Source organism: Odocoileus virginianus, unplaced genomic scaffold (genome assembly GCF_023699985.2).
Source record: "Odocoileus virginianus isolate 20LAN1187 ecotype Illinois unplaced genomic scaffold, Ovbor_1.2 Unplaced_Scaffold_7, whole genome shotgun sequence".
In the NCBI taxonomy this organism is placed as follows: domain Eukaryota; kingdom Metazoa; phylum Chordata; class Mammalia; order Artiodactyla; family Cervidae; genus Odocoileus; species Odocoileus virginianus.
The window spans coordinates 3713354-3857532 of NW_027224269.1; the positions used below are offsets into that span (position 1 = coordinate 3713354).

Genomic DNA, 144179 nt, shown 5'->3' on the forward strand with positions numbered 1-144179 from the left:
ACGGGGGTGGGGGGTGGGGGGAGGTAGAGATATCTCTTCCAGATAATTGTCTCATTTCTTTGAGATAGCTACCCAGAACTGGGAGTGCTGGATCATGTCGTTGTTCTATTATTAATTTATTGAGAGGAACCTCCATACTGATTTCCATAGTGGCTGCACCAATTTACATTCCCACCAACAGTGCACAAGAGTTCCTTTTCTCCACATACTTACTTTTTTAAAAAAAAATTCTCAATATGGAGATTTAGTTTATTACAATGATCATATGTCATGTTTATTTTAGTACCTTTAATGGCTACAAATTCATTCTTCAAGGACTTCTTTTTTTAATTTTTTTAAACTTTACAATATTGTACTGGTTTTGCCATACACTGACATGAATCCGCCATGGGTGCACATGTGTTCCCCATCCTGAAACCCCCTCCCACCTCCCTCCCCATCCCATCCCTCTGGGTCATCCCAGTGCACCAGCCCCGAACACCCTGTATCATGCATCGAACTTGAACTGGCAATTCGCTTCACATATGATAATATACATGTTTCAATGCCATTCTCCCAAACCCTCCCACACTCGCCCTCTCCCACAGAATCCAAAAGACTGTTCTATACATTTGTGTCTCTTTTGCTGTCTCGCAAACAAGGTTGTTACTATCTTTCTAAATTCTATATATATGCATTAGTATACTGTATTGGTGTTTTTCTTTCTGGCTTATTTCACTCTGTATAATAGACTCCAGATTCATCCATCTCATTAGAACTGATTTCAAATGTATTCTTTTTAATGGCTGAGTAATATTCCATTGTGTATATGTACCACAACTTTCTTATCCATTCATCTGCTGATGGACATCTAGGTTGCTTCCATGTCCTGGCTATTATAAACAGTGCTGTGATGAACATTGGGGTACACGTGTCTCTTTCAGTTCTGGTTTCCTCAGGGTGTATGCCCAGGAGTGGGATTGCTGGGTCATATGGCAGTTCTATTTCCAATTTTTTAAGGAATCCCCACACTGTTCTCCATAGTGGCTGTACTAGCTTGCATTCCCACCAACAGTGTAAGAGGCTTGCCTTTTCTCCACACCCTCTCCAGCATTTTATCACTTATAGACTTTTGGATAACAGCCATTCTGACTGACGTGTAATGGTACCTCATTGTGGTTTTGATTTGCATTTCTCTGATAATGAGTGATGTTGAACATCTTTTCATGTGTTTTTTTAGCCATCTGTATGTCTTCTTTGGAGAAATGTCTGTTTAGTTCTTTGGCCCATTTTTTGATTGGGTCTTTTATTTTTCTGGAATTGAGCTGCAGGAGCTGCTTGTATATTTTTGAGATTAGTTCATTGTCTGTTGCTTCGTTTGCTATTATTTTCTCCCATTCTGAAGGCTGTCTTTTCACCTTGCATATAGTTTCCTTTGTTGTGCAAAAACTTTTAAGTTTAATTAGGTCCCATTTGTTTATTTTTGCTTTTATTTCCAATATTCTGGGAGGTGGGTCATAGAGGATCCTGCTGTGATTTATGTCGGAGAGTGTTTTGCCTATGTTTTCCTCTAGGAGTTTTATAGTTTCTGGTCTTACATTTAGATCTTTAATCAATTTTGAGTTTATTTTTGTGTTTGGTGTTAGAAAGTGTTCTAGTTTCATTCTTTTACAAGTGGTTGACCAGTTTCCCAGCACCACTTGTTAAAGAGGTTGTCTTTTCTCCATTGTATATTCTTGCCTCCTTTGTCAAAAATAAGGTGCCCATAGGTGTGTGGATTTATCTCTGGGCTTTCTATTTTGTTCCACTGATCTATATTTCTGTCTTTGTGCCAGTTCCACACTGTCTTGATGACTGTAGCTTTGTAGTATAGCCTGAAGTCAGGCAGGTTAATTCCCCCAGTTCCATTCTTCTTTCTCAATATTGCTTTGACCATTCGAGGTTTTTTGTATTTCCATACAAATTGTGAAATTATTTGTCCTAGTTCTGTGAAAAATACCATTGTTAGCTTGATAGGGATTGCATTGCATCTATAAATTGCTTTGGTTAGTATACTCATTTTCACTACATTTATTCTTCCAATCCATGAACATGGTCTATTTCTCCATCTGTTTGTGTCCTCTTTGATTTCTTTCACCAGTGTTTTATAGGTTTCTATATATAAGTCTTTTGTTTCTTTAGGTAGATATATTCCTAAGTATTTTATTCTTTTCATTGCAATGGTAAATGGAATTTTTTCCTTAATTTCTTTTACTGTTTTCTCACTGTTAGTGTATAAGGATGCAAGGGATTTCTGTGTGTTAATTTTATATCCTGCAACATTACTGTATTCATTGATTAGCTCTAGTAATTTTCTGGTGGAGTCTTTAGGGTTTTCTATGTAGAGGATCGTGTCTTCTGCAAAGAGTGAGAGTTTTACTTCTTCTTTTCCAATCTGGATTCCTTTTATCTCTTTTTCTGCTCTGATTGCTGTGACCCAAAAACCCAAAACTATGTTGAGTAGTAGTGGTGAGAGTGGGCACCCTTGTCTTGTTTCTGACTTTAGGGGAAGTGCTTTCAATTTTTCACCATTGAAAAAAATGTTTGCTGTGGGTTTGTCATATATAGCTTTTATTATGTTGAGGTATGTTCCTTCTATTCTGCTTTCTCGAGAGTTTTTATTGTAAATGGATGTTGAATTTTGTCAAAGACTTTCACTGCATCTATTTAGATAATCATATGGTTTTTATTTTTCAATTTGTTAATGTGGTGTATTATGTTGACTGATTTGCAGTTATTGAAGAATCATTGCATCCCTGGGATAAAGCCCACTTGGTCATGATATGTGATTTTTAAAATATGTTGTTGGATTCTGTTTGCTAGAATTTTGTTTAGGATTTTTTCATCTATGTTCATCAGTGATATTGGCTTGTAGTTTTATTTTTTTTGTGGCATCTTTGTCTGGTTTTGGGTGATGGTGGCCTCATAGAATGAGTTTGGAAGTTTACCTTCCTCTGGAGTTTTATGGAAGAGTTTGAATAGGATAGGTGTTATCTCCTCTCTAAATTTTTGGTAGAATTCAGCTGTGAAGCCATCTGGTCCTGGGCTTTTGTTTGCGGGAAGATTTCTGATTAAAGTTTCAATTTCTGGGCTTGTGATGGGTCTGTGAAGATTTTCCATTTCCTCCTGGTTCAGTTTGGGAAAGTCGTACTTTTCTAAGAATTTGTCCATTTCTGCCATGTTATCCATTTTATTGGCATATAGTTGCTCATAGTAGTCTCTTATGATACTTTGTATTTCTGTGATGTCAGTTGTGATCTCTCCATTTTCATTTTTAATTTTGTTGATTTGATTTTTCTCCCTTTGTTTCTTGATGAGTCTGGCTAATGGTTTGTCTATTTTATTTATCTTCTCAAAGAACAAGCTTTTGGTTTTGTTGATTTTTGCTATGGTCTCTTTTCTTTCTTTTGCATTTATTTCTGCCATAATTTTTAAGATTTCTTTCCTTCTACTAAGCCTGGGTTTCTTCATTTCTTCCTTCTCAAGTTGCTGGAGGTGTAGAGTTTAGCTATTTATATGATTTTTCTTGTTTCTTGAGGTAAGCCTGTATTGCTATGAACCTTCCCCTTAGCACTGCTTTTATAGTGCCCCATAGGTTTTGGGTTTTTGTGTTTTCATTTTCATTCGTTTATATCCATATTTTGATTTATTTTTTGATTTCTTCTGTGATTTATTGGTTATTCAGCAGCATGTTGTGCAGCCACCATATGTTGGAATTTTTAATAGTTTTTCTCCTGTAATTGACATTTAATCTTACTGCATTGTGGTCAGAAATGATGCTTGGAATGTTTTCAATTTCTTGAATTTACCAAGGCTAGATTTATGGCCCAGGATGTGATCTATCTTTGAGAAGGTTCCATGTGCGTGTGAGAAAAAGGTGAAATATTGTTTTGGGGTGAAATGTCTTATAGATATCAATTAGGTCTAACTGTCTATTGTATCATTTAAAGTTTGTGTTTCCTTGTTAATTTTCTGTTTATTTGATCTATCCATAGGTGTGAGTGGGGTATTAAAGTCACCCACTATTATTGTGTTATTGTTAATTTCCCCTTTCATACTTGTTAGCAATTGCCTTACATATTGTGGTGCACCTATATTGGGTGCACATATATTTTTAATTGTGATTTCTTCTTCTTGGATTGATCCTTTGATCATTATGTAGTGTCCTTCTTTGTCTCTTTTCACAGCCTTTGTTTTAAAGTCTATTTTATCTGATATGAGTATTGCTACTCCTGCTTTCTTTTGGTCTCTTTTTGCATGGAATATTTTTTTCCAGCCCTTCATGCTCAGTCTGTATGTGTCCCTTGTTTCAAGGTGGGTCTCTTGTAGACAACATATGTAGGAATCTTTTTTTTGTATCCATTCAGCCAGTCTTTGTCTTTTGGTTGGGACATTCAACCATTTACATTTAAGGTAATTATTGATAAGTATGATCCTGTTGCCATTTACTTTATTGTTTTGGGTTCGAGTTTATACACCCTTTCTGAATTTCCTGTCTAGAGAAGATCCTTTAGTATTTGTTGGAGAGCTGGTTTGGTGGTGCTGAGTTCTCTCAGTTATTGCTTGTCTGTAAAGCTTTGGATTTCTCCTTCATATTTGAATGAGATCCTTTCCAGGTACAGTAATCTGGGTTGTAAGTTATTTTCTTTCACCACTTTAAGTATGTCTTGCCATTCCCTTCTGGCCTGAAGAGTTTCTATTGAAAGATTAGCTGTTATCCTTATGGGAATCCCCTTGTGTGTTATTTGTTGTTTTTCCCTTGCTGCTTTTAATATTTGTTCTTTGTGTTTGATCTTTGTTAATTTGATTAATATGTGTCTTGGGGTGTTTCGCCTTGGGTTTACCTTGTTTGGGACTCTCTGGGTTTCTTGGACTTAAGTGATTATTTCCTTCCCCATTTTAGGGATGTTTTCAACTATTATCTCCTCAAGTATTCTTTGTAACATTTGTTATTTCTTTCTTTTGGCGGTGCTTCATGGATAGTGGGATCTTAGTTCTCCAGTCGGGGATCAAACCCATGCTCCCTGCAATGGAAGTGCAGATTGTTAACGATTGGACAACCAGGAAAGTCCCCAGAAGTTGTTAATATTTATTTTCTTTTTGATGATGGCCATTCTGACAGATGTGAGGTGATATCTCATTGTGATTTTGATTTGCATTTCTCTAATATTTAGCTATATAGATCATCTTTTCATGTATCTATTGGCCACCTATATGTCCTCTTTGGAAAAAATATCTATTTGGTTTCTCTGACCAATTTTTTAAACAAGATTATTTTTTGCCACTGAGCTGTATGAGTTCCTTAAAGATTTTGGATGGTAGCCCATATTAGATATATGATTTGCAAATATTTTCTCTCACAGTTGACTTTTCATTTTGTTGATCATTTCTTTTTGTGTGCAGGAGCCCTTTAGTTTTATGACATCCTAGTTTATTTTTGCATTTGTTGCTTGTGCTATATCATACATTTTAAACATGTTCAGTGCTAGGAAGAAAAAATAAAGCAGGGTAAGTGGATAGAAATGCCCCTTGAAGTTTGAGTTAGGAGATATTTATATTGATTAGCCAGGTGAGGTGTGTTTGAAGAGGCAGCATTTGAATAAAATACTGGATTCATCAAAAGGTTCATTCTAGTTTTTTCCGCAACAGCTTATAGAAAATCTCGAATGAACTTTTTGGCCAACCCAATAAAAGAATAAATCATGCGAAGTATTCTGGAAAAAAGAAATCAACACAGAGGGAACTGCAACTGTAAATGCCCTTCGTGGGAGGTTACTTCATGTAAGCCATGTGCCTAACATGTAGTGAGCAAGATGTCAGGAATCAGAATGATGTAAGTCTTTGGAGATGGTGGTATATGCATTGAAATTTATTCTAAGCATGATTGTAGTTATTATAAAATTAAGAGCAGTAGAGTGCTATGATTTGATCTAAGCATTCAAAGATGGCTGTGTTCACTGGTGGCTCAGATGGTAAAGCATCTGTCTGCAACGCAGGAGACCCAGGTCCAATCCCTGGGTTGGGAAGATGCCTTGGAGAAGGAAATGGCAGCCCTTTCCAGTACTCTTGCCTGGGAAAACCCATGGATGGAGAAGCCTGGTAGGCCACAGTCCATGGGGTGGCAAAGAGTAGGACACAACTTCACTTTCACTTTTACTTTCAAGGGTGTCTATCCATCAGCCACATACACAATAATACTGAAAAACAGACCACTCTAAAACTCAGGAGCATACAAAATTTAGCATTGTTTTCCTTAAGTGTCTAGATGGAATCTAAAACCCTGAGTGTGGATGAAGTGATTCCCAAATAATCTTCCAGACCCAGATATGGCCAAGTCTGTTTCTGGTGTTTGCAGTGTCATCTCCTACTATGCGTCTCTCAGATCTTTATACTTTATGTGAAAAAAGACTCTTTTCAGAGCCTTGAATTGTGCCTGCATTTGCATACCTCCTCAACTATTTTCATGTTATTCTTTTTACTTGGAATGTTCTTTTTTTCTTTTTTTCCTAGCCGAAATTCTCTTTTTGCAAGACTAAACTCGCAATACATTTTCTCCATGAAGACTTCAACAATACCTATATGTAGAATTGATATTTGATTGAACAGTTGATTTGACATTTACACTCACTGTGAAATGATCACCACTAATCTAGTCACCATCCATCACCCCAAAGTTACACACTCTTTCTTGTGATGAGAACCTTTAAAATCCACTCTCGTAGCAACTTTCAAACATGAAATCCAGTATTATTGACTACTGTCCCCATGCTGTACATTACATCTCCAAGACATACTTATTTTATAACTGAAAGCTTGTACCTCCTGACTCCCTTCACCCATCTTGCCAATCTCCCAACTTCCTTCCCTTCTGGCAGCTATTATATTAATCTACTCTCTGCATTTATGAGTTTTGTTTTGTTTGTTTGTTTTTAGATTTCACATCTATGTGAAATCACGAGGTGTTTGTCTTTCTATGAAGTATTTCACTTAGCATAATACCCTCTAGGTCCATCTATGTTGTCACAAATGGCAAGATTTCATTTTTTCTATGGCTGAATAATATTCCACTTTATGTGTATACAACTTCATCTATTCATCTATTCTTCATCTATTCACCTATTAATGGACACCTAGGTTGTTTCTATATCTTGGCTACTGTAAATAATGCTGCAATTAACCTAGGTAGAGGGGTCTGCTATCTTTTCAAATTGGTATTCTCTTTCTTGTCAAATAAATAACCAGAAGTGTAATTGCTGGATTATATGGTAGCTCTACTTTAATTTTTTGAGAAGCTTCCATACTGTTTTTCATAGTGACTGCACCAATTTACATTTCCACCAATAGTGCACGAAGGTTCCCTTCCCTCCACATCCTTGCCAATATTTGCTTTTTGTTGTCATTTTGATAATAGTCATTCTGACAGGTGTGAAGTGACATCTCATTGTGGTTTTGATTTGCATTTCCCTGATGATTAGTGATGTTGAGCATCTTTTCAAGTGCCTGTTGGCCATCTGTATGTCTCCTTTGGAAAAATACTTATAAAGATCCTCTGCCCATTTTTATTTATTTATTTTTTCCATTTTTAAATTAGATTATACAACCAATAATTTTTCTTCTTCCCTATTATCTTACATATTTAAGTTTTCCTACATAGTCAGCATTCAGGTTGCATGGCATGGAACATAGCATACTTTACTGACAAATTTTTTCAGTTTTATTGGAGTATAATTGACAGATAAAATTGAAAGATATTTAAAATGTACAATATTACACTGAGATTTTTAAGAATATTATTGAAACACTTATAATCTAACATTTCTCTGAATAAAATTAGCCTCTCAGTGAGCAGCTAGTGACTTGGAAAGCAAACTTCTGGGGCCATGTCATAGTGCTAGGAATTACCTTCTCTTTGGGGAAGGGGGTATTGAGCCATCTGTTCCAGTTTAGCAGTGAAAGAAGAACATAGGTAAGAAGGCCGCTTTGAAGAAGGGAATGATTGCTTGACAATACAAGTTGTGAAAGATGTATTTTAAAAGACGTTTCAAGACAAGTGGAAATTTTCTTCACTTCACTTAAGTCGCTGAGTTGTGACTGACTTTTTGCGACCCCATGGACTGCAGCATGCCAAGCTTCCCTGTCCATCACCAACTCCCAGAGCTTACTCAAACTCATGTTCATAGAGTCCATCCTGCCATCCAAACATATCATCCTTTGTTATCCCCTTCTCCCCCTGCCTTCAATCTTTCCCAGCATCAGGGTCTTTCCAATGAGTCAGTACTTCCCATCAGGTGGCCAAAGTATTGGAGTTTCAGCTTCAGCATCAGTCTGTCCAATGAATATTCAGGACTGATTTCCTTTAGGACTGACTGATTGGATCTCCTTGCAGTACAAGGGACTCTCAAGAGTCTTCTCCAACACCACAGTTCAAAAGCAGCAATTCCTCAGCTCTCAGCTTTCTTTCTTTTTTTCTCCTTATGCAAGAATTTTATTTTTATTTATTTTTTTATTTTTCCCATTTATTTTTATTAGTTGGAGGCTAATTACTTTACAATATTGTAGTTGTTTTTTATAGTCCAACTCTCACATACATACGTGACTACTGGAAAAACCATGACTTTGACTAGATGGACCTTTGCTGGCAAAGTAACGTCTCTGCTTTTTGATATGCTGTCTAGGTTGGCCATAGCTTTTCTTCCAAGGAGCAAGTTGCTTTTAATTACATGCCTGTCTTCACCATCTACAGTGATTTTGGAGTCCAAAAAGTAAAGTCTATCACTGTTTCCATTGTTTCCACATCTATTTGCCATGAAGTAATGGGGGTTGAACGGTTCTACGAAGACCTACAAGACCTTCTAGAACTAACACCCTAAAATGTCCTTTCATTATAGGGGACTGGAATGCAAAGAGATACCTGGAATAACAGGCAAATTTGGCCTTGGAGTACAAAATGAAGCAGGGCAAAGGCTAACAGTTTTGCCAAGAGAATGCACTTCATAACAAACACCCTCTTCCAACAACACAAGAGAAGACTCTACACATGGACATCACCAGATGGTCAATACTGAAATTAGACTGATTATATTATTTGCAGCCAAAATGGAGAAGCTCTATACAGTTAGCAAAAAGCAGATTGGGAGCTGACTGTGGCTCAGATCATGAACTCCTTATTGCTAAATTCAGACTTAAATTGAATAAATTAGGGAAAACCTCTAGACCATTCAGGTATGACCTAAACCAAATCCCTTACAATTATACAATGGAAGTGACAAATAGATTTAAGGGATTAGATCTCATAGACAGAGGGCCTGAAGAACAATGAAGAACTATGGAGGGAAGTTCATAACCTTGTACAGGAGGCAGAGATCCAGAACATTCCCAAGAAAAAGAAATACAAAAAGGCAAAATGTCTGTCTGAGGAGGTCTTACAAATAGCTGTGAAAAGAAGAAAAGTGAAAAGCAAAGGAAAAAAGGAAAGATATACCCATTTGAATGCAGAGTTCCAAAGAATAGCAAGGAGAGATAAGAAAGCCTCCCTCAGTGATCAGTGCAAAGAAATAGAGGAAAACAGTAGAATGGGAAAGACTAGAGATCTCTTCAAGAAAATTAGAGATACAAAGGGAACATTTCATGCAAAGACAGGCTCAATAAAGGACAGAAATTGTATGGACCTAACAGAAGCAGAAGATATTAAGAAGAGGTGGCAAGAATACACAGAAGAACTATATAAAAAGATCTTCATGACCCAGATAACCACAATGATATGGTCACTCACCTAGAGCCAGACATTCTGGAATGTGAAGTCAAGTTGGCCTTAGGAAGCATCACTACAAACAAAGCTAGTGGAGGTGATGGAATCCAGTTGAGCTATTTCAAATCCTAAAAGATGATGCTGTGAAAGTGCTGCATTCAGTATGTGAGCAAATTTGAAAGTGGCAGTGGCCACAGGACTGGAAAAGGTCAGTTTTCATTCCAATCCCAAGGAAAGGCATTGCCAAAGAATGCTCAAACTACCACACAGTTGCACTCATCTCACACCCTAGTAAGGTAATGTTGAAAATTCATCAAGCCAGGCTTCAACAGTACATGAACCATGAACTTCCAGATGTTCAAGCTGCTTTTAGATAAGGCAGAGGTACCAGAGATCAAATTGCAAACATCCTTTGGATTTTTGAAAAAGCAAGAGAGTTCCAGAAAAACATCTATTAACATCTATTTCTGCTTTATTGACTATGCCAAAGCCTTTGACTGTGTGGATCACCACACACTGTGGGAAATTCTTAAAAAAGATTGGAATACCAGACCACCTGACCTGCCTCTTGAGAAATCTGTCAAGAAGCAAGAGTTAGAACTGGACATGGAACAACAGACTGGTTCCAAATAGGGAAAGGAGAACGTCAAGCATGTATATTGTCACCCTGCTTATTTAACTTATATGCAGAGTACCTCATGAGAAATGCTGGGCTGGATGAAGCACAAGCTGGAATTAAGATTGCTGGGAGAATTATCAATAACCTCAGATATGCAGATGACACCACCCACCACCCTTATGGCAGAAAGTGAAGAGGAACTAAAGAGCTTCTTGATGCAAGTGAAAGAAGAGAATGAAAAAGTTTGCTTAAAAATCAACATTCATAGATGTAAACTACAGGAAAAGAATTTGAAAAATACAAACATATAGAGGCTAAACAAAACACTTCTGAATAACCAACAAATCACAGAAGAAATAAAAAGAATCAAAATATGCATAGAAACGAATGAAAATGAACACACAATAATCCAAAACCTATATGATTCAGTCAAAACAGTGCTAAGGGTAAGGTTCATAACAATACAAGTCTACCTCAAGAAACAGGAGAGAAATCAAATAAATAACCTAACTCTACACCTTAAGCAACTAGAGAAGGAAGAAATTAAAAATCCCAGGCTTAGTAGAAGGAAAGATCACAAAAATTAGGGCAGAAACAAATGCAAAAGAAACAGAAGAGACCATGGCAAATATCAACAAAGCTAAAAGCTGTTTCTTTGACAGGATAAATAAAATAGACAAACCATTAGTCAGACTCATCAAGAAACAAAGGGAGAAGAATCAAATCAACAAAATTAGAAATGAAAATGGAGAGATCACAACAGATAACACAGAAATACAAAGGATTATAAGAGACTACTATCAGCAACTATATGCCAATAAAATGGACAACTTGTAAAAAATAGACAAATTCCTAGAAAAGTTTAACTTGCCAAAACTGAACTAGGAAGAAATAGAAAATCGTCACAGACCCAACACAAGCACAGAAATCGAAACCATAATCAGAAATTTTCCAACAAACAAAAACCCAGGGCCAGATGGCTTCATGGCTGAATTCTACCAAAAATTTAGAGAAGCGCTAACACCTATCTTACTCAAATTCTTCCAGAAAATTCCAGAGGAAGGTAAACTTCCAAACTCACTCTATGAGGCCACCATCACCCTATACCAAATCCAGACAAAGATGCCACAAAAGAAGAAAACTACAGGCCAGTGTCACTGATGAACATAAATGCAAAAATCCTTAACAAAATTCTAGCAAACGGAATCCAATAACATATTAAAAAGATCAATCATCATGACCAAGTGGGCTTTATCCCAGGGATGCAAGGATTCTTCAATATCCACAAATCAATCAGCATAATACACCATGTTAACAAATTGAAAGATAAAAACCATATGATTATCTCAACAGATGCAGAGAAAGACTTTGACAAAATTCAGCATCCATTTATAACAACAACAACAAAAAAAAACCTCCAGAAAGCAGAAATAGAAGAAACATACCTCTACATAATAAAAGCTATATATGACAAACCTACAGCAAACATTATCCTCAATGGTGAAAAACTGAAAGCTTTTCCTCTAAAATCAGGAACAAGACAAGGATGCCCACTCTCACCACTTTTATTCAACATAGTTTTGGAAGTTTGGGCCATAGCAATCAGAGAAGAAAAAGAAATGAAAGGAATCCAGATTGGAAAAGAAGAAGTAAAACTCTCACTCTTTGCAGATGACATGATCCTCTACATAGAAAACCCTAAAGATTTCACCAGAAAATTGCTAGAGCTAGTTAATGAATACAGGAAAGTTGCAGGATATAAAATTAACACACACAATTCCCTCACATTCCTATACACTAACAATGAGAAAACAGAATGTGAAAATAAGGAAACAATTCTATTCATCATTGCAATGAAAAGACTAAAATACTCAGGAAAAAATCTACATAAAGAAGCAAATTACCTATATATAGAAAACTGTAAAACACTGATGAAAGAAATCAAAGATGACACAAATAGATGGAGAAATATACCATGTTCATGGATCGGAAGAATCAATATAGTGAAAATGAGTATACTACCCAAAGTAATCTATAGATTCAATGCAATCCCTATCAAGATTCCAACGGTATTTTTCAAAGAATTAGAACAAATTTCACAATTTGTGTGGAACTACAAAAACCTCGAATAGCGAGTGTAATCTTGAGAAAGAAGAAAGTAACTGGAGGAATCAGGCTACCTGACTTCAGGCTATACTACATAGCAACAGTCATCAAGACAGTAAGGTAGTAGAACAAAAACAGACTCATAGATCAATGGAACAAAATAGAAAGTCCAGAGATAAATCCACACACCTATGGATACCTTATCTTTGACAAAGGAAGCAAAAATATACAATAGAGAAAAGACAGTCTCTTTAACAAATGGTGCTGGGAAACTGGTCAACCACTTGTAAAAGAATGAAACTAGAACACTTTCTAACACCATACACAAAAATAAACCCAAAATGAATTAAAGATCTATATGTAAGACCAGAAACTATAAAACTCCTAGAGGAAAACCTAGGCAAAACACTCTCTGACATAAGTCAGCAGGATCCTCTATGATCCACCTCACAGAGTAATGGAAATAAAAGCAAAAATAAACAAATGGGACGTAATTAAACTTAAAAGCTTTTGCACAATGAAGGAAACTATAAGCAAGGTGAAAAGACAGCCTTCAGAATGGGAGAAAATAATAGCTAACGAAGCAACAAAGAACTAATCTCAAAAATATACAAGCGGCTCCTACAGCTCAACTCCAGAAAAATAAGTGTCCCAATCAAAAAATGGGCCAAAGAACTAAACAGACATTTCTCCAAAGAATACATACAGATGGCTAACAAACACATGAAAAGATGTTCAACATCACTTATTATCAGAGAAATGCAAATCAAAACCACAATGAGGTACCATCTCATGCCAGTCAGAATGGCTGCTATCAAAAAGTCTACAAACAATAAATGCTGGAGAGGGTGCAGAGAAAAAGGAACCCTCTTACACTGTTGGCAGGAATGCAAACTAATACAGCCATTATGGAGAACAGTGTGGAGATTCCTTAAAAAGCTGGAAATAGAACTGCCATAAAACCCAGCAACCCCACACTGCTGGGCATACACACCAAGGAAACCAGAATTGAAAGAGACACGTGTACCCTAATATTCAGCACAGCACTGTTTACAATAACCAGGATATGGAAGCAACCTAGATGTCCATCAGCAGACGAATGGATAAGAAAGCTGTCATACATATACAGAATGGGATATTACTCAGCCATTAAAAAGAATGCATTTGAATCAGTTCTAATGAGGTGGATGAAACTGGAGCCTATTATACAGAGCGAAGTAAGTCAGAAAGAAAAACACCAATACAGTATATTAACACATATATATGGAATTTAGAAAGATGGTAATGATGACCCCATATGAGAAACAGCAAAAGAGACACAGATGTAAATAACAGACTTTTGGACTCTGTGGGAGAAGGCAAGGGTGGGTTTATTTGAGAGAATAGCATTGAAATTTGTATATTACCATATGTGAAATATGTCACCAGTCCAGGTTCAGTGCATGAGGCAGGGTGCTCCGGGCTGGTGCCCTGGGATGACCCTGAGAGATGGGATAGGGAGGAGGTGGGAGGGAGGGTCAGGATGGGGAACACATGTACACCCATGGCTGATTCATGTGAATGTATGGCAAAACCACCACAATATTGTAAAGTAATTAGCCTCCAATTAAAATAAAAATAAATAAAAAATAAAAAAAACTCAACATTCAAAAAACTAAGATCATGGCATCTGGTTCCATCACTTCATGGCAAATAGATGGGGAAACAGTGGAAACAGTGACAGACTTTATTTTGGGGGCTCCAAAATCACTGCAGATGGTGACTGCAGCCAGCCATGAAATTAAAAGACGCTTACTCCTTGGAATAAAAGTTATGACCGACCTAGATAGCATATTAAAAAGCAGACATTTCTTTGCCATCAAAGGTTCATGTAGTCAAGGCTATGTTTTTTCCAGTAGTCATGTATGGATGTGAGAGTTGGACTGTAAAGAAAGTTGAGCATCAAAGAATTGATGCTTTTGAACTGTGGTGCTGGAGAAGACTCTTGAGAGTCCCTTGGACTGCAAGGAGATTCAACCAGTCAGTCCTAAAGGAAATCAGTCCTGAATATTCATTGGAAGGACTGATGTTGAAGCTGAAACTCCAATACTTTGACCACCTGATGGGAAGAGCTGACTCATTTGAAAAGACCCTAATGCTGGGAAAGATTGAAGGTAGAGGAGAAGGGGACGACAGAGGATGAGATGGTTGGATGGCATCACTGACTCAATGGACATGCTGCTGCTGCTGCTAAGTTGCTTCAGTCGTGTCTGACTCTGTGCGACCCCATAGAGGCAGCCCACCAGGCTCCACCGTCCGTGGGATTCTCCAGGCAAGAACACTGGAGTAGGTTGCCATTTCCTTCTCCAATGCATGAAAGTGGAAAATGAAAGTGAAGTCACTCAGTTGTGTCCAACTCCTAGCGACCCCATGGACTGCAGCCTACCAGGCTCCTCTGTCCATGGGAGTTTCTAGGCAAGAGTACTGTAGTGGGTTGCCAATTGCCTTCTCCGGACTCAGTGGACATGAGTTTGAGTAAATTCTGGGAATTGGTGATGGACAGGGAGGCCTGGTGTGTTGCATTCCATGGGGAAGCAAGGAGTTGGACTCGACTGAGCAACTGAACTGAAGTGAAGGTGATATTTCATGCAAATGGGCACAATAAAGAAATTCTTTAGCTGAAATAAAATGCTAAATTTAAATTATAATGTAAACTTGCTCCGGAGTATTTTGGTTGTTTTTTTGCTGGTTTAAGTAAACGTGCGTGGACTTTATTCAAAATGTAAAATTGATTTCATACTGATGTTTATTTTTACTGAGTTATTTTGCAATGAAGAGGAGAAAACACTGCACAGGCAGGCAAGACAACTAACTTCTTGTTCCAGCAATGCCATGAAGCATTATATGATATTGGACAAATTAGTTATATATTTATTTTCATCTATCCATCCAGTCATTCGTAAGTACATACACTATATGTGTGCTCAGTCACTCAGTCATCTCTGACTCTCTGCAATTCCATGGATTGTAATCCACCAGGCTTCTCTGTCCATGGGATTATCCTGGTAAGAATACTGGAGTGGGTTGCCATGCCCTCCTCCAAGGGATCTTCCTGACCAGGGATCAAACCCGTGTTTCCTGTGTCTCCTGCATTGGCAGACAGATTCTTTACCACTGAACCACTTGGGAAGCCCTACCTACACTGTATGGTATTAGTAACAACAATGCTGCGGAAACTGCATTGCTTACAAACCTTTTGTTTGTACTCAGTTTAAGCAAGAAGGGAGACATTATTATCAGAATACTAGCGAGTCTCATGCAGCAAAGGTAGAAGAACAAATCACCAGGACTTGGCTATGAAAAGCAAAGGGCAATGAAAACCTGTCTCTTGTTCTTGAGATTCCCAATATGAGAAAAATCAGCCACGACAACAGAATAGACAAATCAGAAACAGTATATACTTGACAGGGCTAAAAGGGAAGTTATGCATTTAGGTAAGACAAGGCTGGGGACTTTCCTGATGGTCCAGTGGTTAAGACTTTGCCTTCAAATGCAGGGGTACTGGTTCGATCCCTGGTCAGGAAGCTAAGATCTTGCAGGTGTCAGGGCCAAAAAAACAAAACAGGAAACGGAAGCAAAACCCTAACAAATTCAATAAGACTTTAAAAATGGTCTACATCAAAAACATCTTTTAAAAAAATAGTCAAGACAAGGCTGAAGGCAAAATGTGGGAGAAGATATTCTATTTCATGCAAATGGTTAACCAAAAGAGAGAAGAGGTAGGCATACTTATAAGACACAAAGTATACCCTAAGTAAAAAGCTATCTCAAGAGACAAATAAGGACATTATGTAATGATAAAAGTTTAACTCACCAGGAAAATATAACAAGGATCAGGGTTGGGTCATATAAAACAATGTAGTAGGTAAGATTCCCTGGTGGCTCAGATGGCAAAGAATCTGCCTGCAATGCGGGAGACCCAGGTTCAGTCCCTGGGTTGGGAAGATCCCCTGGAGGAGGCATGGCAACCCACTCCAGTATTCTTGCCTGGAGAAATCCCATGGACAGAGGAGCCTGGCAGGCTACAGTCTGTGGGGTTCCAAAGAGTCAGACATGACTGAGTGGCTAAGCAGAAACACAGTAAGTAGGGTCGTAAATAGGGTGGGGATAAGAACCTAGCAAAAATGGACTCCCAAGGGCCTTAAAGTTCTGGTGATACATGAGGTTTGGATGTGTCTTCTTGACAGTTTAGCTCCACCTCCTAATGGAAAGATGGAATCAACATTGAGATGGGGAAGATTGTAAGAGAAATGGAATTGGAAGAGGAGTGGATATTTGAATGGGAATAAGTTTAGTCTAGGATATGTTTAGTTTGGGATGTCTATAAGACATGTAATTGGAGATGATGATTGGGCATTTAGATGTATTGGAGTTCAGGAGAAATGATGCAGGCTGGAAATATTTTTTGATGGGTTACAAAATAGATGGCAATCAAATTCACAAAACTGGATGATATTGCCTAGAGAGTTAGTGTATACAGAAGACAGACAATGCCCAAGAACTTAGCCTCATAGCATCTCAACATTTGGAGGTTAGAAAAAGTTTAAGGAACCAAGAAAAAAGACAAAGAATGAGTGACTAGCCAGTGGGGTAGAAAGGAAATTTAAGTGTGTGTGGGATCTTTGAAGCTATGTGAAGGAATTGTCTCAGGATAAGTAATCAGCTATGTCAAATCCTGCTGCAATAATACATGGACCAAGAAATGATCATCAGATTAGCAATGCCATTGGTGACCCTGACAAAGCAAGTCTAGGTGGAATAGTAAGGGCAAAAGCCTGTTTGGAATGGTTAAAGAGAGAATCAGAACAGAGAAGTTGGAGATAGTAGTAACAAATCTGAGGTTTTGTCTCATTTTGTTTAAGGGAATGCCAGTAATTGGAGTAAAAAGTGGAGGCAAATGAGGGGTAGTTATTCTTCTATATTTTTTCTAATATAAGAGAAATCAAAGCATAGTTGTATGCCCATTGGAAAGATCCAATGCAGGAGGTGGGATATTGATGATGCAAGGGAGAGAGAGAAACAAAGTCCTTGAATAAGTGAGAAGGTTGGTGATCATAAGGATGAAGGATGAGAAAAGGAAAGGTGATATTTGAGGTGTGGGTAGAAAGGTGACTGTTATATGCTCCTTTAGCATAGTGGGAAACCGAATGAACTAGGGATGCAGGATATGATTGCTCAGCAGCATTAAGGGCCCACTTGAGGTTTATGGCCATGATTTCAAAGTGAGACTGTGTTTTCTCCAGCTTTGTCTGGATACATTGGAGAAGACAAGCAAATACTCTTTGTGCTCCCTAAAACACTGAGCTGGATTCTTCTCTGTCTGGTGGTTAAGCTTGAAGTATAGGATTGTCGTGGAAAAAAGCTTAGAGCTGTGAACAAAGAAGTTATATCCTTTAACTTCTAAATTAATAAAAGAACACTACAACTCTTATTTAGAAGGGCAGGTTATTTTAATTCTCACCAAGATGGGAATGAAAGGAAGTTCGTTTAACAACTTCCAAAAAGAGAACAGCAAATATATTATTAACATTGTCCTCTTCCTCCCCTCTGGGTGACCCCCCTTTCCTCAATACCAAATAATCCCCTTAACAACCTGGAGCTATTTCTAAATAGAGGGCTTTGACTTGCAACCTCTTTGAAATTCACATTGCATCCAAGATCACAGGTATATCTGGCACTGAGAGCTAAAGAAGGGCAGCAGAGAGAGAACAAAGGAGCCCAAGAAATCAAGAAAGGGCAAAGATCTTTCCCATTCATACAACAGTGGGCAGGGAGGGCTACAGGAAGTAGCCAGGGGCACTATCTAGCTTGCCAGATCCTTCTAAGAAGCCACCCACTGGGATGAAAGGATTTCACTAGAAGTCATGGGGTGAGAGACAAACTTGGGGTAGCAGTTGTGCCTCTGTTGGACCATTGGTATCAGAGAGTTATTGAGGAGTGCCTAGCAGATGCCTGTAAACCATTCATTGTTCCATAAACAATGAACAGTTTTGGACAAGCCTTTGTTTTTTCCATCCTGAATAGAATATACTGAGTGATACAGTCACAGACATCAACAGATGTACACAGCTACATCAGATGGAGGATGCAGAGCCCCATCTGTTTCTAACAACTACCTCCCCTACCTTCTCCCCACTCCTGTACTACCAACCACTTCCAGGAGACTGGCATTGTTAGGAGCTGAATTGGGGATTATACAAGATAAATGGTCATCTGAAGCCAGTTCTGCTCTGAGAGGGAAAAATGTAAAGTTTGATCAGCTTTTGTCAACTTAAGACCTGTGGTGTTCACACTATTCAAAAGAAATATTAACACTCCACATCTCCACATAAGATACAAACCTGCTTCATAATTCTAAAAAATTCATTGGGTGGATCATACATGCTATGTCAACTGCATGAAAATCAAATGCATTCACTAAATGTTTTGTTTTTACATGATTATGTGCACAAAAATCCACTTCCTTTTAAAGGAGTAAAATTGGAACAAAATGCAACATAGACATTTTCAGCCCTGGAAGAGGAAAAACATTATGTAGGAGTTATAATTATAGCTGTCTTGCAATTCTGAAAATGCCTTCATTAAATCCTGAGTATTCTAATATAATAACTCTAACCCATCTTCATATGCATTTCAAATAATTTTCTATACACAGCTGCTTCCTATATGTTGTTTTATAGACAGTTTTTCCAATTAATGAGCTGGGTTTGATCCCTGGTTTGGGAATATTCCCTGGAGAAGGGAATGACAACCCATTCTAGTATTCTTGCCTGGAGAATCCCACAGACAGAGGAGAGCCTGGTGGGCTACAATCCATGGGGTCTCAAAGAGTTGGACACAGCTGAATGATTTTCACTCACTTCACTTCACTTCCAATTAATAATAATTTATCTAATGTTTTGTATTTATATATATAGAAGCTATTGATTTTTTTTTTAATTTGGGGAAGTTTTGAACAAATTGAAGGGGAAATAATATGACATCACATTATGTACACTGCAGTAATAAAGTGACTATGATTATTGTAATGCTTGAAAGCCATACAATTAAAAATTCCATTTAAAAATATTAGTGCTAGATAACACTGTTGAGTGAAAAGAATCTTTCATCTGAAGGTAGTGTTCTAGTGTTTGTGAGAAGCTGGCTGTAAAACTTCAGCTCATTTGTGTCTCATTTGCTTCAGTGATAAAACAAATGAATTGTGCTAAGTAAATTCCAACTTTTCTTCCAGTGCCAAAATTCTAAATTCATTCAACAAATATTTATTGCCTAATGTGTACAAGGCACTGTGCTAGTTGGCACTGATAACATGCTGTGAGTAAAACAGACTTAAAAATTTCTGTCTTCATGAAAAGAAATAATTGTTGGAACATTCTGGACAACAAAGTCTGTCCCTATCCTCCCATCTCTATGTCCTCCACCATTTAAGCCATTTTTTTTTTCAAAGCATGCTTATAAACAAGCCCTTCTAATACTCAAAAGCTTCGAAGACTCTCTATCAATTACAGAATATGTTGCAAATTCTTGAATTGGGCATTCCCTACCCAATGTGCCCTGGCCTAATACTATGTTGATAATCTCATGACTTCAGAGGAAGTGTTAAGTAGAAGGAAAAGAACTGATCCAGGAGTCCAAAGCCCAGGGTTTGGGTCCTAGTGGTGCCATTAGATGGATAACTTTTGGCAAAGCATATAATTCTCTGAGCCTTCTTTTTCTCATTTGTAAAATAAAAATGATACTAACCTAGTTTCAGAGGGCAATATTGCAGCAATAAATCACACTTGATTAAAATATGAAAATACTTTGTAACTAGGTTTGAAATCTGGCGCAACACTTTATTTGCTTTGTGATTTTGAACAAGTTAATGAATATCTCTGAACTCCTTATCTATAAAGTTGGATCAAAATAGCTATTTTTCATGGTTATTATGAGTGCTTAAGGAGGAAGTATAAGGAAAATACTTGACAGTTAATAAGTAAAGAGCTGACCATTGGATAGTAGCTATTATTAAGGTAGTTAGTATTTATTTTAATTTTGCATAAAGAACAAATTGTATAGATAACATATTCTTACTGGTAGACAAATTAGTTCAAACTTTCTTTGTGAGAGTGAGAGAGAACAAGAGAGAGGCAGGATGGGAAGAGTGAGAAGGGAGGAGAGAGATTATAAAAGATTACAACTGGAATAAGAAAGATTTGCAATACAAATTCTGAGGTCATGCTGATCTTATAGGACCACTAAATAGTAGTAGATAGTCCACACCTAGAATTGCATAAAAAAAGAGCAAGGAGATTGATTTGGCATTATTTACTACAATTTACAATTCATAAAGTTTCTGACTTAACAAAGATTCTCCTAGATATATACCCTAGAGAAATTCTTAAACACATCTAAAATGGGATATGAACAGAAATGGTAAATATGGAATTGTTTACAAAATGAAAAACTTGAAACAAGTTAAAAGTCCATCAGTTGAAGGGTGAATATGTAATTTACTCAATAAATAGCATATATACAACAGCAATAAATGAATGAACTATATATCTTACATGTCAACATGATTGATTATTTTCAAAAACATAAAAATCGGATTGCAGAAGAATATTTGCAATGTGATATCATGTATATAAAATCTGAAAACTTACAAAATAATACTACATGGTGTTTTAAAACATGTATGTATATATGGTAAAACTATGAAGACATGAATAGGGATGATCATCAAATTCAGGATAGAGGCTAATTCTGGACAAGGCATGTCTATGGGGTGGGGAGGAGTTGAGCAGAGTGTAATCAGGGTGAAGTACACAGGGAGTTTCACCTATATTTACAGTGTTCCAGCTCTTATGCTAGATAATGTATACATGGCCACTTGTGACACTATTTTTGACACTTTGTGTATATCTGAATTATTTTTTAATAAATACTGAAAAGAGCATGCTAATGAAGTGAGAGGAGAGGAGGTCAGGGATCTGGTTCTCCTATGTCAACCAAACAGAAAGTCACAGTGAATTGTGAGTGCTGCTTATCCAGTTAGAAGCTAAGAAGTAATTGTGCCCAGGGTGATATTGACATACTCCCATTTAAAAAAAATGAAAATTTAAGATGTTTGGGTCTCTCATACTTACACCCAAATATCTATCTAGCTTCCTCCTGGAGGCAGCTAGGTGGGGGAGCACAAACACATAGTATCAAATAAATAGATAAAAAGTGCACGCTTTCAAGGTAAACTGACATCACTAAAAATTCTCTTTCTACTGCTCACTCATGGACAGGAGGTATAAACCCAGGACTGCCAATGACTTGCCATATTACCTTAAGCAATTTTTAGTTTCAGTGTCCTTAAATGTAAAATGAAGACTATAATATCAGGATCTATTTATCTAATATTAAGCTTACAATAATTCAGACAATACACATGCATACACACATACCTAGAAAAATAATAGGTACTCAAGGAATGCTATTTTCTTTCTTTTTTAGTCACTAAGAGATTTCTTACAGCCCAAAGTGTCATAAGATTGATTATTAAGTTTCATTACAATCCACTTGAGGATCAATTTGTATGTGTAATCCTATTATTAAAATGACTTGGAGCAGCTTTGATGCAATGCAATTTTTCTCATTTTTGTATCTCTTCACTTACCCTTACTTTGATTACCATAAATTGCCAAAAAGTAGATTAAATTTCTAAGACAGTTGAATGGAAGAAAGAAATTATCTGTTGATGTTCTCCCCTGACAGGTGCTGCTAAATCACAGGTGGCAACCGTGGGCAGCACCAACTCCCTTGGCCACCGAGATGGCTTTCTTGTTGCAGAATGAATGTCAAGCACCTAAGTTCCCACACAGCCCTGGGTCACAGCAGCATGCATTTTCTAAGCATCACATTTTGGTAGATCCTAACTGAAGAACAAGCTCTACAATGGACCAGCTAGGAATAGAGAGAGGGCAGGAATCGTGGTGCTATCACTATGAGGAAGGCCACAGTTCTGATTAAAGCATCTGACAAAAGTGACTAGCAACTTGAATTCCAAGGGCTAATAAGAATCAGAGAACTGAAATAGCCAAAAACCTCTAATAAGCCTATGGGTCTTAGAAGTCCCATAGCACAACTTCTTGGGAATTTAGAAGAGCAGAGTTGTTAAATATCATGTATTACCAAAGTAGGAACAACCTGCTTTTCTCTCCCATGCCCAGGCTAACTTATACTTATCTGGGTCAACAAGCCAGAACTTTAAAACCCTATTCAAAGGCATTTATATCATGAGGCAGCAAGCTGAAACCTTGGACAAAAACATGGAGGAGATGAAATATTTAACATGGTAAGATTGCATGGAAATCCAAAGGATCTGATATTTTATTCTGTACTTCATGATCATTTGCTATAATTGGATATTTTTAACTGTTGAGTGTGTATGTGGGAGAAATTCTGCTTTTTGGCACTCTCCTCTATTGCTTCTCTGACCATTATGAAATAAAGCAAAAAATTAAATACAAACTGTTGAAATTCATAGAAAAATCCAATTCTTTGGAAATTTTCACTCTCCCAAATATGCTTAAGTCACAGTGGAACACTAAACCACAATTATAGGCTATTTAGAATATGATGACAGTGAAAACACTAAAACTCAAAATATACGGATTTTGATTGAAGATGAATTTAGAAGATTTACAGCTGTATGTGTTTTATGACTCAACACAAAAGAAAAAATAAGAATTCAACTAAAAAAGAACAAAAAGAAATTGAAATAATTGGGAGGAAAGAAATTAATTTATTCACTCAATAGATATTTATTGAGTAGTTCCTATGTGAGTGACTAAGCACAATGCACATACTATGTGTCAAACATTGTATGAGGTACTAAGGATACAGCAGCAAAGGCAATGCATGCATAGAACTTACATTTTAAGAGAGAAACTGAAAACTAATGCATAAACAAGTGAATAATGTCTTTGTGGTAAGTGCTAAGAATGATAAGGCTGGGTAACAGAGTACTACATTTTGCAGTTCCCTATGCATCTATCTGGAATCCTATAACTGGTTTTTGCCAGTGGAGTGTGAATGGAAGTGATGTCCAAAGCACTTATAGAGATGTGCTTTCTCTAATCTCTCTTTTTCTATCTAACAATTGAATCTAAATGGCATAGCGGTTCTATGGGAAGGTGAAATCAAAATATGGAAGCAATCTATGTTAAGTTACCATGTGGAAGACTAGTCTGTCAAGCACAAACAGTGACATTGGACTAATATGTGAGTGAGAGATAAGTTTCTATTGGTTTCAGTCAACATGACTTTGGAGTTTCTTTATTACAGCAATTAGCATTATCCCAGTTAAAACATTAGATTAGTCAGTTGACTTCCCTGGGTTTTCACTTTCCCATCTGCAATATGGTCACTGAAGGACTTTAGGTGTAAAAAGAATTTCTTTCCACCTGCCCATGTTGATTCCTACTCAAGGAATCAAGAATTTCTAAGGATTGAAGCTATTCCATGGCACTGATTAGGCTATATATGCTAGTGAAATGGATCACTAAGAATCTATGTCATAGAAATAAAATCACCAGAACATGCTATGTAAACAAGGATACTTATCACAATGTTTCTGTAGTAGCAAAAGGTGAAAAAAAGCAAGGTAAAAAGGAGAGAGCAAGAAAAGGAGGAGGAAAGAAGAAAGAAAAGGAGAAGTTAATTAAAGAAGGAAGGAAGGCTGGAAAGAAGAGAGGGGAGAGAGAGAAAACACTCCCAAAATTATTTAACAAGTCACCATTTGAGACTTCCCACGTGGCTCAGTGGTAAAGAATCTGCCTGCCAATACAAGAGACTCAGGAGACTTGGGTTAGATCTCTCAGTCGGGCAGATGCCTTGGAGAAGGGAATGGCAACCCACTCCAGTATTCTTGCTTGAAAAATCCCATGGACAGAAGAGCCTGGTGGATTACAGTCCATAGGAATGCAAAGGGTTGGACACAACTGAGTGACTAAGCAACCTGCATTTTTCTGATACTGAAGGACAACAAGCACTATACAAGAAAAGAAAATTACAGACCAATATCACTGATTCTCAAAAATTCTCAACAAAATATCAAAGACAATTCAAGAACATTAAAATATCATACACTATATCAAGTGGGGTTTATCACATGGATGCAAAGATTGTTTGACATGTACACATCAATATGATATACCGTATTAGAAAATTGAAGGGTAAAAGTCATATGATAATCTCAATAGACACAGAAAAAGCATTTGATGAAATTCAATATCCTTTTGTTCTAGTAATTCAACAAATTAGGTATAGCTGGAAAACACCTCAATATAATAAAGGCCATAATGATAAGCCCACAGCTACCATTATACTAAACAGTGAAAAGTTGAAAAAATTTCCTCCATGATTAGGAATAAGATAAGGGTGCCCTCTCTTACCACTTCTATTTAATATAAGGAAGCCCTAGCCAAAGCCATTAGAAAAAAAGAATTAAAACATCTAAATCATAAAGGGGGATTAACCTCTGTTTGCTAATGACATAATCTTTTAGTTAGATCTTATCAGTTCTAACTAAAAAAAAAAAAACAAACTGTTAGAACTGATAAGCAAATTCAGCAGAGTTGCAGGATATAACATCAACATACAAAAACCAATGGCATGACCATACAAGAGTAATGAACCTTCTAAAAAAAAATGTTATCAATCCTATTTACAATAGCATCAAAATGATATTTAAATAGCATTAAAATATTTAGAATAAATTTAAACATAGATATGAAAGATATACACACTAAAAACTATAAAACATTATGAACTTAGTTGAAGAAGACAAAAATAAACGGAAAAATATTTGGATTGGAAGAATTACTATTGTTAAAATGTTCATATCACCCAAAGTGATCTATAGGTGCAATGCAATTCCTATCAAAATTTTAATGACACTTTTCACAGAAATAGAAAAGGTAATCCTAATATTTGTTTGGAACCATAAGAGATTCCAAATAGCTAAAGCACTTTTGAGCAAGAAAAGCAAAGTTTGAGGTATCACACTTCTCAATTTCAAACTATATTACAAAGCTATAGTAATCAAAACAGCATATGGTATTGGCATAAAAACAGACACATAGGTCAACTGAACACAATAGAGAGCCCCCAAATAAACCCAGTCATATTAAATCAACTAATTTTTGACAAAAATGCCAAAAATACACAATGGGGAAAGGCTAGTCTTTTCAATAAATGGTGTTGGGGAAAGTGGATATCCACATGCAAAAGAATGAAACTGGACCCTTATCTTAAATCACTTAAAAAAATCAACTCAAAGTTCATTAAAGAGTTTGAATAATACCTCAAACTATAAAACTCCTAGAAGAAAGCATAGGGGAAAAGCTCCTTGACTTTGGTCTTGGCAATTTTTTTTTATTTGATACCAAAAACACAAGCAACAACAACAAAAAAATAAATAAGACTACATAAAACTAGAAACATTCTGCATAGCAAATGAAAGAATAAACAAAATGAAAGACAACCTACAGAATGGGAGAAAATATTTGAAAACCCAATATGCAATAAGAGGTAAATGTACAAAATATCCAAGAATATCAGATTTCATACATTCTAGTTGTACAGATACTATGGTAGTAAGTGCTATGGGGGAATATAAGGTTGAAAAGGGAACAGGAAATGTGTGTGTGTGTGTTTTGGAGAGGTTGCAGCTTAAATTTGGGTAGCCAGAGAAGCTCTTTATGCCCTTTATTCTTGCCCTTCTTCATGAAGTTCTTTCAATATAATATCCAAAGAGGAAGTCTTATAATATATCAATGGCAACTTGTGTTTACTGTTTTGTAATATATCAATGTCAAGTTGTGTTTACTAAGTTAACATTATCAACACAAGGAATTTGTCTTGAGATTAAATGTTTATAAATTCAAATAATTAGGCCTGATTGCTATCTCACAGTTTAAAACAAGCTGGAAATAAAATAACTCATTGGCATCACTATTTGCACTAGGTTCTTTGTACCAATAAATGGCAATATGTTCTGTAGTTCAGAATATCCCAGATTAATACTTCCTTTCCAGTCTAATACAGTTTGAAAGAGGAAAGTTCATTTAGGGGAAACCATTTTCTTTTAAAATATAAAATGTATTGCCTTTTATAATTATAGAAATATTTGACTTTTGGACAAAGTAAATTAGAACAATATATACAAGGCACTCTTACAACTCAAGGGGAAGATGAACAAACAAAAAACCAAATAATCCCACTAAAAATAGTCAAAGGACTTGAATAGACATTTTCCCTATATATATGTAAGTGGCTAACAGGTATATGAAAAGGAACTCAACATCATTAATTATCAGAGAAATGTAAATCAAAGGCACAGTGAGATTCATCTTACACCTGTTAGGCTATCTACTACTGTGAAAAAGACAAGAGATAACAAATGTTAGTGAGGATGCAGATAAAAGGAAAGTCTTGTATACCATTGGTAAAAATGTAAATGGTATAGCCATTATGCAAATGTTTTAAGATGAATGAATTCTGGGGGAGGAGCTAAGATGGTGGAGGAATAGGATGGGGAGACCACTTTCTCCCCCACAAATTCATTGAAAGATCATTTGAACACTGAGCAAACTCCACAAAACAACTTCTGATCACTAGCAGAGGACATCAGACACCCAGAAAAGCAGCCCATTGTCTTTGAAAGGAGGTAGGACAAAATATAAAAGATAAAAAGAGAGACAATAGAGTTAGGGACAGAGATCTGTCCTGGGAAGGGAGTCTTAATAGAGGAAGTTTCCAAACACCAGGAAACCCTCTCACTGGCGGGTCTGGGGGAAGTTTTCGAATCTCAGAGGGCAACCTAACTGGGAGGAAAAATAAATAAAACCCACAGATTACATGCCTAAAAACAACTCCCAGCAGAAAAGTACCCCAGACGCTTGCATCTGCCACCAGCAAGTGGGGGCTGAATGGAGAGGAGTGGGTGGTGGCATTGCTTAGGGTAAGGACCGGGCCTGAAAGCCCTGAGGGCAATCTGAGGGAGCGAGAGATAGCAACTTAAACTGTGGGATAGCAAGAGAGAGAGAATTAACCTGGGAAAAGCCCTAAACTTAGGCACTACCCGCCTGTTCCCAGAACAAAGGACTGAGCAGAGCTTGTAGGCTGCAGACCGGCCCATCCCCCGCCTGAGGCAGGAGGCAGGGGGGAGGGGAAAGGGGCAAACTCGGCCCCAGAGATGGCATCCCCTACCAAACTGCAAACAGGCTTCCAGTCTCTAACCAAAGACTTCCTGAGATTCTGGATGGTTGACATCCGCCGGGAGGGTCACAGCCAGAAATCAGCTCCCCAGAAGAGACACGACCGAACTGACGCAGCAGGAAACTGAGGCTGGGACCACGGAGGGGATAAGGCGCACTGCACCAGGGGAGAGTGCGCTCATCAAGCTCCTGGTTGCCTGAGCTGCTCCGACGGGGAAGGCACAAAATGCAGGCCCAACCGAGTCTGCGCCTTTGTGGAGTACCCGAGAACATGAACCTGAGTGGCTTAGGCCTGGGAAGTGCACGCAATGCAGGGCCCCGCTCCCTGCAGAGCAACCCGGAGCCTGAGCAGTGTAGACGGGGAAAGCACACACGCCATGAGGAGGAGCAAACCCAGTGTGGCCGGAACACTGCGAGTGCTCCCCACACAGGCCAGTGACATTTGTCTGCAGTGCCCCTCCCTCCCCACAGCACGACTGAACAAGCGAACCTAAACAAGAGACCACCTCCACCCACTTGTGTCAGGGCGGAAATTAGACACTGAAGAGACCTGCAAAAAGAAGCCAAATAAAGGGAACCACTTTAGAAGTGACAGGTACAACAGGTCAAAATCCCTGTAGTTAACACTGACTATACTGGAAGGGGCCTATAGATATTGAGAAGTATAAGCTAGAACAAGGAGCTCTCTGAAACTGAACCAAACCCACACTGCCCACAAAAGCTCCAGAGAAATTCCTAGATATATATTTACTATTTTTTTTAATTAAAAATCCCCCCCCCTTTTTTTAACTCCTCTATTACTCCTCTATTACTCCTTAATTTTCATTTTTATAACCCACTATAACCTGGCAAAAAAAAAAAAAAAAGGACCCTATTTTTAAAGCGAACTTCATATATATTTCTTAAATTTTTTTTTAATATTGTATTTTTAAGAGTCTAACCTCTACTCTAGATTTTTAATCTTTGTTTTTCAGTATTTGATATCAATTTTGGACATTTAAGAATCCAACCTTCAGTACCCATTTTTACTCAGGAGTGTGATTACTGGTTTGATCACTCTCTCTTCCTTTTGACTCTCCTTTTTCTCCCCCAGATCACCTCTATTTCCTCCCTCCCCCTTCTCTTCTCAATCCAATTCTGTGAATCTCTGTGGGTGTTCTGGGCTGTGGAGAACACTTAGGGAACAGAGTACTGCCTAGATCTGTCTCTCTTCTCTTGAATCCCCCTTTTTCTCCTCCTGCTCACCTCTATCTCCTTCCTCCCTCTCCTCTTCTTCATATAACTCTGTGAACCTCTCTGGGTGTCCCTCACTGTGGAAATCCTTTCACCATTAATCTAGACGTTTTAGTATCAGTGCTGTATGGATGGAGAAGTCTTGGGGCTACTGGAAGAATAAAACTAAAACAGAGGCAAGAGGCTTAAGCCCAAAACCTAGAACACCAGAGAACTCCTGACTACAGGGAACATTAATTAATAAGAGATCATCCAAAAGCCTCCATACTACACTGAAACCAACCACCACCCAAGAGCCAATAAGTTCTAGAGCAAGACATACCATGCAAATTCTCCAGCAACACAGGAACATAGCCCTGAGCATCAATATACAGGCTGCCCAAAGTCACACCAAACCCATAGACCCATCTCAAAACTCACTACTGGACACTCCATTGCACTCCAGAGAGAAGAAATCCAGCTCCACCCACCAGAACACTGACACAAGCTTCCCTAACCAGCAAACCTCGACAAGCCAAACGTCCAGCCCCACCCACTGGGAGAAACCTCCACAATAAAAAGGAACCACAGACTACCAGAATACAAAAAGGCCACCCCAAACCCAGCAATCTAAATAAGATGAAAAGGCAGAGAAATACCCAGCAGGTAAAGGAACATGAAAAATGCCCACCAAGCCAAACAAAAGAGGAGGAGATAGGGAATCTACCTGAAAAAGAATTTAGAATAATGATAATAAAAATGATCCAAAATCTTGAAAACAAAATAGAGTTACAGATAAATAGCCTGGAGACAAGGATTGAGAAGATGCAAGAAATGTTTAACAAGGACCTAGAAGAAATAAAAAAAAAGTCAATTAAAAATGAATAATGCAATAAATGAGATCAAAAACACTCTGGAGGGAACCAACAGTAGAATAACAGAGGCAGAAGATAGGATAAGTGAGGTAGAAGATAAAATGGTGGAAATAAATGAAGCAGAGAGGAAAAAAGAAAAAAAGAATTAAAAGAAATGAGGACAACCTCAGGGACCTCTGGGACAATGTGAAACGCCCCAACATTCGAATCATAGGAGTCCCAGAAGACAAAGACAAAAAAGAAAGGCCATGAGAAAATACTCGAGGAGATAATAGCTGAAAACTTCCCCCAAATGGGGAAGGAAATAGTGACACAAGTCCAAGAAACCCAGAGAGTCCCAAACAGGATAAACCCAAGGCAAAACACCCCAAGACACATATTAATCAAATTAACAAAGATCAAAACACAAAGAACAAATATTAAAAGCAGCAAGGGAGAAACAACAAATAACATGCAAGGGGATTCCCATAAGGATAACAGCTGATCTTTCAATAGAAACTCTTCAGGCCAGAAGGGAATAGCAGGACATACTTAAAGTAATGAAAGAGAATAACTACAACACAGATTACTGTACCCAGCAAGGATCTCATTCAGATATGAAGGAGAATTTAAAAGCTTTACAGATAAGCAAAAGCTGAGAGAATTCAGTACCACCAAACCAGCTCTTCAACAAATGCTAAAGGATCTTCTCTAGACAGGAAACACAGAAAGTTTGTATAAACGTGAACCCAAAACAACAAAGTAAGTGGCAACAGGACCATACCTATCAATAATTACCTTAAATATAAATGGGTTGAATGCCCCAACCAAAAGACAAAGATTGGCTGAATGGATACAAAAGCAAGACCCCTATATATGCTGTCTACAAGAGACCCACCTCAAAACAAGGGACACATACAGACTGAAAGTGAAGGGCTGGAAAAAAATATTTCACGCAAACGGAGACCAAAAGAAAGCAGGAGTCGCAATACTCATATCAGATAAAATAGACTTTAAAATAAAGGCTGTGAAAAGAGACAAAGAAGGACACTACATAATGATCAAAGGGTCAATCCAAGAAGAAGATATAACAATTATAAATATATATGCACCCAACATAGGAGCACCGCAATATGTAAGGCAAATGCTAACAAGAATGAAAGGGGAAATTAACAATAACACAATAATAGTGGGAGACTTTAATACCCCACTCGAAACTATAGATAGATCAACTAAACAGAAAATTAGAAAGGAAGCACAAACTTTAAATGACTCAATGGTCCAGCTAGACCTAATTGATATCTATAGAACATTTCACCCCAAAACAATCAATTTCACCTTTTTCTCAAGTGCACACGGAACCTTCTCCAGAATAGATCACATCCTGGCCATAAATCCAGCCTTGGTAAATTCAAAAAAATTGAAATCATTCCAGTCATATTTTCTGACCACAATGCAGTAAGATTAGATGTCAATTACAGGAGAAAAACTATTAAAAATTCCAACATATGGAGGCTAAATAACATGCTTCTGAATAACCAGCAAATCATAGAAGAAATCAAAAAAGAAATCAAAATATGCATAGAAACGAATGAAAATGAAACAAAACAACCCAAAACCTATGGGACACTGTAAAAGTAGTGCTAAGGGGAAGGTTCATAGCAATACAGGCTTACCTCAAGAAACAAGAAAAAAGTCAAATAAATAACCTAACTCTACACCAAAAGCAACTAGAAAAGGAAGAAATGAAGAACCCCAGGGTTAGTAGAAGGAAAGAAATCTTAAAAATTAAGGCAGAAATAAATGCAAAAGAAACAAAAGACACCATAGCAAAAAATCAACAAAGCTAAAAGCTGGTTTTTTGAAAAGGTAAATAAAATTGACAAACTGTTAGCCAGACTCATCAAGAAACAAAGGGAGAAGAACCAAATCAACAAAATTAGAAATGAAAATGGAGAGATCACAACAGACAACACTGAAATACAAAGGATCATAAGAGACTACTACCAGCAGCTATATGCCAATAAAATGAACAACTTGGAAGAAATGGACAAATTCTTAGAAAAGTATAACTTTCCAAAACTGAACCAGGAAGAAATAGAAGATCTTAACAGACCCATCACAAGCATGGAAATTGAAACTATAATCAGAAATCTTCCAGCAAACAAAACCCCAGGACCAGATTGCTTCCCAGCTGAATTCTACCAAAAATTTAGAGAAGAGCTAACACCTATCTTACTCAAACTCTTCCAGAAAATTGCAGAAGGCAAACTTCCAAACTCATTCTATGAGGCCACCATCACCCTAATTCCAAAACCAGACAAAGATGCCACAAAAAAAGAAAACTACAGGCCAATATCACTGATGAACATAGATGCAAAAATCCTTAACAAAATTCTAGTAAACAGAATCCAACAATATATTAAAAAGATCATACATCATGACCAAGTGGGCTTTATCCCAGGAATGCAAGGATTCTTTAATATCCACAAGTCAATCAGTGTAATACACCACACTAACAAATTGAAAGATAAAAACCATATGATTATCTCAATAGATGCAGAAAAAGCCTTTGACAAAATTCAACATCCATTTATGATAAAAACTCTCCAGAAAGCAGGAATAGAAGGAACATACCTCAACATAATAAAAGCTATATATGACAAACCCACAGCAAGCATTACCCTCAATGGTGAAAAATTGAAAGCATTTCCCTTAAAGTCAGGAACAAGACAAGGGTGCCCACTCTCACCACTACTATTCAACATAGTTTTGGAAGTTTGGCCACAGCAATCAGAGCAGAAAAAGAAAGAAAAGGAATCCAGATAGGAAAAGAAGAAGTGAAACTCTCACTGTTTGCAGATGACATGATCCTCTACATAAAGACTCTAACAGCCACTATGGAGAACAATGTGGAGATTCCTTAAAAAACTGGAAATAGAACTGCCATATGACCCAGTAATCCTACTCTTGGGCATACACACCGAGGAAACCAGATCTGAAAGAGATATGTGCACCCCAATATTCACCGCAGCACTGTTTATAATTGCCAGGACATGGAAGCAACCTAGATGCCCATCAGCAAATGAATGGATAAGGAAGCTATGGTACATATACATAATGGAATATTACTCAGCCATTAAAAAGAATTCATTTGAATCAGTTCTAATGAGATGGATGAAACTGGAGCCCATTATATAGAGTGAAGTTTGCCAAAAAGATAAAGCCCAATAGAGTATACTAACGCATGTATATTATCTAGGGTGAAACGGATAACCAGCCCAGGTTGGGTACATGAGACAAGTGCTCAGGCCTAATGCACTGGGAAGACCCAGAGGGATCGAGTGGAGAGGGAGGTGGGAGGGGGGACTGGGATGGGGAATACATGTAAATCCATGGCTAATTCATTTCAATGTATGACAAAAACTACTGTAATGATGTAAAGTAATTAGCCTCCAACTAATAAAAATTTAAAAAAAAAATGATGGCAACAATAACCCTATATGCAAAACAGAAAAAGAGACACAGATGTACAGAACAGACTTTTGGACTCTGTGGGAGAAGGTGAGGGTGGGATGTTCTGAGAGAATAGCATTGAAACAAGTATACTATCAAGGGTGAAACAGACCACCAGCCCAGGTTGGATGCATGAGACAAGTGCTCAGGGCTGGTGCACTGGGAAGACCCAGAGGGATGGGATGGGGAGGGAGGCGGGAGGGGGGATCAGGATGGGGAACACATGTAAATCCATGGCTGATTCATGTCAATGTATGGCAAAAACCACTACAATATTGCAAAGTAATTAGCCTCCAGCTAATAAAAATAAATGAAAAAAAAAAAAGATGAATGAGTTCTGAGGACCTACTGTACAGCATGGTGACTATAGTTAAAATACTATATTCTATATTTCAAATTTGCTCAGAGAGTATATCTTAAGCAATCTCAGCACCTCCCCCCCCCCCCAATGGTAACTGCGTGAGGTGATGGTTGTTTTAATTAACCTATTGTGGGAATCATTTCATGACAGATATGTGTATCAAATCATCATGCTGTACACTCTAAATGTATTACAATTTTGTGAACTACAGCTCAATAAACCTGGAGAAAGTATAAGCAGTTGAAGCAGTTGAAAATTTGGTTCAAGTTTGCTTTTGTTTTGTTTTTCAATCCTTTTGGTTTTAGACCAGTAGCTTGGTAAGTCTTAGATATTTGGAAAAGTAGGACACATGAGAGATTAAAAGTTGGGTTAAATTCAATTTTGAAACTGCTATGAGTCTTTGATGAAACATAGGCTAGGCTATATTCGCTGAAGGATGAACCCAGACCAACCAGAAATCTACGTGAGACTATTCTTCATGGGTTCTATGCAGGTGATAAAATAGTGAAGGTAAAGTTTAGGGGTTACTACTTCCCTCTGGGAACAAAAAAGGAGATCCACATTCTGTTAAAAGTAGAACAAATTTTAATGTGCTATCAAATGAGCTATTTATTACTCCTTTGGACTCTTCACAACTTTCCTTGCAACAGATTTTCTCTGATGGCTAGTGATGCTAGATCCTGGGGATTGATGGATTGGGGAGTAGAGCTTGAAGTCATCCCATTTGCCAAAGTGTATTCTCTGGGGAATCCAGAGAGAAAGGCAAACAGCTTTCCTGATGTACTGCCTGCTCCAAGTATGATGGTGCTGGGGCTGTGGGTCAGTTACTTGATTAGCATGACCTTGGGTTGTCTGTCTTGTCTGGGAGTTGGGGTGGAGATGTCAACATGAAGGGCTTTCTGCCCAAGCCCCTGTCACTTCCTCTCCACTGATTACTAAATGATTCCACAAAACACATAGGAGAAGGCCTGAAGATATAACAAGTGACAGAAACATTTGAGAAAGGGTTAAGAGGACAGTGTGATTTTCACCTTTCTTACCAGGGACAGATGATAATGGGCTTCTTGTCATTATGGCCCATAGAGGAGAAATGACACAACTCAAACTACATTGACTGCTTAATTACCAGCAAGAGTGGTGGAAAGAAGAGAAAGACAGCTTGAAGAACTCATTTCAATCAGCTCTTTCTTGGTTTGGCTGTCAGTTTTTGTATATCTATACAATGGAATGATATGCTGCTCCAATATAATCACATTTTTGAAGAATATTTAATGACAACTGACAGTCTCAAGATATAATCTTAAATGTCAAAAAAGGATGCAATATTTTATTCACACTATGATCCCATGAACCAGGAAAGGCATTTAAGGAACTGTAAGATAACAGGATCTCTCTGTGATTAGAATGTTTTCCCTTTTTTCTTATGTTGATGTATTTTCCAAATCATCCGTATAAAAACTTCTTCTGTTTTTCAATTAGAAAAATCAAAACCATCATTTTTTAATGTCAGCTTTTTTTTTCCTTATCGAAACCACAGGGTTCACTTCCAGGAGTACCTGAAATTAGACAAGTAAAAGGTAAGAAAAGGAGGATGGGTGGTGGATGGGTGGAGGGTGGTTTTCTCATCTAGCTTTCCATTGAGCTCTTTTGGCAGTTCAATTTGAATGACTCAACTTGATGGATTTTATTTTAACCTTGTCTAACAAACAGAGAAACAGAAGGGATAACATAAATGGAAGGACAAAGTATAGGATTGGCTTGAAATTCCATTATAATAAAAAAAGTAGATCCATTTCACCCTTGATAGTATACTTGTTTCAATGCTATTCTCTCAGAACATCCCACCCTCACCAGCCCAGGTTGGATGCATGAGACAAGTGCTCGGGGCTGGTGCACTGGGAAGACCCAGAGGGATGGGATGGGGAGGGAGGCGGGAGGGGGGATCGGGATGGGGAACACATGTAAATCCATGGCTGATTCATGTCAATGTATGGCAAAAGCCACTACAATATTGTAAAGTTATTAGCCTCCAACTAATAAAAATAAATGAAAAAACTAAAAAAGAAAAAGAAAAAAAAGAAAGAATTAGAAAGAAAATATCGGCATTGCAACATTCGATAGCCAAGTTTATTCATTCTTAGTATAAGTGGAGCTTAGAACAGTAAGGGGATTCATCCCTTTTTTGAAATTACCAAGAGTGCCTTGGCAATAAACTCAGTGCTTATAGCTAGTCTGTACCATGTAACAAAACAAGAAATAATGACAACAAATAAAGCTATGAAATGAAGAATATTTCATCAGCTCATCACTGCATCTCCCTATGTCACTTGTATAGTTTAGTTACTCTTCCCCAAGTTTAAAACTTTAGGTTTCAATTATTTTAAACTAAAATAATAATATAGCAGGAAAGAATTTCAAACCCACTATGGTAAATTCAGGGTTACTGAACCCAAATATTCACCTCCAGGGAGTTCCTGGTTTTCAAGGCTACAAATGCTGTCCTTAGCAGATGATTCTACATTGGAGGGATTTTTATGCCTACTGTTGGAGTTTCCCTGGTGGCTTGGATGGTAAAGAATCCACCTGCAAAGCAGAAGACCAGGTTTGATCCCTAAGTCAGGAAGATCCCCTGGAGAAGGGAATGGCAACCCACGCCAGTATTCTTGCCTGGAGAATTCCATGGACAGAAGAGTCTGGTAGGCTACAGTCCTTGGGGCCCCAAAGAGTCAGAAACAACTGAGTGACCTTCATTTCACTGTGTCTGTATAAATTTATTATGGAAATAAAAGAAAAATCATTGCATCATTGAATATTAGAGGCAGAAGTTATTTTATAAACATAACAGAAGCCAATCACCTCACTTTTCAGATTAGAATATTGAGGCTGAAGGGGAAAAGAATGTGTTTAACCTCAGACTGGTTAACCTGAGCCTGGTGTGCTACAGTCCATGGGGTCACAAAGAATTGGACACGACTGAGTGACTGAACTGAACTGAACCTCAGACTAAATTCACCTGAAAGTGAAAGTCACTCAGTTGGGTCTGACTCTTTGATCCCATGGAGTATAAGTCCATGGAATTCTCCAGGCCAGATAGTGGAGTAGGTAGCCTTTCCCTTCTCAAGGAGATCTTCCCAACCCAGGGATTGAACCCAGATCTTCCACTTTGCAGGCAGATTATTTACCAGCTGAGCCGCAAGAGAAGCCCTTTGCTATTGCACTGTGTTGTCTATTGAACTGGTCAAACATTTGGGATTATTAATGCTTTTATTTGAAAGTTCATCAGCATCAAAATGGTATTTTAATGACATGGTATTTTAAATCTTAAAAATTTCCAGCTAACTCTGGGCTATGCAATTTCTTCTCCAGCATTCCTGACCAGGTGTCAGGAAGTTACTATTTATGAATGGGAAGACAAGCTTAGAAGGTTTCAAAAAGTAAAATATGCTGTTTGTGAGTGTGGATAATAAAGCGATTGCCAGACCAGAAAAAAAAAGATATAATGTCTTTTTAAAAAATATTTCATTCAGTGAATATAAATTTCACTGCATCAAGAGTTAAGTTTCATTTACCTGAAAAATGATTTCTCAGATGATGGTGAATGAATAAGTAGCTACAGTATTCATTTCTCTTTTCTAATTTTATGACACATAATACTATTCTCTATCTTTGACCTCCAAGCTACTTGCTGATGGATTTAGTACTGCTTTCATGTTACTATATTTTGATTCATTTGTTATATATACTTTTTTTACTTACTTTTAAAACCATGATCATGAGATTTTTAGTTCTTTTATTTTTGTCACTGTGTTCAATGATTGATGTTTTTGGTTGCAATGGGAAACAAAATAACCATAAAATCTGTCCTTTTGACCAACAAATAAACAAGCCCCTAAATGATCACTTGAAATCCAATTAAAGTTCAAATCTAAGGGCTTTGGTTGAACACAGACTTTCTAATAAAATTGTAAGGGAGGATTCAATTCCCTAATGCTATTTCAAGCTTCTAATTTGACATACAGAAGCAGTACTAAGTAAATTCATTAAACATATGATAGCACATATGATACTTAAGAACTCCATACAAATATAATCCCACTTTCATTACCTACTCACTGCTCTAAAGGAAGCACATGTTTAAGGACCACTTAATGTCTTATTTTTTTATATGACTTCCACTTAATAGTTGTGTTTGTAATATGCTTTTTCATTTATTCCTTAAATATTAATATTTACTGAGTCCCTCTCTGTGTCAGTCACTATTATAGGTTCTAGGATATTGATATGAGTTACTCTGTTGTCATTGAGTTTACATTCTAGTGGGGTGTGTGGAGCAGATCAGTTCAGTTTAGTTTACTTGCTTAGTCATGTCCAACTCTGCGACCCCATGGACTGCAGCACGCCAGGCCTCCCTGTCCATCACCAACTCCTGGAGTTTACTCAAACTCGTGTCCATTGAGTTGGTGATGCCATCCAACTATCTCATCCTCTGTTGTCCCCTTCTCCTCCTGCCTTCAATCTTTCCCAGCATCAGGGTCTTTTCCATAATGAGTTAGTTCTTCACATCAGGTGGCCAAAGTATTGGAGTTTCAGCTTCAGCATCAGTCCTTCCAATGAATATTCAGGACTGATTTCCTTTAGGATGACTGGTTGGATCTCCTTGCTGTCCAAGGGACTCTCAAGAGTCTTATCCAACACCACAGTTCAAAAGCATCAATTCTTTGATGCTCAGCTTTCTTTATAGTCCAACTCTCACATCTGTACATTACTACTGGAAAAAAACAGGGGCAGATAACAGAAAACAAAAGAATAAATGAGATGAGTTTAGTTAGAAATACTAGAAAGAAAATAAATTAGAATAAGACTGATAGAAGATGACTGGAGGAGGAGAGCAAATTTAGACTAAGGGGTTAATACTCTCAAGGAAGGTATGTGATCTAAAATATGAATGACAGAAGATTCAAGGATGGTGAGTCATGTCAGGAGACATTGGATATGGTGAAGGAGCAAGTTATAAGAAGGTCCAGTGGAACGGTGTTCTAGGGAACAAGACAAACACCCTAAGGAGAGAACGGACTTGATGCATTCAGGGATTAGAAAGGAATCCAGTGTGGCTGGAATGTATTTACTGATTAAGTTAATGGTGGAAGAGGGACTTCCTTGGTGGTTCAGTGGCTAAGACTGTGCTGTCAGGGGGCCTGGGCTCCATCCCTGGTTGGGGAATTAAGATACTACATGCCGCACAGCATGGTCAAAAGATTTAAATAAGTAAATGAGTAAAATGAATATGAGGAGGAAAGTTTTTTTTTTAAGTATAAAAAATATTAATGGTGGAAGATGAGATGGTCTAGTACTGAACTACAGTATACCTCTGCATTAAGAGGTGAAGTTGAGGAGGAAGAGACAAAAAAAGAACTGAAAACAAATAGCCAGGAAGCTAGGAAGGAAAGCATGTAATTTCATGGAAGCCAAGATATTTTAAAGGGGTGCTGGGTGAGGATCAGCTGCATGAAATGAGGCTGAAGGGTCCAGCAATATTAGGACAGAAGAGTGGTCATTGCCATCACAGAATGGAGGCCATGGTGACTATGATCAGTGCAATTTTAGGGGAATGGTAGGAGCTGAAGGCAGGATTGGAATGGTTGGAAAAAAAAAGAGCAGATGATGAACTGGTGACAAAGAGTACACACAGCATTTTAGACAAGTTATTCTGTGAATACTGGCAGAGAGATGGGACAGAAGCTGGAAAGCAGGCAAAATGAGGTCAAGGGAGGTTTGGTTATTATTTTTTCAAGATGCAAGATATTTAAGCATGTACTACAGTTACTTCATCCATTAACCTGTTGAAGGATATTTGGGTTGTTTCCAGTTCCTAGATGTTAAAAAATGCTGCTGCAAACATTTGTGGAAACATTTTTGTGTGAACATGAGTTTTCATTTTTCATGGGTAAATGCCCAAGACTGCAGTTGCTGGGTTATATGGTGATTTTATGTTTAATTTTTAAAGAAAACTGTGACCTGTTTTTCAGAACACTACTTCACACTCCCACCAGCAATGTATGAGTGGTCTAGTTTCTCCACATGCTCACCAACATTTGGGGTTGTCATTTTATTTCAGTCATTCTGACAGATGTACAATGATATTTCATTATGGTTTTACTTTGAAAAAGTGAAAGTGTTAGTTGCTCAGTCATGTCTGACTCTTTGCAACCCCATGGACTGTAACCTGCCAGGCTCCTCTGTCCATGGAATTCTCCAGGCAAGAATACTGGAGTGAGTTGCCATTCCCTCTCCAGGGGATCTTCCCAACCCAGGGATTGAATCCAGGTCTCCTGCACTGCAGGCAGATTCTTTACCATCTGAGCCACCAGGGAAGCTTTGCATTTCCCTAAATGGCTAATGAAGTTGTATTTCTTTTAATGTGCTTATATGTCACCTATATATCCTCTTTGGTGAAATATGGTTTTTGCCCATTTTAAAATTAGATTGCTTTCTTTTCTTCTGTTGAGTTTTGGGAAATGTGATATAATCTAGATCCTAGTCTCTTGTCAGATACATGGCTTGCAGATATTTTCTCCTACTTGCTAGCATGTCTTTTCAGTATTTCACAGAAGAAATGTTTTAAATTTTGATGAAGTACAATTTATCAGTTTTTCTTTCTCTGGATCATATCCCTGGCTTCAAGTCTAAGCACTTTTTGCATAGTCCTAGGCCCTGAAGCCCTAGGTCTCCTATGTTGTTATCTAAAAGTTTTATAGTTTTACATTTTACTTTTAAGTCCATGATCCATTTTGAATTAATTTTTCTATAAGGTGTGAGGTTTAGGTTTAGAAAACATTTTTTATTCCCCATAGATGCACAATACATGATATTCAGTTAATCCTTGAACGACATGGGTTTTAAGGCCTCAGACCCTCTGCACTGTTGGAAATCCATGTATAACTTATGGTTGGCCCTTTGTGTCTGGTTTCTCCATACCCTCAGATTCAACCAACTGTGGGTCATGCAGTACTCACTTACTATAAAAAAAAATTCGAGTGTAAGTGGACCTTCCTGGTTCAAGCCTATGTTGTTCAAGGGTCAAATGTATTTTAATTAAAATATTTAATTTATATTGCAAGTGGAATAAGCATTGATACATTTCACTTCCTCCATCAAGTTTGATATTTTCTATTATAAATGGGAGATACTCCTAGAAAAGCTATTTGACATAGCAGTATAAAGCAAATGTTTTCATGAGCAACATTAACAATTGCTATTTCCAAAATGGGGCTATATTAAGCAACACTGAAGGAACTTTTAACTTAAATGTATGACCAGTGATCATTTGGGGGTTTCACATTAGAAACTAGAGTTTCTAAATTTCATTTTAAGAGGAAAAAGAAAGAAAAAACAACTTGTTCTTTTGGTTGCCTTGAACTGCAAAGGTAAAATGGAAGAATGCCATCAGTACAGGGGTTCAATCTACTTTTTAGAGTTAACAGTACTGTGTTTTCCCCTCAAATTTTCTGGAAAATAACCTTAACCTTGCATTCAATTTCATATGCAGTATGGTCACAGGTTTGTAAACTCTGTACCTGAATCCAGTTTCATATGAATTGAGCTCATAATATACCAGCAAAACCTTCTTTAAAACTTGTTTGATCATATTTCTTTCTGCTCCCCACTCTCACAGTCAGTGTCCCCTCATTTACTCATAAATAGCCCAGATTTCTTACTTTTGTGTCACAGCCTCTCCCACTCTGGCCTCCACAGTACATCATCACGTAAACTAGTCTAATTCTATCTTTGAACCTTCCATGAACTGCCTGAAGCCATGCTTTTACTCCTGTTATCCTATTATATCTCACATTCTATCTGCTGAGCACCCTTTTGTTTTTCCTGAAAGTGAAAGTCGCTCAGTCATGTCTGACTCTTTGCAACCCATGGACTGTACAGTCCATGGAATTCTCCAGGCCAGAATACTGGAGTGGGTAGACTTTCCCTTCTCCAGGGGATCTTCCCAACCCAGGGATTGAACCCAGGTCTCCTGCATTGCAGGCAGATTCTTTACCAGATTCTTTCCCTGAACTATCAGGGAAGCCCTGGTTTTTTCTAGTCAGCAAGAATACTAACTTCAATCAACCAACCCTGCTCATTCCAGCTCAAATATTCCAAGCATCCCCCTTGTTATCCAGAATAAAGTGCAGGAGTCTTTCTATCACCTAAGAGATGCTACCTGATCTGGCCAGTGTTCTCTCTCTGACCTTATCTCATGATGATTTCCCTGCTCACAACGGCCTCTTCCTCCATCTTTAAAGTCAGAAGCCTCACATCTTCAAAACTCTCTCTGACCCACAGTTCTGTCTCCTTCTTTCACTTAACAAGGGCACTTTCGATAACATTGGGCTCACCTGTATAACCTAGAGTAATCTCCTTATCTCAAGATTCTTAATCATAGCTTCAAAATCCTTTGCCAAGTGAGATACCATGTTCACACCTTCCAGAGAGTGGGACATTGACACCTTTGGGGGTCATTATTCTGCAAACTATGCCTCCCAAATCCTCGTGTGTTATTTCCTCGTGTCATCCAATTTCCTCATCGAATTTCACCTAATCATTGATATCTTCTCTGAGTGCCCTAAGTAAAATATCATACCTTCATGTCCCTATATATTCCTCTTCCTTACTTTCCTTTCCTTAATAATATTATCACCTCAGTTCAGTTCAGTCGCTTAGTCATGTCCAACTCTTTACGACCCTGATGTATAATTTTCTTTATGTTTATCATTTGTCTCAACTAAAATACAACTTCCATGAAAGTAGAGTTTTTCTCTGTTTTCTTCACTGCTGTATCCCTGTCCCCCCACTCCATCTAGAATAATGTCTGCCATATGGAAAGTGCTCAAAGAATGGTTTTGGAAACAGCGAATACTGAATTTCTGAATGTATCACTTTTCTACTCCAGTTACTTTCCTGGAGGTTAAGAACTCTGTTTTATATCAAATTCATAAAGTCTCTGCACTGAAGAAATCTAATTTCATTATTTGGATTCTATCTTGCCTAGCAAGAAGTGAGAATCATCACATTCCTATTCTGACCCTGCTATCTCTCCTCATTTTAGAAATATTTATTCAGTTATCTTCTATACTAGAGCTTTCTCTTACTCTTCTCATGAGATGGAACAGACAGGCAACAGAGTTTTCTTAAAGGTAGTGGGCTCTAGCTTTCCTACACAGGTAGGAAAAAACCCTTGGAAACATAGTAACTTAGACATCATATTACATAATTGGAAATACATTTTATTTTATTATTAAAAAAAATTGGCCTTCCTGCACCACATAGCATGTGGCATCTTAGTTCTCTGACCACGGGTTGAACCCATGCCCCTTACATTGAAAGCACAGAGTCTTAACCAGTGGACCACCAGGGAAGTCTCAGAAATATATTTTAAATAAACATTTGCTTAGAAGCATATTTTTAAAATAAATAAAGTTGTTTTTCCTGTGATCTTAAAAGTCAAAATAAGCTTAATACATTCCACAAAAGTGAGTGAAATCATATAGTATTTGTCTCCATATGACCTATTTCACTTAGCATAATAGCCTGAGTTCATACACATGAGCACTCTGTAGTGTACACAAAAGAAGAAATATAATTCTGTACTCATGAAATTTACCTAATGGTATAAATACATGTTATATCTTTAAAATGTTTTAAAAACTTAATACACATTTAACTTTTATGGATATTCTAAATAAAAAAATAGAAACATCAGTATCTGATACAATGGGGTTAAAGGAAGAAACATAGGAGAGAGTTCCACTGTATTATCAACTTATTATATATTATTACATCATATTATTTTTTTGTCTTGGAGTTTCATTTTCCTTATTTACAAAATGGTGATAATAGAAACAGCAGTATTTACCTAATATCACTTGAAAGAAAAAGATGATGATATGGTGAACAAATCAGAAATGGTTCCTAAAAAGAAGTTGTTAAAAACCATGACTCAATACTGGTCACATCAAATGCTTGGAGGAGGATAGAATTGGGATAGGGAGGAGGGTGGAACAGAATGGAGGCAGACCCAGGGGAAGAAGCGAGAGAGCTCCCTCCACTGGTGGAATAAGCAGGCTTCCTTTCTCTCCGGAGTCAAAGGCCAGAAAATCTTATTAATAACAAAAGAACCTCCCAGAATATTAAACTTGAGTATCATCCTGAGGAGAGGTCAGAAGCTAAAGGAGTTGAAAGTCTAGAAAAAAATATTGGGAATAAAGTTTCAAGACTGGGAACAAAGATGGCAGTGGCAGGAGAGCTCCTGGAGGGAAAGATGACAATAAGGAAGGGATGGAGAGAATCAGGCAGTCTCTACCACAGGCTAGCAAGCAGGAGAAGGCAAGAAGTGGGGCTAGGTAGTCTGGGGTATCACACACCATGTGAAAGGTAAGGAACCTGTTTCCTGACGTCCTGGGCAGTCATGAGGACCACCGAGTTCCCAAGGGCTAAGCCTGCTGCTACTCCCACAGCCTGAGCTTCTAGGCCTTTGCTGCATCACACAACAGTACATGGTAATATCCTCTCGGCAGGTGAATCATTCTAATACCTTGTCAGGGTAGGCTCCTAGTCCTGCTTTTCCAAAGCACAACAATGTCTGGGGCCAGGCCTGGGTAGAGACTGACAGATTCAGGACAGCTGATGATCATAAAGTGACTGATCACTTCTTTTTTTTTTTTTTTTGACTGATCACTTCTAACACATACAACAATAAGCACGGTAATGGTATTTTTAAAAGTCACATACAAACAAGACCCAAATAAATGTATATTTTACATTTAGGTTTTATTTGTTTGTTTGCTTGTTTTTCCAAAATACCCAAATAATTACACAGGGACAGAAGAGAAACTCCATAGCTATCCAATGGCTACTCTGATCTGTCCCCGAGAAACAGCATGATGCTAACACTCTGGCTTTAACAATGGAAAAAATACCCTCACATCCATTTCTAGAGTACAGAAGGAAAAATGAAGGAGATTAACTAGATGATGTGTCAGCAATGATTGACAAGAACACAGGCGAATCATTTGGAACTGTCACTGTCAAGAGGCAGGCTCTCTGATATTTTGGCTTGTTTCATAAAGGCCTCTATCATACATACACCTACATATATGTCAAATATTTTTTGGTATTATGAAGCCAACTTGAGATGTTAAAACAACTGGTATTTTGGGGCACATCAAAGAATGAAGCCATTTGTTGAAAATAGATAGAAATGTAAATTGTTTACTAGTGTGGCTATGAAAGCCTTAAACCTTCCACTCACAACTTATGCCATCAAATGCTTATTTGACTAAATTTTTCCCTTTTTTTCACTAGAGGGCTGTCTCACTATAGATCTAGTGCAAAAAGATGCCACAGTTAGCTTATCTCCATGGATTAATTCACTTAATCAATAAATTTTTGAGTCTTTACTAAGTGGTGAATAATCTGCTAAGCCCTAGGATATATATGTGAACCAAAACTCCTGCCCTCAAGGAATTTATAATCTAACTCCCAAACTGCACCCAACTGCCACCTCCTAATACAGACCCAGGTACTGAGGACAAGGAAATCAGTCCCTGCTCTTTTCTCTCTGCCAGTAGGCTTTGCAAAAATCCATGGTGCCAGTTGGCATAACAAGTTGGGCTGTCTGTTAACTAGGGCTATCCCATTAAGCTTTGAGCACTTTGGGACAAGCTATGGTGCTGTCTAAAGAGAATACTTCTCTACTTCTGTGTTTCTATTCCTGCCCTGCAAATAGGTTCATCTGCACCATTTTTCTAGATTCCACATAGATACATTCATAGATACCTAGTGGGAGCCCACAGTATAGCACAGGGAGCTCACCTCTGTGCTCTGTGATGATCTAGAGGGGTGGGGTGGGATGGGGGGTGGGAGGGAGGCTCAAGAGGGAGGAGATATATGTTTACATATGGCTGAAATTAGAAAATACTTACTCCTTGGAAGAAAAGCAATGACAAATCTAGACACTGTATTAAAAAGCAGAGATATTACTTTGCCAACAAAGGTCCGTCTAGTCAAAGCTATGGTTTTTCCAATAGTCATGTATGGATGTGAGAGTTGGACCATAAAGAAGGCTGAGAGCCAAAAAATTGATGCTTTTGAACTGTGGTGTTGGAGAAGACTCTTGAGAGTCCTTTGGACTGCAAGGAGATCAAACCAGTCAATCCTAAAGGAAATCAGTCCTGAATATTCATTGGAGGGACTGATGCTGAGGCTGAAGCTCCAATACTTTGGCCACCTGATGTGAAGAGCTGATCACTGGAAAACACCCTGATGCTGGGAAAGTTTGAAGGCAGGAGAAGGGGACTACAGAGGATGAAATGGTTGGATGGCTTCACTGACTCAATGGACATGAGTTTGAGCAAGCTTGGGAGATGGTGAAGGACAGGGAAGCCTGGTGTGCTGCAGTCCATGGGGTCTCAAAGAGTCAGACATGACTGAGTGACTGAACAACAATAACAAATGGCTGATTCACTTTGTTGTACAGCAGAAACTAACACAATAATATAAAGCAATTATCCTCCAATTAAAAAAATAGATAATCCTTATTCAACTGAGATCCTGGGGAGGTATTAATAACTGGATGTATTGCTTATTCATCTGGAATCTAAGCTATGAGGGCAGGAGCCTTGTCTTGTCCATGGCTGTATCACCAGCCCTGGGGATAGTGTAAATAAATATAAAAGGCACTCAATAAATATCTGTTGCATTAATAAATTAACAAAAATTAGCTTTTCTGATTTCTAGATTCTGATTCTTTTTACTACACCATACTATTTTGTGCCCTAAGGAACTGTGTTATCAATCATTTCACAGGGTAGGTGGCAAAATTCCCAAAAGGGAGGATATTGCTGATTCCCCTGCCAGAACCTTGGCACCAGCATGGTTTGTAAAACTGACCTTGATGTTGGCCCATTGTCTGCTCATGGTTCTGACTCTGATTCATCCCTGTACAGTCAGCTCTCAGCAAGAGAGAGTTCCAAACCCCTGAGCCCTATTCACGGCTAACATTCTTGACCATTTCTCCTGATGTCACTCTGTCTCCTGACTTGTCCCTCCTTGCCCCCAGTTTCTTATTTCTTACATGAGTTCTCATTTTGGACCCTGCAGTCACCCTCTTAGATCTGCAATTACTGTTTCACCTTTGAAACTCATATGGCAGAACTGAAATTGCCTTGTGGCCTGCCCAGTCTTTTCTGGCTGCCCTTAGTAACTATGTTTCTTGATAAGGCTACCAAATGCCATAATCCTCTTCAGAGTTAGCTCCCATGGCTGGCATCCACTTATACTGGCTGAATCCAATTCCTCCAAGAGGAGGAATCAGACACAGTTCAGTTCAGTTCAGTTCAGTCGCTTCCAACTCTTTGCCACCCCATGGACTGCAGCATGCCAGGCCTCCCTGTCCATCACTGACTCCGGAGTTTACTCAAGCTCATGTCCATTGAGTCGGTGATGCCATCCAACCATTTCATCCTCTGTTGTCCCCTTCTCCTCCTGCCGTTCAATCTTTCCCAGCATCAGGGTCTTTTCTTTTTTTTTTTCTTCCATTTATTTTTATTTGTTGGAGGCTAATTACTTTACAACATTGCAGTGGTTTTTGTCATACATTGAAATGAATTAGCCATGGATTTACATGTATTCCCCATCCCGGTCCCCCCTCCCACCTCCCTCTCCACCCCATCCCTCTGGGTCTTCCCAGTGCACCAGGCCCGAGCACTTGTCTCATGCATCCAACCTGGGCTGGTGATCTGTTTCACCCTAGATATACATGTTTCGATGCTGTTCTCTTGAAACATCCCGCCCTCGCCTTCTCCCACAGAGTCCACAAGTCTGTTCTATACATCTGAGTCTCTTTTTCTTTTTTTGCATATAAGGTTATCGTTACCATCTTTCTAAATTCCATATATATGTGTTAGTATACTGTAATGGTCTTTATCTTTCTGGCTTACTTCGCTCTGTATAATGGGTTCCAGTTTCACCCATCTCATTAGAACTGATTCAAATGAATTCTTTTTGATGGCTGAGTAATATTCCATGGTGTATATGTACCACAGCTTCCTCATCCATTCGTCTGCTGATGGGCATCTAGGTTGCTTCCATGACCTGGCTATTATAAACAGTGCTGCGATGAACATTGGGGTGCACGTGTCTCTTTCGGATCTGGTTTCCTCAGTGTGTATGCCTAGAAGTGGTATTGCTGGGTCATATGGCAGATCTATTTCCAGCTCAGGGTCTTTTCAAATGAGCCAGGTCTTTGCATCAGGTGGCCAAAGTATTGGAGTTTCAACTTCAGCATGTGTCCTTCCAGTGAATATTCAGGACTGATTTCCTGTAGGATGAACTGGTTGGATCTCCTTGCAGTCCAAGGGGCTCTCAAGAGTCATCTCCAACACTACAGCTCAAAAATACCAATTCTTTGGTGCTTAGCTTTCTCTATAGTCCAATTCTCACATCCATACATGACTACCGGAAAAACCATAGCTTTGACTAGACAGAATGCATTCAATAAATGTTTGTTCATTTGAGTTCATTCATAATAGTAGAGGATGCAAAATGGGGTCACAGCCTAGCTCACGACAATCCTCAAGCTGTGTTGTCCTCCCTTTGGATGAATTCTCCTTTGCCCCTAAACACATAGTTTACATGGAATGTACTACACTTGACCCTTGAATAGCATGACTTTGAACTGTGCCAGTTCACTAATAGGCAGATTTTTATTTTTCAATAGTAAATGCTACCTGTGTGCATGCTAAGTTGCTTCAGTCAGTTAGTCGGACCCTTTGCGACCCCATGGATTGTGGCCCACCAGGCTCCTCTGTCCATGGGATTCTCCAGGCAAAAATGCTGGAGTGGGTTGCCATGCCCTCCTCCAGGGGATCTTCCCGAGCCAGGGATCATTGAACCAGTGTCTCTTATGTCTCCTGCATTGTCAAACAGGTTCTTTACAACTAGGGCCATCTGGGAAGCCCTGTAAATACTACAGTACTACACAATCTGCCATTAGTTGAATCCACAGATGCAGAAACTCAGGGATGGATAAGGAGGTCTGGCTCTAAGTGGCATGTAAATTTTTGACTGCAGGGAGGGTCTGTGCCCCTAACCCCTGTGTTGTTCAAGGGTCAACTGTATTTTCTTATATCATGCACCTCCTAATCACAGTTTATGATGGAGGAAGGGAAAACTTGACCAAATCTTAAAAAAAGCATGTGACCTACTGCTACTGCTAAGTCACTTCAGTTGTGTCCGACTCTGTGCGACCCCATCCCTGGGATTCTCCAGGCAAGAACACTGGAGTGGGTTGCCATTTCCTTCTCCAATGCATAAAAGTGAAAAGTGAAAGTGAAGTCATTCAGTCATGTCTGACTCTTTGCGACCCCATGGACTGTAGCCTACCAGGCTCCTCCATCCATGGGATTTTCCAGGCAAGAGTACTGGAGTGGGGTGCCATTGCCTTCTCCATGTGACCTACAATTAACTCTAATTCTTTTTATCAAGAACAGAAGATTGCTGGGAGAAATATCAATAAACTCAGATATGCAGATGACACCACCCTTATGGCAGAAAGTGAAGAGGAACTAAAAAGCCTCTTGATGAAAGTGAAAGAGGAGAGTGAAAAAGTTGGCTTAAAGCTCAACATTCAGAAAACCAAGATCATGGCATCTGGTCCCATCACTTCATGGCAAATAGATGGGGAAACAGTGGAAACAGTGTCAGACTTTATTTTGGGGGGCTCCAAAATCACTGCAGATGGTGATTGTAGCCATGAAATTAAAAGACGCTTACTCCTTGGAAGGAAAGTTATGACCAACCTAGATAGCATATTAAAAAGCAGAGACATTACTTTGCCAACAAAGGTCCGTCTGGTCAAGGCTATGGTTTTTCCAGTGGTCATGTATGGATGTGAGAGTTGGACTGTGAAGAAAGCTGAGCACCAAAAAATTGATGCTTTTGAACTGTGGTGTTGGAGAAGACTCTTGAGAGTCCCTTGGACTGCAAGGAGATCCAACCAGTCCATCCTAAAGGAGATCAGTCCTGGGTGTTCATTGGAAGGACTGATGCTGAAGCTGAAACTCCAATACTTTGGCCACCTCATGCGAAGAGTTGACTCACTGGAAAAGACCCTGATGCTGGGAGGGATTGGGGGCAGGAGGAGAAGGGGATGACAGAGGATGAGATGGCTGGATGGCATCACCAACTCGATGGACAGGAGTTTGAGGAAACTCCGGGAGTTGGTGATGTACAGGGAGGCCTGGTGTGCTGCGATTCATGGGGTCGCAAAGAGTCGGACTGACTGAGTGACTGAACTGACTGATTTTATATATACATATATATATATATGATAAATATATAAATATATATTATGTTATATATTATATAATATAAATATATAATTTATATAACACATATATTCTATAATATATATGATATATAATATAATTTATATAATATAATATAAATATATATATGTATTATATATAATGTTATAAATATATTTTATATAAAATGTATACATGAATTATATATATATTATATATATATATATAATCCTGTGAATGGTTAAGTGTCATTGAATCATACACTCTATGAATGTAAGGAACCACATTTGAACCTGGTCCAGAGGAACAGGTGTCATTTTGAGATCCTCGACTTGAAGATGGTGCTGTGACCATGTCTAACCTGGATTGTGCCACATTGCTGAGACTGAGGCAAGATTACAGTTGCATGTGGGAAAATTGCATTATTCTTGGTGCTAATGATACTGGGAAGATGAATACTTTTAAAAGAGTGTTCTGTTTATAATAGCCAGGACATGGAAGCAACCCAGATGCCCATCAGCAGACGAATGGATGAGGAAGCTGTGGTACATATACACCATGGGATATTACTCAGCCATTAAAAAGAATTCATTTGAATCAGTTCTAATGAGATGGATGAAACTGGAGCCCATTATACAGAGCGAAGTAAGCCAGAAAGACAAAGACCATTATAGTATACTTACACATATATATGGACTTTAGAAAGATGGTAACGATAACCCTATATGCAAAACAGAAAAAGAGACTCAGATGTATAGAACAGACTTGTGGACTCTGGGAGAAGGCGAGGGTGGGATGTTTCAAGAGAACAGCATTGAAACATGTATATTATCTAGGGTGAAACAGATCACCAGCCCAGGTTGGGTGCATGAGACAAGTGCTCGGGCCTGGTGCACTGGGAAGACCCAGAGGGATGGGGTGGAGAGGGAGGTGGGAGGGGGGACTGGGATGGGGAATACATGTAAATCCATGGCTAATTCATTTCAATGTATGACAAAAACTACTGTAATGATGTAAAATAATTAGCCTCCAACTAATAAAAATAAATGGAAAAAAAAAGAGTGTTATACAAAGAAGGTATATCTATGCTAGGTAATTGAGGGGTGTGATACATTTTTTTCTAAGTTGACATTTATATCTGGCTTCCAGGGATTCTCTTCAGTGTGACATCTCTGCTATCATCTCTTTGGCACAGAAACTACTTCTTGCACCCTGAGTACTGTCCACGGTTTAGACCAATGCTTCTGTATCATTACAGGACCTTACCAAGACAGCCACAAGGATCAGTGGTCAGTTTGGGGATAGGGCAGATGTCCCAGAGTGCTTTGATTATTACCTTCTGGAAGCTTGGTTGTTCACTTCATCATTCACTTTTCACCCTTCTAAACATAATCCCTTTACCCAGGATATGTTAAATGAGATATCTCTTGCCTAATGATAACAGGCCACACTCACCAATATTATGTGTTTGTAATCCACCCTTCAGTGATGAAATAAAAAAAATTAAAAATAATTAATGGAACAAAATAAATATAATAGTTTTGAGTGTGTCACATGAAGTGAGAGTAAGCATTAATCTCATGTTTTGTTGTATGTGTGTGTGTGTGCAGTCGTGTGCAGGCACACATACTGGGTCACTGGAGAGTTATGCTCAAAAAGTGTGAAAGCCATGGCACCAAAGCATTCAAATCTGTGACTCAGTGAGGCTGCTCTAAGAGTGTAAGAAATCAGTCCAGATCGGTTCATTTTTAATGAGCAGCCCAGGTATGTAGGAGGTGAAAAAAACCTCGAGAAAAGTGAGTCATTAAAGAAGCTTCTCTGTACATGAAGGAAAATATTCTCCCCTAAGTGACACTCTGTGGAATAATTCACGCTTATGAATTTGGTGAGTACTGTAAACCAAAAGGCTAGAAAGAAGTTTGTTTCAGTAGCTGCAGCCTCACAAGCTGTAGAAGAGTTTCAATTACCCAGAAGATCGGCTTAGTGTGAAATCCCCATATTATGCAAAATCTGATGAAGGGTCAGAGAAAGTTCTAAAATCAAGGCCATGATGATGGCACAATCATAGCAGGATAATAGGTGTGCATTTTGAGAAAGAAAGCAAAATATCAAGATGATTGGGTTCTGACTGGACATCTAAGCTCATTTTTCTCAGTGTGGCTGGAATGACAAGAGCCTCCTGTTCTGTGTAATTCCTCTCGAAGGGAGGGATTCAATCCTCAATAGAACCTGCTGTGAGATAACAGCCTTATTACTGAAGTGTATAACTTCAGTTGAGTGACAGTTAAAGTTGCTCTCTGGTGAAGGGATAGAAAATGAATCAGTTCCAAGTTGAGGCGAGAATACAGACACACGGAGGGCTGTCTCTCCTGGAGGGGGAAGTGATTCCTGGCACTGGTCAAATTATCTGGAGGGAAAACCCAATCTTTGTAACAGAAACCAGAATTGTCAGAAGGTTTTTGGCATGCTTGTGGGTGTGAACAAACTCTTGGTCAAGACCCTAGAGCAGTGAGACATGCCTAGACAGCATCGAGATGTGGTTGCCAGAAAGACCAAAATATGATTAGAAGGTTGAGAGGGGAGAAGGGCTGTAGATTTGTTAATCAACAATGACCAGTGATTTGATCAATTAGATCCACATGAAGAAAGCTGAGCGCCGAAAAATTGATGCTTTTGAACTGTGGTGTTGGAGAAGACTCTTGAGAGTCCCTTGGACTGCAAGGAGATCCAACCAATCCATCCTAAAGGAGATCAGTCCTGGGTGTTCATTGGAAGGACTGATGCTGAAGCTGAAACTCCAATACTTTGGCCATCTCATGTGAAGAGTTGGCTTATTGGAAAAGACCTTGATGCTGGGAGGAATTGGGGGCAAGAGGAGAAGGGGACAACAGAGGATGAGATGGCTGGATGGCATCACTGGCTGGATGGCATCACCGACTCGATGGACAGGAGTTTGAGTAAACTCCGGGAGTTGGTGATGGACAGGGAGGCCTGGCATGCTGAGATTCATGGGGTCGCAAAGAGTCGGACATGACTGAGCGACTGAACTGAACTGAATAGAACATCTGTGAAAAGTTCTAAATGACAGGGTGCACAAAGGTTCTGGGTCAGTGATCACAATGAGTTGCTGGGAGGGTGGTGCCCTCATGGAGGACACAGATGCTCAGAACCCTTTCATCCCACACTTTGCCCCATACAACTCTTTCATTTGACAGTTTCTGAGTTGTATCCTTTGTCTAGTAGTAAATAAGCTGTTTTTCTGGGTTCTGTGGACCATTCTAGCAAGTCATCAAACCTAAGAAGTCATGGTAGTAGCTGGTCCATCAGACATATGGGAGGCCTGAGAGACTTGCGAACTTGTGTCTGAAGTAAGGCAGTCTCATGGGACTGCACCCTTCACCTGTGGAGTCTGATGCTAATTCCAGGTAGTTATTGTCAGAGTTGAGTTGAATTGTAAGATACCCATGTGGTATCTGGAGAGTCAGAGAATTTGTTAGTGTGGGGGAAACCTCACACATTTGCTGTCAGAAGTGTTTGCAGTTAGAAAAACAGACTAGAGTATCTATTTACTAAATGACACTGGCTCCTGAGCTATGAAAGATCCCAGCAATGGGGACACTCTGAGATTACTCTCAAAAGGCAATAAAATATGTACATGTAAGGACTCACTTATATAAAAATTCTCTATTTTTATATGAGAGACTGGACTATTTTTCTCAGTTTATATTACTATCTTGTGCTCTCCCTGATGGCTAAAAATCAAAATCAGCTAAAACTTATACATAACTACACTGAATCAAAGAAGTTAAGTTTTTACCAGCACTGTAAATGCTCAAAGATACTTAAAAATATTATAAGTGGAATTCAGAAAAATGATGACCATAGGGATATCATACGGGCATGTCTATTTTCCAATTCTATTCTTATGCTCTGCTTATTTTAATTAGCAATTGAATCAAATATTAAAATATGTGGGACTATCTATTGTGTTGGCCTTTTCATTTGGAAATGCAGGCATATCTGCTGAGAAATCTCCGGTGTGACAATGCAATCAGGACTTTAGAAAAGCATAGCCAACTGCAATTTATATCACTGCTCAGAGAAAATTGATTGTGATATTATTTATATCATTTTTCTCTGCATTCATGTCTCAATCCATGCATATAAAAATGTTGCTCTCTAATTCATGGACTATAGACATGATAGATTATATGAAATTGGTCATACATTTAAGATTTTAGAATCTTAGGGGGAAAAAACATGTTCTACATAGTAATCCATCTTAAATAAAAATATCCATATAAAGAGAATTGATGCCCATTTATGCTCCCACTAGGCAGGAAGGGGCCTGCTCTGTACCATATTACACTAGCAGGGAATGCTTGCTGCATTCCAGTATGATGGGTGGCCAGCAATGGTAGCTGTGGCTGTTGGAGGGACTAAGTTGTGGGTGAAATCCACATCTGTACTTCTGAATCAGCCCCTCCTCTTCCTATCTCTATGTGGCCAAAGTGGCCACAGAAGGGGATTCTGACCTCTGTCTGGAAGAAGGAAATGGCAACCCACTCCAGTATTCTTGCCTGGAGAATTCCATGGACAGAGGAGCCTGGTGGCTATAGTCATGGGGTTGCAAGGGTTAGACAGGACTTAGTGACTAAACCATCACCACCTCTGTCTGGGAAGGGTCCCCAAAGGCAGAGAAAGGTCTTGTAAGAGATCATGTTAGTACAAATGATCAGTTTTCATCAGTTCATATCCTCATATATGCATTCAGTCTTTATAACATGATATTTCTGTGACAAAAATCTCATTGCTGCATAGAGAAATGGGGCTTAAGAGAACCAGCTGTAGTCTTTAAATCCAAAAGGTGCTAGACATTGAAAAAATGAGCCTCAAGATATGAAAAAATCCAGTCTGATTCCTGACCTCAGGGTTCCCAGGAATGAAATGTCTTTTTTTTCTTTCTCTCTAACAACTCTATAGAGTTACAATTAATATACCTTACAATTCATTCATTTAAAGTGCATGATTCAATGGTTTTGAGTATATGCAACAACATAAGAGATGACTCTACAGATGGACATCACCAGATGGTCAATACCAAAATCAGATTGATTATGTTTTCTTTGCAGCAAAAGATAGAGAAGCTCCATACAGTCAGCAAAAACAAGACCAGAAGCTGACTGTGGCATGGATCATGAACTCCTTCTTGCAAATTTCAGACTGAAATTGAAGAAAGTAGAGAAAACCACTAGGCCATTTATGTATGAACTAAATAAAATCCCTTATGATTATACAGTGGAAGTAACAAATAGATTCAAGGGATTAGATCTGATAGACCGAGTGCCTGAAGAACTATGGACAGAGGTTCATAGACATTGTACAGGAGGCAATGATCAAAACCATCCCCAAGAAAAAGAAATGAAAAAAAAAAAAAAAGGCAAAATGGTTGTCTGAGGAGGCCTTACAAATAGCTAAGAAAGAAGAGACGTGAAAGGCAAAGAAGAAAAGGAAAGATAAATCCATCTGAATGCAGAGTTCCAAAGAATAGCAAGGAGAGATAAGAAAACCTTCTTAACTGAACAATGCAAAGAAATAGAGGAAAACAATAGAATGGGAAAGACTAGAGATCTCTTCAAGAAAATTAGAGATACCAAGAGAACATTTCATGCAAATATGGGCACAATAAAGGACAGAAATGGTATAACCTAACAGAAGCAGAAGATATTAAGAAGAGGTGGCAAGAATACATGAAATAAATGTACAAAAGAGATTTTGATGACCCAGATAACCATGGTGGTGTGGTCACTCACCTAGAGCCAGACATCCTGAGTGTGAAGTCAAGTGGGTCTTAGGAAGCATTACTACAAACAAAGCTAGTGGAGGTGATGGAATTCCAGTTGAGCTATTTCAAATCCTAAAAGGTGATGCTGTTAAAGTGCTGCACTCAATATATCAGCAAATTTGGAAAACTCAGCAGTGACCACAGGACTGGAAAAGGTCAATTTTCATTCCAATCCCAAAGAATGGCAATGCCAAAGAATGTTCAAACTACCACACAGTTGCACTCATTTCACATGCTAGCAAGGTAATGCTCAAAATTCTTCAAGCTAGGCTTCAACAGTATGTGAACCAAGAACTTCCAGATGTACAAGCTGGATTTAGAAAAGGCAGAGGAACCAGTGATCAAATTGCCAACATCCATTGGATCATAGAAAAAGCAAGGGAATTCCAGGAAAACATCTACTTCTGCTTCATTGACTATGCTAAAGCCTTTGACTATGTGGATCACAACAAACTGGAAAATTCTTAAAGAGATGGGAATACCAGACCACCTTACCTGTCTCCTGAGAAACCTGTATGCAGGTCAAGAAGCAACAGTTAGAACTGGACATGGAACAACAGACTGGTTCAAAATTGGGAAAGGAGTATGTCAAGGCTGTATATTGTCAACTTGCTTATTTAACTTATATGCAGAATACATCATGTAAAATGCCAGTTGGATGAAGCTCAAGCTGGAATCAAGATCTCCAGGAGAAATATCAATAACTTCAGATATGCAGATGATACCACCCTAATGGCAGAAAGTGAAGAAGAACTAAAGAGCCTCTTGATGAAGATGAAAGAGGAGAGTGAAAAATCTGGCTTAAAACTCAACATTCAAAAAAACAAGATCATGGCATCTGGTCCCATCACTTCATGGCAAATAGATGGGGAAACAATGGAAACAGTGACAGACTTTATTTTCTTGGGCTCCAAAATCACTGTGGACAGTGACTGCAGCCATGAAATTAAAAGATACTTGCTCCTTGGAAGAAAAGCTATGACAAACCTAGACAGCATATTAAAAAGCAGAGACATTATTTTGCCAACAATGGTCCACATAGTCAAAGCTATGGTTTTTCCAGTAATCATGTTATGGATGTGAGAGTTGAAGCATAAAGAAGGCTGTTCACCAAAGTTGTTCTCGAACTGTGGTGCTGGAAAAGACTCTTGAGCATAACTTGGACTGCAAGGAGGTCAAACTAGTCAATCCTAAAGGAAATAAGTCCTGAATATTCATTGGAAGGACCGATGCTGAAGCTGAAACTCCAATACGTGGGCCACCTGATGCGAGAGCCAACTCATTAGAAAAGACACTGATGTTGGGAAGGATTGAAGGCAGGAGGAGAAGGGGACAACAGAGGATGAGATGGTTGGATGGCATCACCGATTCAGTGGACATGAGTTTGAGCAAACTCCGGGAGATAGTGAAGGACAGGGAAGGCTGGCATGCTGCAGTTCGTGGGGTTGCAAAGAGTCAGACAAGACTGGGCAGCTTACACATACAAAAAAAAATAGATAAATAATGACAACCTACTGTATAGCACAGGGGTCTCTAGTCAATGTTCCGTAGTGACCTAAATGGGAAAAAAAACTAAAAAAGAGGGGATATATGTAAACATATAATTGATTCACTTTGCTGTACAGCAGAAACTAGCACAACATTATAAAGCAACTAAATTTCAATGAAAATTATTTAAAAATAAATAAAATGTTTATCTCTCTCCATGGAGCTGGATAAATAAGCAAGATTTTTTTATATATATTTCAGTTTGTATATTTCCTTTGGAAATTTTGGAGAACTATGAAATATTTTGGCTGTTTCTGGTATCTGATCTACATATGCACTCTGTCCTTTTCTTTTATTCCAAAATATTCAGGAGAATCAGAGTCCATGCTTTCAAGAAACTAAAATCTAGTGAGGGAGAGAATGATGGAAATGTTTTGTACTTTGAATGCAAAAAAAAAATGCTAGAAAGTAAATAGGTAAAAAAAATAATAGATGGCACTTACTGGTTACAACTTATGTATCTAGTATTGTGTTAAATGCTATACATGCATTTCATTCTTTTTGTTTGTTTTCCTTGGATTTTATGGGCTAACTATTTTTTTTTCATTTGCTATTATTTTATTACTTGTGAGGCTGCATATAATTGGGGATTTATTAATATTTTATTTTTAATATACTATTTTTTAATAAACTTCCTATTTTCAAACAAACAAGTTATGTTTGTCATTTGAGGAAATTACACACACACACACACACACACACACACACACACACACAAAGAGATGTGGGTTATTCTCCATGGGTTGGCATTAGGCAAAACTAAGGGAACCTGGATAAATTATGGACTTCAGCGAATGTGTAACTATTGGCTCACTGGTGTGACAATGTTAATGAATTGGGAAACTGGATTCAGGATCTATGGGATTACCCCGACCAAGTTTGCAATTTGTCTATAAATTTAAATTTTTCTAAAATAAGAAGTTTGTTAAAAGAAGAAAATACAGGTACAATCAACACAGTATTAGATTAGCTTCAAGTATACAACACTGTGATTTGACATTTGTACACATTGTGAAATGGTTACCATAATAAGTCTAGCTACTATCACCATATAAAGTATTACAACATTATTGACAATATTCCCCATGTTGTTTATCACATCCCCATGACTTATTTTATAACTAGAAATGTGTACCTCTTTAATCCCCTTCATCCATTTTACCCAACTTCCTCCCGTCTTCTCGCTTCTGACTGTAAATTTATTCTCTGTCTCTATGAGTTTGGGTTTTGGTTTTTTTGCTTAATTTTTTAGATTCCACATTTAAGTGAAATCAGGCAGTATTTTTGAAAATGAAAAAAAAATGAGGCTTACAGAAGTTAAGAAATTTTCAAACTAAAAAAATATTGCTTGTAAATAGCAGGTCTGAGATTTGAATCCAAGTTTTGTCTAAATTTGAAGCATTACTGAACTGTTGTATTCATGTAAAATTAAACTATGCCATTATGGAACAAGAGCTACATAACACACGTAGGAAGTGGGAGAGACTAAATTTGCTTGGCGGCATTGTGGAAGATGGAAGAGACCTCAGAGTTTGTTTAAAGGATGAGTGTAGGTCATCCATCAGAAAGGAAAAGTTGGATCTGTGGTTGTCCCAGGCCACCATGGATGAAAGGACTGTGCAGCACTTGAAGTTGCTATTAGAGGCAGCTGGCAACACTCCTATGAACCATAGTGCCTGCAGGGGCAAAAGCCCAGGGGTCAAAGTGACCATGCAATCAGAGAGTTGCCAGTGTCAGTGTGTGTAAACTTAGGAAACACAGGGAGAAGAGGCTAGAAAAGTGGATTGGGTTAAACAAGGTCCTAAAGGGCTGTTATTTTAGTGTGGAGATTAGATGAGAGCAGACCAGAGGCTTACAGACTCCTTGGGTAACTATGACAGCAATCCAGGCAGGTTCTGGGGGTGATGGGGATGGGGGTGGAGACTGACTGGTGATTTGGTAACTGGTTGAGAGCAGTGGAAAATAGATGGGGAGACAGTGGAAAGAATGTCAGGTTTTATTTTTGGGGGGCTCCAAAATAACTGTAGATGGTGACTGCAGCCATGAAATTAAAAGATGCTTACTCCTTGGAAGGAAAGTTATGACCAACCTACATAGCATATTAAAAAGCAGAGACATTATTTTGCCAACAAAGATCCGTCTGGTCAAGGCTATGGTTTTTCCAGTGGTCATGTATGGATGTGAGAGTTGGGCTGTGAAGAAAGCTGAGTGCTGAAGAATTGATGCTTTTGAACTGTGGTGTTGGAGAAGACTCTTGAGAGTTCCTTGGACTGCAAGGAGATCCAACCAGTCCATCCTAAAGAGATCAGTCCTGGGTGTTCATTGGAAGGACTGATGCTGAAGCTGAAACTCCAATACTTTGGCCACCTCATGCAAAGAGTTGACTCATTGGAAAAGACCCTGATGCTGGGAGGGATTGGGGGCAGGAGAAGGGGACAACAGAGGATGAGATGGCTGGATGGCATCACCAACTCGATGGGCATGAGTTTGAGTAAACTCCGGGAGTTTGTGATGGACAGGGAGGCCTGGCATGCTGCAATTCATGGGGTCGCAAAGAGTTGGACATGACTGAGCGACTGAACTGAACTAAACTGAGAGCAGTGGAATCTCAGACTGGGGAGAATTTACAGTTCAGATGACCTCTCAGCAAGCACGACTGTTAGATCTCTGCCCCTCGACTCCCCTCTGCTGTGTCTTGGGATGGAGCTTTCAGTACACAGATCCTCCTAGTCTCAGGATGATCATCCCATGCATTAAGGCTTCTAATCTTATTTCTAATAAGGAATGGCATGCCATTAACCTAATAGATAGATGAAGTCATTTTAGAGCATTCAACACCCATCCAATACCTACCATAATGCCTGGTATATAGTATTCCTTCTGTGAATATTTACTGAATTAATGCTGGATTGTCTCATAAGGAAAAGGAAAAAAAATAGAAGGAAATTAATTATATAAGGATACTTCTACAAGTCTGAAGCTAATGGCCAACATTATATTAATGTTCAAAATATTCCAGCTCTCAGGGTTTAAAAGGTCAGTAAATAATAATTATCTTCCTTTCTGCTCCTTATTTCTGAACTGAGAAGGAGGCTAGGAAGGGACAGAGGACAGAAACAGAGATTGAAACAGCCTGAATACTGATTAAAACTCTATTAGAGGGTGTGACAGGTGTGAAGCTAATTGGCCTTACTCTCACCTTCAGAAGAGGACACATTCCTTTCAAATGACAGGATTTCTGGGGGAGGCTAATGGATGTGCAGTAAAGCCTCACAATGGCCAAGAATGAAGACCAACATTCACCCTCTTTGTAGACAGGTACGTGCTAAGGAGGAGACTGGAAGAGTATGGGAATGAGTCTTGTATGCCTACTTTGTTCTTTTAGATTAATTCCATAATTATATTCTTACCCAAGGACCAGTAAGTGAAGGAGAGTAAAGAGTGAGCAGGTGGAAAGAAGCTAAAAGTGCCACTCTAATGGAAGCATGGGAAATGGAAATAGATCATCCCTCTGACACTTGCCATCATCATTATCCATCCGTCAGCAAGTGAAGTTGGATATAACTCCAATATATATATTGGATATGATGACTTATTTCTATCTCCATAATTATCACCCTAATATCTGCCACTAATCTTCTGCCTGGAAGAATAAAATTGTTTTCAAACCTGCAGAGCTTCCAAACAGTTCTATAGTTTTTGGGGCTCTGAATGGCTCCATGGGTTCCATGGTACCCCCTGGTGTTGCACAGTGTTCAACCAGGACAACTGTATGTGGTAACATCCTTTATGGGCAACTTGAGGCTAATATTAGGTGCTGGGGATACAATGATGAGCAAAACAATACTTGTAATCATGGGGTTTCAGTTGAGGAAGACACACATATTTATATAAATCAACACATTGATTTCAGATGGTGGCAATTACTATATTAATTTTAGATAGTAGTAAGAATCATGAAATGCACTGGAATAATGCTTAGTCCCCTACTGAATGGTTGAAGACTCTCTGTAAGCTGTCTTTGACAATGGGATTGAATCTTGGTATTAATTCATGCTGGCCAATAAGCTAAGAATGCTGGGCAGAAACAATCTGGAAAATAAAAATTCTGGAAGGTCAGGGAGATTGATTTCACAGAGACCATTGCTCCATCAAGAGGTCTGCTCCTCTCTTAAGTGACAGAGGTGGATTTTTATAGTCTGGGTCCTGAAAGTTAATATTTTAATTATTTATTTCTAGGAAGTGCTAAAATACATATGCTACTTAATGAACCTGTAGAATATTTAGACAAGGGTTTCTCAGACTTAATGTTTCCAGAAATCAGGCAGGTAATTTAAATGTGTGGGTCAGGCAAGAGAGGGAACAAGAAAGAGATAACCTCTGCCTCTATTTAAAGAGAAACCCGCAAGAGCTTGGGGCTTCCCTGGTGGAAAATGAAAAAAATGAAATGAAGTAACTTCAGTCGTGGCCAGTTCTTTGCAACACTGGGGACTGTAGCCTGCCAGGCTCCTCTGTCCATGGGATCCTCCAGGCAAGAATACTGGAGTGGGTTGCAATTTCCTTCTCCAGGGGTATCTTCTCGACCCAGGATCAAACCTGGGTCTCTCGCATTGCAGGCAGACTCTTTACCGTCTGAGTTACTAGTGCAGGCAGACTCTTTACCGTCTGGTGACTCAGACGCAGGTTCAATCCCTGGGTGGAGAAGATCCCCTGGAGAAGGGAATGGCAACCACTCCAGTATTCTTGCCTGGAGAATTTCATGGACAGAGGAGCCTGGCGGGCTACAGTCCATAGGACTGCAAAGAGTCAGACACAATTGAGCGATTAACACACAACACAACAGCAGGAGCTCAGCTTCCCCTAATAAATGCCACATGAGAATATTATTCCAGTACTGCCAAATATTCTTATTTTTCAAGAAATGCTAGAAATCTGGATCTGTATGTGAAATTTCTGTATTTTTAGATGTCATTTCTTAAAACTTAAACTCTGTAGGTCAAACAACATACTTTCAAGCTGAGGGTAATTCATTTAGACCTCGAAACCAGATTAAAAACACCAAAAGGACTCTTTCATCTCAAAAACTAAACATTATTTGTTTCCCCAAGATACAGATATATGTAATCTCACATGTGTACTCTCAGATGATCATTTTAAGAACATTATTTTTATGCATGTTGTTCTCAACAGCATTCCATGTCCTAAGTCTATAAACCTCTGTGAAATGAAGCTCCTCTATGGTAGATTTCTATTTAATCTTTAGGTAAATCTTATATTTTAAAGCAGATAATTTTCAGAATCGGATTCTGAGATAAAGAAGAGAACTTTGAATAGTTCCCTGCCTTTATAAGAAGTTTACTAGGTCTTGTAGAGTTAGCTATTTTGCCCTTTAAAATGACTGATTTAGATACCTTGAGCTGTTGGCTACAAAGTAAACAATTAAGATCCCACTATTGGGTTCTTACAATCTACATTTGACATTAAAGTGCCTCCATGACTTGAATCATACAGAGAATATACGAGATGATAGTATATTTTTGTACTGAAGATTTAGTACAATTCAGTATTGCTACCAAAATCCACATTCCATACACACACACACACACACACACACACACACACACACACACACACGCTGTTAAGCTAAATTTAAAAACAAATACAAAAAGAATCACTAATAAATATTTGACTGTTAGAGGTATAATTTTTTTTCTGAGCATCAGATATATGGTTTTTAAACACTTATGTATCTAAACTGTTTTACAACACAGTTTGATAGATTGAGGATGGAAAAACACAATAAATTATTCTCATTAGGACTTTAAAATCCCTGAAAATTCAAAGTCAAAATCTGTCATTAATATATTTCGTTTGCCTCAGTATTAAAGGACATATGTTCTGTCTGAATCATTCAGTTTCATGATGTTCCTAGGACTTGGAGAAAATATTAGCTTTGTCTAAAAGAGTCCGACATGACTGAGCAACTGAGTGCGTGTGTGTGCACATGTGCGCGCACACACACACATCTTTACAGAGAAACACATAGAAGATCTTCAATGATTACTGTGATATTTATTAGTGTCATCTATAGTACCTTATTTAGATAAGTTGATAGGCTTTCTTGACTCTTGTAGTGGAGGAAAAAAAGAAATCAACATTTCTGTTGGCAGGTGAAGTCCTTATTGAATTATTTCATCCAATAGATTTTGCTAAGTTTACAGAGCAGAGTGTATACAATATGAGGCAAAAACATATTTATAAGTATCAAAATAAAACAAAGACTGAGTTTTGTTGAGTGAATATGAGTAATATTTCAGGATTATTTTCAAAATTAAAAAAGAATCATCATGTATTGTCATGTCACTTTGTCTTCAGTATCTAAAGGAACTTTGGGTTTATTTTAAGAAGTCAGTACGAAATGTTCCAAATAGTTACAATTATTCTTGTATCTTATGAAATGTACACAATGTATAATTAAAGACATCCTTTACTTAGAATTAAGAACATCCAAGGGTACAATGCTATTGATGGAATCACAAAGCTTGGAAGGGTATGAGGTTTGTAAATTGTCATAATGACAACAACATAAGTTCTTTACACACATTAACTCAAATTATAATAATTAGCTTCCATAGCGGGCCATATTGAGAAAAATGAAACTTACAGAACTCTTTTGGGTAGAACAGAGACTTATATAACTTCCCTTCACGGAAGATTGATTATCCAAGCACATGGACTCTCAAAAAGTCAAAATACAGATATAAGGATTCTCACAATAGCCCCTAAATTTTTGTGTGTACAGTTGTGTCTGCCTATAAGTGTACATTTAAAAGAAGAGATTCCATACTTTTATGAAATTCTCTAAGAAGTTGGTGACCTAATAAATATCTCCCTACAGACTTTTAAATTTCAGATATAAATTCGATAAGGTAAGAGACTGATTTTTTTTAACTTTTTCTATTCTATGCTGGCACATAAAACATTTGATGACATGTTTATAACATAACAGTTATGAAGATATTTAGATTGTCAAAACTAGGAAGTACTTTTAAAGATCAGAAATAAGTGAACAAGAGAATAAGGCTAACACTGAAGATAAAGCCCCATTTTGTGATGCAGTGTTAATCTCATTTAAGTTAATAAGATGGCTGAAATATCCTGACTAAAGAGAAATGTGGTTCAAGTATCTTAAAAGAAATTAAGCTAATTAGTGGTAACAGGACACCATCTCTTAGGATATTTCAGTCAGATGTCAAATTCAATGTAATTCAAATGGAATGTATCATCAAAATCCACTTCTAAACCAATTCCCTTCAAGACTTCCATATTTGAGACTTTCTATTTGAGAATAGAAAAAATAAAACCTCCTAGTTTTCCTTTACTCTAAAGGGTATTTCAGATAGAAAATAAAACATAAACCTAAGGCATTAAGGGGTTGAAATATCACATCTTCTTTATCAGTTTATCCATAGACAGACATGTATGTTATTTTCATATTTTGGCTATTGTGAGTAACACTCCAAGGAACATGGGGGTCCAGATACCTCTTCAAGATCTCAACTTCATTTCCTTTGGATATATACTCAGAAGTTGGAGTGCTGGATCACATGGTACTTATATTTTAATTTTCTGAGGAATCTCCATACAGTGTTCCAGAGTAGCTGCACCAACTTATGTTCCCTCCAACATGGAACAAGAGTTTGTTTTTCTCTATAGTCTTGCCAACACTTGTTGTCTCTTGTCTTTTTTTATATCTGCCATTTTAACAGGTGCAAGGTGATATTTCATTGTGGTTTTTATTTACATTTCCCTGATGATTAGTGGTACTGAACACTTTCTCATGTACTTGTTGGACATTTGTACATCTGCTCTGGAAAAGTGTCTATTCATGTCCTCTTCTCATTTTAAAAGTTAGATTATTTGGATGTTTTGCTATTGAGTTACATGAGTTCTTTACATATTTGGGATATTACACTGTTATCAGATATCAGATTTGCAAATATTCTCTCTCATTCTATAGGTTGCCTTTTCATTTTGCTGATCATTTCTTTTGCTATGCAGAAGATGTTTAGTTTGATATAGTCCTACTGATTTATTTTAGCTTTTGTTGCATGTACTTTTTGTGCCATATCCAAAACAACTGTTGAGTTTTTATCAAAAAAGGATAATTGATAAGACTATCTTTTCCACCACTGAGTATCTTTGACTTACTTGGCAAATATTAGTTGGCCATATATGTGGGAGTTTCTTTATGTGGTCTTTATTCTGTTCTATTGGTCTATGTATATTTTTAAGCCACTCACTCTGGTGATTGTTAATGAGGGAATGCAAAAAGGATTTTCTTGTCTGATTTTGTTTTCTATAATCATATGTGTCTGTAAAACCATTCTCTTTGTTTCCAGTGAAGCTTCATGTAGTAGTGTCTGGAGGAAGCATACAAATTCCCTCTAGAACAGGCTTCTACCTGTGTGCTTGGGTCCTGGAGATGTGGGCCTGCCAACTTTTCTATTTGGCCAATCTTGAGAACATAAGCAGCACATGGAAAGTTTGTTTGTTCTCCTATATCTCTAGTTCTAAGTCTCTCCTCACAACAGGCCTTATCACAAATGTAGTTAGGGGGCCAGACACCTGCTTCATGCATATGGAATGTTATTCAAGTGTTTAATGTTATGAAAACAAGGTTATTAAGGTAGAACTCCAAGAGATTTTTATGTGATGTTTTATTCATATATGTTTAATTCCCTATTACACATTTTACCCTTCTCTTGGTGGTCTCACCCCAAACTCCAAGCTTCTCCAACATTTAATTTACTTCTCAAGTCACGTAGCTTCTCAATAGGCAAAATGCAATGCAATACCCTGTATCCCTATGGTATCTGAAGCTATTAGAGATTTCACTTTCATTGTACTGATTCTTCACATGGTGTTATGTTACTTACTTTTCTTCATCTTTCACTTATATACTGCCTATTATCAGAAAAGGCTTGTGTCAACCTGAAATATAGTGTTTCAGGTAAAAAAGAGAAATAAAACAAAGCTAACAAATCTGAAATCATTAGGAAAGAGAGGGATGTTATCAGCTACACGGGATAAGGCAACTATTTTATTTTGGCACCACATTAATTTTGGATTTTTTGGTAATCAAGCAGAAAAAGTAAACTGGTTGAGAATATCTGTAACCCACAATAAGTGACAGTGGCTTTCGTCTCTGACAGTTCCTCTAAGTTGTGGCTACTGTCCAAGGTTTAGTCTGCATACATAGATTCTTCTCTTCCTATGCTTGGTTCCATCAATCTCAACCTTCCAAATGCCACCATTAAGGGTAAGGTTTCAAACTCCAGGTCAGCTTCTACTGTCTCATGAATTAAATCTACTTCTAATACTGCATAATACTAACAAGATTGCAATTCAACTTCTGATCTTCCAAAACAAACTCAAACTTTCTAACTCCCACAGTTATTTGAAATGTCTCAACATTTTCCACAAGTACTGCATTTGGACTCTTTTGCTGACTGATTGCTACTCCATTTCTTCTAAAGGATTCTTACCCACAGTAGTAGGTATAATGGTCATCTGAGTTAAATTCACCCATTCCAGTCCATTTTAGTTCACTGATTCCTAAAATGTCAATTTTCACTCTTGCCATCTCCTGTTTGACCACTTCCAATTTGCCTTGATTCATGGATCTAACATTCCAGGTCCCTATGCAACATTGCTCTTTACAGCATCACCAGATGGTCAATACCAAAATCAGATTGATTTTATTCTTTGCAGCCAGATATTGAGAAACTCTATACAGTCAGCAAAAACAAGACTGGGAGTTGACTGTGGCTCAGATCATTAACTCTATATTGCCAAATTCACACTTAAATTGAAGAAAGTAGGGAACACCACTAGACCATTCAGGTATGACCTAAATCAAATCCCTTATGATTATACAGTGGAAGTGACAAATAGATTCAAGGGATTCGATCTGATAGACAATGCCTTAAGAACTATGAATGGAGTTTTGTGACATGTACAGGAGGTAGTGATCAAAACCATCCCCAAGAAAAGAAATGCAAAAAGGCAAAGTGGTTGTCTGAGAAGGCCTTACAAATAGCTGAGAAAAGAAGAGAAGTGAAAGGCAAAAGAGAAAAGGAAAGATATACCCATCTGAATGCAGAGTTCCAAAGAATAGCAAGGAGAGATAAGAAAGACTTCCTCAGTGATCAATGCAAAGAAATAGAGGAAAACAATGGAATGGGAAAGACTAGAGATCTCTTCAAGAAAATTAGAGACACCAAGGGAACATTTCATGCAAGATGGGCACAATAAAGGACAGAAATGGTATGGACCTAACAGAAGCAGAAGATATTAAGAAGAGGTGTCAAGAAAACACAGAAAAACTATACAAAAAACATATTTATGACCCAGATAACCACAATGGTGTGATCACTCACTTAGAGCCAGATATCCTGGAATGTGAAGTCAAGTGGGCCTTAGGAAGCATCACTACAAACAAAGCTAGTGGAGGTGATAGAATTCCAGTTGAGCTATTTCAAATCCTAAAAGATGATGCTGTGAAAGTGCTGCACTCAATATGCCAGCAAATTTGGAAAACTCAGCAGTGGCCACATGACTGGAAAAGGTCAGTTTTCATTTCAATCCCAAATAAAGGCAATGCCAAAGAATGTTCAAACTACTGCACGATCGAACTCATCTCACACCCTAGCAAAGTAATGCTTAAAATTCTCCAAACCAGGTTTCAGCAATACATGAACTGTGAACTTCCAGATATTCAAGTTGGATTTAGAAAAGGCAGAGAAACCAGAGATCAAATTGCCAACATCCACTGGATCATTGAAAAAGCAAGAGAGTTCCAGAAAAAAAAAAACAAAAACAAAAAAAAAAAACCAACATCTACTTTTGTTTTATTGACTATGCCAAAGCCTTTGACTGTGTGGATCACAAAAAAAAAAAAAAAACAAAAAAAAAAAAACAAACTGTGGAAAGTTCTTAAAAAGATGGGAATAACAGACCACCTGACCTGAGAACTCTGTATGCAGGTCAAGAAGCAAGAGTTAGAATTGGACATGGAACAACAGATTGGTTCTAAACCTGGAAAAGAGTACATGAAGGCTGTATATTGTCACCCTGCTTATTTAACTGATATGCAGAGTACATCATGTGAAATGCCAGGCTGGATAAAGCACAAGCTGGAATCAAGATTGCTGGGAGAAATATAAATAACCATGGATATTCAGATGACACCACCCCTTATGGCAGAAAGCAAAGAGGAAATAAAGAGCCTCTTGATGAAAGTGAAAGAGGAGAGTGAAAAAGTTGGCTTGAAACTCAACATTCAGAAAATTAAGATCATGGCATCTGGTCCCATCACTTCATGGCAAATAGATAGGGAAACAATGGAAACAGTGACAGACTTTATTTTTTTTTTTTGGCTCCAAAATCACTGCAGATGGTGACTGCAGCCATGAAATTAAGACACTTGCTCCTTGGAAGAAAAGCTATGACCAACCTAGACAGCATATTAAAAAGCAGAGACATTACTTTACCAACAAAGGTCCATGCTAGTCAAAGCTATGGTTTTTCCAGTAGTCATGTATGGATGTGAGAGTTGGACTATAAAGAAAGCTGAGCACTAAAGAATTGATGCTTTTGAATTGTGGTGTTGGAGAAGATTCTTGAGAGTCCCTTGGACTGCAAGGAGATCAAACCAGTCAATCCTAAAGGAAATCAGTCCTGAATATTCATTGGAAGACTGATGCTGAAGCTCCAATACTTTGGCCACCTGATGCAAAGAGCCAATTCATTGGAAAAGACCCTGATGCCAATAAGTCCATGACTGCCAGCCATAGAGTTTGGAGAGAGGAGTGTGGGACATGTACACAGACTCTTATCTGCCTTGGCATATATCTGATTGGCCACATTCTGTTGGCTAGAACTCAACTTACAGTCCTAGTTCATCACAGAGCCATTTCTCCTTCTTTGGGAAGTAGGAAGCAAACTATACAGGTACATGTACAGAGGGGTGGTAGATTTGGTGGTGGGAAAACAAAATACTTCTTGTTTGACCACTTTTATTCCCACTTTACTTTTTTAAATTGAAGTATAATTACTTTACAATGTTGTGTTGGTTTCTGATGTACAGCACAAATCAGCCATAAGTACACATATATCCCGTCCCTCTTGAGCCTCCCTTCCACCATCCATCCCACCCCTCTAGGTCATCACAGAGCACGAGCTGAGCTCCCTGTGCTTTACAGAAGCTTCCCACTAGCTATCTATTTTACATATGATAGTGTATATGTGTCAATGCTGCTCTCCCAAGTCATCCCACCCTCCCCTTGCCTCCCCCATCCCATGTCCACAGGTCTGTTCTCTACATCTGTGTCTGTTTCTACTCTGCAGGTTCCCTAAAAAAAAACAAAACTAAACTAAAAATAGAACCACCATGTGATCCAGCAATTCCACTACTGGGCATATACCCTGATAAAACCATAATTTAAAAGGATACATATACCCCAATGATCATCACAGCACTGTTTATAATAGCCAGGACATGGAAGCAACCTAGATGCCCATCAGCAGAAGAATGGATAAGAAAGATATGGTACATATACACAATGGAATATTACTCAGCCATTAAAAAGAATGCATTTGAATCAGTTCTAATGAGATGGATGAAACTGGAACCTATTATACATAGTGAAGTAAGCCAGAAAGATAAACACCAATACAGTATACTAACACATATACATGGAATTTAGAAAGATGGTAATGATAACCCTATATGCAAGACAGAAAAAGAGACACAGATGTATAGAACAGACTTTTGGACTCTATGGGAGAAGGTGAGGGTGGGATGATCTGAGAGAACAGCATCGAAACATGTATATTATCAAGTGTGAAACAGATTGCCAGTCCAGGTTGGATGCATGAGACAAGTGCTCGGGGCTGGTGCACTGGGATGACCCAGAGGGATGAGATGGGGTGGAGGTGGGAGGGGGATTCAGGATGGGGAACACATGTAAATCCATGGCTGATTCATGTCAATGTATGAAAAAACACCACTACAATATTGTAAAGTAATTAGCCTTCAACTAATAAAAATAAATGAAAAAATAAGAAAGCTATTGCTGTCTATAAATTGATTTTACTAAGTTCTCTTAAGTGCATTTGCAGCTTTTTCAATGATTTTTTGTTAGTTTTGCAGGTATATAATCTATAAGTAAACATTATTTTATCCTTTCCTTTCTAAAAAAAAAGGATACATATACCCCACTGTTTATTGAGATACTATTTACTATGCCAGGATATGGAAACAAACTAAATGTCCATCAACAGATGAACGGATAAAGAAGATATGATATATATACAGTGGAATATTACTCAGCCATAAAAAAGAATGGAATTGGGTCATTTGTAGAGATGTGGATGAACCCACTTTGCTTTTTAACTAATAGGCTTATATTTACTTCAGCTTTCCAACATAGCCTGGCATCAGTGCGACACTCATTCACATGGGGCTGGAAAGGACAGGTTTTGTTGATAATACTGTATTTGGGGGATTCCATTTGATAATATTAGCTGACAATTGAAATTATTCAAAACCACTGTTGTCTTGCATTTCTCTGATAATGAGTGATGTTGAGTATCTTTTCATGTGTTTGTTAGCCATCCATATGTCTTCTTTGGAGAAATGTCTGTTTAGATCTTTGGTCCATTTTTTTGATTGGGTCATTTATTATTCTGGAATTGAGCTGCAGGAGTTGCCTATATATTTTTGAGATTAATCCTTTGTCTGTTTCTTTGTTTGCTATTATTTTCTCCCATTCTTAAGGCTGTCTTTTCACCTTGCTTATAGTTTCCTTACCCAGAGGGATGGGATGGAGAGGGAGGTGGGAGGGGGGTTCAGGATGGGGAACACATGTAAATCCATGGCTGATTCATGTCACTGTATGGCAAAAACCACTACAATATTGTAAAGTAATTAGCCTCCAACTAATAAAAATAAATGAAAAAAAAAGAAAAAAAAAAACAAAAACCACTGTTGTCAATCTAAATAGAAGTTAAATAAATAGCAAAGTATACTATTTCCTTAATTTTTCTCATATTGTTAACTTTTCTTTTTAGCAAAAATAATATAAAAACACCTATCTCAAAGGCAAGATTTAGACTTATTTATCATTCCTTTTCTATTAGAAAACTCAGTTTCAATAGTTATATTAAGTAAGCAGTTTCAGGATCTATCTTTATTTTTCAATAAAATAAATAATTTAACAAAATATCCAGTCTTTTTCCTATAAAATAAAATATTTAACAAAATGCACTGAAATTGCTTAAGCAACAGTTACTTCCAAGTAATTTAGAAATGTGATCTATGGAATTAGAAAATAATGAAAGATACAAGCTTAAAGCAAGGCATTCCTAGATCCAAATTAAGTAAATTTCAATTGGAAATTCTCTTCATAAACTTCAATTGAAAATTGTTTCTCTAACAACTCAATTTTCCTTGGAGACTTGGCTAGAAATTTCCTCTGGCCATTGTGCTGTGCTTAATACAGCTGTGTCACTACAGAATTGTTTGCATAACAGTTACAGAACTGAGTTTTATAGAATCATAAAACTTCCTCTTTTATCTTTTTAATACATTAGGATCCTGGGTAAGACTCCAATGGGAAATAAAGTACTACTGATTCAACAAAAGTTTACAGCTGCTCCGTTCTGCCTTTTCACTACCTACCTATACCTTTGAAGGAGGTGCCACACTTTTCAGCACTCACCTTTCTCCTTCTTTCCCACAGCTTCTCTTTTAACCCACTGAACTTTCTAAATTTGAAACTTTAATTCTTCTGTCCTGTCTCCTCCAAGCCCAGTTGAGAAGAAATACAAATAAAGGGAACAAACTCCATTTCCCCATGAGAAGTCCCTCTGTGTGGCTGTCCTTTTGTAATCAGCATTTCCCTGACAACTTGAGCATCTCAATACATGGATAAAAGAAGGAATTAATATTGACAAAGTGTCTCCTGTAGGAATTTGCATATTTATTCTCATCATGCTAGGCACTTCCTATACATTCCCTCACTTCCATGTACTACATTTCTCTCCACTCCAATAGGTGGACTAAAGGAATTCTGTCTTTTTCTTTGCTTCTTAGAATGTTGAAAATAACTATGTCACTGACTAAATTAACTCAGCAAAATTCTAAGGTATTTCCCTCACATATATTCCCTATCACCTGTGTGGAAACAGCCTAACAAGGGATGCAGCAACGGGGCTGAACTCATGCCTCCCTGAACATAACTAAGTCAATTACAAAAATATTCTGCCATCCAGAACTTCACGGACCACATCAAACATGTGGTTTATATTTATGTGTTTAGAATGGTCTCTTAGGAAGCACACAGCATTGCTCCTGATATGACAATTTTCCTCTGTGAAATCCAGACCGTTTACTTGGAATAATTTTAAATATTATGCATTCATGCTCACACCTTTTTCCTGACAACTGCATTCTTTTTCAGACCAGGAAAATGTGAGTTTTATAGGAAGAAAAATGCAAGCTAGTAAAAAGTTGTTTTTTAAACATAGTTTTTGGAGAACCATATTTTTCATTTCTTAGACAGAAACACAATTCCTGTGATGCATGAATAATACTACCAATGATTTTTAGCTTAGGCATTTCAAGGGCATAACCTAAACATACAATTCTAAAAACAATTGCTTTACCTGTAAAATGATGAAAAGCCAATATAAACTAAGAGTTGATTGTTTTATGTTTTTCTGCATGGGGACCTGAATAGTAAATTCATAAGTGATCAAGTACCCAGACATACTGATGCATGTGTCTTATCTCATATTAACATCCTAAACTACGCTGGAGGGACATAATATGTCTTTCAACATTGTTTATGACTATTTGTTGAAAGCTTACTATGTGCAGGTGCTGAGTTAGGACCTGCAGTGCTCCATGTGATCTGGTCCCAATATCATACTTTAATCCCATCTTGCTCCATTCTCTCCCTTGTTCAGCTCATTCCAGCCTTACTCACTTTCTTTGCTTTCTACCTAAGTCAGAACCTTTGAAACATTGTTTTATCTTCCAGAAACGTTTTTCCTGCTTTCCCCACTGTTTTAGTTAATGTTTCTGTGTCTCTCCGATCTCATCTCAAAAGTCACTTCTTCATGGAAACCTTTGCATAACTCCCAGATCCACAGGTCCTGGGAGGATTTCAGTTTCTGTCCTAAAAGAATGGAACCCATTGAAAGGTTAAATGCTGAGAGGTGAATGGGCAGCAGAGAACAGGGTGTGGCAGATTTGTTTTGAACTGATTTTTCAGGTATCAGCGGTCCTCTGCTTGGATGCAGGCAAGTGTATATGTAGGAGCCTGGTTAGGATAGAGTTGGAGTTGCCCGGCCATAACGTGATGGCAGCGTGGGATATTCTCAAGTGCTTTGATTCCTGCCTCATGCTTCTATGCAAAAACAGTGACCTTTCATTGAATGCTAACTAGTCCCCCAATCCACTTTACACCTTTTCCTGCTTGTGCTGTGTACTGAGTATGGAAACTGGCTCCCTTGCTGCCTCTTTGGAATGGATTTTAGTCCATTGGAGGCACCAATAGGACACTGGGGGATGGGAGGTTAGAAAGGAAAGAGTCACGTTTCTTTGCAACCTCTTCTTGGCTTCTGCACTGCTTCACTGGCAGCAGTCGCCTTCCTTCACAATGACAGCTATGGGGGAGCTCCAGGAGCTCCCCTGCCTTTGACCTTTCAACCCTAAAGATGGTAATGGCTTCCTGCTATTGCTAGTCTCTGAGTGTCTCAAACTCCATCGTTAGTTCTCGTAATCCTGCTTTTCATCTCAAAGAAATCTCTCCATTAAAGTGGATTCATTTGAACCACCATAGGTGAAAGATTATTCTCTGCTGGAGTCATGATTATATAAAATGAAATCAAAGTAATCATTTTAGAAAGAAATTTCTGAGCATTGGAATAGACCATAACCACAGAATGCCACATGTCTCTATAAAATGTGAATGTGTTCTCCTAAACCACCTGGAAGTGAATCCATACACAGTGAAGATGAAATTAAGTAGAAATGTAATTTTATACAGCACATACCAGGGATATAACACGGGGCTGCTTAAATCCCATAGGAATATCTACGTGCTTGGGACCATCTAGAAACAGCATATCTGGTTTAGTCCCTGAGTCCCACCTCCTCCTGTACAGATTTTGGCCATGTAAATAAAATGTCCATTTGATCAATTATTTCCTCTGATTGACACATCCCCATGCTGCTGAATAGGAATAGAATCTTTTTTTTTCTTTCAGTTTATACAGGGCAATGATAAATAATAAAAGAGTAGCATCTGCTATAGGCAGTGGTGTAACATTAGAAACATAATGACCCTAGGTCAGCCTTATAGACAAAGAGCAACAAATAGGCCAATTGTATGTGAATGATCTCAGAGTTCAGTTTCTATGTGCATGCCATTCACATTGCTCAGTCCCCTCATAAATGAGTACATTTCTTTTCTAATTCAATGTATGGATATTCTCTTGGCACACACATTCCCAGATACTATACTAATTCCTTCCAAGACCTCACCAATTATCCAAAGCAAGACATAAACTGTTGATGAGAAAATGAACTGCTTTAATAATATATGCTCTATCTTTGGCAGTTCCTTTTGCCTGTCAATAGCTATACTATATCTCAACAGTAAACAGAACATGAGACTGAAGTACTGACAAAAGGTCAATACATGCTGTTCTCAGCATAGACTGTAAAGCACTGTTCTTGCATTCCATTATAAAGTGGTAATGAAAGAAGAATACAACATTGGCAGAAGACCTCAGTCTCCATTTCACTACTAGTTGCCTATCTTTCCAGGAGACTTGATTTCATGCAAAGAAAGCTTTCTAGGGTCCCAAATTTCCTACTGAATACTTCAGGACAATACAATAGTGATGATGTCCTTGACAACTGTGCACTCTGAAAAAAAAGATTAGCCTTAGTACTAATCAAAAAGCTATTGTTAAAGGCCATTATTCTTCCCTGTGACAAAAATATGCTTACTTACCCTTCAACTTTATGGAAGAAAATCAAAAGGCAACTATTAAGATGAACCTTCTAATGTGATCTATACAAATGCCATCGAATATACATGGACACTTGCTAAGGCCTCTCCCTACTCGTGCACTGTCAATTTAGAGAAAAGTTACCTCTTTAGGAGATTTGCTCATTTGAACTTGCACTGTGGAAGCTTGGATATGCTAAACGGAGACTGTGCTTTGTTTTTATCTGTTTACAGTCACAGTGCTAGTCATTTATCTCCACATACAAAGTCATCTTCCAAGAGCAGAAGTCCCTAGAAATATCTGTTATCCCAGAGGAAGATTTACATACAATCAAAAACAGAATTCTAATATACTCTGGGTATACTCTGGGTCTGTGAGTTGAGGCATATGAGCATAATGCAGAGGGGACTATTTAGTCCACTCAGTTCTTTGGCTACAAGCTGAAACCACTGGCCTAGCCAAGCAATTGAACAGAAACCAAGTGGGTTAAACACATCTTCACCTGCTGCACATACTCAGTAAGAGGCTATGAGCTGTGTCAGGTTTAAAGCAATAAGAAACTACTTTATCCAAAGGAGGAGATTTTCAGCTTGGAAGTTTACTGAAGTCTTAAAAAAATAATTTATTTATTTTAATTGGAGGCTAATTACTTTACAATATTGTGGTGGTTTTGGCCATACATTGACATGAATCAGCCACAGGTGCACATGTGTCCCACCATCCTGAACCCCCTCCCACCACCCTCACCACCTCATCCCACTGGGTTGTCCCAGAGGACTGGCTTTGAGTGCCTGCTTCATGCATTGAACTTGCACTGGTCATTTATTTTACATATGGTAATATACATGTTTCAGTGCTATTCTCTCACATCATCCCACCCTCGCCTTCTCCCACATAGTCCAAAAGTCTGTTCTTTACATCTGTGTCTCTTTTGCTGTCTTGCATATAGGGTCGTTGTTACCATCTTTCTAAATTCCATATATATGCATTAATATACTGTATTGGTGTTTCTCTTTCTGACTTACTTCACTCTGTATAATAGGCTCCAGTTTCATCCACCTCATTAGAACTGATTCAAATGTGTTCTTTTTCATAGCTGAGGAATATTCCATTGTGTATATGTACCACAATTTCCTTATCTGTTTGTCTACTGATGGGCATCTAGATTGCTTCCATGTCCTAGCTATTGTAAACAGTGCTGCAATGAACATTGGGGTACATGTGTCTCTTTCAGTTCTGGTTTTCTTGGTGTGTATGCCCAGCAGTGGGATTGCTGGGAAGTCTACTGAATTCTTGATGTTGTATCTTAAGTGGGATATAGTATGGAACACTCTATATCAGTAAGGAAGAGAAGGAAGCTTAAACTCATTAATGTTTAGAAACACACTGCTGAGGGACAAGGCTCAGGAGTGAGTTGGAAATTAGCATACCTGGGAGAGTAATATACAGTTTGTGAAAAAGAGATGATGAAGGGAGAACTAAACAAATCCATAATCACATTGCATATTTAAACTCCTTTGTTAGTAACTGATAAAATACATAGAGCAAAAAAAACCCCAAAAGATTTAGTTTTTTAATCAAAGATTTTAGCAGCCAATATGACATTTTTGATATGCATTGAACAGTATATATCCAAAACTGCAACATACATTCTGTACCATAAAATCAGTTCCAATATATATAAAAGAATTGAAATCATCCAAAATATGTTCTCTGACCAAAATGGAATTAAATTAGAAATCATTAAGGTATTTTTAGTGCCTAAACATTTGGAAATTCACCAATATTTTTCTGAATAACCCATACATCAAGGAAGAAATCACAAGAAAAATTATAAAATATTTGGAACTGAGCAATAATATAATCCCTACACATCAGAATTTTTAGGATACAGCTAAAGCAATAATTAGAGGAAAACATATCTTTAAATGAATATACTATAAAAAGGAAGAAAAGTTCCCATTTTAGTGATCCGAGTTTCCACCATGAAGAGCTAGAAAAAGAGAAAATTGATCCTAAAGTAAGTAGAAGGGAAGAAATGCAAAGTTGAGTGAAAAATCAATGCTAGACAAAAACAGAAGGAGTCAAGAAATAAAAAATTTGATCTTGAAAAAGTTTCCCTTGGACTGCAAGGAGATCAAATCAGTTAATCCTAAAGGAAATTAGTCCTGAATATTCATTGGAAGGACTGATGCTGAAGCTGAAACTCCAATACTTTGGCCACCTGATGCAAAGAACAGACTCATTGGAAAAGACCCTGATGCTGGGAAAGATTGAAGGCAGGAGACAAAGGGGACAACAGAGGATGAGATGGTTGGATGACATCACCGACTTGATAGACATGAGTTTGAGCAAGCTCTGGGAGTTGGTAATGGACAGCGAAGCCTGGCATACTGCAATCCATGGGGTCACAAAGAGGCGGAGGTGACTATGTCAGTCAGTCAGTTCAGTGACTGAACTGATAATGCTAAAATGTATTCTGTGAAAGTATGGGGCACTTTCAACACAGACCACATTAGAACATTTCCCCTGGTTGTGCAAGATTGGTCTTGAGATAGTGAATGATGTTTATTTGCATTATGTACACTTCAGTTAAACACTGGAAGCAAAATGGAATGGGTTTTACATTGCAGCTAAGCACATTTGTTCGAAAAGTCCTTTATGTATATCTCATATGGAGTCTGTAGAAGATAAGTATTCAGAGAACCCAATTCTGTCCACATTCATTGAAGATGTGCCTCTTGCCTGATTATAAACTATAGATCCACTTAACGGATGTAGAACAATTCCTAGGGGCAAGCACATTAACTCAACAAATAATCAATTAATATCAAGTCCTGTATAGAATATAAAGATGAATTAGACATGGCTCCAATACTCATGGAGCTTATGAATCATGTTTAGCTTATGACATTTATTATCTGATATCAATCCCCATATTTTTATACCATGCATTTATTCTATTAATTATATCTTACCCAATTTCCATATCATGGAATCTATGTCCACATTTATTTCAGTGTATGATATCATTTTCTGACATGAAATGCATTCCAAAATGTTCTGCTTAAATCCAAAGGACATGAGAGCTTAGCGATGTGCAGACATTTGCAGTTGTTTTTCAGTTGCTCATTTGTGTCCAACTCTTTGTGACCCCATGGACTGAAGCACACCAGGCTTCCCTGTCCTTCACCATCTCCCAGAGTTTGCTCAAACTCATGTCCATTGAGTCGATGATGCCATCCAACCATCTTGTCCTCTGTCATCCCTGTCTTTAATCCTTCCCACCACCAGAGTCTTTTGTAATAATTTGGCTCTTTGCATCAGGTGGCCAAAGTATTGGAGTTTCAGCTTCAGCACTAGTCCTTCCAATGAATATTCAGGGTTGATTTCCTTTAGGATTGACTGGTTTGATCTCCTTGCAGTTCAAGGGACTCTCAAGAGTCTTCTCCAACACCACAGTTCAAAAGCATCAAATTATTTGGTGCTCAGCTTCTTTATGGTCCAACTCTCACATCTGTACATGATTACTGGAAAAAATTTAGCTTTGACAATACAGACTTTTGTTGGCAAAGTAATGTCTCTGCTTTTTAACATGCTGACTAGGTACAGACCTAACATTATCTATGAGATAGAATTGCTAGTTTGTAAGTGTTTAGAAAATCTCCATTAGCTTTCTGAGGGATGGGATCAACTGTTTCATGATTGACACATGAATAGTCTCTAGCATGAGAAAATATGCTGATGTGGTAACAAGGTAAACAAATAGAAGCACACATTGAAAAGATACTGGAAGAGTGCAGACATCATTGGCCATCCATGCCAAGATGTGCAGAATGGTTCAGTTCATGTTCCTGAAATTTCCTAACTCCACTAGAGTTTGTTGTAACTAGTGGAATTTTTAGGTTGTGTCTTACTCAGATAAGCCTTTTTTTGTAACTTGAGATAAAATTGAGTTTATTAAAATTTTCCCAAACCTTTGGAAATGCCAATAATTTGAAATAAAATACTTAGCCCATCCCCTTTTCTGAAGCAGTAGGGTATATAATTAAAAGAAATCTCTACTCTAGATTATTGAGTCATGTTCTATATGAAGCAAGAAAACAAGAGAAGAACTACCTCAGGTTAGTAAATAGAGTTAACTTGGGTACCATTCTGCTTCCATTCAAGCCCCAGCTTAGTCATTTCTTAGTTGTGTGACTTTGTGCAAGTTATTTTAAGTCTCAGTTTCATCATTTGTAAAACAAGAAAATAATGGTCTATATCTTATAAGATGGTAGTGAGAATTAAATGATATAATTCATGTGAATCACTTAGTACAAGACCTGGCATAAAGGAAAAGTGCAGTAAATGGTGGTCATTACTATTTTTATTCTCTCCAAGAGACACCTCTGCAGAAACAAATAATTACTCAGGTTATATGAGTCTTGCTGGCCCATTATTGTTCACATAGAGGCACAATTTGGAATGGGAGGCCCATTTTAACTCTGCAATTTAAACTTCCCTGGTGTTAGTACAATGGTGGTGATAGCATTTTATACTTATGGAATAGCAATTTGTGGCAGTTCCTGTCCTCCTGATAGATTCCAACTGCTGGTTTGAGCATATGCTGCTGTGGATGTTAAAAGAGCAAGCCAGTAAGATCCATTTTGATACAAACCTTAGGGGGGGAAAAAACAACTTTTTTGAACAATATAACTTTTTTCACTTGTTTTGTTTCTTAATGTGTCAGCAGTTCCACGTAGACATAATGGAGTAGGGAAGTAACTGTATTGTTGTGTCACTCAGTCATGTCCGACTCTTTGGGACCCCATGGACTGCAGCATACCAGGCTTCCCTGTTCTTCACCATCTCCTGGAGCTTTCTCAAACTCATGTCCATTGAGTCAGTGATGCCATCCAATCATCTCCTCCTCTGTCATCCCCTTCTCTTCATGCCTTCAATCTTTCCCAGCATCAGGGTCTTTTCCAATGATGTGGTCCAAGAATCGGAGCTTCAGCTTCAGCATCAGTCCTTCCAATGAATATTCAGGATTGATTTCTGAATCAAATCAACAAATATTTACAAAATGTCTACCATACTAGGTGCTGTTGAGAAGGCACAGATGTATAAGGCAACCCTTAGGAAGATAATGATCTGGTTGGAGAGAGAGATACAAGGATTTATAGAAACTTAAGTAATAAATACTAAAGTTGCAGTGTCAGAAATCAGATACATATTTCCAGCACAAAGGGAAAATTGGTGTTGGCTCTTAAAATAACTACATGGCTAGAGGAGAGGATAAGAAAGAATCTTCAAGTATGGAAATCTATGGAAATAAATGTACCAGGCAAATAGGAAGTGCCAGAGTTTGAGTAGATATAGAGCTTATTTTTAGGAGATATATGGGACCTAACAGTGGGATTGCAAAGGATGTTTCATATCAGGATAAGGAGTGTGAGTGAGTGAAGTTGCTCGGTCATGTTTGACTCTTTGCAACCTCATGGGGGGATTTTCCAGGCAAGGATTCTGGAGTGGGTTGCCATTTCCTTCTCTAGGGGATCTTCCTGACCCAGGAATTGAACCCGGGTCTTCCACACTGCAGGCAGACTCTGACCATCTAAGCCACCACAGAAGATTTGCCCCTATTATTATGTGCCACTGAAAGCTTTATAGCAAAGGAGGAATAAGAAGAAAGTGAAACTTTAGAAAAAATGATTTGAGCCCAATTTATAGGACTGACAGAAAGAAGGAAAGGCAAAGTTTACCAGTATGGAAATTATCAAAGGAATCTGAGGCCATTGGAAATGAGAGGAAAGGAAAGTTGCAATGGAAAAATCAATGAGATTTGTCGACTTATTGGATAAAGTTGGCAAAGAAAAAATATGAGATAAAATTCCTGATTTTTGGAGCTGGAGAAAATGTTCAGTTCAGTTCAATTGCTCAGTTGTGTCCGGTTCCTTGTGACCCCATGGACTGCATTACGTCAGGTTTCCCTGTCCATCACTGACTCCCAGAGGCTACTGAAACTCATGTCCATCACACCAGTGATGCCATCCAAACATCTCACCCTCTGTAGTCCAGATCCTGAGTCACTGCCTGGAGAGTAGTCTTATCCACATGTTCCTATGACGTGACTGACAAGCCTTTGTTGAGTAAGGCCACTGAGAACTCAGGTTTGTTATCATAGCATATTTACCATTCTCACCTACCCCAATTTATCTAGATGGCCATAGGTTTTGTCAGCTTCTTAATGATGTCATCAAGTTTCTTTTTATTTTTTTTTAATTTATTTTTATTAGTTGGAGGCTAATTACTTTACAATATTATAGTGTTTTTTGCCATACATTGACATGAATCAGCCATGGATTTACATGTGTTCCCCATCCTGAACCCCCCTCCCACCTCCCTCCCCATCCCATCCCTCTGGGTCATCCCAGTGCACCAGCCCTGAGCACTTGTCTTATGCATCCAACCTGGACTGGCGATCTGTTTCACAGTTGATAATTGTTTCAAGAAGCATTATACTAAACACTTGGCTCTGCTGTTCTGTATGTGAACTTGTCCCCACTTTCAGCTTTACATTTATTATCTCTGTGAAGTGAACTGAAGTGAAGTGAAAGTTTCTCAGTCATGTCTAACTCTTTGTGATCCCATGGACTGTAGCCTGCTAGGCTCCTCTGTCCATGGAATTCTCCAGGCCAGAATACTGAAATGGGTAGCTGTTCCCTTCTCCAGGGGATCTTCCCAACCCAGGATCAAATCCAGGTATCCCACATTGCAGGTGGATTCTTTACCATATGAGCTACCAGGGAAGCCCCTCTTATCTCTATATTGATCATCAATAGATCATATCCTTAAAAAGCAATGGCATAGAAAATAATATAATTTGGTTCTAACCCAGCATTTCTCAAAGCGTTTTTCAAGAAACATTGCTTCTGGGAGATATTAATATGTGTACCTAAACAGAATTTCCAAGATTATACAATTTTGGAAGATACTGCTTTCTATACATCCCTCTTAGAGACAGACACTTGACATATATTATCATACTAAAGACTTTGAGTAGACCTAAAATATAAAAAGAAGCCGAAGTTACATTGTTTCAAGTGTTTCCCACATTTATTTGCCCATAACTTTTCTTTCCTCCAAACATGTCTCAGAAGTTGGTCCATTTGTGGGAAAGTAGTTATGGGTTTGATGCTGCTGCTGCTGTCACTTCAGTCGTGTCCAACCCTGTGCGACCCCATAGACAGCAGCCCACCAGGCTCCTCTGTCCCTGGGATTTTCCAGGCAAGAATACTGGAGTGGGTTGCTATTCTCTTCTCCAATGCATGAAAGTGAAAAGTGAAAGTGAAGCCACTCAGTCATGTCCGACTCTTTGAGACCCCATGGACTGTAGCCTACCAGGCTCCTCTGTCCATAGGATTTTCCAGGCAAGAGTACTGGAGTGGGTTGCCATTTCCTTTTGCAAGTTAGGCGGTTAGCCTGAGAAAAAAATCCTACAATTACATTTACAAAAAAATGCATTTTCACTAGAAGAATGTTGTATGAGTCAGCTTTCTACCAAAGAAACAGAACTAAAAGTTAAGCAGGTGTATTCATTTCAGAGGGCTGTTATAAAAAAATTACCAATAAATGGATGATGGTATGCTTAAAAAAGCAAAATTCTATTCTTTCACACTTCTGGGGGATAGAAGTTCAAAATCAAGGTGTCAACAGGGCCATGTTCTCTCTGAAGGCTTTAGAAAAGAATCCTTCCATGCCTCTTCTAGCTTTTAGTGGTGGCTGACCATTCATAGTTTTTCCAGTGGTCATGTATGGATGTGAGAGTTGAACTGTGAAGAAAGCTGAGCACCAAAGAATTGATGCTTTTGAACTATGGTGTTGGAGAAGACTCTTGAGAGTCCCTTGGACTGCAAGGAGATCCAACCAGTCCATCCTAAAGGAGACCAGTCCTGGGTGTTCATTGGAAGGACTGATGCTGAAGCTGAAACTCTCAATACTTTGGCCACCTGATGCAAAGAGTTGACTCATTGGAAAAGACCCTGATGCTGGGAGGGATTGGGGGCAGGAGGAGAAGGGGACAACAGAGGATGAGATGGCTGGATGGCATCACCGACTCGATGGACATGAGTTTGAGTAAACTCTGGGAGTTGGTGATGGACAGGGAGGCCTGGCATGCTGCGATTCATGGGGTCACAAAGAGTCGGACATGACTGAGCAACTGAACTGAACTGAACTGACCATTCGTAGTGTTTCCTGGCTTTCTGCCCTGTGTCTCTTCTGTGTCTTCAAATCTCCCTCTCCTCCTAGGGACACTGGACATCAAATTTAGGACCAACCCATGCCCAACATTGTTGTTTTTCTGTCACTCAGTCCTGTCCAACTCTTTGCAACCCCATGAGTTGCAGCATACCAGGCTTTCCTGTCCTTCACCATCTTCCGGAGCTTTCTCAAACTCATGTTCACTGAATCTGTAATGCTAACCAGCCATCTCATTCTCTGTTGTTGCCTTCTCCTGCCTTCAATCTTTCCCAGCATCAGGGTCTTTTCCAATGTGTCAGCTCTTCACATCAGGTGGCCAAAGTATTGGAGCTTCAGCTTCAGCATCAGTCCTTTCAATGAATATTCAGAATTGATTTCCTTTAGGATTGACTGGTTTGATCTTCTTGCAGTCCAAGGGACTCTCAAGAGTCTTCTCCAACACCACAGTTCAAAAGCATCAATTCTTTTGTGTTCAGCCTTCTTTATGGTCCAACTCTCACATCCATACATGACTACTGGGAAAACCATAGCTTTGACTAGACGGACATTTGTTGGCAAAGTAATGTCTCTGCTTTTTAATGTGCTGTCTAGGTTGGCCATAGCTTTTCTTCCAAGGAGCAAGCGTCTTTTAATTTCATGGCTGCAGTCACCATCTGCAGTGATTTTGGAGCTCAAGAAAATAAAGTGTCACTGTTTCCATTGTTTACCCATCTATTTGCCATGAAGTGATGGGACCAGATGCCATGATCTGTTTTCTGAATGTTGAGCTTTAAGCCAACTTTGTCACTGTCCTCTTTCACTTTCTTCAAGAGGCTCTTTAGTTCCTCTTTGCTTTCTTCCATAAGGGTGGTGTCATCTGCAAATGAGGTTGTTGATATTTGTCCTGGCAACCTTGATTCCAGCTTGTGCTTCATCCAGCCCAGCATTTCACATTGATGTACTCTGCATATAAGTTAAATATGCAGGGTAACAATATACAGCCTTGACATACTCTTCCAAATTTGGCACCAGTCCATTGTTCCATGTATCATTCTAACTGTTGTTCTTTGACCTGCATACAGGTTTTGCAGGAGGCAGGTAAGGTGGTCTGCTATTCCCATCTCTTTAAGAATTTTCCAGTTTTTTTGTGATCCACACACACAGTCAAAGGCTTTAGCCTAGTCAATGAAGCAGAAGTAGATGTTTTTCTGGAATTCTCTTGCTTTTTCTATGATCTAACAGATGTTGGCAATTTGATCTCTGGTTCCTCTGCCTTTTCTAAATCCAGCTTGTACATCTGGAAGTTCTCAGTTCACATACTGTTGAAGCCTAGCTTGAAGGATTTTGAGCATTACCTTGCTAGCATGTGAAATGAGTGCAATTGTGTGGTAGTTTGAACATTCTTTGGCATTGCCCTTCTTTGGGATTGGATGAAAATTTATCTTTTTCAGTCCTGTGGCCATGGCTGAGTTTTCCAAGTTTGCTGGCATATTGAGTACAGCACCTTAATGGCATCATCTTCTGGGATTTTAAATAGTTCAGCTGGAATTCCATCACCTCTACTAGCTTTGTTCATAGTAATGCTTCCTAAGGCCCACTTGACTTCACTCCAGGATGTCTGGCTCTAGGTGAGTGACTACATCATCATAGTTATCTGGATCATTAAGATCTTTTGTATAGTTGTTTCATGTATTCTTGCTACCTCTTCTTAATATATTCTGCTTCTGTTAGGTTCATACCATTTCTTTTTTTTTTTCCATTTATTTTTATTAGTTGGAGGCTAATTACATCATTACAGTAGTTTTTGTTATACATTGAAATGAATTAGCCATGGATTTACATGTATTCCCCATCCCAGTCCCCCCTCCCACCTCCCTCTCCACCCGATCCCTCTGGGTCTTCCCAGTGCACCAGGCCCGAGCACTTGTCTCATGTACCCAACCTGGGCTGGTGATCTGTTTCACCCTAGATAATATAGATGTTGCAATGCTGTTGTCCTTTATTATGCCCATCTGTGCATGAAATGTTCCTTTGGTATCTCTAATTTTCTTAAAGAGATCTCTAGTCTTTCCCATTCTATTGTTTTCCCCTATTTCTTTGCATTGATCACTGAGGAAGGCTTTCTTATCTCTCCTTGTTATTCTCTGGAACTCTGCATTCAGATGAGTATATCTTTCCTTTTCTCCCTGACTTTTCACTCCTCATCTTTGCTAAGCTATTTGTAAGGATTCCTCAGACAACCGTTTGCCTTTTTGCATTTCTTTTTCTTGGAGATGGGTTTTGATCACTGCTTCCTATGCAATGTCATGAACCTCTTTCCATAGTTCTTCAGGCACTCTGTCTATCATATCTAATCCCTTGAATCTATTTGCCACTAAGGGATTTGATTTAGGTCATACATAAATGGCCTAATATTTTCCTCTACTTTCATCAATTTAAGTCTGAATTTTGCAGTAAGGAGTTCATGATCTGAGCCACAGTCAGCTTCTGGCCTTATTTTTGCTGACTGTATAGAGCTTTTCCATCTTTGGCTGCAAAGAATATAATCAATCTGATTTCGGTATTGACCATCTGGTGATGTCTATGTGTAGAGTTGTCTCTTGTGTTGTTGGAAGAGGATGTTTGCTATGACTGGTGCATTCTCTTGGCAAAACTCTGTTAGCCTTTGCCCTGCTTTATTTTGTACTCCAAGGCCAAACTTGCCTGTTACTCCAGGTATCTCTTGACTTCCTGTATGAATCCAATATCACCTCATCTTAATTTGATTACATCAGCATAGATTCCATTTCCAAATAATTGCACATTCACAGATTCTAATATTGGAGGTTAAGACCTACCTCAGCATAGATTTTAGCTTCTCAGGTGGTGCTTGTGGTAAAGAACACACCTGCCAGTCAGGAGATGCAAGAGACGTGCTTTGTCCCCTGGGTTGTGGAGATTCCCTGGAGGAGGAAATGGCAACCCACTCCAGCATTCTTGCTGGAGAATTCCAGGGACAGAGGAGCCTGGTGGGCTATGGTCCATAAGGTCACAAAGTCAGACACCACTGAGTGACTGAGCACACAATATATCTTGGGTGTGTGGGGGTATGTTTACACATTTGAAAAGACCCTGATGCTGGGAAAGATTGAAGGTGGGAACAGAAGGGGATGACAGAGGATGAGATGGTTGGATGGCATCACTGACTCAATGGACATGAGTTTGGGTAAACTCTGGGAGTTGGTGATGGACAGGGAGGCCTGGAGTGCTGTAGTCCATGGGGTCGCAAAGAGTCAGACATGACTGAGTGACTGAACTGAACTGAACTGACACATACACACAGACATCTCAAGGAATTGACTTTTGTGCATCTGTGGCATCTGGTTATGCAAGTCAGAAATGTATAGGACAGGCAAATGGGCTAGAAACTCTTGGATAGGAGCTGAGACATTGTTCACAAACAGAGTTTCTTCTTCCTCAGGGAACCTGTTGCTCTTAAGGCTATTATTTTTATTTTTTTTTCCATTTATTTTTATTAGTTGGAGGTTAATTACTTTACATCATTGCAGTGGTTTTTGTCATACATTGAAATGAATTAGCCATGGATTTACATGTATTCCCCATCCCAGTCCCCCCTCCCACCTCCCTCTCCACCCGATCCCTCTGGGTCTTCCCAGTGCACCAGGCCCGAGCACTTGTCTCATGCACCCAACCTGGGCTGGTGATCTGTTTCACCCTAGATAATATACACGTTTTGATGCTGTTCTCTTGAAACATTCCCACCCTAGCCTTCTCCCAGAGTCCACAAGTCTGTTCTACACATCTGAGTCTCTTTTTCTGTTTTGCATATAGGGTTATCGTTACCATCTAGATGAGGCCCACACAATCAAGGATAATCTCCTTTATTTGAAATAAATTGATTCTAGGTGTTAAGCATGTCTATAAAATGCTTTCACTGTAACATCTAGATTAGTGTTTGAATAACTGGGTATTTTGGCTAGCCAAGTTGACACAGAAAGCTAACCATCACACACATAAAATTAAGTTGTCAAGTAAAGAATATTCTGATGTTCTAGCATATTCTAAAGTGCTCAACAGAGAAAGCTTATTGTTGTTTTTCTTAAAATTTTCTTTTGTTGCCTTTATTGGACATAGATCCGGTAAGGTAGCCATTTATTAATTAGTCCTGTCTCTGAATGAAAAAGAGAATTGATGAGAGGCAATTTAATTTTTCTTCAGATATTTAAAAAAATAAATCATGACAACTACTTGAGTGTTTTGAAATCTTAACTTTAAAAAGATCTTGAAAAATAAGTGAAATTGTTAGTAACTCAGTCTGTCCGACTCTTTGGGACCCCATGGATGGTAGCCCGCTAGGCTACTCTGTCCATGGAATTTTCCAGGTCAAAATACCGTGGTGGGTAGCCATTCTGTCCTCCAGGGGATCTTCCTATTCTAGGGATCAAGCCTGAATTTCCTGCATTGAAAGCAGATTCTTTGCCATATGAACCACCAGGGAAGCCCAAAAAAGATCTTAGAGAGCAGCAAAGCTAATAATCTTATTTTATCAGTAGGGAAATGGGGCCCAGAGTATATAAACACCTTGCTCAGATTTACCTGGCAGATTCAGACCCAACCTGAGATGTAAACCCAGTCCAGTTTTCAATCCACAGTACTTCTCAGGCAACTGTCAAAGGGCCATAACAGGCTATGTTGAGAAAACAGAACAATTCACTGGTCCGGCTCGTCCAATCATTACACTGTGGGAACAAATGTGCACTGAGGAATCTTCACAGCCAGGAAGTGTCTGTGTGATTGGAAAGAGAGGGTGCCTGGGCATGAGAGTAATTCTCCCAGCAGAAAGTTTTTCCGGCACCAGACTTCTCAGGCCCCTCTTTTAGTGTAGGTCATGTCCTTCATCTGCATCCCATTTGGAACTCAATTTTAGCCACTCTGAGTATACAAGGTTGGCCTGCCTCTGCATTTCAATGACACTGTATGTTTTGATATCCTAGGTGACATGTCTGCATAAATACATTAAGACAGAAGTGGCAAAGGTCATAACTTCCCTTATTACTGAAGATAAAATTTAATGAGCTAGATCACAGGCTGCTTTAAGAACTGCTGTGCCAGGTTAATGGGGTTCTGCCACTGAAGCCAATTACACTGGTTACAATTACGTTCTATTCTAATAGCTGTAAGTCAGGGTTACACAAAGATTCTGTCTCTGGGTAATTACTAGCTAGGAAGCAGGTGAGGGAAAACGAAGCAAATTGTCACTGATCATACAAGAGACACACAGAAAGCACAGAGAACACAGAGCTTGTAGCTATTCCGGGTGCGTGTGTGTCATCTGTTGCTAAGAGGAGCTGGCTTCACAGTCAGAAAGCCCTCTTCTTCTAGCACTAACCGAAAGGATATGTGATTTCAAAGACGCTTTTAGAAAATTAGCTGAAAAGTGAATAGTAGGAGGGGGGAGGAAGAACTCAGAAAGCCCTTCTCTATTGAGACTGTTTCCTTAAGGATTTTGCAAGATTTAGTGGGCTGACTTTATTGATTTTGTTTTTTCAATTGAAATACAGGAGAGTGTTACCCAAATCCAAAATAATATAGTAAAATTTGAACAAACCTCCATGACTGACTAAAAAGACCTCCTTTAGATTCTGTTACACTTGCCTTTGTGGCTATTTACATGTCCTTTACCACACATGACTAACAGAGAACCATTGAAGAGCCTTCTGACAATTGAAGATCCATCAGAAATACAGATGAAAACACTTTGAAATTTCAAAGTAACAGAATTTCCCCATGATTTCGTGGATCAATTTGCACACTATTGATTTTTGAAAAGCCTTTGAGGAACCAGCACATCTCATTCAAGTGAAACACATGTGTTATTAGTGAGTAAATATTTCAAGATCTGGAGAGCAGGGGGAATGTTTTAAGGAAAACATCAATGGCATTTATTGGAATCATAGGAAAGTCATTGCAGACAAGAGCAGCTATATTTCTGAATGTTGCCTTTTGAGTAGTATGATGCTTAAAAAGGAAGGAGTATTAAATAAATGACACAAGCAATGTCAATTTATTAGAATATTCTTTGTTTCCTTTAAGAGGTTAAAGTTTTTAAAAAGTAGTTCCTAATATTGGTTGTTCAGACCACAACTAGAAAGACTTTCAGAATGACTCAAGACATTTTCAAGATCCTTTCAAAGTAATGAAGGAATTCGTGGGAAATTGTGTGGTCAGGTCATCAGATCATGTCCTTAGTGCTTGCCCTGAGACTGAGTTTGGGTGATATTGCTCTTATTAGCATTAGAAGAAGCAAAGGAAGAGGCTTTCCAGTAATTATATATTCATTCCATCTCTTTTCTCTCTCTAAACAAAATTCATTTCTCCAAATTCTTCTCTTGTTTTCTATACTCTCCAAAATGCCATTTGTTTTACCACTGATTTAAAATTTCTATCCTTTTCTTGGTGATCTTCCTCAGAGACTGTCCTTAAAGAATGGTGTAAGTATGTGCTCAATTGCTCAGTCGTGTCTGACTCTTCGTGACCCCATGGACTGCAGCCCACCAGGCTCCTCTGTCCATGGGATTTTCTAAGCAAGAATACTACAGTAGCTTGTCAGTTCCTTCTCCAGCTGTAAGCATGCTTAATCATTTAAAAGAGACTTCAGTCACTCTTATTGAGGCCACCAAGAGCCTTCAATAAATCAAAGGAGAGGATACTCTCTAGTTTGTTTTTCCAATTCTTTCACTATTCAGTTGTAAATAATATCATCTCAAAAAGAAAGAACACCCCTCTGAAAGTGTATTATAGTTGAGAGTTACTCAGGAAATATCAGCCATTCTCTCAATCGAATAGACCAATGTCAATTTCTCCTGGACAACATCAGTGATCCAAATGTGTCAATGGATTGCTATTGTTGTTGTTCAGTTGCTCAGTTCAGTTCAATCAGCTCAACCATGTCCGACTCCTTGTGACCCCATGAATCGCAGCATGCCAGGCCCCCTGTCCATCACCAACTCCCAGAGTTTACTCAAACTCATGCCCATCGAGTCGGTGATGCCATCCAGCCATCTCATCCTCTGTCGTCCCCTTCTCCTCCTGCCCCCAATCCCTCCCAGCATCAGGGTCTTTTCCAGTGAGTCAACTCTTCGCATGAGGTGGCCAAAGTATTGGAATTTCAGCTTCAGCATCAGTCCTTCCAATGAACACCCAGGACTGATCTCCTTTAGGATGGACTGGTTGGATCTCCTTGCAGTCCAAGGCGACTCTCAAGAGTCTTCTCCAACACCACAGTTCAAAAGTATCAATTTTTCGGCGCTCAGCTTTCTTCACAGTCCAACTCTCACATCCATACATGACCACTGGATAAACCATAGCCTTGACTAGACGGACCTTTGTTGGCAAAGTAATGTCTCTGCTTTTTAATATGCTATCTAGGTTGGTTATAACTTTCCTTCCAAGGAGTAAGTGTCTTTTAATTTCATGGCTACAATCACCATCTGCAGTGATTTTGGAGCCCAAAAAATAAAGTCTGACACTGTTTCCACTGTTTCCCCATCTATTTGCCATGAAGTGATGGGACCAGATGCCATGATCTTAGTTTTCTGAATGTTAAGCTTTAAGCCATTTTTTCACTCTCCTCTTTCACTTTCATCAAGAGGCTTTTTAGTTACTCTTCACTTTCTGCCATAAAGGTGGTGTCATCTGCATATCTGAGGTTATTGATATTTCTCTTGGCAATCTTGATTCCAGCTTGTGCTTCCTCCAGCCCAGCATTTCTCATGATGTACTCTGCATATAAGTTAAATAAGCAGGGTGACAATATACAGCCTTGACATACTTCTTTTCCTATTTGGAACCAGTCTGTTGTTCCATGTCCAGTTCTAACTGTTGCTTCCTGACCTGCATACAGGTTTCTCAAGAGGCAGGTCAGGTGGTCTGGTATGCCCATCTCTTTCAGAATTTCCCACAGTTTATTGTGATCCACACAGTCAAAGGCTTTGGCATAGTCAATAAAGCAGAAATAGATGTTTTTCTGGAACTCTCTTGCTTTTTCAATGATCCAGTGGATGTTGGCAATTTGATCTCTGGTTCCTCTGCCTTTTCTAAAACCAGCTTGAACATCTGGAAGTTCTCGGTTCACGTATTGCTGAAGCCTGGCTTGGAGAATTTTGAGCATTACTTTACTAGCATGTGAGATAAGTGTAACCATGTGGTAGTTTGAGCATTCTTTGGGATTGCCTTTCTTTGGGATTGGAATGAAAACTGACCTTTCCCAGTCCTGTGGCCACTGCTGAGTTTTCCAAATTTTCTGGCATACTGAGTGCAGCACTTTCACAGCATCATCTTTCAGGATTTGAAATAGCTCAACTGGAATTCCATCACCTCCACTGGCTTTGTTCATAGTGATGCTTTCTAAGGTCCACTTGACTTCACATTCCAGGATGTCTGGCTCTAGGTGAGTGATCACACTATCGTGATTATCTGGGTCATGAAGATCATTTTTGTACAGTTCTGTGTATTCTTGCCACCTTTTTAAAATATCTTCTCCTTCTGTTAGGTCCATACCATTTCTGTCCTTTATCAAACTCATCTTTGCATGAAATGTTCCCTTGGTATCTCTAATTTTCTTGAAGAAGTCTCTAGTCTTTCCCATTCTGTTGTTTTCCTTTATTTCTTTGCATTGATCACTTGAGGAAGGCTTTCTTATCTCTTGTGGCTATTCTTTGGAACTCTGCATCCAAATGGGAATATCTTTCCTTTTCTCCTTTGCTTTTCACTTCTTTTTTTTTTTCACAGCTATTTGTAGGGCCTCCTCAGACAACCATTTTGCCTTCTTGCATTTCTTCTCCATGGGGATGGTCTTGATCCCTGTCTCCTGTACAATGTCATGAACCTCCGTCCATAGTTCATCAGGCACTCTGTCTATCAGATCTAGTCCCTTAAATCTATTTCTCCCTTCCACTGTATAGTCATAAGGGATGTGATTTAGGTCATACCTGAATGGTCTAGTGGTTTTCCCTACTTTCTTCAATTTAAGTCTGAATTTGGCAATAAGGAGTTCATGATCTGAGCCACAGTCAGCTCCCGGTCTTGTTTTTGCTGACAGTATAGAGCTTCTCCATCTTTGGCTGCAAAGAATATAATCAATCTGATTTTGGTGTTGACCATCTGGTGATGTTCATGTGTAGAGTCTTTTCTTGTGTTGTTGGAAGAGAGTGTTTGCTATGACCAGTGCATTCTCTTGGCAAAATTCTATTAGCCTTTGCCCTGCTTCGTTCCATACTCCAAGGCCAAATTTCCTTGTTACTCCAGGTGTTTCTTGACTTCCTACTTTTGCATTCCAGTCCCCTATAATGAAAAGGACATCTTTTTTGGGTGTTAGTTCTAAAAGGTCTTGTAGGTCTTCATAGAACCGTTCAACTTCAGCTTCTTCAGCATTACTGGTTGGGGCATAGGCTTGGATTACCGTGATATTGAATGGTTTGCCTTGGAAATGAACAGAGATCATTCTGTCATTTTTGAGATTGCATCCAAGTACTGCATTTCAGACTCTTGTTGACCATGATGGCTACTCCATTTCTTCTAAGGGATTCCTGCCCACAATAGTAGATATAATGGTCATCTGAATTAAATTCACCCATTCCAGTCCATTTTAGTTCACTGATTCCTAGAATGTTGACATTCACTCTTGCCATCTCCTGTTTGACCACTTCCAATTTGCCTTGATTCATGGACCTAACATTCCAGGTTCCTATGCAATATTGTTCAGTTGCTCAGTCATGTCTAATTCTTTTCGACCCCATGGACTGCAGCATGCCAAGCTTCCCTGTCTTTCACCATCACCTGCATCTCGCTCAAACTCATCTTGCTTGAGTCAGTGATGCCATCCAACCATCCCATCCTCTGTTGTCCCCTTCTCCTCCCACCTTCCATCTTTCCCAGCATCATGGTCTTTTCCAATGAGTCAGTTCTTTGCATCAGGTGACCAAAGAATTGGAGCTTCAGCTTCAGCATCAGTCCTTCCAATGAATATTCAGGATTGATTTCCTTTAGGATGGACTTGTTTGATCTCCTTGCAGTCCAAGGGACTCTCAGGAGTCTTCTCCAACACCACAGTTCAAAAGCATCAATTCTTCGGTGCTCAGCTTTCTTTATGGTCCAACTCTCACATCCATACATGACTACTGGAAAAACCATAGCTTTGACTAGATGGACCTTTGTTGGCAAAGTGACGTCTCTGCTTTTTAATATGCTGTCTAGGTTGGCCATAACTTCCCTTCCAAAGAGTAAGCATCTTTTAATTTCATGGCTGCAGTCACCCTCTGCAGTGATTTTAGAGCCCAAGAAAATAAAGTCTGTCACTGTTTCCATTGTTTCCACATCTATTTGTCATGAAGTGATGGGACCGGATGCCATGATCTTCATTTTCTGAATGTTGAGTTTTAAACCAACTTTTTCACTCTCTTCTTTTACCCTCATCAAGAGACTCTTTAGTTCATCTTTGCTTTCTGCTATAAGGGTTGTGTCATCTGCATATCTAAGGTTATTTGATACTTCTCCGAGCAATCTTGATTCCAGCTTGTGATTCATCCAACTCAGCATTGTGCATGATGTACTCTGCATATAAGTTAAATAAGCAAGGTAACAATATACAGCCTTGACATACTTTTTTTCCCAGTTTGGAACCAGTCAACTGTTTCATGTCTGGTTCTAATTGTTGCTTCTTGACCTGCATACAGGTTTCTCAGGAGGCAGGTAAGGTAGTCTGGTATTCCCATCTCTTTAAGAATTTTCCAGTTTGTTGTGATCCACACAGTCAAAGGCTTTAGTGTAGTCAATGAAGCAGAAATAGATGTTTTTCTGGAATTCTCTTGCTTTTTCTATGATCCAGCAGATGTTGGCAATTTGATCTTTGGTTCCTCTGCCTTTTCTAAATTCAGCTTGAACATCTAGAAGTTCTGGATTCACACTGAACCCTAACTTGATGAACTTTGAGCATTACTTTTCTCGCATGTGAAATGAGTGCAACTGTATGGTAGTTTGAGCATTCTTTGGCATTGCCTTTCTTTGGGATTGGAATGAAACTGACCTTTTCCAGTCCTGTGGCCATTACTGAGTTTTCCAAGTTGGCAAGCATAGTGAGTGCAGGACTTTAGCAGCACTGTCAATAGACGCAGTGTCAACAGTGTCAATAGATAGTCTTCTTTAGTATTTATATTGACTATGGCTATTCAGAGAACATAGTAGTCAGTTCTGCCTTTCACATAAGTGCATATACTGAACAGTATGAGAGAAAGTAGAACATATACTTTAACATAAGAATTAATATAAGAAAAATGATAAGGTACATCTGTTTAGGAGCTATATATTCAATACCGTACATTGCTTAAACCACCTAGAACTAATATTAGATTTGCTGAAAAGTTCATTCATGATTTTCTGCATCTTATGGAAAAAACCCAAACAAAGTTTCTGGCCAACTCAATACAATCCAAGAATGATAAACAGACATGTTTCAGACACATTAAAAAAAAAACTCAGATATTTTGGAGATTTTCTCTAATATCATGCATGGGTCCACATTTAGAAGCAAAGCAAAACAGGGTCACAAATGAGTTTCCCTATCATTGGCATCATTAAACCTTCTTGAAATGAGATTCAAGAATTACCTAGATCAATTCATATTATATAATGTTGTTATTCAGAGTGGTCCATGCACCAGAAATATCAGTATTACTTGGGAGTCTGTTAGAAATGCAAAAATCCCAGGAGCTACCCCAGACCTACTGAGTCAGAATTTGCATCTTATCAATCCTCATGTGATTTTTAACCACATTCAAACTTGAGAAATATTGCCCAAAACTCAACAGACCATGTGGTCCCAGTGTTTACTTCTATTATGGCTTTGCAAGAGCACATTTCAATCATTCCAGATACTGCTAGAGATTCAGTTTCATGAATCTCCTGACAGGTCCATACTCAGATTTGCTTCTATATTGTGAGAAATGACATAAGCTATTGGTAAATGGCTATACAGTATGGCCCTAGTGGAACAAACAAACATGTAGCTTGAGGTCAAAAGAATTATGCCTGACTCACTACTAGCTATGTAAACTGAACAAGATGTTTTATCTCTCTAGTTGTCATTTCTTTCACTTAATGGAATTGGGTAAATACTACCTGCATCATAGTGCTGTGAAGAAAATGAACTGAGTGATCAAAGCAGAGTACTTAAATAAATAAAAGATTGATCTATTACCTGAGGACCATTGGTAATTTCTTCCCAGAACTTCAGTATCAATTTCTCTTCTCTGGTTAACTCTCTAACTTATTGTACCAAAGGTATTATGCAAGTTCCCACCAGCTAGAGTCTTTCATTTCCGCAAGGCCTTAGCCTCTGAGGTCTCATCACAAAATCCTCGTTACACTCTCTGACCATGTTTAGTCCAAACAATGGCATGTGAATACAGTGCAAATGACATGTAGAGTATTTCCAACACCATAATTTAAGTGAAACGATCTTGTCCAAGCCTGACTGCAATTAGAGGACTCCTGGAGAATCCCAGAGACATTTTATGACCATCTGTCAAACTATGGCTTGGAGAATGCTGAGTCCTATCTGCAACACAAAATAATGGATCCGGAGGGCTTGTCTCATTTAGATAGTTTTACTGTTTGTCCTTGTTTGCCCAGCACAATCCCAGTTTACTCTTGTTTATCCAGATGTGATTATTAACAGCCCCAATTTCACTTTAAAAGTTGTCCCAGCTTGTATGATAAATTATACAGTCATCTATAAGCAGATGGCTTTGGCTATCCAAAGTTAAACAGGCAAATGCAAAAGAAATGCTGTGCTTATTCCCTTGCCTTACCTAAGAAGCTCTTATTTAAAACTTGTTTCTGACATAGACTCCCGTGCATTTCATCAGGTGTCCCAATCTCTGCTGGACATGCTATTCTCCACTGGCATGCATTACCCTTTAACATCCTCCCCACCCCAATCTTCTCCTCTGTTGCAGAGGATGAAAACTTGGGATACATGCACCAGACAGCCTTGCCAGTTGGGGTCCATTAAGTCTTAGACTCCATGGTAAGCTGCATTAGTGTGAGGTTTGGAAACAGATGAGAAGCACAGTCCATTTTCCTTCTTCTGGAAGTGGCAAGCAGACTCGTAGGTCCCCCCAATGCATGTTTGTCTGTTGTTACTGCAGCCTCTGCATTCCCCAGCCACTTAATCTGCTTTGATGCTGAAGAAGATCAATAAAGTGGGCAGTGATTTCCTCCACATCCCTGCCCCTGGGTGTTAATATCTCTGTAAGTCTCTGCATATGTGAAAAGGAAAGCTAGTGGACTCAGTCTGACTTTCACCTCTTTCTCCATTCCAGTACTGTATTGTTGTTTGTTTTTTCTTGCTTGCTTGTGGATGTTTTAACAATTTTACTAAGCTATAATTGATATAATTAACCTCCTCACTCCTCTTTGTTCCCCACACCCAGGGAAGCTAAAGATCTTCTATTTGTTACTATACATTAGTTTATATCTTAAAGTTTTATATAAACGGAATCTTACAATATGTACACTTTTATATCTGGCTTATTTCACTCACCATGTTTTTGAGATTCATCAATGTTGTGGCAGGTGCCAAATTTCATTACTTTGTATTACTGAATAGAATTCCATTATATGGGCTTCCCTGGTGGCTCAGTTGGTAAAGAATCCGCCTGCAATGCAGGAGGCATGGGTTTGATCCCTAGGTTGAGGAAGATGCCCTGGAGAAGGAAATGGCAACCTACTCCAGTATTCTTGCCTGGGAAATCCCATGGACAGAGGAACCTGGTGGGCTACAGTCCATGAGATCTCAAAAGTTGGACACAAATTAGAGACTAAACCACCAATCACCACCATATTCCATTATATAGATATACCTTGTTCACCTGCATGCCTATTTATGGATGTTTGCACTGTTTTCAGTTTTTTGCTGACTACAAATAAAGCTGCTGTGAATCCTCTTACAAGTCTTTGTATAGATATGATTTCACTGTCTTTGAATAAAGAGCTAAGAGTGAAATGCCTGGATCCTGTGAAGGCTTATTCAACATTTAAATAAATTTAAAAAAAAGATTTTCCAAAGTGATTATATTCCATTTGATATTGATTGTACTATTTTATATGTACAGTTTCCAGTTGTTCTATCTTTGTCAATATTTATAACTGTCTTTTTCATTTTATCCATTCTAATAGGGGAGAGATAAGATGATCCACATCTAAACTAAGACTGAATATGGCCACATTAGCTTAGAGGATAAGATATAAAAAAAAAAGTTAGGTAATGGTGAGGGATGAGAGAATGAAACATGGAATAGGAGAGGCCATGGGGTATGACTTGGATAAAATATCCACACCTTGCCATGTGAACCTCCAGAATTGAACATGGAGTGATGAAGAACATTCAGCAAGTCAGTTTGGGGATGCTCTTTAGAGAGTGCTAAATAAAAGCCCCTTTTGTCCAACCTAGAACTCTGCCTCCTGAGAATCAGTGACAGAGGTATCAGAAGTGGTACTTTAATGGGAAAGCTATATCATGGCCTCCCTCAGCATCCACTAGCCCATGTTGATGTGCACAGTGGTACCTTGTGATGTCTAAGCCCCCCAAGCCACCATTGGCTGGGGGAGTGCCTAGCTGACCATCAGATTGAAGGGTGTGGCTCCTCATTGTCCTGAGAGGGTATATATAGGGAGGACAAAGACAGAGATTCTGGGTTAGGCCACTTCTTGGAATCATCATGACTAAGGTAACTAAGAATCCATGGCAGTCAAGAAGAGTTGCAATGCGGTTTTCTTCAAGGATGAAAGGAAGAAAGAAGACCCTTTGTCAATGGAGATACAGGGGCAGTGTAAAGGTAAGATGACTCCTCCAACTAAGCTTCCCATGTTCTCCATTGACTTGCTGCCCAAGACCTCTACACTGCCCTTGCCTGGCACAAAAGCCCTCATGAGCTCACATCCTTTTTTCATGAAATCTCCCTTCCAACTCAGTTTTTATTCTCTTTCCTCAAAACTAATACCCTTGTCTTGTCTTTCCAGGCACGAAATATGACCATGAGGGTCAGAAGACCTCTACAAGGAAACTTAAGAAAGAAAATCCGATCATATGCCACTCAATCGAAGAAGGTGAAGAAAACAAGAAAGCCAAACTGTTTTTTTTCTGTTCCTGTGCACGTAAGAAATTGAATAAAAGCCAAAAAAAAGGTACCAAAATATGAGGCAGAGTCAAAGAAGGAGGCAGAATCCAAAGAGAAGATAAGCTCAGCAGCCCCAGAGTAAGAGACCCTGGAGAAGTACAACCTGGGCAGCAAGTAACTGAGTAGAAAAGGTCAGTTTAGAGTTGTGTCTCCAGAGGTCTACTTTCTTAGAAATGGCTATCCAGAAAAAGACTTAATCTCACACTAACATAGTAAACTGATGGCTGTGATTAAAATAAAGATCAAATGGTGAAAAGATGATATTCGTGTGTGTGTGTGTGTGTGTGTGTGTGTGTGTGTGAATTTTCTGATGGGAAGGGAGGGAAGAAAGAGAAGAGGTGGGTACCTGAGAAGGGAGGGATATGGGTTCCAGAGATGTTGGGGAACAGACACTCAGGTTCACACTTAGAGAGTAGAGGTCTGGACTGGGTCAGGAGTATGCACTGACGATAGATATCCCTGCTGAACACTTGATCTCAGGGTCAAGGAAAAGTGGTGTGGTGTTACTGCCTTTGTTTGGTGTGTGAAATGCCATTAGGGTCTAGATTGCCAGAACCCAGATGGGAAGAGGGTTTCACATGGGAATGGTGAATGTGAAACTCCCCCTGAGAAAGACAGGCAGAAATCACTTCCTGACCACCCACCTCATAATGGGGTTTGTTGCATCACTCACCTATTCTGTCAGTTAAAGGTGCTCAGAATCACAAAATACTGATACAACTAAAATCCACAACTAGCACTCCCAAGGACTAAAATAATGTTTGGAGGGAACGGACCAAATATTGATTAGGCCACTTTTTTGCAAAGAAATTGGTGGGAGAAATGTGTTCCCAAAGGCAGGGTAGTGGGTGTGGCCCAATCCTGGTGCAGGTGACAAACAGGATCACCACTCGCAGACAATTTTTTTTTTGGGGGGCACTATGCAGGTTGTGGGATCTTAGCTCTCCGAATGGCGATTTAACCAGTGCCCCTTCTAGTGAAAGCATGGAGTCCTAACTACTGGACAGCCAGAGAAGTTATTACACAGAATTTGATACAAATATTAATATACAACTGAGTAAAAGCTGATCTTTTATTTATCACCATACCATAGCATTTCTAAATAATGACAGTGGTAAAACATTCTTCCCCAATAAAGTCTTTTGTTAGTCCAAGTTCTACAAGTTTATCATGGTTTAAAAGTAAGAGTATGGAATATTTAATTTGGTGTTAACTTTCATTTTGAAATGTTTTAAAAGGTTCAAGGAGTAGTCAATCAAATATGGAGATATATAAGGCAGAATCTCTGACCAAAGGAATCCTATGTGTCTTCAGAAAATATTTTAGAAGAAACTAAAACACAGAGTTTCAACATCAGCCTCAAGAGTTGAGTTCAGATTTTAAGTCAATGATATGGTATCTTTAATCTGGACTGAAGCTCCCTAATTAAATCTTTCTGGCACTTTAACTCCTGAGAGACCCAGTTGATGATTCAAAGTCAGTCACTGAATGTGATTTGAAATCAATAAGAATGAAAGACACCCTGGGTGTGCTGTCCTTTCAAAGGAAGTGAGAGCACTATCATGTCTTGCCTGCAGAAAATTAATTATCTAAAGCAGCTACCAGGATGATATGGACAGACAGACCTTATACCTACAAATAGGTCAGTGCTGTGATTCCAGATCTGTATATATTATCACAATTTAATACTATCACACTTTAATGCCCTGCTGTAAGACTTACTGAAATGCTTGCTGTTATAAGGGAAGGTAACAGATTGCTAGGACTGAAGAGCTGAATGTGAAAGTCATTCAGTCTTGTCCGACTCTTGGCGATCTTATAGACTATACAGCCCATGGGATTCTTCAGGCCACAATACTGGAGTGGGTAGCCTTTCCTTCTCCAGGGGATCTTCCCAACCCAGGGATCAAACCCAGGTCTCCCACATTGCAGGTGGATTCTTTACCAGCTAAGCCACAAGGGAAGCCAAAGAATATGGAGTGGGTAGCCTATCCCTTCTCCAGCAGATCTCCCCAATCCAGGAATCGAACAGGGGTCTCCATCATTGCAGGTGAATTCTTTCCCACCTGAGCTAGCAGGGAAGCCCTGCTGCTGCTGCTAAGTCACTTCAGTCATGTCCGACTCTGTGCGACTCCATAGACGGCAGCCCGTGAGGCTCCCCCGTCCCTGGAATTCTCCAGGCAAGAACATTGGTGTGGGTTGCCATTTCCTTCTCCAATGCATGAAAGTGAAAAGTGAAAGTGAAGACGCTCAGTTGTGTCCGACTCTTAGCGACCCCATGGACTGGACTGCAGCCTACCAGGCTCCTCCGTCCATGGGATTTTCCAGGCAAGAGTACTGGAGTGGGTTGTCCTTGCCTTCTTCTAGGGAAACCCTGAGGTGGACCAAAAGCTGATGTTAGAGGGCCCTGTTTCTCCAAAGTAGCCCTGGTATATATTCAAATATGCATGGATATACTGCCACCTTCCAGAAAGAAGTGAGGATGCATCGACTGTAAAAAGGATCCACAGACACTTAGGGTTAAAAGAGAAAATCATAAATAATAAGTCATGAGTTGAGAAAGGATATATCCAAGTAGGACAACAGCAAAAAAAATCAATATCAGACACCTGTAGTTCCCCTTGAAAAGGATGGTATATTGTGACTCAGACATGTCAAGTCCCATTGCAAAAGCTGTTTTGTATTTTGGGGAGAGCTTTTTGTTTTTGCTCATTAGCACACTGAACAAACTACTTGACTTCCACTTTTACAGGTTCCCTACGAATAGATTCCAACTGACCTCTCTAGCCGTGTCCATAGCAACCTCTATGGACTAATACAATGATTTCCCTAAGACCTCCTGCTTTCCTCTTTGCCTGTGGCCATGCTTTCTTCTGTGACTCAGAAACTAACAATCATCTAAGGCCAGCCTAATGGTCATTTCCCAAAGAAATTTTCTCAATCATTCTCTTGAGTATTAATTTCTTCATGTTCTCTAATCACTTACCGTTTATTACATGCAGCTTTTATGATAGTTTTCGAGTATGTGTCTTATCAGAAACACATGCCAGAGAGGTAAATTGATTAGAAATAAATATTTTGGTGATATAAAATGTTATCAGGGGTTGAATTATCTAAGACTGTCAGGGATAGAATCACTCTCTTCTGCCAAATATATCTAAGAATCTGTTTGAAAATATAATAAAATCCATAAACCAGAGAGTGGATCAGAAGTCAAAGGAACTTAAATCAGAAGCTTCTTTTATCATTGGTCAAGAGGGACACCGTGTCCTTGTATTAAGACCACCCATTTTCATGACACCAAAGGCAAAAGCCAAAGCATTGTCCAGGGACTCATGATAAGAGCACAATACTGCTGGCCCAGAGTCTTCTCTTGCTTGGCAGAGGTCAAGAGAAAGTTTATGTGCTAAGAGTCAAAACACTTCTGCACAGGACCATATCCACGTATCAGTGGGAATCAAGTGGGAGTCCCCAAACTCTCCATGGTCCCAGCAGGTCCCTCACCCCATTACCTTTCCTACAGGCTTGTCACCCATTTCTGCCTTGAGATGATCATGATTAAATTTCACCTTGCTATCTCCTCAGTTAATTGCAGTGGGCAAACTGGACACCCGAATGGAAAAGAATGAAATTGGACCCTTAACTTAAACCATACAAAACTAAACTCAAAGCTGATTAAAGATTTAAATGTAAGATCTGAAACTATAAAACTACTTGAAGGAAACATACTGGAGAAGATTTATAACATTGGTCTAAGAAATTATTTATTGTATGAGACACCAAAAGCATAGGCAACAAAAGGAAGAACAGAAAACTATGACTACATCACACTAAAAAGCTGCCTCCCCCAACAAACACATCAAAAACACATCTATATAGAAGCCAAACTGATGATTACCAAAGGGGAATTTGTGGGGAGGGATAAATTAGGAGTTGGGGATTAACATATACACACCACTGTATTTAAAATAGATAACCAACAAGGACCTACTATAAAGCCACAGGGAACTCTGCTCAATATTCTGTAACAACATATATGGGAGAAGAATTTGTAAAGGAGTAGGTATATGCATGCGTGCATGTGCAAGCTTAGTCCTTTCAGTCATGTCTGATTCTTTCCTACACTATGGACTATAACCCACTAGGCTCCTCTGTCCATGGGATTCTCCAGGCAAGAATACTGGAGTGGGCTTTCATGGCCTCCTAAGGGGATCTTACCAATCCAGGGATCGAACCCGCATCTCCTGAATTGCAGACAGATTTTTTACCAACTGAGCAACATGGGAAACCAAGATACGTGTATATGTGAAGCTGAATATTTTTCTGTACATCTGAAACTAACACAACATAGTAAATCAGATATATTCCAATGAGAAAAGAATATATCAATATGTGGAATGATTATCTAAAAAAATTAACTGGAAAATTGCAGAAAGACTCCTGAATCAAGACTCTAAGAAAGATCGACATGGAATAGTGTAGGAAGGGAAAAGGAGCATTCAAGTCCTGACCTGTGCCCCTGGGACAGGACTCAGAATATAAGGGAGATTACACAGGTGGAGATCTACCCTGGGTGTGAGTGGTTTGAGCTATATATTGGGCATGACAGGCCTGGGGTCTAACACAGGGAAGACAAGCACCCTTAGCTGGTTGCAGGGCCATGCGGACTAATGGGAGGGCTGTGGGAAGCCTGGACTCCCCCGTTGAGGACCACATGCTCAGGGGCTTACTCCCAAGGCACGGTGAAAAGGACAGATTTAGACTGCATTTGTGGCTTCCTGTCTTCCCCAAAACTACCCAACCCTGCACATGCCCAGCTTATTACATGTGGCTGCTCTGCACTGGAGCAGGGGCTGCCATGACGAGGCAGAGAGCTGGGATGTGGGAAGCAGAGGTGCATCTGGCCCAGGGCGGCATCTGGGTGGGACAGCCGGGGCCATGCTCATGGAGGGCACTTACACAGGCAGCCCATTGGGAGAAATTCTGATTTCTGATGGAGGCCAGACTGCCACAGCAGATGACCCAGTACCTGCCTGGAGACCATGCAGGCCTCAGCTACCCAATATCACCCCTCTTCAACAGGGCAGGGACAACAGAGGCTGGGAGAAGTGATTAGCTGTAAGGGACCAAGGGGTCTCAGACCAGAAGCTATGTTTAAGCAGGGTTGGAGAAGCTACTGCTGGTGCTGGCACAGGTGGCACATTGGAGGTAGCCTGGACCTCTGTCAGCAGCCAGCCTGCAGTCTGGCTCCTTTTTTTCCAGTGTGCACAGGCCCCTCTTGTCCCTCTGCGACAGGGGTTGCAGTGATGGGAGAAAGGAGGGCACACACTTAGAGGGAACACAGCCAGCTCTGGCCTGAAAATCAGGGCCTCTGCTCCAGAAACTTGGGACCCAACCCTGTCCTGATAGGGCCTGAGAAGGCCACTGAGAATAGAGGAAGTCTCTGCCTCACATCTGGCTCCAGCCCTGGCACCACCAATCTGCTACCAAGGTGACAGCTGCTGGCACACCCTGTGGAAAGACGTGACTTGTGGCCCATCAAATCCAGCCCCCCTCTGGGTACCACACAGAGTATACAGGGATGCTCCCCCACAAGGACACCCCCTCAAGACCATAATAGATAATTGATTCACTTAAAATCAGAAAGGCAGAGACAAATAGGAAGACAGAAGGACTGGTCTCCATTGAAAGACTGAGAGAAAACCTGACAAAGCAACCCAAAAGCAGGGATAAATAATGCACTAGGTAAAGAGTCTGAAGAATTAGTAATAATAATGCTAACTGAACTAGAACAAAATAGAGAAACACAGTCAAAATTCTAATAAGGAACTAGAAAATATAAAAAAGAACCAGACAGAGTTGAAGAATACAGTAATTGATATGAAAAACACAAGAGTAAACAGCAGACAGGATAATACACAAGAAAGCATAATAGTGGAAATCACAAGTTAGAATAGCTAAAAGAAAAACCAAAAATGAGAACTGTTTAAGAGACCTATGGATAACATTAAGTATATCAGCATTCATGTTATAGGCATCTCAGAAGGGCAAAAGAAAGAGAAGATGGTAAAATGTATTTGATGAAATTATGGCTGAAAACTTCCCAAACCAGAAGAAGGAAACACATCCAAGTACAGAAACCACACAGGGTACCAAACAAGATGAACCAAAACAAACCACACTAAGATGTAATATAATTAAAATGGCAGGAGTAAGAAATCAAGAGGATTCTAAAGGCAGCAAGAAAAAACACAGAGTCCATAAAAGGGAACTCCCTTAAGGCTATCTGCTGATTTTTGTATAGAAACTTTGCAGGCCAGAAGGGAGTGACATGATATATTGATATTTAAAGTGCTGAAAGAGAAATACTTATAACCTAGAATATCTACCAATAAGATTATCACTCAGAATTGAAAGAGACATAAAGAACTTCGCAGACAAGCAAAAATTATGAGTTAATTGAAAGTAAACCAACCCTGAAATAATTGTTAGAGCATCTTCTCTAAACAGAAAAGAGGTAACAATTTGTAAGAAAGGAGAAATCTCACTATTAAACATAGTAGCCAAGATATGGAAGCAAAGCAAATGCTCATCAATGGATAAATGGATAAAGAGCAGTGTTGTATATAGAGTAGCGCACATGTGCACACACACACACACACAAACACACACACACACACAATAGGATATTACTCAGCCACAAAAAGAATGAAAATCTGCTATTTGCAGAAACATGGAAGGACTTGTGAGGAATTATCCTCAGGGAAATAAGCCAAATTAAGAAAAAGAAAGACAAATACTGTGTAATATCATTTTATATTTCGAATCTAAAACTACAGCAAAATAGTGAATGAAACAAGAAGCAGACCCACAAACACAGTGTACAAACTAGTGTTTATCAGTGGTTTGAGGGAAGGGCAAGATAGCAGTATGGGATTAACATATACAAGCTGCTATGTGTAAACTAGCTCAACAACAAGGGTATATTGCACAGCACAGGGAAATACAGTCATCATTTTGTAATAAATTTAAATGGAGTATAATCTACAAAAAAACTGAGTCACTATGCTGTATACTGTAATATAGTATTGTAAGTCAACTATATTTCAATTTAAAAAAACAAAGTGAAAAGGCAACCTACAGAAATGGAGAAAGGATTTACAAATCCTACATATGATGAGGAGTTGTTGCTGTTGTTCAGTCACTCAGTCCTGTCTGAGTGCAGTCCGGACTGCAGCATGCCAGGATTTCCTGTCCATCACCATCTCCCGGAGCTTGCTCAAACTCATGTCCATGGAGTTGGTGATACCATCCAACCATCTCATCCTCTGTCATCCCCTTCTCTTTTGCCTTCAATCTTTCCCAGCATCAGGGTCTTTTCTAATGAGCTGGCTCTTCCCATCAGGTGGCCAAAGTATTGGAGCTTCAGCTTTAGCATCAGTCCTTCCAATGAATATTCAGGGTTGATTTATTTTAGGATTGACTGGTTTGATCTTGCAGTCCAAGGACTTTCAACTGGTCTTCTCCAACACCACAGTTCAAAAGCATGAATGCTTTTTAATTTTTTGCAATAAGGGATTCATATCCAAAAAAATCATATAACTCAATATCAAGAAAACAAACAAACAGATTAAACTATGGGCCCAAACAGACAATTTTTTCCAAAGTTATACAAGTGGCCAGAAGGCACATGAGAAGTCACTTGAAATCACAAGCCACCAGGGAAATGCAAATCAAAACCACGATGAGGTATCACCTCACACTCATCAGAATGTTAGTGTGTGTGTGTGTGTATCAGTTGCTCAGTTGTGTCTGGCTCTTTGCTATCCCATGGACTACAGCACACCAGGCTCCTCTGTCCATGAAATTCTACAGGCAAGATATACTGGAGTGGGGGAGCCATTCTCTTCCCCAGGGGATTTTCCCCACCTAGGGATCAAACCTGAGCCACCAGAGAATCTCACACACATCAGAATGGCTATCATCAAAAAGATAAACAACAGTAAGTTCTGCCAAGAGTGTGTGGAGAAAGGGAACTCTCCTGAATTGACAGTGGGGATGTGAAATGGAGTGGCCATTAGAGAAAGCAGTGTGAAATTTCCTCAGAAAATTAAAAATATGTACAGGTATGTTATCCAGCAATCTCACTTCTAGGTATCTATTAGAGGAAATAAAATCAGGATCTAGAATAGATACAAGCAATCTCATGTTTATTGCAGCATTATTCACAGCAGACAATGAGTGGAAACCAACTAAATGTCCACTAACAGGTGCATGGATAAAGAAAGTATGAGATATGCATACAAAGAAATATTATTCAACTTTGAAAGGAAAGTAAACCCTGTCATATGCTACACTATGGTTGAAATTTGAGGCCATTATATGTGAAATAAACCAGTCACAGAAGGAGAAATACTGGATGATTCCATCTATATGTTATCCAAAGAAGTCAGACTCAGAGGAGCAGATGGTAGAATGGTGGTTGCCAGGCTTTGGGGGAGTTGCTTTGCAATGGGTGTTGAGTTCTGCACCAAGATGAACAATTTCTAGAGGGCTGCTGTACAACAGTGTACATGTATTTAGCAAGAGTGCACTGTACACTTAAAAATCTGAGTTTAAAAGTTATATGTTTTTTACCAGAATGAAAAAGAAAAAAAATACATTTCCTCCTGCTTTCTACATATATTAATGACAGTTATGAAAAGAAGCCACAAGACCTGAGTCACCCATTCTTCATTTCCTGGACTCTGAAAGGCATTCTGCATCCTATTTTTTGACGATTTGTCCGACTTGCCCTCAACTCCTGAAACTCATTCTCTGGACACCTTGGAAATGATCACCATCAACATAAATGCCTCCATTTGCAAAATATCTCATCTTTTCACAGCACAGACCCCATTGTCCCTCTTCCTTATTGCAGGCATTTACAGACCCTTGGCTGGCTGTCACTCTCTCACACACAACTCTTTTCTTAACTATAGGCAATTTCAATATAAGCAAAGATGGTCCAACCAGTCCCCTGTCCTCTCACCTCCTTTTCTTCTACTCCAGTGGACTTGTTTTCCACCCCTTACTTAATCATTCCTGTATGTGTGTGTTCAGTTGCTCAGTTGTGTTTGACTCTTTGTGGCCCCATGGACTGTAGCCCTCCAGGCTCCTCTGTCCATGGAATTTTCCAGGCAAGAATACTGGAGCAGGTTGCCATTTCCTACTCTACAGGAACTTCTCCATCCAGTGCCACCTGAGAAGTCCAGTCATTCCCATGGCCATATCCTAAGACTTTATTCTTTCCAATAACAAGAACTCTTTCACAGTACTATTTCTTACCTTTTGGAAATGGGAGCTGTGGAAGAGTTGTGGTTATTGGAAAGAATAAAGTCTAAAACATTCTTTGATTACTAGGCTCTGTAATACACTGAGTGAAGGTCGCTCAGTCATGTCTGACTCTTTGTGATCCCATGGACTGTACAGTCCATGGAATTCTCCAGGCCAGAATACTGGAGTGGGTAGCCGTGTTTCCCTTCTCCAGGGGATCTTTCCAACCCAGGGATCGAACCCAGATCTCCCGCATTGCAGGCAGATTCTTTACCAGCTGAGCCACAAGGGAAGCCCAAGAATACTGGAGTGGGTAGTCTATCCCTTCTCCAGTGGATCTTCCCAACCCAGGAATTGAACTGGGGTCTCCTGCATTGCATGCAGATTCTTTACCAACTGAGCTATCAGGGAAGCATAATACACTGAACCTACAATATTTTGTTATCTGTCACTCCACTTATATCCTCAGATTCCTCATTATTCAGATTATATTATAATCAATTATAAGAATCAGTAATTGCATTCATGTCTTTTTCCAGTGGCAGTGTTGTCCTCATGTAGGTAAATTATTACTATGATAGGTTAATATTTCAAAAGTTCCCAGTATTATATGCAGTAAAGGCTTGTGGATGTATTAGAGAGGGTGCATTTGAGTTATGAGAATGGAATTGACAAGACATATTGACAATGGAAGATTAGAGAGAGTAAGCAACTAAGGATGACTTCTATTTATCTATCTTGGGACATGGAGTATAGATTGTCGAGACATTAACTGGTTTAAGTGAATACAAGAAGGGACATACATTTGTATGGGAGAAGATAATGTGCTTCCAGTCCCACCATGTTTTAACTGCCTCTGTGTCATTCAGATGGAGATATCTAGCTAGTAGCTGAAAAATATAGCCAAAGACCTCAGAAGAAAATTCAGAACAGAAGTTACTAAAGTATATAGTAAGGAAGTTAATCTATATGAGTGAAGGAAATTATTTAAGGTAAACCATATAAAGCAAAACAAAAAGAAGAGACTACATCGAGATAAAAATAAAACCTGCTTTGGGAATGTTTGGCTTTTTTTTTTTTATTTTTATTGATATCCATCACAGTGTGTAGTCAACATACTATCATCCAATTCTCTCACCAAAGAGGGAAATTATAGAAAAACAGAGATATGTTTATCATTATTATAGAAAGTTATATAATTCTTCTAAAATACCCATTTATTGCATAACTCCAAAGAGATGGATTGTGGTGCTTCCCAGGTGGCACAGTGGTAAAGAATATGCTTCCAATGCAGGAGATTCAAGAGAGGTGAGTTCAGTTGCTGGGTTGGGAAGATCCCCTGGAGTAGGAATGGCAACCCACTCTAGTATTCTTGCCTGGAGAACCCATGGACAAAGGAGCCTGGCAGGCTACAGGCCATGGGGTCACAAAATGTCAGACACAACTGAGCACACATGCATGCAAAGGGATAGAGTATTAGAAAAATTGTTTTCTGTTTAGAACATGACCTTACATGATAAGAAGATGCATTGCTTTATTTCATTCTGATATATTTTCGTGCTATGGGCTTTTCCCTTATTATTTAAGTTGCACTATAAAGATTCAACTATTTATGTTAGGGTCTCTGTAAACAAAGTCCCATCTAAAGTATTGGATCTAAGTGCCTGAAGTATTCTGACTCATACAAATTTCAGCATCTAAGATGATATGTCTGCCCTTAAATACCGGAAGAGAAAAGATTTATCTGAAATCATTGATGCCTATCAAATATTAAAAAAATTGAACAGGCAGGACTGGGGCTCTGCTTGGTTATTTTCCCATTTGCTTTTAGAAAGTTTCTTCCCTCAATATAGCATCATCATTCCTGTAAAAAGAACAATGCCTTTTCTTGAAGTTATCCAGAAAGTCAAAGGGAAAATTAGGTTATAAATCTGGCCCAGTTTTTTCTTAGACATGTGATATTCCCAAGTCATTTGACTTCTCTAGGTCTCAGTTCCTTATGTAAAGTGTTTTAAAAATATATGATTATGAAGATGATTAAGTAAAAGTCTGCTGCATAGCATGTAAGATATTAACTCTCTCCAACACAGTTCCACAAAACCAGGAGTTATTCTCTATTGTCCCAATTGATATGCCCAGGAAAATCCTTGGCACAAGGTAATTAATCAATAAATATTTCTGGAATGGGTGAATTAATTTTATCTTATTTTACCTGACTTTAACATCTTTCAAGTTCCAAATAAAAAGCAAAAAGAAAAAGAAATAAAGACATACAGAAAAACATTTACATCGATAAAAATAGGTAAAACTATTTCATGGAAGCCAAGAAATCATAATATAGTTGCTTTGAATGGGAAACACCAAATCAAACCAAGTAGAAAATCTTAAAATATGCAAAAGAGGAACATTCTGTGTCATAATTTCTATTCATCCCAATTTTTAAATAAGCTTACAGTAAGAAACCAAAGCAAAATAAACTTTCACCAGGAGGTAGGAGTTTTGAATATTTTTAATGCATCCTTATGTGTATTTTCTGAATTGTCTACTCTTTTCAACTAGTTTCATAAGCTAACACCACATTTTACCATTACTAAGTATGTCTCACCCCAACTATGCCACCTGTGGTCACTCTGCTGCTGGTGTTTTTAATGTAGAAGGTTTAAATTCTAGGGCAATTGCTTTTATGAATGAATGTGGCAAACAGGTCTATTTTTGATTTATCTGTGTATCAGACTGGAGATCCTCACATCATTTTACAAATCTCTTTCCCTTTCCTTAAATTGTTTTCTTTTCCTCTTGCTTTTGGTTAAACATTAGCTGCGTATTCTTTTTAAAATGCCTCTATGTTTTAGTCATTTAGATATTTTGCCCTGAATTCATTTCAATTTTTCATCATCCACTAAAGTCTAATACACTTCCTGAATAATTTAGTGGTTGCTCAAGTATTTGCAATATAAATTTGCTACTGATCCAACTCACCTTTCAGATAACACTATAGCATATCATGGATAATGAAGGTAACATAACAGATGTAACCAACTCTTTGTTCCTGTCCCTTATAACATTGCTGTCATTCATTTCACTTATCTGTATGCTATAATCACCTAATACATTGTTAGTGTTATTTGAGAAGTTATATAGAAGATCAATGAAGAAGAATTAAAATATCTTATTTTCCCTTCATGTATTCCTTTTCTGATGGTTGCTTTCCTTACATAGATCTAAACTTATGACCCACATCATCTTTTTTCTCCTTGAAGAACTTTTAGACTTACTAGCAGGGCAAATCTGTTGGAGATAAATTCCTTCTCTTTTAATGAATCAGACTATATTTCCTCTTCACTTTTAAATAATTATTTTGCAGGATATAGAATACTAGGTTGGTATCCATTTTATTTAAATATTTTAATATTTCACTCTCCTCCCTCTTTGTTTGTGTGTATTTTTATGAAAAGTCCTCTGTACAGTTCTTGTTCTTCAATAGGTTAGACTTCTTTTTTTTTTTTCTGAGTAATTTTGCACTTTATTTTCACTATAAAAATAGAAACAAATTTCTTATGATGTTTTACATAGAATAGAATATTAAGATGTATGTTTTCCTAGTAGATTTGTATGCCTTTTATATTAAGGTATGATTTAAAATAATTCTCCTTTAACTTCTTTCAAGATTTCACTTAATCTTTGGTTTGCTCAAGTTTTAATATTGTATTCTTTTTTATGGTACTTTCTTATTGGAATATAATTGCTTTACAATGTTCTGTTAGTTTATGCTGCACAACAATGTGACTCAGCCATATGTATACATATGGTATGCTTCTAAAGACATAGAAGAATATATATACATATATAATCAAATAAAATCTATATGTATGTTATTTTGGACTTTATCTTGCTTGGTGTTCTCTGAGCTTTTTTGTGTGTGTGGTTTAGTGTCTGTCATCAATTTTGCAAAGTTCTCAGCCAATATTACTTCAATTATTTCTTCTACTCCATTCTCTACTTTACTTCTAATATTCTGATTTTGTGTATGTTATTTTTTTTTAAATTCTCCCAGAGTTCTTGGATGTTATGTTCTGTTTGTTTTTTTTTTCTTTTTTTTCTTTGCATTTCAGCTTAGAAAGCTTCTTTTATTGATGCATCTTTAAGGTTACTAATTTTTTCCTTGACTCTGTTCAATTTATTTATGTGTTCAACAATGGTACTATTCATTTCTATTATAGTATGCTGAATTTCTGTCATTTTCTTTTAACATATTCTTAGCATTTCCATCTTTCTACTATTGCTCATCTGTTCTTGCACATTGTCCACTTTTTCTATTAAAACACTTAACATTTCAATTAAAGTTATTTTAAATTCCCTGTCTTGTAATTCCAAAACCTATATCTTACCTGAATCTTTTTGTGATGATTTATTAGTCTCATTAGACTGTGTTTTTGTCTTGCCTTTTAGGGTGCTTTGTATTTTTTTGTTGAAATGTAGATGATGTATCAGGTATTATGAAATATGTTAATCAGGATTCTCCAGGTAGACAGACCAAAACATCCATTCAGATTTTCCCATAAGATGTTATGGACTAAATGTTATATTACATGAATTTCATGAACCTTGAAAGAAGTAATTGATAAGTTGAGTTTCATTCAAGTGAAAAACTTATGTTCTATGAAATACAATATCCATACCATGAGAAGACAAGACATAGACTGGGAGAAAATATTCGCAAAAGCCACATTTGATAAAGGACTGTTATGTAAAATATACAGAGAACACTTCAAAGTCAACAATAAAAAAATCTGATTACAAAATGAACCAAAATCTTAACAGACACTTTGCTGAAGAATATATATAGAAGGGGAAAAAAAAAACATATGAAAAGATACTCCGCATCAGGGAATATGTCATCAGAGAAATGCAAGATAACACAACAGTGAGACACCATTACACACCTATTAGAATGACCAAAATCCAAAACAGTGACAATACCAAAGGATGTGAAGTAAGGATGTGAAACAATAAGCACTCTTTTTAAAAAATTAATTTATTTATTTTAATTGAAAGCTAATTACTTTACAATATTTTGGTGGTTTTTGCCATACATTGTGAAGAAGGCTGGGCACCGAAGAATTGATGCTTTTGAACTGTGGTGTTGGAGAAGACTCTTGAGAGTCCCTTGGACTGCAAGGAGATCCAACCAGTCCATCCTAAAGGAGATCGGTCCTGGGTGTTCATTAGGACTGATGCTGAAGCCGAAACTCCAATACTTTGGCCACCTCATGTGAAGAGTTGACTCATTGGAAAAGACCCTGATGCTGGGATGGATTGGGGACAGGAGGAGAGGGGACAACAGAGGATGAGATGGTTGGATGGCATCACTGACTCAATGGACATGAGTTTGGGTAAACTCCGGGAGTTGGTAATGGACAGGGAGGCCTGGCATGCTGCGATTCATGGGGTTGCAACAAGTCGGACATGACTGACCGACTTAACTGAACTGAACTGACATGAAGCAGCACGGGTGTACCTGTGCCCCTGTCCCGAAACACCTCCCACCTAACTCCCCATCCCATTCCTCTGGGTTGTACAGTGCAGCAGCTTTGTGTGCCCTGCTTCATGCATTGAACTTGGACAGGTCACCTATTTCACATATGGTAATACAATGTTTCAATGCTATTCTCTCAAATCATCCCACCCTCACCTTCTCTCAAAGTCCAAAAGTTTTATTCACTACAGGTGAAAATGCAACACAATAGAGCCACCTTAGAAAACAGTCTTGTGTTTCTTACCAAACCGAGCATATGTTTAACATATAGACAAGCGATTGTGCTCATTGGTATTTATCCAAAGAAGTTGAAAACTTAAGTCCATAAAAATAATTTATATCCAAATATTTGTGAAAAACTTATTCATAATTGTGAAAACTTGGAGGCAACCAAGAGGTCCTTCAGTAGGTGAAAGGATAAACTGTGGTACTTTCAAATAATGAAATATTAATCACTTCTAAAAAGTAATGAGCAATGAAGCCATGAAAGACATGGGGAAATCTTAAATGCATATTACTAGGGGAAACAAGCCAATGTGAAAAGGCTACCTACTATATGATTCCAACTATAGAGCATTATGAAAAAGGCAAAAGTCTAAAGAGTAAAAAGATCAGTGGTGACAAAGGGGTGGGGAGGGATGAATAGGCAGAGCACAGAGAATTTTTAGGTCAGTGAAATTAGACTGTATGATAGTATAATGATGGATACATGCATTATACAGGAGGCCAAATCCTTGGAGTATGCAATACCAAGATGAACCCTAATGTAGATTAAGTAATTCAGGTGAATATGATCTACCAATTCAGATTCTTCAACTGGAATAAATACACCACACTTATAGGGGGTGTTGGGAATCAGTTCTGTTCCGTTGCTCTGTCATGTCTGACCATTTGCGACCCCATGGACTGCAGCACGCCAGGCCTCCCTGTCCGTCACCAACTCCTGGAGGTTACTTACACTCATGTCCATAGAGTCGGTGGTGCCATCCAACCATCTAATCCTCTTTCATCCCCTTCTCCTCATGCCTTCAATTTTTCCGAGCATCAGGGTCTTTTACAATGAGTCATGTCTTTACATAGGTGACCAAAGTATTGGAGTTTCAGCATCAGCATTAGTCCTTACAATGAATATTCAAGACTGATTTCCTTTAGGATGGACTGGTTGGATCTCCTTGCAGTCCAAGAGACTCTCAAGAGTCTTCTCCAATACCACAGTTGAAAAGCATCAATTCTTGGGCACTCAGTTTTCCTTATAGTCCAACACTCACATCCATACATGACTACTGGGAAATCCATCTCTGCTTTTAAATATGCTGTCTAGGTTTGTCATAACTTTTCTTCCATGGAGCAACCGTTTTAATTTCATGGCTGCAGTCACCACCTATAGTGATTTTGAAGCCCCAAAATATAGTTTGTCACTGTTTCTATTCTTTCCCCATTTCTTTCCCATGAAGTGATGGGACCAGATGCCATGATCTTAGTTTTCTGAATGTTGAGTTTTAAGCCAACTTTTTCACTCTCCTCTTTCACTTTCATCAAGAGGTTCTTTAGTTCTTCTTTGCTTTCTGCCATAAGGGTGGTGTCATCTGCATATCTGAGGTTATTGATATTTCTCCCAGCAATCTTGATTCCAGCTTGTGCTTCATCCAGCCCAACATTTCTCATGATGTACTCTGCATATAAGTTACATAAGCAGGGTGACAATATACAGCCTTAATGTACTCCTTTCCCAATTTGGAACCAGTCTGTTTTTCCATGTCCAGTTCTAACTGTTGTTTCTTGACCTGCATACAGATTTTTCAAGAGGCAGGTCAGGTGGTCTGGTATTCCCATCTCTTTAAGAATTTTACACAGTTTGCTGTGATCCACACAGTCAAAGGGATTTGGCATAGTCAATAAGCAGAAGTAGATGTTTTTCTGGAACTCTTTTGTTTTTTTGATGATCCAACGGATGTTGGCAATTTGATCTTTGGTTCTTCTGTCTTTTCTAAATCTAGCTTGAACATCTGGAAGTTCATGGTTCTCATACTGTTGAAGCCAGGCTTGGAGAATTTTGAGCATTACTTTGCCAGTGTGTGAGATGAGCACTATTGTGCAGTAGTTTGAACACTCTTTGACATTGCCTTTCTTTGGGATTGGAATGAAAACTGACCTTTTCCAGTCCTGTCAGCCACTGCTAAGTTTTCCAAATTTGCTGGCATACTGAGTGCAGCACTTTCACAGCATCATCATTTAGGATTTGAAATAGCTCAACTGGAATTCCATCACCTCCACTAACTTAGTTCATAGTGATCCTTCCTAAGGCCCACTTGACTACGCATTCCAGGATGCCTGGCTCTAGATGAGTGATCATGCCATCTTGGTTATCTGGGTCATGAAGTTCTCTTTAGTATAGTTCTGTGAATTCTGGCCACGTCTTCTTAATATCTTCTGCTTCTATTAAGTCCATAACATTTCTTTCCTTTATTGTGCCTATCTTTGCATGAACTGTTCTGTTCCTATCTCTAATTTTATCGATAAGATCTCTAGTCTTCCCATTCTATTGCTTCCTTCTATTTCTTAGCATTGATCACTGAGGAAGGCTTTCTTACCTCTCCTTGCTATTCTCTGGAACTCTGCATTCAAATGGGTATATCTTTTCTTTTCTTCTTTGCCATTTGTTTCTCTTTTTTTTTCAGCTTTTTGTAAGGACTCCTCAGACAACCATTTTACTATTTTGCATTTCTTTTCTTGGGAAAGGTCTTGATCACTGCCTTGTGTACAATGTCATGAAACTTCATCCACAGTTCTTCAGGCACTCTGTCTATCAGATCTAATTCCTTGAATAATCATAAAGGATTTGATTTAAGTCATACCTCAATGGTCTACTGGTTTTCCATACTTTCTTCAATTTAAGTCTGAATTTGGCAATATGGAATTCCTGATCAGAGCCACAGTCAGATCCCAGTCTTTTTCCTGCTGACAGTATAGATCTTCTCCATCTTTGACTGAAAAGAATATGATCAATGTGATTTCAGTATTGAGCATCTGTTGATGTCTATGTGTAGTCTTCTTTTGTGTTGTTGAAAGAGGGTGTTTTCTATAACCAGTGCATTCTCTTAGGAAAACTCTACTAGCCTTTGCCCTGCTTCATTTGGTACTCCAAGGCCAAATTTGTCTGTTACTCCAGGTATCTCTTGGCTTTCTACTTTTGCATTCCAGTCCCCTATTATGAAAGGAAAATATTTTTTGAGTGTTCTAGAACACCTTGTATGTCTTCAGAGAACCATTTAACTTCTTCAGCATTACTGGTCAGAGCATAAACTTAAGATTACTGTGATATTGAATGGTTTGCATTGGAAACGAACAGAGATGATTCTGTCATTTTTGAGACTGCATCCAAGTACTGCATTTTGACCTCTTTTGTTGACTATGATTGCTACTCCATTTCTTCTGAGGGATTCTTAACCACAGTAGTAGATATAATGGTCATCTGAGTTAAAATCACCCATTCCAGTCCATTTTAGTTTGCTGATTCCTAAAATGCTGATGTTCACTCTTGAATCGCCTCTTTGACCACTTCCAATTTGCTTTGATTCATGGACCTAACATTCCAGGTTCCTATGCAATATTGCTCTTTACAGCATTGACTTCTTCCATCACCAGTCACATCCACAACTGGGTGTTGTTTTTTGCTTTGGCTCCATCTCTTCATTCTTTCTGGAGTTATTTCTCCACTGATCTCCAGTAGCATATTGGGCACCTACCAGCCTGGGGAGTTCATCTTTCAGTGTCTTATCTTTTTGCCTTTTCATACTGTTCATGGGGTTCTCAAGGCAAGAATACTGAAGTGGTTTGCCATTCCCTTCTCCAGTGGACCATGTTTTGTCAGAACTCTCCACCATGACCTGTCCGTCTTGGGTGGCCCTACACAGCATGGCTCATAGTTTCATTGAGTTAGACAAGGCTGTGTTCCGTGTGATCAGATTGGTGAGTTTAGTGCAAGTGTGGGTTTCATTCTGTCTGCCCTCTGATGGAGAAGTATAAGAGGCTTATGGAAGCTTCCTGATGGGAGAGACTCACTGAGGGGGAAACTGGATCTTTCTCTGATGAGCCAGGCCATCCTCAGTAAATCTTTAATTCAGTCTTCTGTTGATGGGCGGGGTTGTGTTCCCTCCCTGTCATTTGACCTGAGGACAAACTATCCTAGAGGTAATGAAGATAATGGCAATCTCCTTCAAAAGGTGCCATGCAGACACTGCTTCACTCACAGCCCTCGACCCTGTAGCAGGCAACTACTGACCAATGCCTCCGCTGGCGATGCCTGGAAGTTCAGCAGCAAGTCTGGGTCAGTGTCCTGTTGGGTTACTGTTCCTTTCTCCTGGGTCCTGGTGCTCACAAGATTTTGTTTGTGCCATCCAAGAGTCTGTTTCCCCAGTCCTGTGTAAGTTTTGGCAACTGTATGGTGGGGTTAATGGTAACCTCCTCCAAGAGAGCTTATGCCACAACCAGGTTTACTGCACTGAGAGCCCCTGCTCCAACAGCAGTCAACTGATGACCAGTACCTCTGCAGGAGACACTCAAACACAGTTCTGTCTCAGTCTCTGTGGAGTCTCTGGGTCCTGGTGCACACAAGGTTTGTTTGAGCCCTCTGAGTGTCTCTGGTGGGTATGGAGTTTGATTCTAAACGTGATTTGCCCCTCCTACCATCTTACTGGGGCTTATTCTTTGCCCTTGGATGTAGGGTATCTTTTTTTGGTGGGGTCCAACATTCTCCTGTCGATGGTTGTTCAGCAGCGAGTTGTAATTTTGGAGTTCTTGCAGGCGAAGTTGAGTGCACGTCCTTCTACTCTGACACCTTGGAGAAAATGTTGAGAATGGTGAAGGCTATATATGTGTGGACACAGGGAATATATGAGCGATATCTGTACCTTCCTCACAATTTTGCCATGAATCTAAAACTGATCTAAAAATAATGACCCTAAAAGTGAGACAAATAAACAATATAGATTCATGGGTCACTTACTTTATCTAAGGCTTCTAGGGCACCCAGAGTTGGACAAGCTACATCCTTGATCCAGTTGACTGCTCTCAGATCCTTCCACTCTTCTACTTAAAATTCTCACACAGTGTCAGGGTGCAAGGGGTAGTGAAAGTATAAAAGAGAAGCACAAAGAAGTTGTTTTTTGGTGATGAAATAGCTCTGCATCTTTACTGTGCTGGTAGTTACATGCACTTAACACATTTGACCACATATCTAGGCACTATGGCTGAGCCAAGTTGACAAATAAAGGTCACCATGACAAGGACTGAGGTTTATAAATTGCCCATTATTGCAAGCTTTGTTGGATAAAAAACAAATATGCTCTAAAGTAATGAGGGAGTTGATTTGAAAAGATGATTACAATGTGTAATATGAACAAAATCTGAAAGTGTCTCCTAGTCAGCCAGAAAGGAATTTTATTTTTATAACAAGGAGTTAACAAGGCTAGAAATAATTGTTTATGGAAGAGTGATGTGAACCAGTGGCATAATCAGACAGTTCATATGATGTTCAGGTTCATAAGATGCTGTGATAGAAAACTGGAGTCAAAAATGTTTTTCCTGACGGTCCACACATTCTCAAGAAAGATCCATTTGGGAGTGTTGCTCCAAGGTTCATTTGTTATTTGTTTAAGCACCCCAATATTTGTTGTCATTTGTGAGTTAAAGTTCATAAACCATATACACAGAAGAGAAACTTTAAAATTTGTTCAAGTTACAGTTCTCACAAATCACTGGGGCAAACAGTTCAGCTAATTAATCACTGACAACTATCAATAACCTCAGATATGCAGGCGACACCACCCTTAAGGCAGACAGCAAAGAGGAACAAAAGAGCGCTACAGCATGTATTCCCCAGGCTATTCCCTGGACCCTCCAGCTCACCCACTGGCCCAAGTCTGCATGAGCTCCAGGGCCTCCGGAAGAAGGCCTGACTCTGCCTCTTGCCTCAGTCTCCCTCTGAGTGTCACCACACCACCCTTGACTTAACTGCTTCCCCAATGGTCCCTCCCTGACAGTAACCTGCAGGCATTGCCCACTGCAGTGCTGCCCAATAGCTAAGCAGGACAGCTAACAGCCACTCATTTACAATTGTTTGCTTGTGGATGGGGCCCTCTGAGGCACCAAGCAATGGTGGAGCAACACCTGTTGCCTAGGAACAGGGTGGGTGGAAGTGGAGCACACCAATGGCTACCTGATCAGGGCTGTGCTCATCCTGCTCTGTTACGCTGTAAACAGAAAAAGAATCACTGTGAAGTTAAGGTTTCTCAAAGTAGTTTTCAACGTGGGCTGGCCTGCACATTCTTGTTGGCTTTGAACTATTTATAGTATATGCTGAACATGTGATCAAGTGGCAGCTGTTGGAGGGGCATAGAGATAAGCGCTGGTGACAGGAATGCCTGGGAAGATAATGGAAAGAATGATAGGCCAAAGTTAAATAAGCATGTGAAATAAAAATCTGAGGTTGGAAAGGAGTCAGTCAAAAAGCTGCCAGCACACTGGACCCAAAGTGTCCTTATGTAACAGAGCAACATGGGCAGAACCCTGTGCAGGCAGCCATTGCTGTGCCTTATTACTCCGCCTCCTGTTACTAGGCAACAGGGCTGCTCAGCCATTGGTCAGTGCCTCACTGGCCCCACCCACAAGCAACCAACTATCAATGAGCTACCTACAGGTACTTGCCCTGCCCAGCTATTGGTCAGCACTGCAATGGGCCCTACCTACTGAGAACGGTCAAGGAGGGGTGACTGGGGAATTGATTCAGTCAAGAGTCAGTGGTGCAGTGGTGAACTGACTCTTGACTTTGAGCACCTTCCTTTTTAAAAAAGAATAATCAGCAATTTATTTCTGCTAGAGGGGGCAAGTTGATTTTCCCTACTCAATATGAGAGTTGAAGTGTCCCCAAAAAATTTAGTGGGGGAGACATTTAAAACTGTCTTTGCTCTGATATGTAATCTTGTGGAGACTGTGCATTGAACTTTGGGCAACAGACTGAGGATTCACCAAGTCTGGGGGTCGCTAAAGCTCATCACAGTAGATAAAATATCCAACCTGTTCTTCATTACCTTTGTCCACTTTAAGTGCTTTCTCTTAAGTTCCTTAAGCCCCTCAGGAGTCCCCAACAGGCAGAAGGTGATCTAGAGATGAAGTGCTTAGACTAGGACTCTGAAGGGATGAAGTGGGACAGAAAGGGTTTGGCAGATGTTCCTAGAGGGATGAAAGAGGCATGAGGGTTGAAGTGGCACATATGTCAAAGGACAAAGGGAACGCAAAGGAAGTTTGAAGGTCATGAGGAGAAGCACCATGCCCCTGAATCACCACTCCCCAGAATCAGACACAAAGACATGTCAGCAGTGGGAAAGTTATATCACGCCTCCCTCAGCATCCTCTAGCCCATGTTGATGGACACAGTGGTGCATTGTGATGTCTAAGCCCCCCAAGCTACTATTGGCTGGGGCAGTGCCTAACGGACCAATCAGATTGAAGGGTGTGGCTCCTCATTGTCCTCAAAGGGTATAAATAGGGAGGTCAGAGGCTGAAAGTCTGGGTTAGGCCACTTCTTGGCACCATCATGACTAAGGCAACCAGGAAGCCACGGCCGTCAAGAAGAGTTGCAATGCGGTTTGCTTCAAGGAAGAATGGAACGAAGAAGACCCTTTGTCAAAGGAGGGGCAGATGCGGTGTGAAGGTAAGATGACTCCAACTCAGCTTCCCATGTTCTGCATTGACTTTGCTGCCCAAGACCTCTACCCTGCCCATGCCTGGCACAAAAGCCCCCATTAGCTCACATCCCTTTCTCATGAAATCTCCCTTCCACCTCAGTTTTTATGTCCTTTCCTCGAAACTAATACCCTTGTCTTGTCTTCCAGGCACGAAATATGACCATGAGGGTCAGAAGACCTCTACAAGTTACCTTCAGAAAGAAAATCCGATCGTATGCCACTCAATCGACGAAGCCAAAGAAAACAAGAAAAGCAAATCGTTTCTTCTCTCGCTGTGGACGTAAGAAATCGAATCGAAGCCGAAAAAGGTACCAAAAGATGAGGAAGAGTCAAGGAAGAAGGAAGAATCCAAAGAGAAAATAAGCTCAGCCGCCCCAAAGTGAGAGACCCTGGAGAAATACAACCTGAGCAACCAGTAAGTGAATAGCAAATATCAGACAGTTTAGAATTGTGTCTTCAGTGGTCTGCATTCTAAGCAATGGCCAACCAAGAAAAGACTCTCATACTAACATAATAGACTGATGGCTGCAAATAAAAGAAACATCAAATGGTGAAATGATGATATCTGTGTGTGTGTGAATTTTGTGATGGATGGGAGGGAAAGAAGAGAAGAGGTGGGCACTGGAGATGGGAGGGATATGGGGTCCTGAGAGGTTGGGGAACAGACCCACTAGTCCCCAGTTAGCCAGAGAGTAGAGGTGTAGAGTGTGTCAGGAGTCTGCACTGAAGATGGATAACTCTGCTTTACACTTGATTTCAAGGGCAAGGAGTAGTGGTGTGGTGTTCCTGCCTTTGTCTGGGGTGTGGAAAGATATTAGGGTCTAGATGTCAGGCCCAGATGAGAAGGGGTTTTCACATGGGGTGGTAAATGTGAAACTCCCACTGAGAAAGGCAGGCAGAAATCACCTCCTAGCCACCTACCTCATAATGGGGTTTGTTACATCACTCACCTATGCTGTCAGCTAAAGGTGCTCAGAAGGCACAATATGCTGTTACAACTAAAACCCACAACTAGCACTCCCAGGGACTAAAATAATGTTTGGAGAGAACTAACCAAATATTTATTAGGCCACCTATTTGCTAAGAAATTTTTGGGAGCAATGTTTTCCCAAAGAAGGGCAGTGGTGGTTGCCCAATCCCAGTGCACATTACAAATAGGATCACCCTCTATCGAGAAAAAAAATTTTTTTTGGGGGGGGCACTATGTGGGTAGTGGAGGCATAGTTCCCTGAACGGGGATTGAATCCATGCCTTTCGGCATGGATTTCTAGCCACTGGACAGTCATGGAAGTCTGTACAGAGAATTTTTACATAGGTACTAATATAAGACAAAGTAAAAATTGGTCTTGTAATTATAACCATATTTTAGGATTTCTAAATAACTAGAGTCATAAAGCATTATTCCCCAATAAAGTATTTTGTTAGTTCAACTTTGACAATTTTATCATGGTTTAAAAGAAAGAGTATGAAATATTTAATTTGGTGTTAACTTTCATTTTGAAATGTTTTGAAAGGTTCAAGGAGAATTTAATCAAATATGGACATACATAAAGCCCAGTCTCTGATGATAAGAATCCTGTGTGTCTTCAGAAAACTTTTTAGAAGCAACTAAAACACAAGAGTTTCACCATCAGCATCCAAAGGGTTGAGTTCAAATTTTAACTCAATGATATGTTATCTTTGATCTGGACTGCAGCTCCCTAATTCAATCTTTCTGGCACTCTAACGCCTGGGAGACCCCATTGATGACTCAAAGTCGGTCACTGAATGTGATTTAAAATCAATAAGGGTGAAAGACCCCATGGGTGTGCTGTCCTTTTTCTTTTTTTTAAGTTCATTTATTTTAATTTTATTTTGATTGGAGACTAATTACTTTACAATATTGTAGTGGTTTTGCCATACATGGACATGAGTCAGCCATGGATGTACATGTGTTCCCGATCCTGAACCCCCCCCCTCTCACCTCCCTCCCCATCCCATCCCTCATGGTCAACCCACCGCACAGCCCTGAGCACCCTGCCACATGCATCCAAGCTGGACTGGAGATTTGTTTCACATATGATGATATATATGTTTCAATGCTATTTGCTCAAATTGTCCCACTCTCACCTTCTGTCACAGAGTCCAAGAGTCTGTTTTTACCATTGTGTCTCTTTTGCTGTCTCACATATAGGGGCATTGTTACCATTTTTCTAAATTCCATTTATATGTGTTAATATACTGTATTGCTATTTTTCTTTCTGACTTCCTTCACTTCTTTCACTTCCTTCACTTCCTTCACTTCAGTTTCATCCACCTCATTAGAACTGATTCAATGCATCCTTTTTAATAGCTGAGTAATATTCCATTGTGTATATATACCACAACTTCCTTAACCATTCATCTGCCGATGGACATCTAGGTTGCTTTCCATGTTCTGGCTCTTATAAACAGTGCTGTTATGAATATTGGGGTACATGCGTCTCTTTCAATTCTGGTTTCGTCAGTGTTTATGCCCACAGTGGGATTACAGGGTTGTAGAGAAATTCCATTTTGAATTTTTGGAATCTCCACACTGTTCCTCTCCAGCATTTATTCTTTGTAGACTTTTTGATAGGAGCCATTCTGACCAACGTGAGATGGTACCTCATTGTGGTTTTGATTTGCATTTCCCTGATAATGAGTGATGTTGAGCATCTTTCATTTGTTGTTAGCCATCTGTATGTCTTCCTTGGAGAAATGGCTGTTTAGTTCTTTGGCCTGATTTTTGAATTGGTCGTTTATTTTTCTGGAACTGACCCTCAGGAGCTGCTTGTATATTTTTGAGATTAATTCGTTGTCCGTTGCTTCATTTGCTATTATTTTGTCCCATTCTGAAAGATGTTTTTTTCACCTTCCTTATACTTTCCTTTGTTGTGCAAAAGGTTTTAAGTTTAATTAGGTCCTATTCATTTATTTTTTGCTTTTATTTACATTACTCTGGGAGGTGGGTCATAGAGGATCCTGCTGTGGTTTATGTCAGAGAGTGTTCTGCCTATGTTTTCCTCTAGGAGTTTTATAGTTTCTGGTCTTAAATTTAGATCTTTAATCCATTTTGAGTTTATTCTTGTGTGGGGGGTTAGAAAGTGTTCTAGTTTCATTCTTTTACAAGTAGTTGACCAGTTTTCCCAGCACCACTTGTTAAAGAGATTGTCTTTTCTCCATTATATATTCTTGCCTCCTTTGTCAAAGATAAGGTGTCCATAGGTGTGTGGATTTATCTCTGGGCTTTCTGTTTTGTTCCATTGATCTATATTTCTGTCTTTGTGCCAGTACCATACTGTCTTGATGACTGTAGCTTTGTAGTATAGCCTGAAGTCAGGCAGGTTGGTTCCTCCAGTTCCATCCTTCTTTCACAAAATTGCTTCAGCTATCCAAGGTTTTTTGTATTTCCATACAAATTATGAAATTATTTGTTCTAGTTCTGTGATCTCTATAGAACTTTCAGAATTTGTCCTCAGTCATGATGGAGCAAGTGAAAGGATGAAATATTTTCCCTTCTTACTAGTCCTCAATTCCATTTGTCATTAAAAGGCTATTCATTTCTGAATAACTAGCATGACTAAAAGGGAAGACAGATTTCTAGTTTGTGATATATAATGTAGACATCAATATATTTTTTTCTGCAGACTTCAGTCTATTTTTAATTATACTGATACAACTACTGATGCATAATTTATTTTTCTATGTAGATCAATACTAAGAATGATATGGATCCTTTCCATAATCTCATCCCCAAACTTTTAAACACTGCAGTTCTAAACAGTATTGATGAATGTTTGCTCTAACCTGCAATTACACCAATATCATCAGTATATTCCATGATTTTCTGATTGAACATTTCTCCAAATTTCTTAATGTAGGAATTTCACGTGTGATAGTCCTTTCCTATTTATAGCAGCTCCATAGCTAAACATTAATGAAAAATAGCTTTAGGTTTATAATATGCTCAGATTCAGCTGTACAGTGATACCAGTACTTGACAGACTTTGGACTGGCTGTCTTACCAAGAAACCCTGTCTATTCTGTAAATCAATAGTCCACTTCCCTGCATTTCCTTTATTAAAATTATTTTTCAGAGATAGGGTCCTTCTCAGATAGCAAAACAAGTAGAATATTTTCTATAGATGCATCCTACATATAGGATGTAGCTTATGTATACTATTATGACTTACACAAAGATACTTACTAATTTACATATTGTCATATATGTAGAAAACCAAACATACTTAGAAAATGTAAAAATATCATATATTTTTAGAAGAAAGCCATACAAAAACTAATATTTCTCAAATTTAGGCTAAATTTATTGTATCTGAATGTGTAAACATATAATATTAATAATTTTACATATGCAAAACTCCAATAAATATAATTGCATGGAAACTATTTGGGAATGAAAAACACTTATGTAAAACTCTAAAAGTCATCAAGTGAAAGCAGACACTCATTAGAAAATGATCAAGATAATTGAAAGACTTGAACAAAAACTTGGCCAAAGAAGACACAGCAATGGCAAAGAAGCACAGGAAAAGATGTTGACCATATTAGCTATGATGGAAATGCAAATTAAAACTATAAAGAGTTCTAACTGCTCTATATCTATCAAAGTGGCTACACCTTTTTAAAAAGTGACCACAATAAACTGGCAAGGATGCAGAGAAACTGGATCATTCATACATTTCTTGTGAGAGTATAAAATGGTACAGCTATCCTGGAAAACAGTTTGACACTTCATTATACAACATGCTATAAACACACAAGTATAATTTGACCCAGAAGTTGTACTCCTGCATATTTATTCTAGAGAAATGAACATAAAATCTTTTACGTGAATTTTCATTGAAACTTTGCTTGTAATAGCTAAAAATGTAGACAGGCTAGAGGTCCTTCAATGAGTGAATGGTTCAACTGTGGTTTAACCATAGTTACATAACCATACCACCATACCAGTCACACAGTTAACCATACCAGTAACACTCCTCATCAATAAAATGGAAGAAAATATTAATATACGTAACCACGTGGATGAATCTCAAGTGCATGCCAAAGTAAAACAGAGGCCAATCTCAAAAAGACATATACTTTATGATTCCATGTACATATTATTCTCAAAATGACAAAATTAGAGACATGGAAAAGAAATCAGTAGTCATAAGGGATTATGGAAAAAGAATGTAGTTATAAGACTGTGGTATTAGGGAATTCCTTTATGGTTATAGAATAGTTCTCTATCTTGAGGTGGTTATGCAAATACATGTATATTTTACATATATATGCATATACATAAATATACATATAGAATATATTATAACCATAATATATAAGAGCTCTCAAACATACTAATCAGAGAACAAAAAAAACCACTACAATATTGTAAAGTAATTAGCCTCCAACTAATAAAATTAAATGAAAAAAATGAAAAAAAATAAATGGGGAAAAAAAACTCAAAAAAAATGTGGGAAAATATTTGAATGGCAATTGGTTGACATAAGATATGACAAGTTATACAGATGACTCATAAACATAAAAAATTAATCAAACTAATTAGTAATTAGTACCTAATGCATATTAAGTATGCAAATTGTATCTTGGATAAATGAAATAAAATAACTGAGAACATAAACTACTCTCAGGAAAAGAGAGAAACAAACTCTCCTCAATTGCTCATAAGAATGCAAAATGATAAAGACACTTTGGGAAATGTTTTTCATTACTCTTAAATAAATATCTGTACACTGGAAAACTGTGTAATCCCATTTCTAAATAACTCCCATGTAAAACATGAATTTCTGTTGACATAAAGCCCTTCGTGCCAATGTTTATTGTGGCTCTATTAATAATAGCCCCAAACTGGCAATAACTCAAATGTTATTCAACTGGTAAAAAAATATACACATTGTGCATTCATCTGACGGAATACTATTCATCAAGAAAAAGGGACATGCTATAGATGATTGTAAGAACTTGAAAGTTTTCCAAATTAACTTAAAGAACCAGATCAGAAAGACTACTTACAGTATGAGTTAATAAGCACATGGAAAAATGCTGAATATCACTAATAATTAGAGAAACAGAAATCAAAATCACTAGGAGATATCACCTCACAGCTGTCAGAATGGCTATCAACAAATTGAAAAGTCTGAAAATAACATATGATGGCAAGAATGTGGACAAAAGGAAGCCCTTGTACATAATTGCTGGGAATGTAAATTTGTGCACTCACCTTGGAAAACAATGTGGAAGTTTCTTAAAAACACTAAAAATTGAACTACCATGTGACCCAGCTATTCCATGCCTAGCTATACATCAGAAGAAAATGAACACTAACTTGAAAAGATACAAGAACACCAAAGTTTATTACAGCCTTCCTTACAATAGAAAATATATGGAAGCAACCAGTGAGCAAGATGCACATGGCTCCTGTCTTCATAGCACTTGCATGGAGTATGGGATAAGCAAGCATTTGAACACCACAGTAATCCTCAGAAATACTGGTAGTTACATGTTTGTTGAGGTGGAAACGTTCTCCCAGCATATGGTATAGAAAAGGAAGATTACAATATAGCATAAAGATTGATTCAATTTGTATAAATTAAAAAAAATCACTGATGTATATATGCTCATCGAAAAATATGTGTATTATATGTATATATTTATCAGTATATAACACATATAATATATATGTTATAAACATTTAGGTAGAACAACAAAGGCAGAATATGAACAGTATATATGTCTATTGACACACTTATGGGTGTCCTCTAATTTCATTTTTGTACTCCTTTTTGCAATTTCCATACTGCTTTGCCTCGAGTGTATATTTACAATTAGAAAATATTAATAATGCTCTTTCGAAGCAGGGTAACCCAGACATTAACTTAACATATGCCCAGGGTCCCTTCAAGTTCCTCCCTCTTCCTCCAAGGCCATGATTCTTCACAATTTCCCCATCATACCTTTGATTCCAGTCATATGCAAGGCATGTATAACCAGCTTTCTTGGGTCTCGGTGCCTTTGCAGGTTCTCCCCCACTGTCTGGGAAACACTTTCACAGCTCTCCACTTGGTGATCTGTCTACTTTAGGTGGCCCAGGATTCATCTCGGGTGTCTTTACTGAAAAGTACTCCTCTTCCACCTCCTTGCCATCAGACTATGACAAATGCCTCTCCCCTTTACCACCACAGCCCAGTGTGGTTTGTGTCCGGTGAATCAATTCATCATGTAAATGGAAAGATAAGTTTACTATTACATTCCTCCTTTTCCTGCCCTGTTTTCTCTCATCAGCAGCTCATCACTTTTTAGTCTCATCCTCACTCACCTGGTCCCACTTGCACCAGCCTCCTTGTTTTATTGAAGGACATAGACAATGCCTTTTTGGGGCTTTGGCCCTGGCCATTTCCTTTCCCCAGACTTTATTGCCCAAGATAGCCAAAAAGTCACTCCCTCATTTCTTTAATTAACTCTTTGCTCAAATGTCCTGGATTAATAAGGCTTTCCCTCACTAACCTCTGTGGTGGAAAAACACCCCATTTCTCATAACTCATAAGGTTCTCTCTATACTGTATATTTCACTATTTAGTCATTAATGTAAACCTTTCATCTTCACTGACTAGAATGTAAGTCCCATGAGAGCAGGATCATGGGTGTTGGTTAGTGATGTGCACCTTGCACCCACAACATTGCCTGAAACAGTGCAGGGGGTGAATTAATACCTGTTAAGTGGGAAATAAACTTTATACCAAATAATTTATGTCCATTTTTACAATTAAATACAACAAATCCAGACTAATGTAAGAAGGAACTTAATTTGAAATGATTATGGTTATAGGATAATGTCTCACACTACCAAAGTAATGCTGGAAATTCTCTAAGCCAGGCTTCAACAATACTTGAAACAAGAACTTTCAGATATTCAAGCTGGATTGAGAAAAGGGCAAGGAAAAAGATCAAATTGCCTACATCCTTTAGAACATAGAAAAAAATCTGCTTCATTGACTATGATAAATCACTTGACAGTGTGGATCACAAGAAATTGCGGAAAATTCATAAAGAAATGGGAATAGAGGACCATATTATCTTCCTCTTGAGAAATCTGCAGGTCAAGAAGCAACAGTTAGAACTGGACATGGAACAACAAACTGGTTCCAAATTGGGAAAGGAGTATGTCAAGCCTGTGTATTGTCACCCTGCTTATTTAATTTACATTCAGAGAACATCCTGAGAAATGTCTGACTGGAAGAAGCAAAAGCAGGAATGAAGATTGCCAGAGAAATATCAATAAACTCAGATATACTGACGACACTACCATTAACGCATAAAGCACAGAGGAGCTAAAGAGCTTCTTGATGAAGGTGAAAGAGGAGAGAGCAAAAGCTAGCTTACTCAACATTAAAAAAGAGGTTCGTGGCATCCAGTCCCATCACTTCATGGCAAATAGTTGGGGAAACAATGGAAACAGTGCAGACTTTCTTTTATTGGGCTCCAAAATCCCTGAAGATGATGACTGCAGCCATGAAATTAAAAGACACTTGCTCCTTGGAAGAAAAGCTATGACCATACTCGACAGCATATTAAAAAGCAGAGACATTACTTTACTGACCAAGGTCTGTAGGTCAAAGCTAAGTTTTTTTCAGTAGTCATGTATGGATGTGAAAGTTGGACAATAAAGAAAGTTGAGTGCTGAAGAATTGATGCTTTTGAACTGTGGTGTTGGAGAAGACTCTTGAGAGTCCCTTGGACTGCAAGGAGATCAAACCAGTCAATTCTAAAGGAAATCAGTCCTGAATACTCATTGGAAGGACTGATGCTGAGGCTGAAGCTCCAATACTTTGGCCACCTGATGTGAAAACTGACTCATTGGAAAAGATCCTGATGCTGGGAAAGATTGAAAGCCAGAGAAGGGGACGACAGAGTATGAGATGGTTGGATGGCATCACTGATTCGATGGACATGAGTTTGAGCAAGCTCTGGGAGTTGGTGATGGACAGGGTAACCTGGCGTGCTGCAGTCCATGGTACACAGAGATTCAGACATTACTGAACGATTGAACTGAACTGATTGTAATAAGGAGAATTCTTTGACAACAAGATCTTCACATGTCTCAAAACAGAAAAAGATGTTTCTTTAACATGGAAGGATAAGCAGGGCGAGCAGCAACATGTGTGTGTGTATGTGTGATGGGGCAAATGGTGGGGATAGATGAGCAGCCAGCATGATGGAGCAGTTTAATAGGAAGTGTTTCTCTCTGTAGAAATTTGATTCTCAAAATGAGCTGTTAAGGGAGACAGAAATGTCTGAACCTTAGTGCTTGCTCAAGCTTCAGGGAAAACTGAAGTTCAGAGGAGAGAAGCTTGCCTAAATTTAGCCAAGCCAAGTCAGTGGGTATGTTATGGATGATTGTGAGCACATGGCCAGTCTCTGCTGTTGTTTAAGAGAGGCAAAGTCTGTCCTTAGACAGTACTGTTGTTACCGAAATCGCAAGTCCATGTGCCTGATGCACAGTGAGGCCAATCAATACTAAAACATTAGAGTTTGGAACAGAGAAATTTATTACAGGTTCATACAAGGAGATGGGTGGCTCATGCCCTAAGAACCCAAAGTTACTGAAAGTTTTCAGTAAGTCTGTTCAAAAACAAATGTTAGAGAGAGGTGTGGTTAGTTGTTGCAGAATTCTTGGTGTCAGATCCTTTGTTCTTAAGGTCAGGTCATGATCAGGTAATGATGTTTCGGTAAATCTTTATCAGATGAATGTTATTCTCTCTCCTGACAAGAAAGGGCAAAGTCTCAAGGCACAGTTTTCACCCTGAGATATCCCACCCAGATCTCATGAAGCAGAAGCGGATCTTAGTCAGCAGCTCCTTCAGGGCCAGGTTCCCACATTCTGCCTGGCTCTCATCCCTGACAGAGCCAGGCAACCAACCTAACAGGTCCTCAGTCTCCTGAGGCCATCCAAATAGGGAGATCAGTTCTCACAGACTGAGACCCAGAAAGACGACCACTGTTATCAGGGCACAGAGACAGGGACGGGGGAGAGGTTCATCGCTTCACAAGGCCTGGGACAAGGCTAGTGGAGGGCCTTAGGGAGGGTTCTGCAGTGCTACAGGATGTAGTCCCCAGTCTGTTCCCTGGGCCCTCGAGCTTACCTGCTGGCCCAAGGCTGGGTGAGCTCCAGGGCCTCTAGAAGAAGGCCAGAATCTGCCTCATATCTCACTCTCCACCTGATGACCACCACACCACCCTTGACTTCCCACTGGTCCCTCACTGACAGTAACTTGTGGGCAGGGCACACTGTGGTGCTGACCAATACCTGAGCAGGACAACTAATAACTGTCACTAATTGACAATTGGTTGCATGTGAATGGGGCCCTCTGGGGCACCAAGCAAGGCTGAGCAACACCTGTTGCCTAGTAACAGGGTGTGAGAAATGAGGCACACCAAAGGCTATCTTCTAATCACTGTTCCTATCCTGCTCTGTTACATTGTGAATAGAAAAAGAATCACTGTGAGGTTAAGGTTGGTCAGAATAGTTTTCAAGGTAGGCTGGCCTTCACATTCTTGTTGGCTTTTAACTATTAGCTATACTATATGCTAAGCATGTGATCAAGTGGCAGCTGTTGGAGGGGCATGGAGATAAACACTAGTGGCAGGCATGCCTGGGAATACAATGAAAGAATGATGAGTAAAAGTTAAATAAGTGTTGGAAACCAAAATCTGAGGTTGGAAAGGAGTCAATCAAAAAGATTCCAGCATGCCAGATGCAAAGTGTCCTTATGTAACAGAGCAGGATGAGCACAGCCCTTAGCAGGTAGCCATTGCTGTGCCTCATTACTCTGCATCCTGTTACTAGGCAACAGGTCTTGCTCAGCCATTGGTCAGTGCCTCAGTGGGCCCTGCCCACAATCAACCAACTATCAATGAGCTACCTACTGGTAATTGTCCTCCTGAGCTATTTGTCAGCTCCGCCGTGGGCCCTGTCTACTGATAACTGTCAATGAGGGACCACTGGGCAAGTGATTTGGTCAAGAGTCAGTGGTGTAGTGGTCATCTGACTCTTGCCTTTGAGCATCTTATATATATATTTTTTAAAATCAGGAATGTACTTCTGGTAGATGGGGCAAGTTGAGTTTCCTATTCAATACGAGAGCTGAAGTGTCCCCAACATTAGTGGAGGAGACATTTAACACTTTCTTTGCTCTGATGTATAATCTTATGGAGACTGTGTATGGACCTTGGGGCAACAGACTGAGGATTCACCAAGTCTGGGGGTCTCTAAAGCTCACTGGGGTAGAAAAAACATCCAATCTGTACTTAATTGCCCTTATCCACCTTAAGTCCTTGCTCTTAAGGTCCTTAAGCCCCTCAAGAACCCCCAACAGGAAAAGGGTGGTCTAGAGATAATGTGACTAGAGGACTCTGAAGTTCTGAAAGAGATGGAAAGTGTTTTGCAGAGATTCATAGAGGGATGAAGGAGGCAGGAGTGTTGAAGGCAGACATATAAGTCAAAGGATAAAGGGAACTGAAGGAAAGTCTGAAGGACATGAGAAGAAGCACCATGCCCCTGAATCACCACTCCCCAGAATCAGTGACACAGAGGTTTCAGGAGTGGGAAAGTTATATCATGGCCTCCCTTAGCATCCACTAGCCCAGGTTGATAGGCAAAGTGGTACACTGTGATGTCTGAATCCCCCCATGTCTAAGTCCACCATTGGCTGGGGGAGTGCCTAGCTGACATATCAGATTGAAGGGTGTGGCTCCTCATTGTCCTGAGAGGGTATACATAGGGAGGACAGAGACAAAGATTCTGGGTTAGGCCACTTCTTGGAATCATCATGACTAAGGTAACCAGGAAACCACAGCAGCCAAGAAGAGTTGCAATATGGTTTGCTTCAAGGATGAAAGGAAGAAAGAAAACCCTATGTCATCAGAGGTACAGAGGCAGTGTGAAGGTAAGATGACTCCAACTAAGCTCCCCATGTTCTCCATTGTCTTTGCTGCCCAAGACCCCTACACTGCCCCTGCCTGGCACAAAAGTTCTCATCAGCCCACATCCTTTTTCATGAAATCTCCCTTCCAACTCAGTTTTTATAGTCTTTCCTCAAAACTAGTAAACTTCTCCTGCATTTCCAGGCACGAAATATGACCATGAGGGTCAGAAGACCTCTACAAGGAACCCTGAGAAAGAAAATCCAATCATATGCCACTCAAAGAAAGTGAAGAAAACAAGAAAGCCAAATTGTTTTTTTTTTTTTTCTGTTCCTGTGCACGTAAGAAATTGAATCAAAGCCAAAAAAAGTACCAAAATATAAGGCAGAGTCAAAGCAGAAGGCAAAAACAAAAGAGGAGATAAGCTCAAGCCACCCCAGAATAAAAGACCCTAGAGAAGTACAGCCTGGGTAGCCAGTAACTGAATAGAAAAGGTCAGACAGTTTAGAAATGTGTCTCCAGGGGTCTGCATTCTTAGAAATGGGCAACCAGAAAAAGACTGACTCTCACATTATCATAGAAAACTGATGGTTGTGATTAAAATAAAGATCAAACAGTGAAAATATATTTGTGAGTGTGAATTTTCTGATGGAAGGGAGGGAAAGAAGAGAAGAGGTGAGCACCTGAGAAGAAAGGGATATGGGGTCCTGAGAGTTTGGGGTACAGACCCACAGGTCCACACTTACTCAGAAAGTAGAGGTCTGGACTGTGTCAGGAGTCTGCAGTGAAGATGAATAACTTTGCTTAACAATTGATCTCAGGGGCAAGGAGTAGTGGTGTGGTGTTACTACCTTTGTTTGGGGTATGGAATGACATTAGGGTCTAGATTTCCAGAACACAGATGGGAAGAGAGTTTCACATGGGGATGGTGAATGTCATACTTCCCCTGAGAAAGGAAGGGAGAAGTCACCTCCTGGCCACCTATGTCATAATAGGGTTTGTTGCATCACTCACCTATGCTGTCAGCTAAAGGTGCTCAGGAGACACAAAATGCTGATACAACTAAAACCCACAACTAGCACTCCCAGGGACTCAAATAATGTTTGGAGGGAACAAACCAAATATTGATTAGGCCACTGTTTTGCTAAGAAATTGGTGGGAGAAGTGTGTTCCCAAGGGCAGGGCACTGGGTGTGGCCCAATCCCAGTGCAGGTGACAAACAGGATCACCACGACAGAAAAAAAAAATTTTTCAGGGGGAGCACTATGCAGGTTGTGGGATCATAGTTCCCTGAACAGGGATAGAACCCGTTCCCCTTCTAGTTAAAGCAGGGAGTCCTAACCACTGGACAAACATGGAAGTCTGTAGAGAGACTTTTGATATAAGTATTAATATAAGACAGAGAAAAAGTTGGTCTTTTATTTATCACTGGACAGCTACATATAAAAGAATGAAATTAAGAACACTTTCTAACACCATACACAAAGATAAACTCAAAATGGATTAAAGACCTAAATGTAAGACCAGAAACTATAAAACTCTTAGAAGAAAACATAGGCAGAACACTCGATGACATAAATCAAAGCAAGATCCTCTATGACCCACCTCCTAGAGTAAGAGAAATTAAAAAACAAAAAAAAGTAAACAAGCGGGATCTTATTAAACTTAAAAGTTTTGCACAGCAAAGGAAACTATAAACAAGGTGAAAAGAAAATCTTCAGGATAAGAGAAAATAATAGAAAATTTTAAAAAACTGACAAAGGATTAATTTCCAAAATATACAAGCAGCTCATAAAACTCAATACCAGAAAAGCAAACAACCCAATCAAAAGTGGGGAAAAGACCTAAAGAGACATTTCTCCAAAAAAGACATACAAACTAACAAACACATGAAAAGATGCTCAGCATCACTCATTATTAGAGAAATGCAAATCAAAACTACAATGTGATATCACCTCACACCAGTCAGAATGGCCATCATCAAAAGTCTACAAACAATAAATGGAGAGGGTATGGAGAAAAGGAACACTCTTGCACTGTTGGTGGGGATGTAAATTGATACAGCCACTATGGAAGATGGTATTATGGAGATTCCTTAAAAAACTAGGAATAAAACCACCATATGACCCAGCAATCCCACTACTAGGCATATATCCTGAGGAAACCAAGATTGAAAAAATACACATGTATCCCAATGTTCATTGTGCATTATTTACAATAGCTAGGACATGGAACCTACCTATATGTCCATCAACAGATGAATGGATAAAGAACTGTGGTACATATAAAAAATGGAATATTATTCAGCCATAAAAAGGAACACATTTGAGTCAGTTCTGATGAGGTGGATGAACCTAGAATCTATTATACAGAGTGAAGTAAGTGAGAAAGAGAAAAATAAATATCATTAACTAATGCATATATACGGAATCTATAAAAATCATAGTGATGAATTTATTTCTAAGGCAGCAACAGAGAAACAGACACAGAGAACAGACTTATGGACACAGGGAGAAGGGAGAGGGTGAGATGTATGGAGAGAGTAACATGGAAAGTTACATTATCATATGTAAAATAGATAGCCAATGGGAATTTGCTATGTGACTCAGGGAACTCAAACAGAGGTTCTGTATCAAAATAGAGGGGTGAGAGCTGGAGGGAGATGGGAGGGAGGTTCAAGAAGGAGGGGACATATGTATACCTATGGCTGATTCATGTTGATGTTTGACAGAAAACAACAACATTTTATAATGCAATTATCCCTAAAATAAAAGATAAATCCTTTTAAGAAAAACACATCAACATGTGGAACAATTATCTCAAAAAACTAACTGGAAAATTGCAGAAAGATTCATGAACCAAGGCTCTAAGAAAGATCACAGGGAATAGGGTAGGAAGGGAAAAGGAGCATTCAAGTCCTGACCTGTGTCCCTGGGAAAGGACTCAGAATATAAGGGAGGTCACATGGGTGGAGATCTGCCCGGGGTGTGAGTCATTTGAGCCATATATTGGACACACCAGTCCTGGGGTCTGACACAGGGAAGACAAGCACCCTTAGCTGGTTGCAGGGCCATGTGGACTAACAGGAGGGCTGTGGGAAGCCTGCACTCTCCCCTCGAGGAGAACATGCTCAGGGGCTTGCACCCAAGGCAGGGGTAAAGAGAATACACTGAGATCGCACTTGTGGCTGCCTGTTTTCTCCACAACTACCCATCCCTACACATGTCCTGCTTACCTCATGTGGCTGCTCTGCACTGCAGCAGGGGCTGCCATGATGAGACAGAGAGCTGGGATGTGGGAAGCAGAGGTGTATCTGGCCCAGGGCGGCATCTGGGTGGGAAAGCTGTGGCCATGCTCATGGAGGGCACTTACATCCTGATCTCTGATGGAGGCCAAACTGTCACAGCAGATGACTCAGTATGTGCCCAGAGCCCATGAGGGCCTCACCTGCCCAATAGCACTTCTCTTCAACAGGGCAGGGGTGGCAGAGGCTGGGGGAACTGATCAGCTGTGAGGGACCAAGGGGTCTCAGACCAGAAGCTATGTTTAAGCAGGGTGGGAGACGCTACTGCTGGTGCTGGCACAGGTGGCACATTGGAGGTACCTCTGTCAGCAGCCAGCCTGTAGTCTGGCTCCTTTTTTCTCAATGTGCACAGGCCCCTCTTGTCCCTCTGTGGCAAGGGTTGCAGTGCTGGGAGAGGGGAGGGCACACACTTGGAGGGAACACAGCCAGATCTGGCCTGAAAATCAGGGTCTCTGTTCCAAAAACTAGAGTCCCCACCCTTCCCCCAATAGGTTTGAGAAGGCCACTGAGAATAGAGGAAGTCTGTGCCTCACATCTAGCTTCAGTACTGGTACCACCAATCATCTCCCAAGGCAATAGGTGATGGCACACCCTGAGGAAAGATGTGACTTGTGGTCCATCAAATCCAGTCCCAGCTCTGAGTACCACACAGATTGTACAGTCATGCTACCCTATAAGGACATCCCTTCAAGACCATAATAGATAATTGATGCACTTAAATTCACAGAAGCAGAGAAAAATGGGAAGTACTGATGCTGAAATTGAAACTCAAATATTTTGTCCACCTGATGCAAAGAACTGACTCATTTGAAAACACCCTGATGCTGGGAAAGACTGAAGGCAGGAGGAGAAGGAGGATGACAGAGGATGAGATGGTTGGATGTCATCACCGACTCAATGGACATGAGTCTGAGTAAACTCTGGGAGTTGGTGATGGACAGGGAGGCCTGGCATGCTGCAGTCATGGGGTTGCAAAGCATTGGACATGACTGAGCGGCTGAACTGAACTGAGAAAAATGGGAAGACAGTAGGACTCATCTCCATTGAAAGGCTGAGAGAACACCTCTGACCAAAACAAACAAACAAGCAAAACAAACAAAAAAACAGAGACAAATAATTTACTAGGTAAAGAGCTAGAAGACTTAGTAATAATAATGCTAACTGAACTAGAGAAAAATAGTGAAGCACTGTGAAAATTCTAACAAGGAACTAGAAAATAGAAAAAAAAAAAAAAAAACCAGACCAAGCTGAAGAATACAGTAACTGATATGAAGAACACACATGAGTAAACAGCAGACAGGATAATACACAAGAATGCATAATAATGGAAATCACCAGTTAGAATAGCTAAAAGAAAAACCAAAAATAGAAAAATAAGAATAATTTAAGAGACCTATGGATAACATTAAGCATATCAGTATTCATATCATAGGCATCTCAGAAGGACATAAGAGAGAGAAGATGGTAAAATGTATTTGACAAAATTATGGCTGAATACTTCCCAAACAAGAAGAAGGAAACACATCCATGAACACAAAGCACACAGTGTACCAAGCAAGATGAACCAAAACTCACACTAAGATATAGTATAATGAAAATGGCAGGAGTTAGAAATCAAGAGAGGATTCTAAGGGCAGCAAGGGAAAACACAGAATCCATAAAAGGTGACCCCCTTAAGGCTATCTGCTGAGTTTTGTGTAGAAACTGCAGGCCAGAAGGGAGTGGCATAATATATTGATGTTTAAAGTGCTGAAAGAGAGATACTTATAACCTAGAATATCTACCAGTAAGATTATCACTAAGAATTGAAAGAGAGATAAAGAACTTCTCAGACAAGCACAAATTGTAAGAGTTCATAAAAAATAAACCAATCCTGAAATAAATGTTAGAGGATCTTCTCTAAATAGAAAAGAGGTAAGAATTCGTAAGAGAGGAAAAATTCCACTAGTAAACATAATAGCCAAGATATGGAAGCAAACCAAATGCTCATCAATGGATACAGGAGCAGTGTTGTATACACAAAAGCACATACACACACAGACACACACACCCACACCCACAATATGATATCACTCAGCCACAAAAAGAATGAAAATTTGCTATTTGCAGCAACATGGATGGACTTGTGAGGAATTATCCTTAGTGAAATAAGTCAAATTAAGAAAAAGAAAGACAAGTACTGTGTAATATCATTTATACTTGGACTCTAGAAATACAACAAACTAGTGAATGTAACAAAGAAGAAGCAGACCCACAAATACAGAGGACAAACTAGTGTTAATCAGTGGTTTGGAGGAAGGGCAAGATAGCAGTATGGGATTAACACATACAAGCTATTATGTGTAAAATAGATCAGCAACAAGGATATATTGCACAGCACAGGGAAATATAGCCACTGTTTTGCAATAAATTTAAATGGAGTATAATCTACAGAAAACAGAATTATTATGCTGCAAACTGTAATAAAGTATGTATTTAAAGTATTATTTATTTATTATGTATTATAAAGTATGTATAGTATTTGTCAACTATATTTCAATGTAAACAAACAAAGTGAAAAGGCAACCTACAGAAATGGAGAAATATTTACAAATCCTGCATATGATGAGGGGTTGTCGCTGTTGTTTTTCAGTCGCTCAGTCTGTTCTGACCCTTTGAGACCCCATGGACCGCAGCACGCCAGGCTTTCCTGTCCATCACTATCTCCCAGAGCTTGCTCAAACTCATGTCCATTGAGTTGGTGATGCCATCCAACCATCTCATCCTCTGTCATTCCCTTCTCCTCTTGTCTTCACATCAGAATAGCTATCATCAAAAAGACAAACAACAGTAAGTTCTGCCAAGAGGGTGCAGAGAAAGGGAACTCTCCTGCTTTGACAGTGGGGATGTGAATTGGCGTGGCCAGTAGAGAAAGCGGTGTGAAGTTTCTTCAGAAAATTAAAAATTTGTACAGCTATATTATCCAGCAATCTCATTTCTAGGTATCTATTAAAGGAAATAAAATCAGGATCTAGAATGGATACAAGCAATCTCATGTTTATTGCACCGTTATTCACAACAGACAATAAGTGGAAATAACCTTAATGTCCAATGACAGCGTTATTCACAACAGACAATAAGCAGAAATAACCTAAATGCCCAATGACAGGTGTATGGATAAAGAAAGTATGAGATTTGCATACAAAGGAATATTATTCAGCTTTGAAAGGAAAGGGAATCCTGTCATATGCTATGCTGTGATTGAAACTTGAGGCCATTGTAAGTGAAATAAACCAGTCACAGAAGGAGAAATACTGAGTGATTCCATCTATATAAGTTACCCAATGTAGTCAGAATCAGAGAAGCAGATGGTAGACTGGTGGTTGCCAGGCTTTTGGGGAGTTGCTGTGCAATGGGTATTGAGTTCTGCACCAAGATGAACAATTTCTAGAGGTCTGCTCTACAACAGTGTACATGTATTTAGCAAGAGTGGACTGTACACTTAAAAATTTGAGTTTAAATGTTATATGTTTCTTATCAGAATGAAAAAGAAAAAAAAATACATATCCTCCTGCTTTTTCTATATTTTAATGACAGTTAGGAAAAGAAACCAAGAGTTCTGAGTCACCCATTCCTCATATCCTGGACTCTGAAAGGCAGTCTACATCCTATTTTCTGACCATTTCTCCCATCTCCCCTCAACTGCTGAAACTCATACTCTGGACACCGTGGAAATTATCACTATCAACATAAATGCCTCTATTTGCAAAATATCTCATCTTTTCACAGCACAGACCCCATTGTCCCTCTTCCTTGTTGCAGGCATTTACAGACCCTTGGCTGGCTGTCACTCTCTCACACACAACTCTAGTCTTAATTATGGGAAATTTCAATGAAACAATGATGGTCCAACCTGTCCTCTCACTTCCTTTTCCTCTACTCCAGTGAACTTGTTTTCCACCCCTTACTTAATCATTCCCATGTGTGTGTGTTCAGTTGCATAGTTGTGCCTGACTTTTTTGCAGCTCTATGGACTGTAGCCCTCCAGGCTCCTCTGTCCATGGAATTTTCCAGGAAAGAATACTGGAGTGGGTTGCCATTTCAAATTCTACAGGATCTTCTCCACCCAGTACCACCTGAGAAACCCAGTCATTCCCATGGCCATATCCTATGACTTTATTCTTTCCAATAACCACAACTCTTTCACAGTCCTATTCCTTAACTGTAACCTCCTAGCTTTTGGAAGTGAGAATTGTGGAAGAGTTGTGGTTATTGGAAAGAATAAAGTCTAAAAAATTCCTTGGCCACTAGGATCTGTAATACACTGAACCTACAACATTTTGTTGTCTGTCACTCCACTTATATCCTCAGATTCCTCATTATTCAGATTATATTGCAGTCAATTACCAGAATCAGTAATTGCATGCATGTCTTTTTCCAATGGCACTGTTGTTCTCTTGTGGGCAAATCATTACTATGATAGGTTAATATTTCAAAAGTTCCCAGTAGAACATGTACTAAAGCATTGTGGATGTATTAGAGAGGGTGTATTTGAGTTATGAGAATGGGATTGATAAGATATTGACAATGGGAGGTTAGAGAGAGTAAGTAACTAAGGATGACTTCTATTTGTCTATCTTGGGATATGGAGTATAAATTGTGGAGACATTAACTGGCTTAAGTAAATACAAGAAGGGACATATATTTGCATGGGAGAAGATAATGTGCTTCCAGTCCCACCATGTTTTAACTGTCTCTGTGTCATTCAGATGGAAATATCCAGCTAGTAGCTGAAAAATATGCCCAAAGACCTTAGAAGAAAACTCAGAACAGAAGTTACTGAAGTATATATTAAGGAAGTTAAATCTATATGAGTGAAGGAAATCATTTAAGGTAAACCATATAAAGCAAAACATAAAAAGAAGAGACCAAAAAAAATAAAAAAATAATAAATAAAAGGAAGAGACTACATCAAGATCAAAATAAAACCTGCTTTGGGAATGTTTTTTTTTTTTTTTTAATTTTTGTTGATATTCATCACAGCGTGTAGTAAACATACTACTATCTAATTCTCTCACTAAAGAGGGAAATTATAGAAAAATAGAGATATATTTATCTGTATAATAACAAGTTATATAATTCTTCTAAAATACTCATTTATTGCATAGCTCCAAAGGGATGAACTGTGGTGCTTCCCAGGTGGCACAGTGGTAAAGAAATGCCTTCCAATGCAGGAGATGCAAGAGATGTGGGTTCAATCCCTGGGTTGGGAAGATCCCCTGGAGTAGGAAACAGCAACTCACTCCAGTATTCTTGCCTGGAAAATCCCATGGACAGAGGAGCCTGGTGGGCTACAGTCCATGGGACCACAAAGTGTAATGCACAACTGAGCACACATATATGCGAAGGGATAGATTATTAGAAAAATTGTTTTCTGATTAGAACATGACCTTACATGATAAGAAGATGCATTGCTTTATTTCATTCTGATATATTTTGTTCCTATGGGCTTTTCTCTTATGATTTAAGATGCACTATAAAGATTCATCTATTTATGTTAGGATCTCTGTAAATAAAGCTCCATTTAAAATACTGGATCTAAGTACCTGAAGTATTCTGAGTCTCATACAAATTGAAGCATCTAAGATGATATGTCTGTCCTTAAATACTGGAAGAGAAAAGAAGATTTATACAAAATCATTCATTGCCTATTAAATCCTAAAAAATTGAACAGGCAGGACTGGGGCTCTGCTTGGTCATTTTCTCATTTGCTTTTAGAAATTTTCTTCACTCAAATATAGCATCATCATTCCTGTAATAAGAACAATGCCTTTTCCTGACGTTATCCAGAAAGTCAAATGGAAATTTAGGTTATAAACTTGGCCGAGTTTTTTTCTTAGACATGTGATGTTCTCAAGTCATTTGACTGCTCTAGGGCTCAGTTCCTTATGTAAAATAATTTTAAAATATATAATTATCAAGAGGATTAAGTAAAAATTTGCTGCACAACATGTAAGATATTAACTCTCTACCACACAGTTCCACAAAACCAGAAGTTATTCTCTATTGATCCGATTGATGTGCCCAGGAAAATCCTTGGCACAAAGTAGGTAATCAAGAAATATGTCTGGAATGGGTTAATTAATTTGATCTTATTTTACCTGACTTTAACTTCTTTCAAATTGCAAACTAAATAAAAAGCAAAAAGCTAAAAAAAAAAAGACATATGGACAAAGTTTACATCAATAAAAACAGGTAAAACTATTTCATGGTAGACATGAGATCACAATACAGTTGTTTTGAATGGGAAACACAAATCAAACCAAGTAGAAAATCTTAAAATATGAAAAAGAGGAAACACTCTGTGTCATAATTTCTATTCATCTCAGTTTTTAAATAATCTTACAGTAAGAAACAAAAACAAAATAAACTTTCACGAGGAGGTAGGAGTTTTGAATATTTTTAATGCATTCTTATGTGTACTCTCTGAATTGTCTACTTTCTTCAATTAGTTTCATAAGCTAACAGCACAGTTTTGCCATAACCAAGTATGTCTCACCCTCAATTATGCCACATGTGGTCACTGTGCTGCTGGTGTTTTTACTGAAGAAGGCTTAAATGCTAGGGCCATTCTTTTTATGAATGAATGTTGCAAATAGGTCTATAGTTTATTTATCTGTGTATCAGACTGGAGATCCCCATATTATTTTACAAATCTCTTTCCCTTTCCATAAATTGATTTCTTTCCCACTTGGTTTTGGTTAAACATTAGCTGCATGTTCTTTTTACAATGGCTTTATGTTTTAGTTATTTAGATATTTTGCCCTGAATTCATTTCAACTTTTCCTCATCCACTGAAGTCTAATACACTTCCTGAATAATTTAGTGGTTGCCCAAGAGTCTGCAATATAAATTTGCTACAGATCCAATTCACCTTTCAAATAACACTATAGCATTCCATGGATAAAGAAGATAACATAACAGATGTAACATTTTTCATTCCTGTCCCTTATAACATTGCTGTCATTCATTTCACTTATCTGTAAGCTATAAGCACCTAATATATTGCTAGCATTATTTCTTTAAACAGTTATATAGAAGATCAATGAAGAAGTAAAATGTTTTGTTTTATCTTCATATATGCTTTCTCTGATGGTTGCTTTCCTTCAGTTCAGTTCAGTTCAGTTGCTCAGTCAGTGTCCAATTCTTTGCCACGTCATGGACCGCAGCACGCCAGGCCGCCCTGTCCATCATCAATTTCTGGAGTTTAACCAAACTCATGTCCATTGAGTCGGTGATGCCACTCAAACATCTCATCCTCTGTCGTTCC

General features: G+C 38.9%; 1 protein-coding gene across 1 annotated transcript; it reads left to right on the plus strand.

Moving 5' to 3' along the window:
* Positions 1 to 121405: 121405 nt before the first annotated feature.
* On the plus strand, positions 121406 to 122153 carry LOC110151237 (spermatid nuclear transition protein 3-like). The gene is made up of 2 exons (XM_020914559.2): positions 121406 to 121589; positions 121771 to 122153. The coding sequence occupies exons 1-2, from the start codon at positions 121473 to 121475 to the stop codon at positions 121984 to 121986; spliced, it is 333 nt and encodes a 110-aa protein (XP_020770218.2). The 5' UTR covers positions 121406 to 121472; the 3' UTR covers positions 121987 to 122153.
* Positions 122154 to 144179: the final 22026 nt, after the last annotated feature.

What these genes read in the sequence shown, in the direction of transcription:
- LOC110151237 (XM_020914559.2), top strand. Translation starts at nt 121,473, where the DNA reads ATGACTAAGGCAACCAGGAAGCCACGGCCGTCAAGAAGAGTTGCAATG. An exon ending in GGGGCAGATGCGGTGTGAAG is followed by an intron (nt 121,590 to 121,770) that starts GTAAGATGACTC and finishes CTTGTCTTCCAG; the next exon opens with GCACGAAATATGACCATGAG.